The 144179-nt window shown below is 42.9% G+C and overlaps 3 long non-coding RNA genes across 5 annotated transcripts in view; 2 read left to right on the forward strand and 1 right to left on the reverse strand.

Moving 5' to 3' along the window:
* Positions 1 to 7649: 7649 nt before the first annotated feature.
* Positions 7650 to 85704, forward strand: LOC115163239 (uncharacterized). 3 transcript variants are annotated; one of them, XR_003869709.1, is made up of 6 exons: positions 33938 to 34174; positions 34466 to 34723; positions 49904 to 49981; positions 73941 to 74000; positions 83648 to 83717; positions 84309 to 84802. It is a non-coding gene; the product is annotated as an uncharacterized LOC115163239 (long non-coding RNA). The 3 variants fall into 3 exon arrangements; XR_003869707.1 differs by having other exon boundaries at positions 83648 to 84802; XR_003869708.1 differs by lacking the exons at positions 33938 to 34174; positions 34466 to 34723 and adding an exon at positions 7650 to 8120 and having other exon boundaries at positions 83648 to 85704.
* On the reverse strand, positions 84890 to 87215 carry LOC115163242 (uncharacterized). Its single transcript, XR_003869711.1, has 2 exons — positions 85698 to 87215; positions 84890 to 85573 (listed from the first exon to the last, which is right to left on the reverse strand). It is a non-coding gene; the product is annotated as an uncharacterized LOC115163242 (long non-coding RNA).
* Positions 87216 to 106479: 19264 nt separating this feature from the next.
* The window catches only part of LOC115163241 (uncharacterized), a 45562-nt gene continuing 7862 nt past the window's right edge, over positions 106480 to 144179 (forward strand). Inside the window, exon 1 of the long non-coding RNA XR_003869710.1 lies at positions 106480 to 106531. This is a non-coding gene — a long non-coding RNA (uncharacterized LOC115163241). The remainder of the gene's footprint in view (positions 106532 to 144179) is intronic.

Raw genomic sequence — 144179 nt, forward strand, 5'->3', positions numbered from 1 at the left:
GACAAGCAGGCAGCGTTTCTCAGCCAGTCGAAATCATGAATCAGCTGGCATCGTTTTTTATTTTTTTATTTCACCTTTATATAACCAGGTAGGCTAGTTGAGAACAAGTTCTCATTTACAACTGCGACCTGGCCAAGATAAAGCATAGCAATTCGACACATACAACAACACAGTTACACATGGAATAAACAAAACATACAGTCAATAATACAGTAGAACAAAAGAAAACAAACAGTCTATATACAGTGAGTGCAAATGAGGTAAGTTAAGGCAATAAATAGGCCATGGTGGCGAAGTAATTACAATACAGCAATTAACCACTGGAATGGTAGATGTGCAGAAGATGAATGTGCAAGTAGAGATACTGGGGTGCAAAGGAGCAAGATAAATAAATAAATACAGTATGGGGATGAGGTAGGTAGATAGATGGGCTGTTTACAGATGGGCTATGTACAGGTGCAGTGATCTGTGAGCTGCTCTGACAGCTGTTGCTTAAAGCTAGTGACGGAGATATGAGTCTCCAGCTTCAGAGATTTTTGCAGTTCGTTCCAGTCATTGGCCGCAGAGAACTGGAAGGAAAGACGACCAAAGGAGGAATTGGCTTTTGGGGTGACCAGTGAGATATACCTGCTGGAGCGCGTGCTACGAGTGGGTGCTGCTATGGTGACCAGTGAGCTGAGATGAGGCGGGGCTTTACCTAGCAGAGACTTGTAGATAACCTATAGCCAGTGGGTTTGGCGACGAGTATGAAGCGAGGGCCAACCAACGAGAGCGTACAGGTCGCAATGGTGGGTAGTGTATGGGGCTTTGGTGACAAAACGGATGGCACTGTGATAGACTGCATCCAGTTTGTTGAGTAGAGGGTTGGAGGCTATTTTATAGATGACATCACCGAAGTCGAGGATCGGTAGGATGGTCAGTTTTACGAGGGTATGTTTGGCAGCATGAGTGAAGGATGCTTTGTTGCGATATAGGAAGCCGATTCTAGATTTAATTTTGGATTGGAGATGCTTATTGTGAGTCTGGAAGGAGAGTTTACAGTCTAACCAGACACCCAAGTATTTGTAGTTGTCCACGTATTCTAAGTCAGAGCCGTCAAGAGTAGTGATGCTGGACGGGCGAGCAGGTGCGGGCAGTGATCGATTGAATAGCATGCATTTAGTTTTACTTGCATTTAAGAGCAGTTGGAGGCCACGGAAGGAGAGTTGTATGGCATTGAAGATTGTCTGGAGGTTAGTTAAAACCTCTCTAGGGTAGGTGGGACGAAATCGTCCCGCACTATTCAACAGCCAGTGACACATCAGAGCGCCAAATTTAAAACCACAAAATGTCATAATTCAAAGTTCTCAAACATAGGACTATTTTACACCATTTGAAAGATAAGACTCTCGTTAATCTAACCACATTGTCCGATTTCAAAAAGGCTTTACAGCGAAAGCAAAACACTAGATTATGTTTTGCATTATTAAAATGCAAATCAATTTATAACATTTTTGACATGCGTTTTTCTGGATTATTTTGTTGTTATTCTGTCTCTCACTGTTCAAATAAACCTACCATTAAAATTATAGACTGATCATTTCTTTGTCAGTGGGCAAACGTACAAAATCAGCAGGGGATCAAATAATTCCCTCACTGTATACACATTTTTTCAGCTTCAGTTTGAAGTGATTGTTTTAGCTGTGTTGTTGGCTAGCTCCTCTGAACAACAGTGTCCTGATGAGAGAGCACATTTTCTATCCTAGGTGAAATCTAGCCTCACTAGCTTCTTGTTATTGATGTATCCAAATACATTTCACTAGAAAACAGCTTAAACAAATGCAGCTACTGTTGTTATTCTGTCTGCACTGTTTGACGTGACAGTAAGTTAGCCGTAGTTGGCTAGCTAGCAAGCAAGGGATAAGAATGTTGCCAGCCAGTATGGCAATGGAACATTTAGAACGAACGACTGGGTTGCGTCCATAGATACAGAACAAAAAGACTGAACGACTGGGTCGCGTATCTGGCAACCGAATCTGATTGAACGAACGACCTGCCGGCTTTGGTAGCAACCCTCGATTGGTGTCGGGACTATATCTTTTGGAAGGATGAAATAGTATGGATAAATACATTTTTTTATGAAATTCTGTCAATCATTATTTGAATATGTTGGTAACCCTTTGTATACTGTAAAAGTGATAATGCCCTGGAAGACGGTGTTTGGAAGATATATTGGCAAACTGTGCTCGTTTCTAAATGGCTTGAAGGGCATTCTAGAGCGTGCATTATTTCCATATAACGCACGGTATATTTGCACAGTGGAATTCAATGGCTATAGTTCATTCTTACATGATCTGTGTTTGAGCTGCTTTTGAAAGCAACAACCGAATTGAAAACATTATTGTCATTGTTGAATTAGATTTTATAATAGCAAGCCAGTTTGCTTACCTAAACTTGCAAGTCTGTTTGTTTGGATACCGAGGCAACTACTGTCTATCTAGTAAACTTGCTAGCTATTTTAGTTGATGTTGAACACATTTCTAGAGGCAAATGAACACATTTCTAGCATCAAAAATGTTAAATTATAGCCATGGTATAAAAGGGATAATAAACTCGTGACTCAATGCGTTCTCTGGAAAATAATGCAACTCCGTGGAAGGGTAGTTCCTCGTTCATCGTTCATTATTTTCCATAGAACGCATAGCCTCTTCTTGATTTACCATACATCATGGGCTTATACATGCTCTTGACAAGTCTTGCAATGCATTATAATGGCATAATAATGCATAATAAGTACACGTTTTAAGTTGAGTGTTTTTCATTTTTACACATTTCATTGAGAATGTATTCCTGAACTAACAACTTGTTTTTTATTGAGCTTGGTTTTTCACAAATCAAGGTAATGCAAATAATATTTCCTTAAGATACAAAATTGATCCAGAAGTAAATATTGCATCAATGTTATTTACAGTTGGGAAAGTTGACATGAGATCTGTGGGTAATGGTATTTTTTGTGCATTGTCAATCCATGCAGTTAATTGATAACACAGATATCATTAGCTGTATATCCATTAACCTGTTAGTGACCCCTTACACGTGAATCCCGTTAGCGGGATTGATTTGACAACAGCCAGTGAAAAATCAGAGCGCCAAACTCAAAACAGCAAAAATCTCATAATTAAAATTTCTCACACATACAAGTATTATACACCATTTTGAAGATAAGATTCTCCTTAATCTAACCACATTGTCCTATTTCAAAAAGGCTTTACGGCGAAAGCAAAACATTAGATTATGTTAGGACACAACATAAACAAGAAAAGCCACAGCCATTTTCCAAGCAACTAGATGCATCACAAAAAACAGAAATACAGCTAAAATATTCACTAACCTTTGATGATCTTCATCAGATGGCACTCATAGGACTTCATGTTACACAATACATGTATGTTTTGCTCGATAAAGTTCATATTTATATCCAAAACCCCCATTTTATATTGGCGCATAATGTTCAGAAATGTCTTCCCTCCAAACCTTCCGGTGAATGAGCACACATATTACAGAAATACTCATCATAAACTTTGATCAATATGCAAGTATTATGCACGGAATTATAGATACACTTCTCCTAAATGTAACCGCTTTGTCAGATTTCAAAAAAGGTTCACGGCGAAAGCACAATTTGCAATAATCTGAGTACAGCCCAGAAGACACCAACAACAAGCAAACAGAAACCCGCCATTTTGGAGTCAATAAAACTAAAAATGACATTATAAATATTCACTTACCTTTGATTATCTTCATCAGAAGGCACTCCCAGGGACCCCAGCTCCACAATAAATGTTCGATAAAGTTTATATTTATGTCCAAATACATCCATTTTGTTCGCGTGTTAGGTTCACTATCCAAATCCACAATGCGCGTGCTTACTTAGTCCAGACGAAAAGTCAAAAAAGTTATTCTACAGTTTGTAGAAACATGTCAAACGATGTATAGAATCAATCTTTAGGTTGTTTTTAACATATATCTTCAATAAAATTCCAACCGGACCTATCCGTTCTCTTTAGGTGTGAATATGAACTCAGCTCGCTCCCAAGTCTCTGCGTGTGACTGAGCCCATGCCTTATAATGGGACACCTACTTCCTTGGGCTGTTATTCCCATCAAATTCACCATAGAATCCTCAAACAAGGTTTTAATGGAAGCTTTAGGAAGTGCAAAATTAATCCTAAGTCACTGTATACTGTAAAGGCAATCACTTGAAAAAACTACAATCTCAGATTTCCCACTTCCTGGTTGGATTTTTCTCAGCTTTTTTCCTGCCATATGAGTTCTGTTATACTCACAGACATCATTCAAACAGTTTTAGAAATTTCAGAGTGTTTTCTATCCAAATCTACTAATATGCATATCCTACCTCCTGGGCCCGAGTAGCAGGCAGTTTAATTTGGGTACGTTTTTCATCCGGCCGTGAAAATACTGCCCCCTATCCCTAAGAGGTTTTAATTGATATGTCAATACATAAAGTGCTCTCCGAGGTTAGGTCCTCATACAGTAGCTATTATCAGGAGAATGCAACGTGTTTCCTCTCCATCTCCCTCATTTTGCTATTGCCTTGGGGACTTTCCACATAGAAAACACAGCAGACCTTAGTGAACCTTTCCTGACCCCCCACCCCTTAATGGTAGAAGTGGTCTTTGGCAGGCCAAACATGTTTTTCTCCTCAATGTTTTCAAGTCAACTGCTCTACCACTCTCGACAACAAGCCCTAGGCTGGTTCACAACCTCTTAAGATCAGATTGTTTTGAGCTCCAATTTGAATGGCTCTTGGCTTTAGATTCTCTGCGCACCTTAGACATGTTTTTTTTTTCTTGGTTCTTGATTTATTGACTTAAAGAGAGGGGAAATATACTACCGTGGACTACCATGATTATGGGGTTTTAGGCACTTGATGGTCAAAAACAAACAAACAATAGACTTTACACATGTATTTGCACAGGAACAGGTGGACGTTAAGTGTGGTCTATTAACAGCATGTTGTTGCCGCCTGCCTTCCTTTTCAGTGCCAGACTTAAGTTGACAAGCAGTGCGTTTGGGTGAACTAATGCATTCGGCCATTTCATTTCATTACAGACTGACACTGCTGCACATTGTAAGGCTCAGCCCCTTCTGAGCTACTCTTAATGACAGTGCTTTGTTCTCGGTGCACAGCTTGTCAGCACACAATGTCAGAGGTCATGTTCGGCCTCCGGCCCCCATGTCCCCCGTAAAAGAAAGCTAATGAGGCAGCATGGAGCTAAGAGGGACTGGCCACTATCCTACTGGGGATCTCCTGAAGCTCAGATAGGCATAGCAAGCCCTATCTCTAAAGGGCCTTAGTTTTAGTCACTTTGTTGATGATTCACCTCCTTCTCTCCCCAGGTCCGGTTAATTACCACAAACTACCTCACAATGCCCCAAACAGCTATCTCAAGGAATCCCTAAAGCATAATTCATAGTCCACAGATGCTGAGACGCGATACTCCAGCATCCCATTGTGACATAGTGACGCTGCTCTGAGACCACCACGGGGGGACGCGCAGCTCGAAACCGCACCTTCAAAAATGAAGCTGGGTGGTAATTAATTAGTAGCTAGGACCCTTCTCCCCCCTAGCCTGTTTGTCTGCTCCCTGGTCAGTTGGAACACCACCCTGACATCACCATATAGACCTGTGCGTTCCCACGACCTTTGATTGACCTTTGACCTTTAGGACCAGTCCATAACCGTCTGGAGCTTGACTGACACCCCCTCCCCCGATCCTCACCCCCATCTTGTCCACCCCCCCATATTAACAGACTTTTGTGAATTTGAATCTGAGCTCCCCTTTATTTGGGAAGATAGCGTGTTTAGCCAGGTCACCCGTGATACAAGTCAGTATTAGACGTCCATCCATGTCTGAGGACGTCGAGAGATGATGTGGAAACCGGCCACTATGGGCACCAGTGAGCGCTGTTACCTTCAAATAGGCTTTGGTTTTCCTAGGGGGATGGTGGGTGGGCATAAGCGTCTGCCTCTCATGCAAACGGTTGCATGTTCGAATCCAGTAATGGAAAGTTGTTTTTGAGATTTTAGTTTTAAGCCTATCCCAAACCTTAACCCTTACGTTAACCATTCAGAGTTAATGCCTAACCTTAAGATTTTGGAGTTAACGCCTAAACTTAAGCTTAAACGCTTCGAAATTTGACTTTTGAACAACTTCGAAATTTGACTTTTGAGAAGCATGGATTAACATTTAATTCTGACGTGAGACTGAGAGCTTGTTGAGAGTGTTGAGAGCATGATCAGTCAGGTTAGCTCCAATACATTGGACAGATTGCTTTAATGCTATAATGTCAACAAGATTACATTGAAATGTAATTTATTTTCGTTTTACCGAAATTCCTATTTTCGTTGTTGTGATAACAGTCCTTTAAAAATGAAAGATAAATAATTTATACTATATTATTATTAGAGAAAAATATCAGTGCATCTTGAACCAAATAATTAAGCAGTGAACCCTTCTGTGTCACAAACATTGAATAGCTTTGCTTTTCCATTTGAGTGTATATGTTTTTGTGATGTGGTCCTAGCTACTGTATACTACCAGAGGACAGATGTATTAGGAATGTTTTTGTCTTCCAACTGCTGTCCTGGTTGCATAGCCTGGTTTCAATACATACAGATTCCATGAAACAGAGGAATTGGGTCAATATGGAGTCTTGAGATTACACAGGCAACTAACTGCATAACATGGTCTCAGAAGATCAACAATTTAAAGGAATAACCAATATTTCTACCTTTAGGCAGTTACATCATTTTGTGTTAAGGTGGCTCAATGTTTATAAAATGCTTAGGTTGTTGTCAGTACATTATGTGCCATATGTACTAGTCAGTGTTAGCCCCCCTGTTCAGGATCTAACTTGCTGCTTCTCTCACTACAGAATGACTCTCCATTTCCCAAGCTATCAGCCAAGTACACTGCACTGATTCCAGTGTGTGTGTGTGTGTGTGTGTGTGTGGGAACAGTGAAAAGTGGTTCTGCTGGATCACCAGTCTGATGCCAAATAGGGGGCTCACACATAGGAAGAGATTATGTTGTTATCAGTCACGCCCAGATATAAGGGACCAGAGAGAGAAAAAGAGAGTTAAATAGATATATGATTGTTTAAACATTTCATGTTTTCATAAAGCATTTGCAAGCAATTGCGTTTTTGTGATGACCGACAAGGTGCTGCGTGTGGAGATATGTTGGGGAAATGAGAAAGGTCACATGTGACATCATTCTGACCTTATTTCTGACTTGACCTATGGAACACTGGACTTAGCATTTTGGTTGTAGTATTAGAAACCCTCAAATCAACTATCATTCCTGTCTAGACTTCACAGAAAGATGAAAAGACTGTTGCAAGTGATCTGGATTGAAAATGAGCTTGAGGCTGTGAGTTCCTGTAAGTAGAGCATGTCTTGCTCCAATATTACTAAATACTGTTTTCGCTGTCTCTCTGACTGTCTGTCAGTCAGAGGGGGGCTATACGTGTTGATCCAGAGAGGTAGGGAAAATGGCTTGACTCTGGTATAAGAGTAGCATTCCTGATTCTTGTTCAACTGTGAGGCATGCGGGAGGAGGTAGGGAGAGAGAGAGAGAGAGAGAGAGAGATATTGGAGAGAGGGAGGGGAAGCCAGGGACTGGAAAGGAACTAATGTTCATTTAAAAGTGTGCTTCTCAGTTCTGAGCATGCTCAGTGGGGCTCGGCTCTACTCTACCAGGTCCAGCCTCTAAATTTGAACAGGAGAGTTGTGAGGTGACTGTGTCCGAGCAGACTTTTGTGCCACACATTCTCTGTCTGTCATGCTCTCTCGCTGCACAGCTCTCTCCTTTTGTTTTCTTTACCCCTTTTGTTTTGGTGTGGAGAGATAGCCGAGGGAGGAAGACTAGACAAAACAGCTGAAAGAAGCAAGAAAATGAAGAGAAGAAAATGTCTGGACTGTTGTTCTTTTCCTCCACTAACTTTGCCTCAGAAACAGTGGATCTGGAGGGACTAACTTCAAAAGAAAGGCAAGAGGGAGCTGGTGTGAAGTATGAGCAGGAAGGAGAGATGAGAAACCTGTGGTCTTCTGTAAAGGTCAGTACTATGAGGTACTCGAGCAAGGGACAGGAGTTTCCATTTCATCTATTTTTCCTGGTTATTGCACAGTTCTTTCATCTCATGTTTGCTTGTATGTGGAAATGTGGTGTTATAGGGTGCACCGTCCTGGAAAGGATTTATTGGTTGAGAATTGTGCAACGTTACAGGGTGAACAGACAGACACGTGGACGCTCTTTATGCCCTTCAGTGTTGCTGAGTGGCACCTACTGTAGTCTGTCACTGGTTTAACTGCCTGCATTCTTCCACAGCATATTATGTGACCCTTTTTTGGAGAGACTTGGAATAGGAGTCCAGAGCCTTAGCCGTAGAAGGATTTGTCTTGCTGTCTTGACCGAAGCCAAGTGGTTTTAATAAAGGAAAAATCACTGAGAAATGACTATCGCGTGGGCGTGCAGGTTGGAGCAGTATGTAGAGATGTAGTACATGGCTCTGGTCAATCTTATTTGACAGTGGTCATTGAATGAGTGAAAACTGGTTTTCTTCAATACACTCTTAGAAAAAAAGGTTCTATCTAGAACCTAAAAGGGTTCTTCAGCTGTCCCCATAGGAGAACTCTTTGAAGAACCCTTTTTGGTTCCAGGCAGAACCCTTTTGGTTTCAGATAAAAAAACCTTTTGAGTTCCATGTAGAACCCTTTACACAGAGGGTTCAACATGGAACCCCAAATAGTTATACCTGGAAACAAAAAGGGTTCTGCTATGGGGACATTCGAACAGACATATTTATCCCTCCCACCTACCCCAATGTCAGGTTATGCTCTGACTGAAACACAACATCACAGGCATTTCTTTGAACCACCCTGTTGTCCTCTTTACACTGAGTATTTGACTATGAACCACCCTGTTGTCCTCTTTACACTGAGTATTTGACTATGAACCATCCTGTTGTCCTCTTTACACTGAGTATTTGACTATGAACCATCCTGTTGTCCTCTTTACACTGAGTATTTGACTATGAACCATCCTGTTGTCCTCTACACTGAGTATTTGACTATGAACCATCCTGTTGTCCTCTTTACACTGAGTATTTGACTATGAACCACCCTGTTGTCCTCTTTACACTGAGTATTTGACTATGAACCATCCTGTTGTCCTCTACACTGAGTATTTGACTATGAACCACCATGTTGTCCTCTTTACACTGAGTATTTGACTATGAACCATCCTGTTGTCCTCTACACTGAGTATTTGACTATGAACCACCATGTTGTCCTCTTTACACTGAGTATTTGACTATGAACCACCCTGTTGTCCTCTTTACACTGAGTATTTGACTATGAACCATCCTGTTGTCCTCTACACTGAGTATTTGACTATGAACCACCCTGTTGTCCTCTTTACACTGAGTATTTGACTATGAACCACCATGTTGTCCTCTTTACACTGAGTATTTGACTATGAACCATCCTGTTGTCCTCTACACTGAGTATTTGACTATGAACCACCATGTTGTCCTCTTTACACTGAGTATTTGACTATGAACCACCCTGTTGTCCTCTTTACACTGAGTATTTGACTATGAACCACCCTGTTGTCCTCTTTACACTGAGTATTTGACTATGAACCATCCTGTTTTCCTCTTTACACTGAGTATTTGACTATGAACCATCCTGTTGTCCTCTACACTGAGTATTTGACTATGAACCACCCTGGTGTCCTCTTTACACTGAGTATTTGACTATGAACCATCCTGTTGTCCTCTACACTGAGTATTTGACTATGAACCACCATGTTGTCCTCTACACTGAGTATTTGACTATGAACCACCATGTTGTCCTCTTTACACTGAGTATTTGACTATGAACCATCCTGTTGTCCTCTTTACACTGAGTATTTGACTATGAACCTTCCTGTTGTCCTCTTTACACTGAGTATTTGACTATGAACCATCCTGTTGTCCTCTTTACACTGAGTATTTGACTATGAACCACCCTGTTGTCCTCTTTACACTGAGTATTTGACTATGAACCATCCTGTTGTCCTCTTTACACTGAGTATTTGACTATGAACCATCCTGTTGTCCTCTTTACACTGAGTATTTGACTATGAACCACCCTGTTGTCCTCTTTACACTGAGTATTTGACTATGAACCACCCTGTTGTCCTCTTTACACTGAGTATTTGACTATGAACCACCCTGTTGTCCTCTTTACACTGAGTATTTGACTATGAACCATCCTGTTGTCCTCTTTACACTGAGTATTTGACTATGAACCATCCTGTTGTCCTCTTTACACTGAGTATTTGACTATGAACCAACAGCTACACTAGGGGATACCTAGTCAGTTGCACAACTGAATACATTCAGCTGAAATGTAACCCAACCCCTCTAAATCAGACAGGTGCAGGGGATACCTTAATCCACATCTACAGAGAGCAGATGTTCTGTCGGGTTAATTGTCTTGCTCAAGGGCAGAACGGCAGATTTTTCCACCACCTTGCTGGCTCAGGGATTCAAACCAGCGACCTTTCGGTTACTGTCCCAGCACTCTTAACCGCTAGGCTACCTGCCTGGTCAGTAGATTTGTCAGTAGATTTGACAGATAGCAGGCTGGTAGCCTGATGAATTGCCAAGAGGATATATGATCAATCTTTCAATCATTTGATGGATACAAAAAACATTGAGGCAGAGACACGTTAGGCTGGTTTTGATCAAATGACAGCAGTGATTATGAGTAAATTAAAATATTTAGACTGAATGTTTTCAGATGTGACAGTGGACATGATCAAATCACACATTATTCTCTATCTCATAAGCTTAATTACAGTTGTAAAAGTCATCATTGGCATCGTTTTAGACATAATAATATACTCGGGTAGCCTCACATAGGCCATGGGCCAAGCAAGCAAGCAGCTCACAATTAAACTTGGGATGAGTAGAAACCTCATGCGGCCCAACTCTTCCCAGAGAACTCCAATAAAGATTTCTCATTAAACATCACCCTAGAGAGAGAGAGAAGAGAGAGAGAGAGCCAGAGGAAGGAGAATGGAGGCCAGAGGCCTGGGGAGGCATGAGCTCAGACCTTGGCCCATTGGGCTCTGGTCAAAAGTAGTGCACTACTACTGTCTTTGCCTTCTGTAGGCCCAGGATCCATCAAGCAGTATGAAGCCATGTTCTCTGAAAGAGCTGTGAACTTGTCAACTCCCTTCGGCTCCCTGTCACATTTAGTTGTTTGTTACTTTTTAGTCCCGGGGTGAGGGACATTGAAACGCTTCAATGACTATTGACCTCCATTCATTGGGACTAGGGCTTGTATGATGGTTAGAAATAGATGCATCAATCTAATGCCACTCCTCTGGGTGTTGCCACATCTCTCCTGGGGAGAGGACAAAGGCTAGGGCATGATGGGTAGACAGATGCATGATGGGAGCAGGGCAGCCTATCATCACCATGGTGATCCTAAAAATCACCATGGTGATGAGAGCTTAGATGGGCAGATACTGAAGTATCCCGTCTAGGGAGTCCTGAATCTCTGTACAAGTGGCTGATATTCAAATTGCAACCTCAAGGGGGTTTGTTCAATGTTTTGAAACATGTTTTCTCGTGCTTGTCAGAAAATTGTTGTGTGATTATGATATTGACGGGTAGAAAGAAGCTCAAAGGTGGGAAGAAGGTGTAGTGGATTATATTTATTTCAGTATTAGCTGCACGGCAAGTCTCCATCTGACGTAGTGGCTGTTACTGTCTGGAGGACCATTTAATGAGAGGGTGAGCAGGAGCGAGGCTAAGAATGGACAGTGTCAGTTCCTTGTCCAGTTAAATGTGCCTTGTAGAGAGATGCCAAATGAAGAAATATGTCATATACTGTTGAAGTGATCAAATGATTCTCCCTGGCCATCTGTCACTGCCAGAGTAATAGTTGAATAGCCTTGGCAGAACTGAATGGGGAACCATAAGAAACTGACTGAAGACTATGAATCCAACAGTCAAAGGTGATTCAAAATGACATGGAAAAAAGGGATATTGCAATGATATTTCAGGGTTAAAAAGTTCAACCTGACTCAAAATGGCATGAAGAAATTGTTGTGAAGATGTTTTAAGATGTTTCAAGTTAGCCATCTTTGGGCAAAGTACATTCTATGTGTCAACTCCAGCCTTGTGTTTGGTCTAGCTAGCAGATCCACGTCAGTGGTTACTTAAGGTTATCTCAGTGACATCAGGGCTGTGTTATGAATACGGGGTAAAAGGACTCAGTCGTCTGTTGACATAAAGCTAACGGCATGCCTGCACAGAGGGAACATCAACACAGAACATTGTGCTTTATTGGAGGTCAATATTGGTCCATTTTAGTTATTGACTCAAATGTGTTTTTCCCATGAAGGTGATACTGTACTAAGGGTAGCCTGTAGGCCTACTTGCTAACTGAAGGTGGACATATTTGACGCACACAATACAGCGATAGGTCGTTTTCAACAGTCGTTTGGTGTAGATTGTGTCAAATGTTCTTGGTTGCGGTTCACGTTGTGTAAGAGTTATTTCGGCTTTGTGCGAGACTAAACAATCTTCGGCGGCACCTGGGTCACTTATCTGTGTGGATTCTCATTTTCAGAGAGCTGAGCCTTTTTGATTGACTGACACTGGAGAGATCCTGTGGCAATGCACTTCCTCTGAACCCTGTATCAATCCACCATCTCTCTTCTGTTATTATCTGCTATTTCCCTTTCACTGTACTACTGTAGCTTGTCATGTAACATCCTCATACCAGTAATTCTGCCTTGTAATAACCAGTCCAAGTGTTCAAAATGTGCTTTTCTGCTAGACAATGAGTCTTTGGGGTCTAAAATGTTGTACTATTGGATGTATCTGATCAATATTATAAAGTTCAAATCTCAGTTGTAGCTTACAGTATATACCAGGCGTGTCTGTCTGTCTGACTGTTCCAGACAGGTGTGTGAGATGGATGTGTCTGGGTATGGGCTACTTCTCTCTCTCTCTCTCTTTCTCTCTTTCTCTCTTTCTCTTTCTCTTTCTCTCTCTCTCTCTCTCTCTCTCTCTCTCTCTCTCTCTCTCTTTCTCTTTCTCTTTCTCTTTCTCTTTCTCTTTCTCTTTCTCTTTCTCTTTCTCTTTCTCTTTCTCTCTCTCTCTCTCTCTCTCGGTGATACTCACAGGCTGGCTCTTTATGGGGAGGCTGGGGCTCAGACAGTGGAGATTTATAGAGATGATAAAAGCAGTGGAGAAGAGCAATAATGGCACAGCACAGACGGATGCTCCTCCAAGCCCTGTCCTCTCACATCTCACAGGACATAATCTACCTCGGACAGACGGACGGAAAGAGTTTTCTGTGCCACTAAAGGTGTTTGTGAGAATCGGGTGTTTGTCTTGTTGTAAAGATACTGGTGGTTTTCCAACAATGGAATAAGATAGCAGCTAGATAATATGTGATATTTTTTCACATTGTGCCTTTGAAATGTTGCCTCTCCCGGCAGCTCACGTTCTTGCTCGCAGCTCACTCTCTTGCTCTCACTTCTCTGACAATAATATGAAGAAAATAACAAATTATACAGGAGTGGTGTGTAGCTGGCAGACAGAGTGAGGAGGGGGAAATGAGAGAGAGAGTGAGAGAGAGCGGTGGATAATGGACACACAGGGAACAGATTTCCAGAGCTTTGTTTCATGTTGGGGACTGGCAGGCCAAGCATAATAAAACAAACTGTATGCCCACAGCAGCCAATGTCTTTGACGTTCATATACCTCTTCCTGCCTGCCACTATAATTCAGAGGTGGGACCAAGTCACTATTCACAAGGTCAAAGTTTCAGTTCGAGTCCCAAGTAGAATGGGTCGGGTTTTGAGTAAAATCCAAGTCGTGCATTCTAAGAGCAAGTCAAGTCTAGTCACACGTTTTTATCAAGTGAAGTCTCAAGTGAAGTAAGAAAAAAATCTATATGTGCAATGACTACAAATATTTGTCTATTTCTTAAGGCTACCATACAGCCCTTTTCACTATTTATTTATTTATTTGGATTATTCAATAATTAATTTTAACAACAAATTCCAAATGCAAGCTTCATAAGTAAATTATACATTTCAAGCAATTTTGACATACCAAAAGACCAGTAATTGTTGCATGATGACACATTGCTGGTGAGCTTGCAAAGTAAACAGTTCATATTCTTGATCCCCAAACAATTTATAGAACTGCATATTTATTTATGGCAATCCTCTCTCCCTACAATTTGGCGTTTGCGCTGCACCCGATCCAATCAGCAATCTTTGCTAGCTCACCCGACCTGTGTTGATTGACAGTTTGCTGGTCCAATCAGAGGGCCGAGTATGCGTTTCACTCGCCAATCTGTTGCAAAAAAACAATTTGCAAATGTGATGCTGCGGCTACAGTCTCTGGCAGCGTGGAGAGTAATCCACAAATAATTTCAAGTCATCAGTATCAAGTCAAAGATCTGAGTCTTGAGGCTTCAAGTCCAAGTCAAGTCATTTTATTTTCTATCAAGTTGTCTCAAGTCTTCAAATTTGTGACGAGTCAGACTCGAGTCCATGTCATGTAACTCAACTCCACACCTCTGCTGTAATTTCTTCCTCTCCCTACTTCTGCCACTTAAGGTTGGGTCATCGCATTTTTTCGTAACACTGTTGGTTGTATTGTTACCACACATGGGCATTGTGGTTGTCATTGGTTTCCGAATGAAATGTTTTGCTTATCACATTGGACCCCACTTGTACTGATAGAATTTATTTGATGAGTTAGTGATCTGTCTCTGTCTCCCTCCCCCTCTTTTCCGGTCCTCCTCTACTGCTTCACATCTCTTTCTATTTCTTCCTCTAACCAGCTGGAGCTGAGGGCAGAGAGAGCGTGCCCTTTTGTTAGTGGACTGAGAGTAAGGTCAGTGTGGTTGACTCCCCTCTCTGCTCCCAGATAAACTCAATGAATAGTGTCAACCTGGGGACTGCCGGCTAGACAGATTATCCAATGAGTCTCTCACAGTAAAGGACTACACCAGGTATGGTTTGGCCTTTTTCAGCATAGCTTTACCCCAATTAACACAACTGAAAATAAGAGCAACTGAACTGCCATGATTTAGATGCATTGAATATTATAGTCAATAGGAACTTTCTTTATAGGAAATGTATGCTCTTTGCGCAGATGTTTTCCCCCAATATACATTTAATTTGATTAATTCAACCAAATTTCAGACATGTAGACAGTGAGAAAAAAGCCTTTGCAATGTTTTTGTGTATCCAATAATATTTTCCTAAATATGTGTACAACGTTGGCGCAACATGTCATTGGGCATAGCTCTTTGTCAGAGCGTGTCACCCTGTAAAGAGATCTGTATGAAAGGGCATAGTTTGTTTTCACAGTAACTGAAACTGAGGAGGAGAGTCGGCCAAGGGCACACTCTGAGCTGTGTTCGGTCACTCTCTCTTTCCCTCATCTCTCTTTGCTTTCAGTTCCTTTCTGGACCATTCATATGCTAATAGAGGTCAAGAGATGAGGTGGTTCTCACGTTCAACTTGAAACTTGGGTCCTTTGTGTGGCTGTGGCTCAAGCTGCCTGGACAGAAGCCAGAAGTGAAATGAAAGTCTGTTGAAATTCCCCAATGGGATTGGCTTTGGGCTGGGGCATGGGCTGGCTTTACAAGCTGGGGCTGACCACATGGGGAAGGAGCAGGTCTGGTCTGGGTTGGCCTTTGGCTTTTCAAGATTTGCTTGAGTTTGGGTTTGGGCTGCTGATTTGGGCTGAGTTTGGGGTTTTGGTTGAGTTGGGGTTTGATATTGGGCTGAAACTTTGCAGAGGCTGGGGTCTGGGGCTTGGGGTTGTGGTAGGGGGCAGGAGCTGGGCTTTAAGCTCTAGAGCTGACAAGGATGAACCTATTAGGGATATGTTGGACCTTGTAATTATTATTCAGTAAAAGGAAAAGTTAGAACAGTAGCTAAACAGCAGATTGGGGATGATCAGTTGTTCTGTGGATGCTTGCGGATCCACATAATTTAAGGGGACTCTGAGAAGTCACCATATACAGTAACAAAATACATATTTTGAGCTCCTGAATTTTTATTTAGCAATGTACATAGGCCACTAAACAGCTTCTGCACTACGTTAGGAGTTTGTATCCATTTCAGTTCTGATCGGTTGTCATTAAGTTAGCTTTTTTAAATGTATTTTTTATTTAACTAGGCAAGTCAGTTAAGAACAAAGTCTTATTTACAATGATGGCCTACCCCAGCCAAACCCAGATGACGCTGGGCCAATTATGCGCCACCCTATGGGACTCCCAATCACAGCCGGATTGTCACGCCCAGGCCATAGAGAGGGTTTTATTCTCTATTTTGGTTAGGCCAGGGTGTGACTAGGGTGGGCATTCTATGTTCCTTTTTCTATGTTCTTTATTTTCTATGTTTTGGCTGGGTATGGTTCTCAATCAGGGACAGCTGTCTATCGTTGTCTCTGATTGGGAACCATACTTAGGTAGCCCTTTTTCCCTCCTTGGGTTGTGGGAAGTTGACTTTGTTTAGGGCACATAGCCTTTAGCTTCACGGTAGGTTGGATAGTGTTTATTGTTTTGTTCGGCGTCTTTTCAAATAAAAAGAATATGTACACTTACCACACTGGTCCTCTCCTTCCAACCAGCGTGACACGGATGTGATGCGGCCTAGATTTGAACCAGGTACTGCAGTGATGTTTCTTGCACTGAGATGCAGTGTCTAAGACGCCTGCGCCACTCAGGAACTTTGTAGACATGATTAACCACTTTGCCAAGCCTCGCAATCGTGGGTCATTTTCAGGAACTGCGTCATAATTTCATGGCCTATATGCAAGAGACGTTTATAATAATTTTTCACCCATGGCTGAAACAGACGTGGAATTTCAGTGTATGTAGTTGGAAAAGCAATCAGCTGAAGGTTGGGGCATATATATGGTGGTTTTGGAAAAGTACTTGTTTAGGTTATACTTACATTTTAGGAGAACAGCAAGAGTTTTATGAATAGAGTCCATTCTTCGTGTTACCTTGAGTAATCAGAGATTTCCTCAGTAGGGAAACATGAATTCCATTAATTACTGCCCATGCCCCTCGGTCTGCATTTGCCCTGCGGCTACGCTAGTGGTATCTATCAATAATATAGTGATATACCCTAGCACCCGTGTTTGTGTAAGTCAGGAGTTGAGAAGTTAAATGACTGAATGGTATCATAAAAGTTTAATTGGAAGGAAAACAAGGCTGCCCACCCACAAGAGGTCGAATGCTTATTTTCTTTTTCGCCATCACCTCCTTCGCTAAAAAAATCTAGGCAGCTCCACAAAACAATAGTCATCATCATCGTACCTTCAGGCTCTGATCAGGCCCTACACTCAAACAAGGGCACTGCGTTCATCCACCTCTGGCCTGCTGGCCCCCCTACCGCTGCGGAAGCACAGTTCCCGCTCAGCCCAGTCAAAACTGTTCGCTGCTCTGGCACCCCAATGGTGGAACAAGCTCCCTCACGACGCCAGGACAGCGGAGTCAATCACCACCTTCCGTAGACACCTGAAACCCCACCTCTTTAAGGAATACCTGGGATAGGATATAGTAATCCTTCTAATACCCCCCCCCCAAAAAAAAAAATATATAGATGTACTATTGTAAAGTGGTTGTTCCACTGGATATCATAAGGTGAATGCACCAATTTATAAGTCGTTCTGGATAAGAGCGTCTGCTAAATGACGTAAATGTAAATGTTAACAGAAAAGGGTTGAACGCTAATCTGAAGTTGGCAGCTTAAAACTAGTCCGATTTCTTGACAATGTTTTTGACGTAATTTATTGATGATGTTCTGTTTTAAGGGATATCCAGATATTAGAGGTCATCTATTTTTTTCCACTCCACCCATACTGGTTGGTTTTATAAAGCTATTGCTGTGAATTGATTGCACTATTTTTAGTTCAACTAATATTGACGAAAGCCTTTAAGATACCAATTGCAGTCTTATCACTGACAAATGCGTGCCGCAGACTTATCAAAGTGACAAAGCTTAAAGGGTCTGTGTCTCTTCTGTAGAATAGCCTATTCCTGTCTGTTGTCATTTACACAACACCTCTTTGTATTTCTGATTACAGTACCAGTCACAAGTTTGGACACACTTAATCATTCAAGCGTCTTTCTTTATTTTGCCAATTTTCTACATTGTGGAATAATAGTGAAGACATCAAAACTATGAAATAACACATGTGGAATCATGTAGTAACCAAAAAAGTGTTAAACAAATCAAAATATATTTTATATTTGACATTCTTCAAAGTAGCCACTCTTTGCCTTGATGACAGCTTTGCACACGCTTGGCATTCTCTCAACCAGCTTCACCTGGAATGCTTTTCCAACAGTCTTGAAGAGTTCCCACATATGCTGAGCTCTTGTTGGCTGCTTTTCCTTCCCTCTGCGGTCCAACTCATCCCAAACCATCTCAATTGGTTTAAGGTCGGGTGATTGCGAAGGCCAGGTCATCTGATGCAGCACTCCATCACTGTCCTTCTTGGTCAAGTAGCCTTTACACAACCTGGAGGTGTGTTGGGTCATTGTCCTGTTGAAAAACAAATGATAGTCCCACTAAGCTCAAACCAGATGGGATGGCGTATCGCTGAAGAATGCTGTGGTAGTCATGCTGGTTAAGTGTGCCTTGAATTCTAAATAAATCACAGACGGTGTCACCAGCAAAGCACCCCCACACGATCACACCTCCTCCTCCATGCCTCACGTTGGGAACCACACATCCGTTCACCTACTCTGCGTCTCACAAAGACATGGTGGTTGCAACCAAAAATCTCAAATTTGACCTCATCAGACCAAAGGACATATTTCCGGTCTAATGTCCATTGCTTGTGTTTCTTGGACCAAGCAAGTCTCTTCTTCTCATTGGTGTCCTTAAGTAGTAGTTTCTTTGCAGAAATTTGACCATGAAGGCCTGATTCACGCAGTCTCTTCTGTTGAGATGTGTCTGTTACTTGAACTCTGTGAAGCATTTATTTGTGCTGCAATTTCTGAGGCTGGTAACTCTAATGAACTTATCCTCTGCAGCAAAGGTAACTCTGGGCTTTCCTTTCCTGTGATGGTCCTCATGAGAGCCAGTTTCATCATAGCGCTTGATGGTTTTTGCGACTGCGCTTGAAGAAACTTTGAAGGTTCTTGACATTTTCCGGATTGACTGACCTTCATGTCTTAAAATAATGATGGACTGTCGTTTCTCTTTGATTATTTGAGCTGTTCTTGCCATAATATGGACTTGGTCTTTTACCAAATATGGCTATCTTCTGTATACCACCCCTACCTTGTCACAACACAACTGATTGGCTCAAACACATTAAGAAGGAAAGAAATTCCACAAATTAACTTTTATCAAGGCACACCTGTTCAATGAAATGCATTCCACGTGACTACCTCATGAAGCTGGGTGATAGAATGCCAAGAGTGTGCAAAGCTGTCAACAAGGTAAAGGGTGGCTACTTTGAAGAATCTCAAATATAAAATATTTTTTGATTTGTTTAACACTTTTTTGGTTACTATATGATTCCATATTTTTTATTTCATAGTTTTGATGTCTTCACTATTATTCTATAATGTAGAAAATAGTAAAAATAAAGAAAAACCCTTGAATGAGTAGGTCTGTCCAATCTTTGTGAGTGAGTATAACAGAACTCATATAGCAGGCCAAAACCTGAGAAGATTCCAAACAGGAAGTGCCCTCTCTGACCATTTCTTGGCCTTCTATACCCTCTTTATTGAAAACAGAGGATCTCTGCTGTAACGTGACACTTTCTAAGGCTCCCATAGGCTCTCAGAAGGCGCCAGAACTTTGAATGATGACTTTGCAGTCCATGGCTGAAAAACAGTAGCGCATTTGGATAGTGGTCGATCTGAGAACAATGAGACGGGCGTGCGCGTGCACGTGAAGAGTCCATTTTGCATTTTCAGTCTTTGAACGAAAACAACGACTCCCGGTCGGAATATTATCGCTATTTTACGAGAAAAATCGCATAAAAATTGATTTTAAACAGCGTTTGACATTCTTCGAAGTACAGTAATGGAATATTTTGACATTTTTTGTCACGATAGGCGCCAGCGCGTCACCCTTCGTTACCCTTCGGATAGTGTCTTGAACGCACGAACAAAACGCCGCTATTTGGATATAACTATGGATTATTTGGAACCAAACCAACATTTGTTGTTGAAGTAGAAGTCCTGGGAGTGCATTCTGACGAAGAACAGCAAAGGTAATCCAATTTTTCTTATAGTAAATCTGAGTTTGGTGAGTACCAAACTTGGTGGGTGTCAAAATAGCTAGCCTGTGATGGCCGGGCTATCTACTCAGAATATTGCAAAATGTGCTTTCACCGAAAAGCTATTTTAAAATCGGACACCGCGATTGCATAAAGGAGTTCTGTATCTATAATTCTTAAAATAATTGTTATGTTTTTTGTGAACGTTTATCGTGAGTAATTTAGTAAATTCACCGGAAGTGTTCGGTGGGAATGCTAGTTCTGAACATCACATGCTAATGTAAAAAGCTGTTTTTTGATATAAATATGAACTTGATTGAACAAAACATGCATGTATTGTATAACATAATGTCCTAGGAGTGTCATCTGATGAAGATCATCAAAGGTTAGTGCTGCATTTAGCTGTGGTTTTGTTTTTTTGACATTATATGCTAGCTTGAAAAATGGGTGTCTGATTATGTCTGGCTGGGTACTCTCCTGACATAATCTAATGTTTTGCTTTCGTTGTAAAGCCTTTTTGAAATCGGACAGTGTGGTTAGATAAAGGAGAGTCTTGTCTTTAAAATGGTGTAAAATGTTTGAAAAATTGAAGTTTTCGGATTTTCGAGGAGTTTGTATTTCGCGCCACGCCCTATCATTGGATATTGGAGCGGTGTTCCGCTAGCGGAACGTCTAGATGTAAGAGGTTTTAAGCAAAATTGACAGCACAATCTTTTTGTTATTTCATTTCATGGATAGCTAGGGGCACACTCCAATACTCAGACATCATTTACAAACGAAGCATTTGTGTTTTTTGAGCATCTGAGTCTGCCAGATCAGAGGCAGTAGGGATGACCAGGGATGTTCTCTTGATAAGTGGTGAATTTGACATTTCTTCTGTCCTGCTAAGCATTCGAAATGTAACGAGTACTTTTGGGTGTCAGCGAAAATGCATGGAGTAAAAAGTACATTATTTTCTTTAGGAATGTAGTGAAGTAAAAGTAAATGTTGTCAAAATTATACTGTAAATAGGAAAGTAAAGTACAGATACCCCCCAAAAACGACTTTTGTCTTACTTAAAGTATTTTTACTTACAGTTAGTACTTTACACCACTGTGTGTGAGCAGTGTGCTACGTATGATACTGGAATATTTACGCTCGCCCAACCCAAAGTACAGTGGGAATGGAAAGAAAAGTCAACTAGCGCTATTCTTAAACATAAATAACAAACCTCCCCTGTCCTGAGGGAGTCAGTTGGGGGGAGGGGGGGGGTTGAGCTGATCTCGACACCCACAACTCTTTGACAGCAGTTGGGCAGTGTGACTCGAGACCGACAGGGAAAGATTTATATATTTTTTTTTTCTGAAATCCTAGCGGCAAGCCATACATCACAAATGCTGTTTGTTTTGTCATAGGGCGTGAGCGGCAAAGAACACCGAATCTGCCTCGGAGGACGTTGTGGAATGGCTGGTGTTCTCTCCTGTGTGGACTGTGGTTTGGTCTAACCCCCCTGAGGTGGGCCCCAACACAGCTGCCATCTGTAGACCAGCATCACACACACCCACAAAGACACTTTACTTCCTTTACTTTGTTACATGTATTTGCACATTAATCAACATTTCTCTCCAGCAGGTTAATTTTCAACTGTAGTCCCACACACACACACACACACACACACACACACACACACACACACACACACACACACACACACACACACACACACACACACACACACACACACACACACACACACACACACACACACACACAGCATCACACCTCAGGGCATGAAGACACACCACTGTTCATAAAACACTACTTCACTCAGCTCACTAAATACAAAATACTGAAGAGTCCCTTCAGGACCAACTTACAGGTTGTTCATATAATATTCACCTCTTTTCATAAGACGATAACACCACACACAGATGAGGAAAGTTATCAAAGTAAATCAATATGATTTTATATATAGCCTTTACACTGTGTGTGTGTGTGTCCGTGTAGGTATGCTGAATGGCTTATTTTTCTTGTGTAATTCGTTCAGATAATAGGTCCTTGCCACTCATAAGCCCTATCATATCAGATCGTTTAGCGTCCATCTTGTGTGCTCCATATTCAACATGTTCAGCTGTCTCAATGTGCAGCAGCCATTCTGAAAGCATCAGTACAAGTGAAGGAGAGGAACGGAGAGAGCTATTAATCTCCAGGACAATCTTCTTTTTTTTAACCAAAAATGACTGCTACTCACACGATCGCTTTCGTGACAGGTCATTATTTATGTCTGGAGCTCCAGCCGTACACCTCCCTCCTCCTCCTCCTCCTCCTCCTCTGCTTCTTCCCCAGCCAGCTCTCTCAGGGCCCTGGCTGCCAAATGAGTTTCAGCTAAGCCCCAGCTGCCCCAGTTAAGTGAGAGGAATGTGGGGCAGCGGTGGGTGCTGCTGTAGCACCAGCCGGGGCTGAGGAGTGTGTGGGTCCTGGTCTCCTCTCCCTGCCTGTCACCGGGATTGAGGAGCCTGGAGGCCTGGATGCCTGTGGGCCTGGGCTGGTTCCTCCTCATGTTTTATCATATGTTTAGTGGGAAGGGAGAGATAATCAGTGACAGTCACCCTCCTCTCATTATATGTCTGAGTAGATACTGTATGAATATGTGCTTTCTAAAGCAACATCAACATTTAAGGCCATGTGGCAAACCATAATGCAGACACTAGGGATGGGGGTGTGAGCATGTGGGTCTGGGCAGAGGAGATGTAGTCGTTGTCTGTGTGCGTCTGTAAGTTGTTGCTCGTATGTTTATGTTTGTATTTGGTGTAAACAAAATCAAGCAACATCAACAGGTCTAGGGATGAGTCCCAAATGGCTCCCTATTCCCAGGGCTCTGGTCAAATATAGTGCCTCACCTTGTACAGCGCCTCAGGGGCTCATATCAGGTTTCCTCCCCAATCCCAAAACTAGCCACTGGTGGTACTTAAACAGGGAACAGGTGTGATTTGTTTGTTGCCGATGGGGTTTTGGACATTAGAGACACAGGACACAGATAGTAAAGCAGAGGGCCGGTCAGTCGGTTCATTGCTGGTAGACTGCTGGTGACATTGTAACTCATCCTGGCTCCAGCTGTTTGTCAGGTTGTTTGTAGCAAGAGAGGATGCATAGTAAGCAGCGATAGCAAGGACAGGAGCATCGCACAGGGAAAATAGCAGTTATTTTGACAGTGTTTATGATATGTCTGTCTGTCTGTCTGTCTGTCTGTCTGTCTGTCTGTCTGTCTGTCTGTCTGTCTGTCTGTCTGTCTGTCTGTCTGTCTGTCTGTCTGTCTGTCTGTCTGTCTGTCTGTCTGTCTGTAGTATACTTCACTCGACATGCCTCTGTCTTCAAAAGAATGGTGTCCATCAAAAATATTGTCTATTTCCAGTATTGCTTAGATGTTTTACTGTAGATGTCAATTGCCGGGCCTAGACAAGGGGTATCTGTGAATTGCAGTCATTATTCTTAAGATCTGGATGCCAACATAGAATGTACTGTGGCGTCTTTATGTTACATATCTCAGTCACTTCACATGTAGCATTGAAATCACATAGAAGAGTCTACCGTACCTTTGGAAAGGTAGTGTATGTCAAAGCTGTAAGATGAAGTGTATCTAAGGACTACGTCTTTAAGTACACTTGTGAGGACCAGCGTCAAGATATATAATGAAAACTGAAGTGAATTGATTTTCTACTGGATTGCAAAAATGCTCTGTGAGATTGCATGCCTTCTTCAGAACCTACTAGACACATGTGTTTGTGAGTTCTGTATGGAATACAGGCTTTCATTTTTCAAATGTGAAAAGCTACTGCTGCTCTTTGATCAAAGTACCTCATTCTTTCATCAAAATAGAGGCATTCTGTAGAACAATGGTCTACTGTATATCTCTGGGTGTAGCTTTAATGGTTCCCACACACTTAACTGGATTCTCTCCCCAAGCACGTCAGCCTGAGTTAGTCAGTGAATTAATAAGTGCAGAAATGCGAAGGAAAGCCTGATCCCTCTCTCACTTTAATCAATCTGACTGCAGTGACACTAAGTGCATGATTGTGTGTGTGTGTGTGTGTTGGGAGATAAGAGATTGCATTTGTGTTTGTGTGTGTTAGTCTTATGCGAGCGAGAGAGGGTGTGTGTGTGTGTGTGTATGCGTGTGTATGCGTGTGCGTACATGCATGTGTGAGTGTGTGTGTGTGCATGTGCACGTATGTGTAGGTGAAGGGCCTATGGTGGGTGTGATTGATGGCCCTGCACACACAGTGCGTCTCACACACACACACACACACACCGGCGACCACACTCCGCTTTGGCTGGCTGCAGATGTGCTGCTCTCCTCTGCAGCCTGGACACGGACCCACCATTTTTATTACTCGTTCTCGCCACTGCTGGGAGAACGGCATGCTCTGAATGCAGAACGCCCGCACGGCTCCACAGCTGTGCAGTTTCACACATGGTGCTGTGCATCGATACCAGTCAAAAGACACTGTATTGATCAGCACATCTGGAAGGTGGTCAACACTGCATGAGCTCACTGCTCGTTTACCACCACACCGACGCCCATCTTTGTTTTCATGCTAATTATTGCAGTGCTTTTGTCTCCTTGGTGCAAAGACGACTGTCTGCCTGTGAGAGATACAGGGTTGTTGTAATGAAATGAGGCTTGTTTAGTTGTGATGTATCACTTTAATTACACTTAGTTATAAAGTGCCTCCAACTGATTTGGTGTTTTCGAACGCAGCTAAGCTTTTATTTGCTGCCCCAAAATTATCCCATTCAAAAAGCTAGTATCTCATTTATTAAAGATGCACCAAGTCAATTTCCACCCATGCTATGTTTACGAAGAATGTTGTTGTTTTTTGTCGACTTGTGAGCGAACTCTGAATGAACTCTCCTATTGAGGGATTTGCACAGCTAAAAAGGAGATTCGTTCTCTCTTTTTTTGGGGGTGGCTTTTTTCCCTGCCTTTTCTACCAAAGTATCCATTAAAATCCCTCTCCCCAGACAGCATCTGTCCTGTCTGGACTACTCATGTTTAGAGCAGTGTCACGTCCTGACCATAGTAAGTTGTTATTTTCTATGGTAGAGTAGGTCAGGGCGTGACGGGGTGTGTGTCTGTTTTTCTATTTCTATGTTCAGTTTCTAGTTTTGGATTTCTATGTTGGTTTTTGTTTGGCATGACCTCCAATTAGAGGCAGCCGGTTGTCGTTGTCTCTAATTGGAGGTCCTATTTAAGTTGATGTTTGTCCCACCTGTTTTTGTGGGTGATTATATTTTGTGAGTGTGTTTGCCCCTCCTGTGTCACGGGTTGTTGTTTTTGTGTTTCAAGTATTTATGTACTGCATTCAGTTTCACGATTGAAATAAAGATGTGGAACTACGAAAACGCAGCATCTTGGTCCACTCCTTCTAACAGCCGTGACAGAATCACCCACCACCAAAGGACCAAGCAGCGTGGAAGGGAGCAGCAGGAAAAGTGGACTTGGGAGGAGATATTGGATGGCAAGGGATCCTGGACATGGGAGGAGATCCAGGTGGGATTGGATCGCCTTCCATGGGAACAGGTGGAGGCAGCGAGAGCAGAGCGGAGACGAGAGGAGGCACGATACCAACGAAGAGGCAGGTGCGAGAGGCAGCCCCAACATTTTTTTTTGGGGGGGGGGCACACGGGGAGTTGGGCAGAGTCAGGGTGGAGCCCTGAGCCTGCTTTCCGTGTTTACTGTGGGGAGCAAGCAACGGGGCAGGCACCGTGTTGTGCGGTGATGCGCACTGTGTAGTCAGGGCGCATTCACAGGCCGGTGCGATCTGTGCCCGCACTCTGCAGTTGCCGAGCTGAGTTGAGCATCCAGCCAGGGCGGGTTGTGCCAGCCATATGCTCCAGATCTCCAGTGCGCATCCGCAGCCCAGTGCGTCCTGTGCCTGCTCCTCCCACTCTGCCTCTAGTGCGCCTCCATAGCCCAGTACGTCCTGTGACTGCTCCTCGCACTTGCCCTGAGGTGCGTGTAACTAGTCTGGCGCCTCCTATGCCAGCCCCATGCATCAGGCCTCCAGTGCGCCTGCCCAGTCCGGGGTGTCCTGTTCCTGCTCCTCGCACTCTCCCTCCAGTGCGCATCCATAACCCTGTACAGCCTGTGCCTGCTGTGAGCACTCGGCCCTTAGTGCGTCTCCCCAGTCCGGTGAGACCGATTCCTGCTCCTCGCACTCTCCCACCAGTGCGCATCCATAACCCGGTACAGCCAGTGCCTGCTGTGAGCACTCGGCCCTTAGTGCGCCTCCATAGCCCAGTACGTTCTGTGCCTGCTCCTCGCACTTGCCCTGAGGTGCGTGTTGCTAGTCTGGCGCCTCCTATGCCAGCCCCATGCATCAGGCCTCCAGTGCGCCTGCCCAGTCCGGAGCCTCCAGCGACGCTCCTCGGCCCGGAGCCTCCAGCGACGCTCCTCGGCCCGGAGCCTCCAGCGACGCTCCTCGGCCCGGAGCCTCCAGCGACGCTCCTCGGCCCGGAGCCTTCAGCTGTGGTCTGCAGCCCAGAGCCTTCAGCTGTGGTCTGCAACCCAGAGCCTTCAGCTGTGGTCTGCAACCCAGAGCCTTCAGCGGTGGTCTGCAGCCAAGAGCCTTCAGCTGTGGTCTGCAACCCAGAGCCTTCAGTGGTGGTTTGCAACCCAGAGCCTTCAGTGGTGGTCTGCAACCCAGAGCCTTCAGTGGTGGTCTGCAACCCAGAGCCTTCAGCGGTGGTCTGCAGCCAAGAGCCTTCAGCGGCGGTCTGCAGCCGCCTTAGACATTAGTCACCCACCCTACCCACCCTTTGTGTTTTGTGTATTTTTTTGGGGGGGGGTTGTTGTTTAGGGGGTTTTTGTTGTTGTTTTTGTAGGTGCGGTCGGAGTCCGCACCTTTAGGGGGGGGGGGGGTACTGTCACGTCCTTACCATAGTAAGTTGTTATTTTCTATGGTAGAGTAGGTCAGGGCGTGACAGGGGTGGTGTGTCTGTTTTTCTATGTCTATGTTCAGTTTCTAGTTTTGGATTTCTATGTTGGTTTTCTGTTTGGCATGACCTCCAATTAGAGGCAGCCGGTTGTCATTGTTTCTAATTGGAGGTCCTATTAAGTTGATGTTTGTCCCACCTGTTTTTGTGGGTGATTATATTTTGTGAGTCTGTTTGTCCCTCCTGCGTCACGGTTTGTTGTTTTTGTGTTTCAAGTATTTATGTACTGCATTCAGTTTCACGATTGAAATAAAGATGTGGAACTACGAAAACGCTGCATCTTGGTCCACTCCTTCTAACAGCCGTGACAAGCAATTGCTTTATGAGGCTTCAACCGTGGAGCTGTAGATTCGCTACACCATCGTACTTTGTTTTTGTAATCAACATCCCACCCACAGGACCTGCTTACTTAAGTACATATCTTAAAGTAATGATTTTATACTGCCAAGTGCTGTAGTCCATATGTTAATATTCTCGGATTTTGCACCATGCAGTCGAGAAATTGACAGTTCATGTTGACCTATGTCATAAATATATACAGTACCAGTCAAAAGTTTGGACACACCTACTCATTCCAGGGTTTTAGTTGACTATTTTCTACATTGTAGAATAATAGTGAAGACATCAAAACTATGAAATAACACATATGGAATAATGTAGTAACCAAAAAAGTGTTAAACAAATCAAAATATATTTTATATTTGAGATTCTTCAAAGTAGCCACCTTTTGCCTTGACAGCTTTGCACACGCTTGGCATTCTCTCAACCAGCTTCCAGTCACCTGGAATGCATTTCAATTAACAGGTGTGCCTTGTTAAAAGTTCATTTGTGGAATTTATTTCCTTAATGCGTTTGAGCAGTTCAGTTGTGTTGTGACAAGGTACAGTAGGGTTACCTCTGCTGCAGAGGATAAGTTCATTCGAGTTAAAATCCTCAGATATTGCAGTTCAAAAAAAATGCTTCACAGAGTTAAAGTAACAGACACCTCTCAACATCAACTGTTCAGAGGAGACTGTGTGAGTGAGGCCTTCATAGTCAAATTGCTGCAAAGAAACGACTACTAAAGGACACCAATAAGAAGAAGATACTTGCTTGGGCCAAGAAACATGAGCAATGGACATTAGACCGTTGGAAATCTGTCCTTTGGTCTGATGAGTCCAAATTTGAGAGTTTTGGTTCCAACCGCCGTGTCTTTGTGAGACGCAGATTAGGTGAATGGATGATCTCTGCATGTGTGGTTCCCATCGTGAAGCATGGAGGAGGAGGTGTTATGGTGTGGGGGTGCTTTGCTGGTGACACTGTCGGTGATATATTTAGAAAGGCACACTGTCACGACTTCCGGCGAGGTCGGTCCCCCTCCTTGTTCAGGCGGCGTTCGGAGGTCGACGTCACCGGTCTTCTAGCCATCGCCAATCCACCTTTCATTTTCCATTTGTTTTGTCTTTGTTTTCTACACACCTGGTTTCATTCCCCAATTACATGTTCATGTATTTAAACCTCTGTTTCCCCCATGTTTTTGTGCGTGATTGTTTCTATGTTCATTCAGTACGTTATGGCTGGTATTTCAACTGGTGCTGTTTTCACCCGTGCGTAATTGATTACTGTTTATTGTTGGTCAAGTGTATTGTTACCTTGTGCCTTTATTTTGAGTAAAGTACGTTGCTCACTTATTCTGCTCTCCTGCGCCTGACTTCATGCACCAGCTACACCCACCTTCTGACACACACTTAACCAGCATGGCTACCACAGCATTCTTCAGTGATACGCCTTCCCATCTGGTTTGCGCTTAGTGGGGCTACCATTTGGTTTCCAACAGGACAATGACCCAAATCACACCTCCAGGCTGTGGAAGAGCTATTTACCAAGAAGGAGAGTGATGGTGTGCTGCATCAGATGACCTGGCCTCCACAATCACCCAACCTCAACCAATTGAGATGGTTTGGGATGAGTTGGACCGCAGAGTGAAGGAAAAGCAGCGAACAAGTGCTCAGCATGTGTGGGAACTCCTTCAAGACTGTTGGTAAAGCATTCCTCATGAAGCTGGTTGAGAGAATGCCAAGAGTGTGCAAAGCTGTCATCAAGGCAAAAGGTGGCTACTTTGAAGATCTAAACTTTAAAATATATTTTGATTTGTTTAACACTTTTTTGGTTACTACATGATTCCATATGTGTTATTTCATAGTTTTGATGTCTTCGCTATTATTCTACAATGTAGAAAATAGTAAACATTTAAAAAAAACCTTGAATGAGTAGGTGTGTCCAAACTTTTGACTGGTACTGTACATTTGGTGTGGCAAAGTGTATGGGGCTTGCCATCGTAAGGCAACCATCTCTTGGCTGCTGTTAAGGCAGCAAGCCAAATCATTCTCTGCCTTTATGTGAAATTCAGTGACGAGTCATCATTAAGCAGTAGCACATTGGGCAGACATGGGATGGGTTTAGACAAAATGCCTAATAATGATGTATCCACAGGTTGCCAAAAGGTGAGAACCTCTGGGCACTTCCAGGCTATGAATTAATGTGCCAGGAGTACCCTAGGGATAAAGCATACAGACAGGGGTAAATTTATGTTAATCTGGAAATGTTTTTTTTTTAGTCGCATAACTCATACGGGCATAATTGTAGTGAGTAATTTGGTGATTTGAGTTTGTTGATGAGAATGTGACAGAACATCATACATGACATATATGATCATTCTATGATATTGTAATACTATCATGTCTTGTGCTGTGTTCAGTTGTCTAACTTAAAGCTCTGCTAATAAAAACAGTTCAGTTTTCGCAGAATGTTGCTGTAATGTCCTCATCCTCACGAATGATCATTATCTAATAATTAATTAAATTAGCATTAACATATTTTAGAAGGGGGACGGAAAGTTTCCATCACCTTCCCTGGTGATTAGAGATTGTCTGAGAAAAGAACCATGGAGAATTTTGTCACTGGTAACATTTTTATTTACTTACTGTATAATGCTTCATTAGGCCTACTTGTTGTAAACATGCATGAGCCTTTATAATGTCTTATGATAAATCTTATAAAAAGTTATACCCCTCTATGTCACTTGACTCAAAATGGCTGCTATTTATTCAGGATCATTGTAAGATGATAACATATCTTAAGGAGGTCATACATGCTTATGACAAGTCTTACAATGGATTTGAACCGCATCATAATGCATTATACCAGCGTTAAGTAACCAAGTTTGGTAACACATCCTATAACTCGTTTATATGAGTCGATGTCCCCATCAACAAACTCTCCCTGGGTTTTTGGTCAAATGGATGGCAATGGCTCCTCAGTGCACTGTGCTGGGGCCCATAGCTGCTATGAATCAGACACATCTCAATTTTCCTCTGAGACAGCTGCAGTGGGGATAATAAATAATACATGCAGTACAAGTGAAGATTTTAGAAGTATCGAGCAGCCTTATTCTTCTGGGTATGTGCACCAGACACCTCATTTCTTCCTGGCCTCGCCTTGACTCTCCCTCCTCCCTCCCTCTTTTCATCTCTTCCTTTCTCTCTCTCTTTCTATCTCGTTCTCTTCTTTTCTGTCTGCCTGTCTCTGTCTCTCTCTTCATCTCTCTCTCTCGCTCTCTCGCTCTCTCTTTATCTCTGTCTCCCTGTCTCTTCCCTTTCTCCCTCTCGTCATCTCTTCCTTCCTCTTTCTCTCTGTCTTCGGAGACACACTGACCCCATCATCACACATCATATTTGTACACAAACTGCATGCATAAGATATGGCCACGCTGTCAGACTATACCCTGTAGTAACATTCTTCAAATGGAATATTTCGATTACATGCATTTCACTGATATATACAATATCAGTCAAAAGTTAGGACACACCTACCCATTCCAGGGTTTTTCTTTATTTTTGCTATTTTCTACATTGTAGAATAATTGTGAAGACGTCAAAACTATGAAGTAACACGTATGGAATCATGTAGTAACCAGAAAAGTGTTAAACAAATCAAAATATATTTAGCATTTGAGATTCTTCAAAGTAGCCACCCTTTGACTTGATGACAGCTTTTCACACGCTTGACATTCTATCAACCAGCTTCATGAGGTAGTCACGTGGAATGCATTTCAATTAACAGGTGTGCCTTATTAAAAGTTAATTTGTGGAATTTCTTTCCTTCTTAATGTGTTAGAGCCAATCAGTTGTGTTGTGACAAGGTAGGGGTGGTATATAGAAGATAGCCATATTTGGTAAAAGACCAAGTCCAAATTATGGCAAGAACAGCTCAAATAAGCAAAGAGAAATGACAGTCCATCATTACTTTAAGAAAACGTTTCTTCAAGCGCAGTCGCAAAAACCATCAAGCGCTATGATGAAACTGGTTCTCATAAGGACCGCCACAGGAAAGGAAGACCCAAAGTTACCTCTGCTGCAGAGGATAAGTTCATCCGAGTTACCAAGCTCAGAAATTGCAGCCCAAATAAATGCTTCACAGAGTTCAAGTAACAGACACATCTCAACATCAACTGTTCAGAGGAGACTGTGTGAATCAGGCCTTCATGGTCGATTTGCTGCAAAGAAACCACTACTAAAGGACACCAATAATAAGAAGAAGAGACATACTTGGGCCAAGAAACACAAGCAATGGTCTGATGAGTTCAAATTTGAGATTTTTGGTTCCTAAAATGCAGAGTAGGTGAACGGATGATCTCCGCATGTGTAGTTCCCACCTTGAAGCATGGAGGAGGAGGTGTGATGGTGTGGGGGTGCTTTGCTAGTGACACTGTCTGTGATTTATTTAGAATTCAAGGCACACTTAACCAGCATGGCTACCACAGAATTATGCAGTGATACGCTATCCCATCTGGTTTGCGCTTAGTGGGACTATCATTCGTTTTTCAACAGGACAATGACCCAACACACCTCCAGGCTGTGTAAGGGATATTTGAGCAAGAAGGAGAGTGATGGAGTGCTGCATCAGATGACCTGGCCTCCACAATCACCCGACCTCAACCCAATTGAGCTGGTTTGGGATGAGTTGGACTGCAGAGTGAAGGAAAAGCAGCCATCAAGTGCTCAGCATATGTGGGAACTCCTTCAAGACTGTCGGAAAAGCATTCCAGGTGAAGCTGGTTGAGAGAATGCTAAGATTGTGCAAAGCTGTCATCAAGGCAAAGGGTGGCTACTTTGAAGAATCTAAACTTTTAAATATATTTACATTTGTTTAACACTTTGGTTACTACATGATTACATATGTGTAATTTCATAGTTTGATGTCTTCACTTTTATTCTACAACATTGAAAATATTGTAAAAAATTAGGTGTGTCCAAACTTTTGACTGGTACTGTATTTAAGAAATAAGATATACTATTTATAAGCTATTTATGTTAAATTAAATTATACTGTAGCACAGACAGTTGCAACTGAAAGACATTTCTTCAGAAATTGTAGATTTAACATAAACCTGATAAACAAATCCCATAAATATTGTATTGGTCTGTTTGGGACCACAGGTTGAACATGATGATCAGGTAGGTAGTTTTCAATTGGCTACTGTGTATTTGTATGTATTATAGTTTTCTAATCAAATCCTACATCCCAGTCTTTGAGAGACAGTAAATGCCAAGACTCCATAGTCTCTCCTCCATTGCCACATACAGTATTTGCCTTACCAAGTTCACTAGAAAAGTTCATCCTCTGCCTGCTTTGTTGCACGTTTCCTCCTGGCTTCCTCTCTCTGCTGAACCGTTAAAAACAAGCTTTTTTCTCGGCTGGGTCTGTCTATATGAAACTACAGATGTAGGATCTTAATTTGAGCCAGTTTGCTACATCAGGAAAATACTCCTGCAGCTACAGGCAATGGGAATTATTATGGGAATTATAATTAATGGACATTTTTGTAGGGGTTGATGAATTTTTCGTAAGGGAAAATCAAGTCTGAAATTACAAACTTCAGAAGCCATTTTAAACCTAAAATACACTGCAGGTTTTACATTTCCTGCATTGCAGGAACGTTCTCCTGCAATAAGGTGATCAAGTTAAGATCCTACACCTGTATGCACAGCCCCTGTAGCTACAATATATTGTGGAGTGGGCAGAACTGTCTGTTACACTCTTACTAAGGGAATTGTTACTGCCCATAGTGCACAGCCAAGCTGCGATTGTTTAAGAAACAGGGAAGTGGGTCTGTTCTGTCAGGGTAGCGTAGCGGAGGTGCTATTGGGTGCACAATACCTTTGTTCTCCTGTGTTTCCCATGTCCTATAGGCTCCTGTTGAATGATTGGTGTGAGAAGTTTAATGAGCTGCTGAAGACAGGTCTTCACATCTGACCCAGTGCCTTATTAAAACACACTGGATGTATGCGCGAGCAGACGCACACAGGCGCATGTACGTACACACACTCAGACACGCAATCACTCCCCCCCCTCCACAAACACACACACACAGACGCACGCACACACTGACACACGCGCACACACACGCACGCACACACGCACACACACACACTCATAGGCACTACTTATACTTACTGTTATACTTGTGAGTGGAAAGAGAGGGAGGGGGACAAGAAAGTCCTTATGCCGCAACTGTGTAGAGAAGCAGGAAGGATTCAGGGCAAACAACAGCAAAACATCAACAGCTGAGCTGACTATCTCACATTCCTTTCCTTTTCTGTGTAATCTCCAACTAGGACTGGACAATGACCGCATGCAGGGGAAAAAACACTTCCCATATTCTGAAAAGTGCGCAAGGCTGAATATGAAAATACAAAACAGTACTCAACGCATTACGGTCGCAGTACTCTGTCCCAAACTTTGTGATGGATTACTACGCAAAAATGCGGAAAATTTATGAAACACACACACAACAAAGAGTCGGACGAAAGGTGAGCGCAGTTCGCCGATCTTACCCTACCATTCATCCTAACCCCCTTTTTTTCCTCCGCTATCCCCTGCTTGCTCTCTCCATTCTCTCCGTCCTTCTTTGCACTTGCCTTTGTTTTTGTCCAGCGTAGTCTGTCTGGCTGAATGCGGGTGTCATGGAGAGGGAGCAAATGTTCTGGCGTTTGGGGAAGGCATTGTCAAAGCCACGGCTATCTATTGTGTCTGTGTGGCTGACTCTCCCTCTCTCCTTCTCTCTCTCTCCCTCTGCTCTCCCAATCCTGGGCCTCTCTCAGCTCTGGAGCAAGGGATTGACAGAGAGAGAAAAGAAGAAGAGAAGCGTGGCGGCGATTTGGCAGCTGCCCGGTGCCCAGCTGCATTAGAAAACTCCTGCCGCCTTTCCCTTTGCGGTGGATCCCTCCCGGAGCGGTTTGTTTGGGGGACTGGTGTCCTGGGTGGGTGTCTGGCTACGTTCCCCTGTGGCAGGGCTGGCTGCTGGGGCTGGAACTGTGGCTGTACCCCCTGGGGAGCTGAGGAATGGATGTCTGGCCAGAGTGAGTTCTCCCTCTCTCTCTCCCGTTGTCCACTATCCCCTTAACCGGTAGCTGAACTGCCAAAACCTCCACCTTGTCATATACCTCTTCATTCTGTCTCTCGCTCATCCCCCTTTTCCAGCTCTCCATTGGGTAAAGATAGTTTTTAATTATCTCTTATCTGTCAGTTGTTACTAAGTGCTTTTTAAGTGCATGTTTCCCTTAAATTGAGTGTTAAAATGTAGTGTTAGAGCTGTTCACCTATAGGGGCCGTGGGACTAAAGAGTGCATGCTTCTGTTTAGTAAATCAGTGAGCATTTTCTGTTTGCTTGAAGAGCAAGACAAAATTGAGGCCGTTGGTAAACGTATCCACACAACCACCAGTCACACACAAATGCATGATGTGACAGTTTGGATCTTTTATATTGTTATTGTACATCAGGACTTTTACCAAAGAATACACAACTATGAAGGATAGCTCAAACTTTGGAAGCAAAGTGCACTTCCTCCTATCATTTCCTGACTCTGTCTGTGACTTGATTTTATTGCTGTAGACATTCATAACTTGAAGGACAGAGCTCAAATACTTAACTGATAGATTTACAGAGCCAAAGGTTTTGGTACTGACTCAAATTGTTCTGAATTGAATGACATGTTTCAGCAAATAATACACGTTTGTTTTACTGATGAAATTGAAAGATGGTAAAAAGTCAGAGAATTTGATGGTTCAGTTCATTTGGATAGTCTGGTGCCTGTTTGTTCTTGATAAGCTGCTGTTGTTTGTGTTTCTCAATTTTGACTGTGCTTTTTGAGTTCTACTCCCACAATAATGAAACTATACTGTGGCATTACAGCTGTCATCTGAAGCTAGTATAATGTATTTTCAATCTCCTATATTTCAGCTTCAGAAATGTAAAATAGACCATCTAAGCAACTTTGTAACTCACCCTATCGTCTTAGTCAGCAGATTTAAAATTGATTAAATAATTATCAGGATTTTGGCGTATTCCTCCCCTGTAGTTCAGTATTAGATTTGTTTTTGTCAGGGTGCGTACTTGAGCTCCTACCAACTGGTGTTGATATGCAGCAGTCTGAAATTGATTAAACAGTCTTGAATGCCAGACAATAGTCTAACACTCAGGTTTGATTTTCTGAAATTACATTCTAGCAGATGCCAGATGTGACGATTTCCTGAAAGGCAACCAACACGTGCAATTCAAATGGTAATTCTAAATCATTATGGTATAAGTCAAGAAGCCTGATCATGGTTGCACATAATGGCACGGCAGATGAATCAGAGACTATTTCTGGAATCAATCATTTGGAAAATGATTTATTGTTTTATGTAGATTGGATGTGATTTGTTATCACGATTGCTGAGGCTTCCTAAAGAGAGCAATCTGAACTCTTTGGTTCTGAGGGGACCCCTGTTATATATACACTACTAAAACACTGGCAAATACATTTTCCATTTATTTTGTTGAGAAATGGTGTGATTATTTAGCCACAAAAAAAGTGTTTGGCAGAAAACTAAAGGAGACTAGAGAGAGACAGAGAGAGAGAGAGAAACTTTTGTACTTTACAAATTGAAAAGTACAATTAAATAGACATATTTTAAAGTAGTAAATTTAGCATAAAGCAAAAATCTTTACATTAGCGTATTCTTTTAACTCGCTGAATTTTGTAGGATTACTGTAGAAATCACCCCTTTAGAATTCTATAGTGTATAGTCAGTAAATTGTATACTTTCTTCATTATAGCCTCTGAGATTGTGAGAATACTTTAACCAAGAGATAATATTACATGTTATTTATAAAAGTGGACAGATTCATTCAGTTGCCAAATGTTCTTACCTAAAGTGTTAGTGTTCAGCGTTGTGGAATCTGCAGTGCAGAAGTGTGCTGTGAATAGAGTGTAGTATGTCTGACAGTCCAGGAGAGGGGGAAAGGATATCTTTATTCAGTGAATGAAAATCTCTCCGATGAACTGCACTTCTGATCGTCCCAGCTCTGAGTCCCAGTACAGCAGACCAGTACCCATTTTCACAAAGCTTCTCAGTTTAAGAGTGCTGGTCTAGGATCCGCTCCTCCCTGTCCATGTCATTTCATTTATTAAGGGCTTTTTGAATACAGGCCCAGATCTGAGAGAGACCTGGCTGATTTAATGGTAGAGGGGCTCTATCATAAAACAACTGTATCTTTGGCCAAGCAGTTTTTTTATGCATTTCTTAAATAACCTTTCTTAAATAAGAATTGTACATGAATTGTGAATGGCATATGTCTGCCTAGTATTAAGCCAAGATCATGTAGTAGCTAATAGTGAAAATTGCAATTTTGTTGCATGAGCCAATCATGTTTATTTAAGATCACGATCTAGAATTTATACTTAACACATTCTATTTCTATAATAATGATGCAAGGATTTTGTAAAGACAAAAGTGGTTTTAGTTTTTAAAGTTGAGATTATTCCATAGGAACTACTTACTGTACTATGTCTCTTCATTAGAAATTAAGCTATTAAGAAGGAAATCCTTATGGATTTTTTTTAACCAGATAATTGGTTTGATTTGTACAATGATTTACTAACAAATAGCATTACATTGTTTGTGATTTGGAATTAAATTGTACTGAAGAATGTTTGATGGAAAATATGTATTTTTTTTAAACTATGGTAAATGTAAATAGCAACATAAACAGCAATATCAGTAGCAACATCAGTAGTTTCTGGTTTTACCATAGGCTCCGGGGTTTCACAATTGTGAAGCCAAGCTAATTTTATGTAGAATCTCACTTTGTGAGTTTTACATTTAAAAAAATAAATAAATTCACTCTGCAGAATTTACCATTGTTGGAGTTCCCTTTCCATGTCTGTTTCTAGAGACACAGAGAAATATGCGTTTGATTACCAGACCTAAATCTGCTCCTTTCAGTTTTCCCCCAACTTTTCAACACATAAATTATTAACGTTAAATAAACCACACATCTTGCAAACGTTCAAAAATCTGTACTTGATCCCAGGCTTTAAATAATAAACACTCTGTCAGCCTGTTGCTTTTCTTCACAGATAATGTAAAGTTTGTGATGATTCAAAAACCCAGTTGAAGTAATAGGTAGTGTTGCATTGGTTCAGTGTTAGAGTAGAGTAGAGCAGAGCAGGACGAGACTGTATGGCACAAAGAGAGACGAGACGTTGATTTGTTCCCGTTTTGTAAGCCCCCTCATTCCCCCCTGCCCCCCCCCCCCCCCTCTCTCTCTCTCTCTCTCTCTCTCTCTCTTTCTCTCTCTCTCTCTCTCGCTCTCTCTCTCTCTCGCTCTCTCTCCTCTCTCTCTCTCGCTCTCTCTCTCGCTCTCTCTATCTCTCTCTCTCTCTCTCTCTCTCTCTCTCGCTCTCTCTCTCTCTTTCTCTCTCTCCCAAGCAGTGTAAACACACAGCTCCAGAGGAATGTTGGACTCTCTGACCTCACAGCAAACACTCTGGTGCAGTTCACTCGGTTCAGCCTAGCCGTGCAGTGCTCCGAGTGCAGCCAGCCCCTCTCCCCTCGCCTAGCCCCGTTCCTCTCTCTCCTCTCCCCTCGCCGCTCCTCTCCTATTTGAGCCAGTGAGAGACAGAGAGAGAGGGAATGAGGGAGAGAGAAACAGAGCAGCCAGATTCCTTCCTGCTCTCTCTCTCTCGCTCTCTCCGTGGCGGGCGAACCCCATTGTGTGCAGTGCCTGGCACACTGCAACCCCCCCCTCCCCAATGCCCTCTTCCCCCCCTCCCCTTTAACTGTCACTCCTCACAACTCCTTATTACATTCACACAGAGCCACACACACCACAGTAGCTTGCAGTTCCTGGAAATATGTTATACGGCACGGAGACGCAGGTAGTGTCCCTGCCTGGGCGGTTGGTTGTGCACTGAAAGGCAGCTGTAAAGCATTGAAAAGCAAAGGGTTACTGCCTTACTGGTGTTTGTATTTGCCTGTGATTTGGACCTCTCCCCATAGTGTTAGATTGCATAGCTTATCTTTCTGTGGCGCAGGACAAGCAGAAACTTTAAGCTGCTTCCTGACCATGCAGTCACCACCAGCGAACTGACAGACAGGAGTGGATCAGCTAAAGTTAGATCAAAGCCGACAGCATCTGTCAGTGTGTGTAAAGGCAGTGTAACATGAATGTTTGACCTCCTCTCTCTTTCTGGGCCAGCCAGACTGGGCTCAGTCATGTTTAGCAGATACCGCAAGCCACCCCTACACACATACTGTACATATACACAGACCAATGTGCACACATGCACGCTCGCACACGTGTGTACACACAGATATCTGCATGTACACATACACACCACACACACACACACACACACACACACACACACACACACACACACACACACACACACACACACACACACACAACTGCCGATGCTGGAGGGCTGATATTTAATGTGTCTGGGATGGGTGGGCAAGCTGTCAGGGCAGGGAGCACAGTGAGCCACGCATTCATTCTGCTGGGCTACCTCTCATACAATAGACAAATGTGGGTTTTTTCACTGAACCAAAAGTGTTTTCACTGTGGTTTCCTTAGGTACTGTCATGGCACAGTGGCTTATCCAGTGCTGTCATTTCATACACATCCCTATTTCACTGGAGCTTTCATTTTATGAACCTAATTTACCCTGGTATTTCGTTTTATGACACTACAGAGACATATGTTACAATTCTAGAATGCCTTTTATGATTCCTAATATCATTACCGCAGGTATGTCTACGTTATGCCGTCACCATATAAATCCTGTTTACAGGGTAGGCATGCACCCGAAGAATGACTGGATTATCTTGGCTGTTACATGTGCATCTTTAAATGCTCATCTCTGTCTATGGTTGCTTCCAAAACGGCATCTAATTTTCGTTTTAATGCACTATATAGGACATAGGGTGCCACTTGGGACGCATCCTCTGTCTATGGAGATGGCTGGGGAAGAGGGTGGGCGCCAAGCAGCTAGCTACAAGACTCGTCTCATTTCGTTAAGCTGAGTAAACGCAGCTCGGGAGTTTGGGAGCCGGAGATACCAGGGAAGAATTTCACCTGAACAAAGAGGCTGGTTGTGTTGGCGCTCCACCAGGGGCTTGATCTCTGTGAGCTGTAATTTAACAGAGAAAAGGACAGTGTTCAGTAGAGAGAGGGATGGAGGGAAGGAGGGAGGGATTCCCAGCTTTTCCCATCATTTGATTTTTCTCACATTATCTATTTCAATAAGCACAGCAACCCCATCTAAACAGTCATTTCAAGATGTCCGCCAGTTTTAGTTGCTCATAACTATGTGCTGTGTCAATATCAAATGGTATGTAATTATGTTTTTAGATTAGGATTGTTGCTGTCGTCGTGAACCTCACTGATCAGAACCCTAACCCTGTTTTATTGTATAGCGTTGAACCTGGTATGGTCCTCTCTGGAGAATCATTTGTTAACGGGGACAGAGGGGTTACTCTGTCCTCTGCTGGTGGGTGTTGGCTAGTGCAGCAGGTTCATGACCAGAAAGTGGCGTTCGGACTGGTGAAAGTGTTCGTTCAAGTCGTTTTAGCTTTAAGGTGGTGTTCCTTTTGATTGTTGTTACAGAGGGGAAATTATGATTGCTGCATTTGTCGTACATTTCCCTTAAGTTGCACTTTTGTTGCATGTTGAGTAAAAGTCAGCTACTTCACAGAAGTATAATAAATTCATACAAACATACCTTCATAAATATTCATGACATGGCTGTCATGGCTTTATCATTATAATGATCTGTGTCTATCTTCCTCCTCAAACCTTTAACACCTGGATTCCTTGTATTGTGGCTATGAGAATGAGAAGCACACCATTTAAAGTCAGTTATGTATATAAACACTGAGTATGAATATGTATGCCAATGTATATGAATGTGCCTATGTAATGCATATGTCTATGGGTGTGAATAGGTATGTGTACGTTTGAAGCCTATGCAGGCAGCCAGTGTCCGTAGACTAGGAGGAGGACTGATGGCCAGGCAAAGAGAACCAGATGGCTGGAAATATAGACTGCTAAATTATTCATCAGGTTTGGAGCCTTGGGATGAATGGGAAGCTAGCTAGAGTGGACGGTTTTATTAGCTAGGAGTCAGTGGAGGACTCAGAGAGAGAGAAGTGGTGGGGGAGTGGGTGGGCAGAGAGAAAGAGAGAGATTGAGGTGGGGGGAAGAGAGAGAGAGAGAGAGAGTGAGGGGAGGAAGAGATACTGTAAACAGTCTAGATACAAGTGGTTCTGCACTCATAGTTAAGCGTGCAGAAATTGAACATAATTCCCTTTTGATGCACTTTTCTCTCTGTGTTTATTCTGACCTTGAACTTAAGCATGAGAATAGCATGCTATTCACCCGCTATTCATTCGGCTTGGAGATGTAAGTAATGAAGGTGTGGTGGAGGTGTGTCTACAGATACACCATTTTCTGACCTTGACTCCGTTCTTGAATAATTCCACCACCTTTACTCGCAAGGTCGAGCAAACCTGCCGGTTCAAAGTCAAAAAGCATCGACTTAATTTCTCCTATAGAAATAACAGCATTCTCCACGCACTGTAATTTATACATTGATAAGAGCTATTGATAAGAGCTAGATTAATTAGTAATCCGTTTGGAGAAGGGAATTTTAAATACACATAGAAATTGTTTTAGATTATTTTTTCTTATGATCCCAGGAGACGAATGTGAAACCAGTCATATCGAAGTAAACTGAAAATGATATTAACATTAAATGTATTGTGGCCTCTTTTCTACAGTGAAGTAGGCTATAAATAGCTGTGCCATTATTCAGAATTGTAACTGTGTGCCATCATAATTTGCGTGGATGAAATTTGGAGACCCAAGCTATAGGCTTCTGTGGGGCTGAACCTGCTTTACAATTTGTACCATGTTAAATATTAGTCACCATCCGGAGCCACCGTCAGTTATACCCACATACATTTATAACTGTCACTTAGGTGTTAGTTTTCTTCAATTTGTAGTCTACATTTTGCATCATTCCATTCCGTTGATCTTTCTTTCCTCTGTCACGTCTGTGTTGTTCCTGAGGATCACTAACATTACTGGATCATATTAGGCTAATGGGACATGTAGCCTCTATGAATCATTATGGAACTCAGACCACAAGTAGCAGGTTAAACCTGAAGTCCAGCGCATGGTTCATGATGACTGGACCTTTGTCACACAGTTCCATGATTCGTGAGAATTAGGGTAGATTAATAGGACTATTGTTCAACACCTATTGTACACTTTTTTCCACCTTCCAATATTTCATGAAAAACTATACGTTCTAGAAACATTTAACAAGACTAGGCCAACAAAATAGGACATAGACACAACTTTTAACTTTTAAGATTAGAGTATTTTTAAATCTACCAGTTAGTGCTGAAACGAAGACAAAGATGCATAGATGGCATTCTTTCATTGATCCCTGTATTCGTAACCGGTTCTCTCTATGTATTCTAGTCTGTTGACATTTAAAGGGATGGCCTAAGATAAATGTACTAAAAAACTCCATGAGAAAATCTGTTGGTCAGTAAGTGGGAGGGTTTTCAGCAGTTTAATTAAATGTATTCAGTGCGTAAGGGAACCACACCTGCAAAGCTCATTACGCACCTGCATAAGGTATTAGACTGAGAAATGCCTAGGAAAGGCGTGCCTAGAAAAGGCGTACATTTCCTGAGTTGGAATCGGCCCCTTACTGTTTAGCATGTTGTCTACATTACTGTAAATGGGATGAGCATGATTACACACAATATTTCAAGAGAGGCCTATTACATGGTGTTTAAGTAAGATAGCGTTGCACTTTATTCATGCTACATTTTTGTTGCATGCTGCATCTGATGCATGACACATTAAGTGTATTATTATTTACCTTGGGCCCAATTCAGACGCCTTTCCTACGTATGGATTTCCTACACACTTCTAAATTGTTGGTATTCAGACTTACCTTATGCAGGTGCATGACAGGCTTTCCATGCATGGTTCGCTTACGAGCACTGAATACATTTAATTCAACTGCTGAAAACCCTCCCATTTGCTGGCCAACAGATTTTCTTGTGGAGTTTTCATTCAATGGGGTTTTTATTACATTTATCTAAATCCATCCATTTCAATTTGGTGTACCTTTTAATTAGAGTGAATAGAATATATGGAGAGATCAGTCCAGAATATTAGGGATCAATTGAAGGTGCTACATAGGTTTTATTTTTACTTTGTAATTTCAGAAAAGTTTCATTTTATATCTGCCGCTATGTAACGCTTGTCGTAAGAAGGAGAAGTGGACCAAAGCGCAGCGTGGTAAGTGTTCATGATAATTTATTTCAAGAAACACTCAAACAAGAATAACTAAAAGTAACAAAACGAAAGCGAACAGTTCCATCAGGCATAGATGCTAAACAGAAAATAACCCCCACAAACACAGGTGGAAAACAAGCTGCCTAAGTATGATTCCCAATCAGAGACAACGATAGACAGCTGCCTCTGATTGGGAACCACACTCGGCCCAAAAACAAAGAAACAAAAAACATAGACTTCCCCACCCGAGTCACACCCTGACCTGCCCAAACATAGAGAATAATAAGGATTTCTACGGTCAGGGCGTGACAGTACCCCCCCCCCCCCCCAAAGGTGCAGACCCCGGCCACAAACCTGAACCTATAGGGGAGGGTCCGGGTGGGCATCTCCTCTTGGTGGAGGCTCCGGTGCGGGACGCAGATCCCCTCTGCTTGGGGCTCCCCCCACTTTCGGGGAACCGGACAGTGGATCGTTGCTGGAGGCTCCGGACCCTGGATTGTTGCCGGAGGAAACGGACCGTAGATTGTCGCCGGAGGCTCTGGACTGGGTATCCCCGCTGGATGCTCTGGACTGCCGACCGTCGCTGGAGGCTCTGGGCTGCCGACCGTCGCTGGAGGCTCTGGACTGCCGACCGTTGCTGGAGGCTCTGGACTGCCGACCGTCGCTGGAGGCTCTGGACTGCCGACTGTCGCTGGAGGCTCTGGACTGCCGACTGTCGCTGGAGACTCTGGACTCTGGACCGTCGCTGGAGACTCTGGACTGTCGCTGGAGACTCTGGACTGGGGACCGTCGCTGGAGACTCTGGACTGGGGACCGCCGCTGGAGACTCTGGACTGGGGACCGTCGCTGGAGACTCTGGACTGGGGACCATCCCTGGAGACTCTGGACTGGGGACCGTCTCTGGAGGCTCCGGACTGGGGATCGTCGCTGCCGGCTCCGGACCGGGGACCATCGCTGCAGGCTCCGGACCGGGGACCGTCGCTGCAGGCTCCGTGCCATGGATCATCACTACAGGCTCCGCGCCATGGATCATCACTGCAGGCTTCGTGCCCTGGATCATCACTGGAGGTTCCGGGCCATGGATCATCACTGGAGGCTTTGTGCCATGGATTATCACTGGAGGCTCCGTGCCATGGATTATCACTGGAGGCTCTGGCCCATGGATTATCACTGGAGGCTTAGTGCCATGGATCATCACTACAGGCTCCGGCCCATGGATCATCACTGGAGGCTTCGTGCCATGGATTATCACTGGAGGCTCCGGGCCATGGACTATCACTGGAGGCTTCGTGCCATGGACCATCACTACAGGCTCCGGGCCATGGATCATCACTGGCGGCTTCGTGCCATGGATCATCACTACAGGCTCCGGGCCATGGATCATCACTGGAGGCTTCATGCCATGGATCATCACTGGAGGCTTCGGACCATGGATCATAACTGGAGGCTTCGTACGTGGAGCCGGAACAGGTCTCACCGGACTGGGGAGACGCACTGGAGGCCGGGTGCGTGGAGCAGGCACAGGGCGTACCAGGCTGGAGAGACGCACTGGAGACCGGGTGCGCGGAGCTGGCACAGGATATACTGGGCCGTGGAGGCGCACTGGAGGTCTGGAGCGTAGGGCTGGCACAACCCATCCTGGCTGGATGCTCACTTTAGCCCGGCAAGTGCGGGCCGCTGGCACAGGACGAACTGGGCTGTGAAGGCGCACTGGCGACACAGTGCGTAGAACTGGCGCAGGATATCCTTGACCGAGGAGGCGTACTGGAGACCAGGAGCGCTGAGCCGGCACAATCCATCCTGTCTGAATGCCCACTCTAGCACGGCAAATGCGGGGCGCAGGCACAGAACGCACCGGGCTATGAATGCGCACTGGAGATACAGTGCGCATCACCGCATAACACGGTGCCTGACTGGTCACACGCTCCCCACGGTAAGCACGGGGAGTTGGCTCAGGTCTAGACTCTGACTCCGCCAATCTCCCTGTGTGCCCCCCCCCCTTCCACCCTCGCTGCTTCCACCTGTTCCCATTGGAGGCGATCCCATCCGGCCTGGATCTCCTCCCACATCCAGGATCCTTTGCCGTCCAGGATGTCCTCCCATGTCCACTCCTCCTGGCCACGCTGCTTGGTCCGTTTTTGGTGGGAGGTTCTGTAACGCTCATCGTAAGAAGGAGAAGTGGACCAAAGCGCAGCGTGGTAAGCGTTCATGATAATTTATTTCAAGAAACACTCAAACAAGAATAACCAAAACACTCAAACAAGAATAGCCAAAAGTAACAAAACGAAAGCGAACAGTTCCGTCAGGCATAGACGCTAAACAGAAAATAACCTCCCACAAACACAGGTGGAAAACAGGCTGCCTAAGTATGATTCCCAATCAGAGACAACGACAATAGACAGCTGCTTCTGATTGGGAACCACACTCGGCCCAAAAACAAAGAAACAAAAAACATAAATTTCCTCACCCGAGTCACACCCTGACCTAACCAAACATAAAGAATAATAAGGATCTCTATGGTCAGGGCGTGACACGCTAGTAGTGTAATTATATATTTTACAGTATTACTTATGTGCCAGTGTTGTGGCTGGCTGTGATATTCATTTGCGTATGGATTTCTTCGGCCGGAGCAGCATCTGTCTAGTGGAAATCATTCATTTCCTGATTGCAAAAATTCTACACTGTTCGCTCAATTTCAGTTTAGTGTAGGGAATCATTGTATCATCTAAATCTCTGTGAAATATCTTTTCAATAACAGAAAAAAAGTAACTTTCATTTTTGGTCCACCAGCTTCAAATAGCTGTAAAAATGATATTTGTTCTTATTGAAAATATATTTCACAGTCATATTTTTGAGGGGGATCTTCACCCCAAATGAATAGTGGGGGAATAGCATGCTATTCTCATGCTTAAGTTCAAGGTCAGAATATGCTTAGAGAGAAAAGTACATAAAAAGGGAATTACATTCCATTTGCGTGCACTTAACTCGGGTCGGAATTCCCCCCCTTGTGAATGACTTACAGTGACTTCAAGAAGTATTCACACCCCTTAACTTTTTCCACATTTTGTTGTGTTACTGCCTCACTGATCTACACACAATACCCCATAATGTGAAAGTGGAATTTTGTTTGTAGACATTTTTTTTTATTAATAAAAAATGTAAAGCTGAAATGTCTTGAGTCAATAAGTATTCAACTCCTTTGTTATGGCAAGCCAAAATAAGTTCAGGAGTAAAAATGTGCTTAACAAATCGTATTTTTTCAATTTTACCTTTATTTAACTGGGAAAGTCAGTTAAGAACAAATTCTTATTTACAATGACTGCCTACTGGCAAACACTGGGTTAACTGCATTGTTCAGGGGCAGAACGACAGATTTTTACCTTGTCAGCTCGGGGATTCAATCCAGCAACCTTTCGGTTACTGGCCCAACGCTCTAACCACTAGGTTACCTGCCGCCCCCACACATAATAAGTTGCAAGGAATCATTCCATGTTCAAAAATAGTGGTCAATACACCCAGTCCTTACAAAGATACAGACGTCCTTCCTAACTCAGTTGCTGGAGAGGAAGGAAACTGCTCAGGGATTTCACCATGAGGCCAATGATGATTTTAAAACAGTTACAGAGTTTAATGATATGAGAAATCATTGTAGTTACTCCACAGTACTAACCTATATGACAGAGTGAAACGAAGGATGCCTGTACATAATAAAATATTCCAAAACATGCATCCTGTTTGCAACAAGGCACGTAAGTAATACTGCAAAAATGTGGAAAATAAATGTACTTTTTGTCTTGAATGCAAAGCGTTATGTTTGGGGCAAATCCAACACAACACATCACTGAGTACCACTCTTCATATTTTCAAGCATGGTGGCATCATGTTATGGGTATGCTTGTTATTGGCACGGACTAGGGAGTTTTTTTATGATAAAAATAAATGGAATACAGATATAAGCAAAGGCAAAATCAGAGTTTGATTGAGAAGTTTTAAAATAATAATGGTTCAATATTGTACATGCGCCGAATAGTGTAGACTTTACTGTGAAATGCTTGCTTATGAGCACTTTCCAACGATACAGAGTAAAACAATTATAAGAAAAGAAAAATAGTAACACAAGAGGAATAAAATATACAAGAATGGAGCTATATACACACACTCACACACACTAACATAGACAAACAGACACACACACACACACACACTCATTCACTCTCTCACTCACTTACTCACTCCTCTGTGGAAGGCTCAGGAGAAATAGAGCAGAGAGGAAGCTTCGACCCTTCACCGAGCAAGGGCTGTCTGGTGTCATGGCAACCAGTGTGGATTACCCCATCCTCCCTCCATCAGGAAGAGAGAGAGCATGAGAGAGAGATAGATGGTGGGGTTGGGGTACAGGTATGTTTGCATTAGCCGCTATCTTATTATAGATCAAATATATATATTTTTGTACCCCTTTTTCGCCCCAATTTTGGAAGTTACAGTCTTGTCCCATCGCTGCAACTCCCGTATGGACTTGGGAGAGGCGAAGGTCGAGAGCCTTGCGTCCTCCAAAACACGAACCCGCCAAGCCACACTGCTTCTTGACCCGGAAGCCTGCCGCACCAATGTGTCGGAGGAAACACTGTACAGCTGGCGACTGTAGTCAGCGTGCATGTACCCGGCCCGCCACAGGAGTCGCTAGAGCGCAATGGGACAAGGATATCCCAGCCAGCCAAACCCTCCCCTAACGCTGGGCCAATTGTGCGCGACACAGCCTGGGATCGAACCAGGGTCTGTAATGACACCTCTAGCACTGCGATGCAGTCACTCCGGAGGCCCTGGATCAAATATATTTTAGAATGTAAATATATCTAGTAGGATATCTAGTAGAAATCTTTAATAGAAGAGATGCTGAGGAGAAACAGGGGTGGAAGGTTGGCAAGAGGTTGAGAGAGGCGGGCGGGCGACAGACAGAGCGACAAAGAGAAAGGAGGGAGAACGAAATGGAACGATACGAGGAGTCGGGAATGAGGAAAGGCAAGGAAGATAGGACAAGAGGGAGGGAGGGTGGTGTGGAGTGGCGAAAGAGAGGCAGAGAGGAGGGTGGGACATTGGGTTATTTGAGGACACACAAAGAAAGCTTCTCTCATACTGACATCTCTCAAAGCTCCCCTGATGACTGCAGTACACCCCAGCATCAGACTGGAGCCATCCTAACCCTCCGTCCCGCCATCCTAACCCTCAGTCCTTCAGTCCACCCCACCCACAACATGGGACAGGGGTTGTGTCTGAAATGGAACCCTATTCCCTAGCCTATGTGCTGTAGCATACTTATTTTAGGGCTCTGGTCAAAAGCATTGCGATATAGGGAATAGGGTGTCGTTTAGGATACACTTAGGTTGACAAGCTGTGATACCAGTGGGAACCTACAAAACACACACATTCCCTGTTTACCCTACAGTCAGAATAACGTCATTACCTGCTCTGGTGTTCATAACCATTTCCTATTACCTTACATCTTACACCAACGGCTGTGTCTTCTACACCAGGCAGAGGATCGTTCTACCGTTGACAGTCAATCCGTGTCTGAGTCATGACCAGGGCGCACATAATTACACAACACCACTATAGACATTAACTCAAAGTACATGGCATTAACTGCTCCTTTGATGACCTGTGTTACCAGGTAGGCTGGGAGGGAACACGCAGAGGCTACCAGTAAAGCAGAGAGGCTGTCTAGTGGAAGACTAGCGGTGTAGTGCATGGCTATTGGCTAATGGGTGCCCAGAAGGAGGCTCACTGTAATAGCTCTCTGGTTACACCACCGCTACTTGGAATGCAAGGTCATAATTAAGACCTTTTATTACAAAAGGCTTTAAAATTAGAACAGAATCCACTCCAATAAAAGCAACCGCTGGCTAATTTGGAGAGAGAGGTTTTTTTTCCCTGTGTTTTTTGAATCGGTGCCCAGAATAGACCACTCGTCTTGAGAAATGCAAAGAAAAAAAAACGTTCAAAATGAGAATTTCCCCTTTGAAAGATTCCCAGATTTTACAGGCATTATGCGACATGCCAGGAATGAGCGGAATTGCATTTTTATTTGGGTTGTAATTGTTACAATAAAGATAATGGCCGTAAAACACTACTTGTTTCCACTCTATTCTGCATCATGGCTGCCTAATGTAGTCGATAATCTAGTGTGTCATGCAACAATCATTTACAACAATGATTATTGTTCACTCTCAGTCAATGTGAAGATCATATTTTAAACCAGCATTTGTTTTTCCCTCTATTAAAATTAGTGTGCTGTGTAAACCACCATCTCTCTGCATGTGATTCAGCAGTTCTGTACATTGACTGATACTAGTGAAGCATCAGATACTGCTCATCTATCTTAGATCCTTCATGCCATATACACTGAGTATACCAAAAATTAGGAACACCTTCCTAATATTGAGTTACACCCCCTTTTGCCCTCAGAACAGCCTCAATATGTCAGGGCATGGACTCTACAAGGTGATGACTCCAATGCTTCCCACAGTTGTGTCAAGTTGGCTGGTGTCCTTTGGGTGGTGGACCATTCTTGATACACACGTGAAAATGTTGACCTTGAAAAATCAGCAGTGTTGCAGTTCTTGACACAAACCTTTGCGCCTGGCACCTACTGTCCATACCCCCTTCAAAGGCACTTAACTCTTTTTGTCTTGCCCATTCCCTCTCTGAATGGCACACATACACAATATATGTTTCAATTGTCTCAAGGCTTGCAAATCCTTCTTTAACCTGTCTCCTCCCCTTCATCTACACAGATTGAAGTGTAAAGATCAGGTGTTCCTAATGTTTTGTATACTCAGTGTATGTCAACATAGTGGCATGATGATAAGATATTGGAGTTTTTCATGTTTTTCAGGAACCAGAGACAGTATCCATAGAAGCCAATGAGTGGAAGAGAGCAGCCTCAAATGATCATTAACTCCACTTCTGGACTGTGAGTAGAGTATTCTCAGCTGGGTCGTTCCACGAAAAGAGTGCCTTTTGCATCCCTTTGATATTTTAAGTAGAAATTGTGCACCAATATTGAATTTAAAAGCCTGCTATATTAAGTGCCCTGGAGAATTCAATTAATCTGATTTTTTTTTATATAATTAAAGAATTCTGCACTTATCATTAACATAACCCACTTAACCCCAACATTTCTTAAAGATTTCACCATCATTGTAAAGCCCTGTTTTTTTTGTTGCTTTGACAAAGTCATTTCAGAAGAGTATTATTGATTTCATGTGATTAGTGATCCATTTACATCTGTCCCTCATTTTAAGGTCAACCCTGTTAGTGAACTGAACTCTCTTTTTAATATGTTGAAACTATTCCTTTTAAATATGTTTTTTCAAAAGAAACATTCAAATAGTTAAATCATAGTGTGAAAGCAGGTGAGCTGGTTCTACTTTTTTGGACCATTATCTGGTGTTTTGTGGTGGAAAACCGAGCGGGTCAAGCATAGCACCTCAACCCTGTTACCCATAGATAGACAGGCTAAAAATGTTTTAACAATTGCGATTTTTTTGTGAAGTTTGCATTCAATTGCTACTCCCTGTTGCACACAACAACTTCCATTCCCCCTGTCAAAAAGGGGATTTTGGGCTGATTTAAGATGAAATCATCAACCCTGTTACTTTATTTCAATTAACCTCTCGAGATGGGAAAACGTGTTTTTATTACGTTGAAGGTGCTCTTTATGACAGAATGTTCAAATTTGGTGAAGTCAAAAGTTGCTTTTGACCAAGTTACACTACTCAAAAGGCACTGAATTGGTGGAACGATCCAGCTACTTTTACCACGACTACTTTTACCTGTAGTATCTGTATTGGAGCAGTTCTTGGAGCTAGCCACCCTGCTGGAATGTACCTTGAATGGTCTACTGAGATGGAGGAGATGGTAAACAAACACAGTGAAGGGTCTGGGCCTCCTCCCTCAGCTCTGTTCAGCTACTGCAGCTTTTCCCTCTCTATGGTCATTAGCCTATACATACATCAGCTGACCTGCGAACAGATGCATTTACATAAGTATTCAGATCCCAACCGGCCGTGATTGGGAGTCCCATAGGACGGCCCAGTATCATCCGGGTTTGGCCGGTGTAGGCCGTCATTGTAAAAAATTCTTGCCTAGTTAAATAAAGGTGATTCTTTTTAAACAAAAATCATTTAAAAAACGAAATGTACTCCGTACTCTGTTAAAGCACCGTTGGCAGTGATTACAGCCTCGAGTCTTCTTGGGTATGACGCTACAAGCTTGGCACAGCTGTATTTGGGGAGTTTCTCCCATTCTTCTCTGCAGATCCTCTCAAGCTCTTGTCAGGTTGGATGGGGAGTGACAATGCACAGCTTTTTCAGGTCTCCAGACATGTTTGATCGGGTTCAAGTCCGTGCTCTGGCTGCGCCACTCAAGGACATTCAGAGACTTGTCCCAAAGCCACTCCTGCGTTGTCTTGGCTGTGTGCTTAGGGTTGTTGTCCTGTTGGAAGGTAAATCTTCGCCCCAAACCTTTGCCCTGCCCCAGTCCTGAGCGCTCTGAAGCATGTTTTCATCAAGGATCTCTCTGTACTTTGCTCCATTCATCTTTCCCTCAATCCTGACTAGTCTCCCAGTCCCTGCCGCTGAAAAACATCCCCTCAGCATGATGCTGCCACCACCATGCTTCACTGTAGGGATGGTGCCAAAATGTGTGCAAAGCTGTCATCAAGACAAAGGGTGGCTACTTTGAAGAATCTCAAATATAAAATATATTTTAACACTTTTTTGGTTACTACATGATTCCATATGTGTTATTTCATATGTAAAAAATAGTCAAATAAAGAAAAACCCTTGAATAAGTAGGTGTGTCAAAATGTTGACTGGTACTGTATTTTCAAAGAAACGTGGATCATCATTATTTGGTCCAGAAAGGTTAATGAGACATATCTGTTTAAGGTCCAATGACATATTTAAAATCATCCATCTACCTTGCAGATCAGTTTGGACAATGTGCACATTCCGATCAAAATGACTGTTAATTAATATCATCACCCTTTCTGAATTTCTTTGCCCATGGGAGAAGTATATTTCACCCCCCCAGTCCTTTTTCCACACAACTTAATGAGTTGAATGAGTTTCCTGTAAACAAAATATATTATATTCTTTCTCTTAAAGCCAGGTAAATATTGCTTGTCTTTTCTTATTATCTGCTAAGCCATTACAATTATAACTGGCTATATTTATTTCACCAATTACCATAATGAGATACAAGTTTCAGATCTATTTATCATAATATATGTTTGTAAATTTACCGTTGAAAAGTACCATAATGATTGCGTGTCCATATAGCTGTACCATGATATTTTTATTGCTACTATGTAACCCTCCAATTGTTCTCCAATATTCCACCCGCTAAAGCCCCTCCCCATCCCAAGTTGGGTTGTCATCCCAGTGACCGGCAGGCCACCCACATCCCCCCAGATCCCTAGGCCCCCAGAGAGGCCAGGACCCATTATTTGAAAAGAGAACACGATGCCACCCACAGAACAGAAGCAGATCAACCGCCAAAAGCATTTCCAATGCTCTCACCTCAATTTTCTTTATATATAGATATTAAAAAACTATATATATTCAAAAATATTGCGTAACTTAATCCCCATCATTAACAATTAATATGCGTAATAATGTCGATAGATCATGCAAAGGATTGTTACCGATAACCAGGATTGCCATTGCGTTACATTTTTGTCATCCTATATTGTCCCTAACATCATTACTCCCTAGCAACAGATGTGGAATACACACACATACTCTTACACACTCAACCCTTTTCCTTACAATCAGCTCAGATGCCCAACGGTTGTTACATCCCAGAGCCCAACTCAAGAAAGGACTTGATTTACAAATGCATATACAGTTTCAGCTGTTTGAGAAAGCATGCAAGATTTAGCAAAATTTTCAAAAATGGGGAGATTTGATTAACCAATGTCAAGTCCTAGTTGATGGAGATCAGATACACTCCCTTCCCCTGAAACACACTGGTCCCCCATTGTGACCATTTCCCCAAGCATCTCTGTGCAGTCAGACCTTTGATTATTTTGTGCCACCAGGGTCACAATAATATGCCCCCTGAAGGAAAATCTTAACACTACAGCATACAATGACATTCTAGATGATTCTGTGCTTCCTACTTTGTGGCAACAATTTGGGGAAGACCCTTTCCTGTTTCAGCATGACAATGCCCCAGTGCACAAAGTGAGGTCCATAAAGAAATGGTTTGTTGAGATCGGTGTGGAAGAACTTGACTGGCCTGCACAGAGCCCTGACCTCAACCCCATCAAACACCTTTGGGATGAATTGGAACACCAACTGCGAGCCAGGCTTAATCGCCCAACAAAATCCCTGTACCAACACACATAATACTAACCCCAGCAGAGTCTGCCTGCTGCCCATGACAGCAGCAAATGGACCACTCCTATACCTTTCATTTTTATCATTTCAAATGCAGTCTGTTTATTGTTTTTGGCAAAAAAACAGCCTCAAGTACATGTTGTCTACAACACTTGCAACCACAGACATCCATTACAATTCTTTGTAAATGAACAATGTAATGAGCAGATGAAAGCTTGAAAGGATTTGACTGAGTGAGCGTGGCAAACAATCCCAGGCATTAACCTGGTGCAGAGGAGGAGGAGTCATTGCAAGGTTAAAGCCCAGCAGCACGTCGTAGAAAGAGAGAGAAGTGGTATAAGGACCCGATGCCAGGAATACATTTTGAGGACAGCAGAAAAGGCCAAGTTCCTCTAGCAAATTGCTTTGGGGTTACAGAGATAATGCTGAAAGCTTTAAGCTGAGGGTTTTTCAGTCTGGGGCCTGGAGCCTCTGTCTACTGCAGCTCATAGCTACCGCAGCTGCTAGAAATAGAGAGACAGAGAGAGAGCGTGAGAGAGAGAGGGAGAGAGAGAGAGACAGAATCTTGGATGTTGTCCCTGATCCAAGCCAGGATAGGCGACGTGGGGTGTAGGGTACGTCAGACCAGCCTGGCATAAACTGTCTGTATCCGACAACACACCACTAGAGCTGATGTGGGGTTTCGGGGTGGGGGCAGGGTGTTTTGAAGAGGAAGGGGTTGGCTATGCGCGTGTGTGTGTGTGTGTGTGTGTGTGTGTGTGTGTGTGTGTGTGTGTGTGTGTGTGTGTGTGTGTGTGTGTGTGTGTTTGTGTGCAGCAATGCCATGCCCTCCCCAGCTCTGCTGGCTCCAGAAGGTTTGCCGTGCCCAACGCCGAGGGAGCTGCCAGTGCTGAGCTGTCTGGCACTTCTCCCCTCTGCAGGGCATTGATTAAGTGACACAAAACAGCACAGCACAGCGCTACTGCCTCACCTGCCATTAGCTGAGCCAGTGCCTGCCAATGCCCACACATGAGTCAGGGAATATTGGCGTGGTTCAAGACAGACTATCAGCCAATAGGAGCTGTCTGTGTTTTGTGTCAGAGAGAGGGGGGAAAGAGTGGGAGAGAGAAAGAGAGAGAAAAATAGAGGGGGGAGTGGGGGGAGAAAGAGAGTGGGGGAATGAGAGAGAGAAGGGGAGAGAATGAAAAGAGAGAGGAAGAGAGAAAGGGATTGAGAGAGAGTCTTTGAAATGGTGACAGAGATGAGCTGGTTACAGGGAGACATGGCTCTGCGGTTGTTTGGAGATGAAATATACGATGGCACGTTTGAATATTTGAATATTTTCGAGAGGCTTTAATGAACCTGTCAAAGTGAAAAAATGGTTATTGAAACCTAGTAATGAGAGAAGTTAAGCACCAAACGCTTCATGCATAACTGTTGTGGATAGTTACGGCTGATATGACGGCGAACCTCTACAAAGCAGCGATATCTAGGCTGCAACAATAGATAATTAAACAAAGGAACAACTATGATTAGAGCTCGTTGTCTTATTGGGGTTAACATACAACTGTACTGAAACAGAGCAGTTCTGAGCATGTTTCAGATGAATGATTTTACTATGGGAACAGCTGTTGACTTGCCACCAGTGCATTTCCGTGTGTGTGTGTGCGTGTGTGTGTGTGTGTGTGTGTGTGTGTGTGTGTGTGTGTGTGTGTGTGTGTGTGTGTTCAAGCGCCTGCCTGTGTGAGGGCTGTCAGAGGATCTGATCATCTGTCATTAACCAGTAAGAGCTGGTGATCTTCCATTGCCTCTTAAAACAAGATTGTCTGCATTTTTGTTTTTTGACAGAGGATGCGGTTGTCATTTCTACTCTAAATTCTAATACCCAATACAGTCATTGTTTTATTGGTTTATGTGGCAAACAACTTGGTATGCTGAGGTCAGGGAAACATTATTAATTCAGCTAATAATGGCATAGCTGCTGCTACTTATTATCTATGCATAGTCACTTTACCTCTACCTACATGTACATATTACCTCAATTACCTTGACTAACCTGTGCCCCCCGCACATTGACTCTGTACCGGTACCCCCTGTATAAAGCCTCATTACTGTTATTTTATTGTTGCTCTTTAATTATTATAATTTGTTCTATTTTCTTTATTTTTATTAATTGTTTACTTCAGTTTATTTGCTAAATACTGTCTTAACACTTATTTTTTTATTAAAACTGCATTGTTGGTTAAAGGCTTGTAAGGAAGCATTTCACCTTAAGGTCTACACCTGTTGTATTCGGCGCATGTGACACATCAAATTTGAATTGATTTGAGTAGATTGCTTGAATGTGCGGCATGTCTAGCGTGTACATTACCTACCAAAGGTAGGGAAAGGAATAGTAGAGACCATGACCTGAAACATTGTAGACACTGGTAGTGTAATGTTAGGTAGACCAGGGTTCTGAAACTTTTTGGGGCCGGGGACCCCTTTTGTGATAGCAAATTCATCAGCGACCCCCTCATAATCAGAACACAGCTCGAGTGGGATAAAAATAGCATACAAGGAGTTATACTATGACTTTGGCAGTGCATGGCCGGACAAACCAAGTCTTTGGCCCTGGGAAGGAACATGTTAAAGGCCCTCCCTTTGGCATCAGAGAGAAATGTTGTAGTTTTCAAGCAAATTTTCTGCAATTCTACTAATTTTGTCATGGGGCAGAGAGACTTTTTGTTGTTATAGCTTTTAAGCTAATATCCTGCAATTCTACACATTTTGCCATGAGGCAGAGCAAAATAAATGCAGTATTAAAGCTTCAATAACATTGCATTTATTTAAAAAAAATGTAAAATAAACGTTTTAAGGGGAATATAAGAAGTATTGAGTTGAACAATTGATTATTGGTGGAGTACTGGGGATACCAATATCCCTGTGAGGCTTCCAGGCCAATGTTGCCCAGGGTTAAACACATCAATTGTAGATTAAAGGAGCTATATGTCATATTTTTGCATTGTAATTTCAGCAGAGGTCCTGAATGTATTTACAGTAGTACTGGAATGATAGTGTTTCATACATTTTGGGGGGAGGAAATATTGTGAAACAGTATCATTCCACTATTACTGTATACAGTATATTAAGGGCATTTTCTGAAATTACAATACAAAACAATTACATATAGCTCCTTTAATATCATTACATTGTATTGTATTACAACCTCTAAACGTATTCCTTGGATCCCTTGGCCAAAATGTGTTTAATCTGTTGTTGTTAGTAATATTCATACAAAAGAAATGTAAGTATAATTTTATATATACAGTTGAAGTCGGAAGTTTACATACACTTAGGTTGGCGTCATTAAAACTCGTTTTTCAACCACTCCACAAACTTCACAAAGATTATTTCACTGTTTCACAATTCCAGTGGGTCAGAAGTTTACATACACTAAATTGACTGTGGCTTTAAACAGCTTGGAAAATTCCAGAAAATGATGTCATGGCTTTAGAAGCTTCTGATAGGCTAATTGACATACTCTGAGTCAATTGGAGGTGTACCTGTGGATGTTTCAAGGCCTACCTTCAAACTCAGTGCCTCTTTGCTTGACATCATGGGAAAATCAAAAGAAATTAGCCAATATCTCATAAAAAAATTGTAGACCTCCACAAGTCTGGTTCATCCTTGGGAGCAATTTCGAAATGCCTGAAAGTACCACGTTCATCTGTGCAAACAATAGTACGCAAGTATAAACGCCATGGGACCACGCAGCCATCATACCGCTCAGGAAGGAAACGCGTTCTGTCTCCTAGAGATGAACGTACTTTGGTGCGAAAAGTGCAACTTAATCACAGAACAACAGCAAAGGACCTTGTGAAGATGCTGGAGGAAACAGGTACAAAAGTATCTATATCCACAGTAAAACGAGTCCTATATCGACATATCCTGAAAGGCCGCTCAGCAAGGAAGAAGCCACCGCTCCAAAACCGCCATAAAAAAACAGACTACGGTTTGCAACTGCACATGGGGACAAAGATCATACTTTTTGGAGAAACGTCCTCTAGTCTGATGAAATAAAAATAGAACTGTTTGGCCATAATGACCATCGTTATGTTTGGAGGAAAAAGGGGGAGGCTTGCAAGCCGAAGAACACGATCCCAACCGTGAAGCACCCCGGGTGGCAGCATCATGTTGTGGGGGTGGTTTGCTGCAGGAGGGACTGGTGCACTTCAGAAAATAGATGGCATCATGAGGCAGGAAAATTATGTGGATATATTGAAGCAACATCTCAAGACATCAGTCAGAAAGTTAAAACTTGGTCGCAAATGGGTCTTCCAAATGGATAATGACCCCAAGCATACAAAGTTTTGGCAAAATGGCTTATGGACAACAAAGTCCTGAAACTGAAAAAGCGTGTGCGAGCAAGGATGCCTACAAACCTGACTTAGTTACACCAGCTCTGTCAGGAGGAATGGGCCAAAATTCACCTAACTTATTGTGTGAAGCTTGTGGAAGGCTACCCAAAACGTTTGACCCGAAAGTTAAACAATTTAAAGGCAATGCTACCAAATACAAATTGCGTGTATGTAAACTTCTGACCCACTGGTAATGTGATGAAAGAAATAAAAGCTTTAAAAAAATAATTCTCTCAACTATTATTTTGACATTTCACATTCTTCAGTCTTCTTTTTACTAGGATTAAATTTCAGGAAAAACTGAGTTTAAATGTATTTGGCTAAGGTGTATGTAAACTTCCGACTTCAACTGTATATATATACAGTACCAGTCAAAAGTTTGGACACACCTACTCATTCAAGGGTTTTTCTTTATTTGTACTATTTTCTACATTGCAGAATAATAGTCAAGACATCAAAACTATGAAATAACACATATGGAATCATATAGTAACCATAAAAGTGTTAAACAAATCAAAATATATTTTAGATTTTAGATTCTTGAAAGTAGTCACCCTTTGCCTTGATGAAAGCTTTGCACACTCTTGGCATTCTCTCAACCAGCTTCACCTGGAATGCTTTTCCAACAGTCTTGAAGGAGCTCCCACATATTCTGGGCACTTGTTGGCTGTTTTTCCATCACTCTGCGGTCCAACTCATCCCAAACCATCTCATTAGGGTTGAGGTTGGGTGATTGTGGAGGCCAGGTTATCTGATGCAGCACTCCATCACTCTCCTTCTTGGTCAAATAGCTCTTACACAGCCTAAAGGTTTGTTGGGTAATTTTCCTGTTGAAAAACAAATGATGGCGTATTGATGAGATGTTGTATCGCTGCAGAATGCTGTGGTAGCCATGCAGGTGTGCCTTGAATTCTAAATAAATCACAGACAGTGTCACCAGCAAAGCACCCCCACACCATCATACCTCCTCCTCCATGCTTCACGGTGGGACCCACACACGCGGAGATCATCCGTTGACCTACTTTGCATCTCACAAAGACACTGCGGTTCGAACCAAAAATCTAGAATTTGGACTGATTCCCAATGGTCTCTTCTTCTTATTGGTGTCCTTTAGTAGTAGTTTATTTGCAGCAATTCAACCATGAAGGCCTGATTCACGCAGTCTGAACAGTTGATGTTGAAATGTGTCTGTTACTTGAACTCTGTGAAGCATTTATTTGGTCTGCAATTTCTGAGGCTGGTAACTCTAACGAACTTATCCTCTGCAGCAGAGGTAACTCTGGGTCTTCCTTTCCTGTGGCAGTCCTCATGAGAGCCAGTTTCATCACAGCACTTGATGGTTTTTGCGGCTGCAATTGAAGAAACTCTCAAAGTTCTTGACATTTTTCGGATTGACTGACCTTCATGTGTTAAAGTAATGATGGAATGTTGTTTCTCTTTGCTTATTTGAACTGTTCTTGCCATAATATGGACTTGGTCTTTTACTAAATACAGCAATCTTCTGTATACCACCCCTACCATGTCACAACACAACTGATTGACTCAAACGCATTAAGAAAGAAAATGAATTCCTCAAATTAACTTTTAAGAAGGCTCACCTGTTAATTGAAATCCATTCCAGGTGACTACCTCATGAAGCTGGTTGAGAGAATGCCAAGAGTGTGCAAAGCTCTCATGAAGGCAAAAGGCGACTACTATAATGCCCTGGCCATAGAGAGGGGTTTTTGTTCTTTATTTTGGTTAGGCCAGGGTGTTACATTGGGTGGGCGTTCTATGTTCATTTTTCTATGTTTTTGTATTTCTTTGTTTTGGGTCGTGTGTGGCTCCCAATCAGGCACAGCTGTAGTTCGTTGTTGCTGATTGGGAGTCACACATAAGGAGCCTGTTTTTCCTTTGGGTTTTGTGGGGGATTGTTTTTGTTTAGTGTTTTGCACCTGACAGGCCTGTTTGGCTGTCGGTTTTCTTGTTTTGTTGTATAGTGTTCTTACGTTTATTAAAATTCCTGAAGATGAACACTAACTCCGCTGCACCTTGGTCTACTTCCACAGACAGCCGTTACAACTACTTTGAAGAATCTCAAATATAAAACCTACTTTGATTTGTTTAACACTTTTTTGGGTTACTACATGATTCCATATGTGTTATTTCATAGTTTTGATGTCTTCACTAATATTCTATGTAGAAAATAGTAAAAGTAAAAAAATACCCTGGAATAAGTAGGTGTGTCCAAAATTTTGACTCGTACTGTACACTACCGTTCAGAAGTTTGTAGTCACTTAGAAATGTCCTTGTTTTTGAAAGAAAAGCAATTTTTTTGCCCATTTAAAATAACATCGAATTGATCAGAAATACAGTGTAGACATTGTTAATGTTGTAAATTACTATTGTAGCTTATGGAACATCTACATAGGTGTACAGAGGCCCATTATCAGCAACCACCATTCCTGTGTTCCAGTGGCATGTTGTGTTAGGTAATCCAAGTTGATCATTTTAAAAGGCTAATTGATCATTAGAAAACCCTTTTGCAATTATGTTAGCACAGCTGAAAACTGTTGTTCTGATTAAAGAAGCAATAAAACTAGCCTTCTTTAGACTGGTTGAGTATCTGGAGCATCAGCATTTGAGGGTTCAATTGCAGGCTCAAAATTGCTAGAAACAAAGACCTTTCTTCTGAAACTCATCAGTCTATTATTGTTCTGGGAAATGAAGGTTATTCCATGCAAGAAACTGAAGATCTCGTACAACGCTGTGTACTACTCCCTTCGCAGAACAGCGCAAACTGGCTCTGACCAGAATAGAAAGAGGAGTGGGAGGCCCCGGTGCACAACTGAGCAAGAGGACAAGTACATTAGAGTGTCTAGTTTGAGAAACAGACGCCTCACAAGTCCTCAACTGGCAGCTTCATTAAATAGTACATGCAAAACACCAGTGAGAATCCCTGACGTAGGCCATCCCTTTAAACTGTAATTTAGAGTCCAAAGACGCAGAGACCGATAGTCTGTCGCCCATTGTAACATAGCTACACTGCCCTGGAGAAATTGCTTCGAAAAGTATGAAAGCTAATTGTCCAATATTCTAGAACACTGCTGTGCAGACACGTACACATTTTTGGAATCTGATAAGCGCTTAAGTCCGACCCGGGATTTTAATCCCCAACAACAACGACACTTTGTGCTCCTGAAGCTAGCATGCTAACCATTACCCTACCAAAACCATGGTCTTGGTTGGTGAGGACACACTACCGGGTGTTAACTAATATGCTAAACACTACCGCACCGTTCCTAGCGCACACAGCTAACTACTTCACTTCTACTTAACTAGCACGTTGATGAAACAGAATCATCTACCCATGATTGATAGCAGTAATCTTGATTTCTTCTGTATGTACTGAAGAATAGTTTTTTTTCATTATTAGACTCTGTTAGCTCGCTGAGCTCAAGCCTAGGCATTAGTTTGGGGTGTGAACACAAGTCTCAGACTCAGTCTCAGTTACTTATCACACTACCGTGGCTCACCGAATCACCTTCATTATTACACTCATACTAGTTTTCACCGCTCTGAAAATGGAATTCGACTTCACTGAATGATGCAAGCATTTGTCTCGCTACAATTTACGGTTGATTACTGTCGTACCCGGTAGTGGAGCATTAGGATTTTCCAACTGCTGATTAGTCACGGCCCTCCATGTCTCTTAATTTTCTCATAGCCCTTTGAGTTTGAAGAATTCTCTCATCCAGCCTTTGATCTTATCTATTCAATTAGTCGTTAGCCTACCCTCCCTCCCTTTCCTGACCTCACCTCCCCTCCCTTCTCCTCCCTTTCCCTCCCTCTACCTCTCTTCCCCTCCTCTCTCCACAGACCCTGCCTGCCTGCCAGAGTATTATGAACTAGATATCTGCTGGATCCTCTAAGGATGTGACCCGCACTTCTTTATAAAAGGATTTTCCATTATGTCCTGTAGCTGTGTGTGTGCGTGCTTGAGTACTGTAAGTGTGTGTTAGAGAGAGACGGTGATGGAGGGTGAAACAGGGTGAGAGAGCAATAGATGGACAGAGGGAGGCATATCTGTCCTAACTGTTCATGATCTGATACTGACACAACCAGCTGAAACGCATCCCTGTATGAAACATTAGAACCACATACAGTGTGTGGTAGGTACAGTGTTAGAACTCGCTTCCATTTATACAGTACAGAAAAAAAACAGATTTAACTGTACGGTAATCCTGACCAAGAACTAGCATGAAACATTATATTGAAGAAAAGCGATATTTACACACACACACACACACACACACACACACACACACACACACACACACACACACACAGTGGGAGCAGGTTCTAACAGCCCCTGGCAGGTCCTGTGCCTCGACCCTGCTCCTCTAGTTGGGAGCGGTGAGGTTGCTGCAGAAGGAACAATGGAGCTCTTTGTGCTGTCGGCTCTCTGGCTCTGAGAGAGAGAGAGAGAAAGCTGCAAAATGTCTTCCCCAGATGAAACTGCATATTGTTTCCCAGTGAGAGTTGCTCAGTTTTCTCTGTCTGTCCCCTTGCACACCACTCATACCCACCAGGCCTTAGCACAGCCTCTGCCTGGCTGCGCTGCATTTTGTCAGACCCACTGGCCTTCCCCTCATCTGCCTCTGCCCCGCACCAATTATGTTCTACTGTAAATACCACACACATGCACATACAAATGCATGCACATACTGTACACACACATGCATGCATGAAAACACATACATGCTCACACATGTACACCCGCACAAAACACGCATGCTCACACGCAATCCCTCAAGGATGATCTCTTCCTCACTGTTTTTTTTGGTGGCTTGATTGTTGTGTGTCCGGCTGTGGCTGAGCAGGCCGATTCTGGAGCCTCAGACCTGTCCACTGACGTTGCAAGTGAGTTTGGAGATGAGGGGAGTTTCTTGACTGGTTGGTCTTAAACTGCCATTTAAAGGGGCAGTACATCAACATTTGAAATATACTAAATTTGATTTATCCATTGATCCTGAGAGACAATGACAAAACATATGCCTTAGTTTTGTTTATTTACTTACCCCACAGCCAGCATTAGCATCGCTGCTAGTGAAACAATGGGAGTGGTAGAGCCAGGATGCTTCAAAAAGCATGCCCAAATCCTCATTCACTTCAAACCAAACGTTATAGCGACCTAAATACCAATACAAGTTGCACATATAGAATATTGAAGAGTATATAGGAATTCCCCCAAAGTCCAGATTGTTACAGAAACAGGAAACAATTATTTTGATTTATTAAGAACAAGTTGATTAACAAAGTCATGATCAAAATGACCCCATTCGGTAGTTTGATGGTTAAACAGACAGATTTTGATGGGGATTTTTGTATTATGCTAATTAGATGTCCGTACTTGCGCAGACAACGACCTGAAGTCACCAGGTGGCTCTATTTGTGGTGTGGAGTTGCCAGTTTGTTGCGTTATGTATTGCTTTTACAGGTGTCTTTGTACCTTTTCTTTGGTCCCCCTTTGCATCCATTTCCCCTTTTCCAATTCCCCGTACACAATGATTTGGGATTCTTTGCTGGGAATGTTTGCCTGGGTCAGGACGCTGACGTTGGTCCGTCGATCCTCCCATCTGATGCTCAGTATCTCCCTCAAGAACTGTTGCTGCTGGGGCTCCAGTTTTTGAAGGTGTGTGTGTGTATGTGAGATACACACACACACACACACACACACACACACACACACACACACACACACACACACACACACACACACACCATGTTTTATGACGTATTGCACTGAATGGAACCATAGCTCCTATTTTACGCCCTCTGTTTGTTTGTGTTGTATTTAAAAAGGAGAATCACACTTTGAGCTAGTCTGCTGTTTACAGGGATTGACTCACTTCATGTAAACAATGACCGAAGAGAAAAAGGTTGCTACATTGGTAGAACTGTACTGGCTTTAGACCTTTTACAGCAGTTTCAATCAGACAGAGTCCACCTCAACTCTAACATACTGAACAAAAATATAGACGCAACATGCAACAATTTCAACGTTTTTACTGAGTTACAGTTCATATAATGAAATAAGTCAATTGAAATATATTGATTAGGCCCTAATTTATGGATTTCACATGACTGGGCAGGGATGCAGCCATGGCTGGGCCTTGGAGGGCAGTGCTTTAATTATGTGGCACATACACTTGGAGTAGCATAATTAACACCCTGTTCTATTGCACATACAGTGCATTCGGAAATTATTCAGACCTCTTCCCATTTTCCACATTTTGTTACAGTACAGCCTTATGCTAAAATGGATTACATAGTTTTTTCCCCTCAACAATCTACACAAAATACCCCATGAAGACAAAATAGGTTTTTAGAAATTTTTGCTAATGTATAATTAAAAAAAAAATATATAATATTTACATAATTATTCAGACCCTTAATTCAGTACTTAGTTGAAGCACTTTTGGCAGCGATTACAGCCTCGAGTCCTCTTGGGTATGACGCTACAAATTTGGCCCACCTGTATTTGGGCAGTTTCTTCCATTCTTCTCTACAGATCCTCCCAAGCTCTGTCAGGTTGGATGGGGAGCTGCACAGTTTTTTTCAGGTCTCTCCAGAGATGTTCGATCGGGTTCCGAGCTCTGGCTGAGCCACTCAAGGACATTCAGAGACTTGTCCCAAAGTCTCTCCTGCGTTGTCTTGTGCTCAGGCTTCTTGACCTGTTGGAAGGTGAAGGTCCTGAGGTCCTGAGCGCTCTGGAGCATGTTTTCATCAAGGATCTCTCTGTACTTTGCTCCGTTCATCTTTTTCTCAATCCTGACTAGCCTCCCAGTCCCTGCCTCTGAAAAACATCACCACAACATGATGCTGCCAGCACCATGCTTCAACGTAGGGATGGTGCCAGGTTTCCTCCAGACGTGATGCTTGGCATTCAGGCCAAAGAGTTCAATCTTGGTTTCTTCAGACCAGAGAATCTTGTTTCTCATGGTCTGAGAGTCCTTTAGGTGCCTTTTGGCAAACTAAGCGGACTGTTTTGTGCCTTTTACTGAGGAGTGGCTTCTGTCTGGCCACTCTACCATAAAGGCCTGATTGGTGGAGTGCTGCAGAGATGGTTGTCCTTCTGGAAGGTTCTCCAATCTTCACAGAGGAACTCTGGAGCTCTGTTAGAGTGACCATCGGGTTCTTGGTCACCTCCCTGACCAAGGCTCTTCTCCCCCGATTGCTCAGTTTGGCCGGGCGGCCAGCTCTAGGAAGAGTCTTGGTGGTTCCAAACTTCTTCCATTTACAAATAATGGAGGCCACTGTTTTCTTGGGAACCATCAATGCTGCAGAAATGTTTTGGTACCCTTCCCCGTATCTGTGCACTGTCAAATGTGGGACTTTTTATAAATATTGACAAGTGTGGGCCTTTCCAAATCATGTCCAATCAATTGAATTTACCACAGGTGGACTCCAAACAAGTTGTAGAAACAGGATGTAGCTGAACTCAAAGTCTCATAGTAAAGGGTCTAAATACTTATGTAAATAAGGTATTTCAGTTTTTTATTTTTAATACATTTTCACAAATGTCTAAAAACCTGTTTTCACTTCGTCATTATGGGGTATTGTGTTTAGCTTGATGAGGATATTTTTTTATTTAATCCATTTTAGAATAAGGCTGTAAAGTAACAAAAGGTGGGTCTGAATACTTCCTGAATGCACTGTACACTTGCCAGTGGTTATATTAGTGAAAGGGAGAAAATCTTTGCGCTACTGCCTAACCGTCTCCATAAGATCAGATCCAAACCTCGCTAGTCACTTTATACACTCTACTTTTTTATGTGTGAAGAGTGAAGACTCCAACGTAGCTCTTTCCTCGAAATCCAGTTTCAACTCTCACTGTATTCTGCTTGTACTGGGTTTGACAGCTTCATTTGTGAAGTGTCTCAATTAAGGGGGATATTTCTCCCGACATATCTGCACAGCCAAGCTGTGTCTGTAGCACATAAAATCCTGCGCTTAAGGAAGTCATCACACATCTTTCAGAGTCTGCAAAGAGACGCCAGCTAAAAATAGTAGAACCTCAACGCTGGTTAATGCTCGACGTCGCCCCCAGACAGTTGTATTTGCATATCTTTTATGTGTTTTTTCCTCCTTTTTTAACAGTTTTGATTCCCTCTCATCAGCAGAGCAAGACTGTCGTATAGGGATCCTCTGGCGGGAAGTCGCTGTGTGTGTGTGTGTGTGTGTGTGTGTGTGTGTGTGTGTGTGTGTGTGTGTGTGTGTGTGTGTGTTCGTTCTTTGGGGGAGGGGGTGTTTTAAAAAGCAGCAATCTGAAAAGCAGTCGACAGTTGGGTAATTAAAGATTTGCGAAAGGCGAGCCTTTGTTTTTTTCCCCTCCCTCCCTCCCTGTATTTCCTTTCATCTCTCTTTTGGAAAGTGTAACGGCTCTGTCTGGGTTTATCAGAGGGATGGTACATTGAGTCCAGAGAGCTAGCCATCTGGTCCTGCCGCCACCACTCCTCTCTCTCTCTGCAGCAAGTAATGTGACGGCTTCTCAACTGTCCCCAACACCAACGCCCTCTCATGGCTCAGTGTCAAGAAAAACTGAAGATCAGCTAGCAACACAGCTAGCGTTTTAGTCTGGCTGATCAACGGCACTTTTAGACTCTGTCCAACTGCCTCACATGGACAATAGCCATCCACTTGGACAATGTTTTCGTCAGTGTTTTTCAGACTTGCAAGAGTATCATATAATACTTCAAATTTTAATATTTTAAATTAGGTTAGTCTGACACATGAAGATTACTCAATTAAAGAGAAACAGCGAATGACTAGGCTTGGGTGGGCATTGTTATTCGTGGTCGTACTATACGTTGTTATGGTTTACGACAGTATGCTGCTTTATGGATGAATGTGTTGTGAGAATGAGTGGCACATGTCACCGCTGCAGTCAGCCTCCTATGGAACCACTTTGCCGGGAAAGAGCAGTGCTCCTCTGATGCTACTGGCCATGGAAAAGACAACAACGGCCGGTAGAGACCATTCAAAGCTAGGTGGCTAGTCTGAGGGATTTGGCTAGCTCTTGTAACTATGGGACACTTCAGGATGAGATCATCAGGGATCAGCTGATAGACGGGACGTTATGTGAAAAGACAAGGGAGAAACCACTTTTGGAATCGAATAATTTACAACTTGACGGAGCTATTAAAATAGCACTCCAGGTTGAAGCGGCTTTGGAATGCTCTACTATGCTAACAGACAGCTCTGCAGCATACACTCGGCCCCCAGCCATTCTCACACAGCAGCTTCAGCCCGAGCAGGCGCACTACAGCGATCACTCGCTGCGCACGCCCTCCCACGTCGATAGCTGCATGGACACAGACAAACAAACAGAAGTAGTTGTGGCAACTGTGGTGCTCGCTCTCACAATTCAAGGGCTTCAAACTGCCCAGCCCATGGGAAAATATGCAAGAACTGTTCAAAATCTAATCACTTTGCAAAAGTGTGTCGTTCTGCCCCAGCTACTAGCTCCACTCAGAACAGGCCCTTATTTTCGTCTCACTCTCAATATGAACACACTGAAATCTGAACCGTCTCCACCAACCATGTGTCATTCAAGACATACACTGTGCAGCTGGGTGAGGTGGGTTTGCCTTTGCTACTGGATACTGGCACTGCGATGTTGTTGCTCAACCTTGCCACTTACTACAAGTTTTTCAGTCACCTACCACTCCAACAGCCCTCCACTGCCCTGTGTGGGTATGGTAGATCCAAGATAGACATTGCAGGCACCCTCCAGGTCCCAGTGCACTACGGCGCCAAGCAGCTGCCTTCGAAGCAGGGTGCCAACCTCCTGGGCCTCGACCTCTTCACAGGCTTGGGGTTCACACTGAGAGATGACAGTGGGTCAGCTATCCACCAAGTTACCGGCACATGGCAACATAACTGGCCAGCTCTGTTTGATGGACTGGGCTGCCTCACTGCTTTTACTCACAGGCCCCGAGTGAACCTGGGCGTGACCCCAGTCTTGCAGCCTCTGCGGCGCATTCCCTTTGCACTGCGTGATGATGTCACAAAAGATCTACAATCACAGTTGGAGGCAGGCGTCATTGAGCCAGTCAACGCTGCCCCCTGTATTTCAAACTTGGTCATTGCAACCAAAACGTCTGGTGGAATCCTGACCTATGTGGATCTCTGTTCTGTGAACAAGGCTGTTGTCCCGAAAAAGTACCCCTTGCCTACAGCTGAGGAACTGACCGCACAATTTAATGGCTCCAGGATCTTCACAAAGCTCGACCTGCGTCAGGGTTATCTTCAGATGCCTCTCCACCCAGCCAGCAGAGACCTCACGGCCTTTGTTACACATGCTGTTGTGTTCAGATACACACACATTCCTTTTGGACTTAGCTCTTCCCCCAGCTGCTTCCAGAAGGTGATGAGCACCATCCTCGCTGGAATACCCATGGTGGCAGTCTATCTGAACGACATCGTGGTCCACAGCCCTGACCTCCACATCTATGACCATCGACTCCACAGAGTATTCAGTGCTCTAAGGAACAACCTGACCCTGAATGGGGGAAAGTGCACCTTTGCAGCTCCAGCCGTCAAATTTGTGGGGTTCCGCCTATCGGCCAAAGGCATTGCCCCAATCATGTCGAACATTAAAGCCGTCCACCAACCTCAGCCTCTCAGGTGGCCTCGTTCTTGGGCATGACAGCCTACTGCCTCCAGTTTCTGCCCCACTACTCTCAGGCCACAGTGCCACGTGTAACGGAAGAGCTGGCGCCTTTCGCCAGGGTGAATCACAAACTTACTTGCTGGGAAGAAGTCTGTGTCTCTCGAAGGTTTTGCACTGTGGTCCCGAGTGGCCTGTGTGGGTGTGTTCTATCCATGGCGCACGAAGCTCACTTGGGCATAGTGAAGGTCAAGCAGCGATGACCTTGTGTGGTGGCCAGACATCGACCACGACATTGAAGCCCATCCCGCCCCTGGGATCACATCAAGCTGGACATCTGTGGCGAGATCCATGGGCACGCAGTCCCTCACCATCAGCGCTTCCTCGTGGTGGCGTATGACCACTCTAAGTGGCCAGAAGTGGTTCCTGTCGGAACTGTCACAGCACAGGCCATCGTGGACATCCTAAATAGCCTGTTCACGAGGTGGGGCCTACCCCTCATCTTCACCACGGACAATAGGCCCCAGCTAACCTCTGTCGAGTTCTCCTCCTATCTCAGCAACAAGGGAATCAAACACATCCGTGAGGCCTACTACAACCTGTTGGAACGCTGAAGAACGGCATCAGAGGTCCAGGGGTGTACGTTCCAAACTGCCTTGAACCAAATGCTAATGCACTACAGAGCAAGCAAACAGACAAAAACACAGGTCTCCCCGGCATCTCTCATGCTAGGTCGTGAGATGGAACTGCCACTGGACAGACTCAGAGAGTAGCACAGAGAGTAGCAGCACCAGCGACTAGGCGCACCCAAGAAAAGCAGGCAGTGACCAGGCACCAAATGAAACAGCGTTTCAACAAGCCACACAGGGCGATGAAGCCAGACTTGGTCCAAGCCCGACGGCATCAGCAGTGCAACAAAATGGCCTCATTCTGGACGCAACCTGATGGACATTCTCCACTGCTACCACCCGAGGCCCAGCCTCTGTGGGCTCCCCAAGGGCCAGAGCCACAAGCGGTGGCGGCTGAAGAACGGCGTATGCGGGCACGAACTCTCCCTGATCATCTGGGGGACTACTTAACCTCCTCTCATTCTTAGGCTCCGTTAGGTGTCTTAGTCAACCTCCAGGTTAATGGACTGAACTGGCTAGTTCGGGCTAGTTCTTACAGGTATCACTCTAGGTTCTTGCCCTCTGGACATTTTTATATATGGTACAGTACCAGTTACTGGTTCTGGAAGGGGGGGAAATGTCATGTATGGTACGATGTACTGTACGTCGTACTGTACGTTGTTATGGTTTACGACAGTGTGCTGCTTTACGGATGAATGTGTTGTCAGAATGAGTGGCACATGTCATTAAACGAGAAAGTGTGAAACCAAAGTATGTGAAACTGTGCAGATGTGCGTTCTTCTTCAGCTAAGCTAGATATAACAGACATGTTTATCATAGAAACATAATACCATGTACTACAGCTGTATATTTATAGTACAGCCAATAGCAGTTAAGATGTCTGTCAATGTTAAACATCGCTGCACGCAAACACTACAGTATGTCAGCGCTGAAAGATTTTGCCATGACAGTCCTTCTCTCTAGACATATCTTTAGTGCTTATTTCAAATAAAGTTGTCACAGTTTAGTTGATCATAATCAGATATTTTAAACAAGGTCACTTTAATAATGTTTACATACCGCTTTACTCATATCATATGTATATACTGTATTCTATTCTACTGTATTTAGTCAATGCCACTCCGACATTGCTCGTCTTAATATTTATATATTTCTTTTACTTTTAGATGTGTGTATTGTTGTGAATTGTTAGATATTTCTGCTCTGTTGGAGCTAGAAACACAAGCATTTTGCTACACCCGCAATAACATCTGCTAAATATGTGTGTGACCAATACATTTGATTTGATTTGATTTTGATTTGAGGTCATAGCAGATGTTACTCGGTATCTGTGACAAGTATTGAATTATATCCACTCAAATTTTTGGGATTTAAACAAGTCATATCATAATTAAGAAGAAATGGAGTTATTGAAATGCTTTCTCTTGCCTTCTCTAGCTGACTTGAAACTTCAAAAAAAAGACTTGAAACTCCCCAAAAACTAAAGGAACAAACATTTCTCCAGGACCACTGCTCCCCTTGGTTAATCTCTTGCACAAATAAACCTGCCATTAATATGTAACTCCTCTGAAAAGTTTCTAAATGTGATTAAATGCAGATTATGGAAACATTATGGAATCTCACTGACTAAGCACTGCTATTTTCTGAGATTCAGAAACTGGCCATTTTCATGATTGTTATTATTAGTGGGCTCTAGCTGTCCTTGAGGATTTGTGTCATTTGGCCAAAAAGATGGAGACTGCGCATCATAGTGCCAGCTTTTACCATGTGACATTGCTGAATTGATGCGGTATTTCTTTGTGAAGCCACATATTTTCTGTGAAAATGAATTTTCATTCCGATCGTGCTTGCACCCACTCAGCCATGGCCATCGGGATTCAAAATGAATAACCAATTATTGCTTTGCTATCATGCTCAGTTTGACGCTGACCACTCCACATTCGGATTGAGAAGTACTGTATAACCAGTAATTAAGAGAAGCAACAGAGCAGAAAGTATTTGTCTCCGTTTGGAATTTACAGTGGGTGTCTGCACTAGAGTGACAATCCCGCTTAACCAAATATGTGATTTTTAGACATAAAATCCCTAGCAAGAAATGTGCAACCCATTTTCCATATATTTTCATTCTTGTTGAAGTGTAGCTCCAGGGGGATATTGGGTTGGCCTGTGCAGAGTTCTATGAGATCTGTTGGTTACTGTTTGGAATGTGCTACTGGATTCTTTTCATGGTTGTGTGTTTGTTATTGCCCACTATGTTTTTCATTGGCCATCATATGGAGGGCACAAAGATGATTAGTTTCATGTGTGCTGCTGTTCCATAGTTTTCCATATCGTAGTTTTTTACATCATCATGAATTCCAACCATTTTAGCAAGTATCACTGAAAATATTGTTGGTGAGTTTATTGCAAGTGGTTGTGATGCATTTAAGTGGTGTCAGAATAATCCGAAACTTTTATTTTCGACTGTTTGAACGACCCTCCAAGTCGGAATTACGTAAACGCTCTGATTATTCACATTTTCTATGAAAGATTATAAAAGATGATGGAACAAAGCTGTTTACAACATAATAATGTATCTATGTAGCTCGTTTAACTATATTGTCAATGTTAGCAAGCTAATTTGTTATTGGCAACATTAGTTTGCTCAGCTTCTGATAATATTGTAATGGCTAACTATCTCATTAGACCGACCTAGCAATTTATGACTTCTCCAACTAGAAAATAAGATTCAGAGGAACATTTGAATGCAGCGTTACATGCTAGCTTCTCTTCCCTCTTCTATGGAAGCTAGATATAACAGACATGTTTATCATAGAAACATAATACCATGTACTACAGCTGTATATGTGACAATGACCCTGTTATACCATACCGTATCTCTGACATTGTCCATCCATAGTAAAATCTCAGTGAGTTTGTCAGGGGGGCTATCAGATCTGCATTCTCTTAGACTTGCGCAAGCAGTCTATCCCCGCAGGCAGGGAGGTGGCGCTGAGTGGAGCTCTCTGGTCAGCCAGTAAGTCAGTCATCCAGCCAGCCAGTCAGTCAGTCAGTCAATCAGTGGAATAGTCGGCAGCCAGTCAGTCAGTCAGTCATCCAACCAGACAGCCAGTCATCCAACCAGTCAGTCAGTCATCCAGCCAAGCTCCAACCAGCCAGTCAGTCAGTCAGTCAGTCAGTGAAGTAGTCGGGCGCCCAGCGAGCCAGGGCGTCAGTTGAACAGTCAGTCACTGGCACATATCCACTTGTCCCATTGCTGTCTCTCCAGGGGAAAACAGTGGCTTTTTATGCTTTATCAGCACGGTGCTGCCTGCTGCCTTCTGCCTGCTGTAGGTATCTTAATACAAACACACAAATAAATGGAGTGGATGGAAATAGCTGTCCTCTCATCTGGAGCCAAGCTGTCCCATCACGCTGATCAAGGTCGTTGTCTTTAATGAGACAGGGGGCTGTGATGGCCTCCTCCACTCAACTTTTGTCGGAGTCAGCAAATGTTGCTTTTAACGCTTTTCCCAAAATAGATCAAACACATTATTGGAGGTTAAAACAGGAACAATATCTTTAAGAAACACCAGTGTAATTTTGTGTCTTTTTCTCTTCAGAACTCTTTGTACATCAAGCGGCCACAGTCCCTTTCTCATAAACACCACTGACCCCGATTTCCATCTGGTTTGGGACTGAACATGTTGCGGTGTACTTAGATAGACCATGTCCTAACCTTCTCTGTGTGTCACTCCTGAGACAGCTATATTTTAGGCGGCCATTAAAAGCCTACATTAGGTAACACTTTATTTGACCGTACCTACATAAGGACATAATAACACAACAATAAGCAGTAAATAAGAATATGCCAACAACCAAACTGCTAGGGAGCTAGGAGAGCTACCAGCCAAGGTTGGAGACAATGCCAGAGATGAACACCAACAATAGTGAACATAATCCTATACCATTCATTTGGGTCATCAGAGAGGTACCATTTACCATACCATCCATGCTGACATTTCCCTGGGGTACAATCTTTTTCCTTGTCTCTACTTTGGTTCCTCTTTTGATGTCTTCCCGCCATGCTGTCACAGGATTATGTGTAGAACCTAGAGCCTAGCCAACCTCAGGAATATGTGTAGAACCCAGAGTTTAGCAGACCTCACAGGATTATTTGTAGAGCCCAGAGCCTAGCCAACCTGGAACAGACGATGCTCTCTTGGTACTTCATGCATTGAGGATAATTAGTTGGGTTTTATTATGTGCAGAGGTCACAGGCTGAGTATGTGAAGTAGCCTACGTCAAAAGAAAGAGTCAACGCAAGTCTGTTAAGGGAGTCTGTTAAGAGCTTTTGATTGAGATACTAGTGCTGCTCAATTGACTGTCGAAGGCTCTCCTGGTATCATGGCATCAAGTGCATTTTAAAGACTAAGTGGGAGTTTGTCATTTCGCTGTCATTTCGGGAAAAGTCCTGAAATATCCTGTGTCGTGTGGTATTACATGGACGTAGTGTTACTTGAATTCTTTGCTTGTAGTTTTCGATATGCTATTAATTTGCATTCATGCAAATGAGCAGTGGGAAATGTTATTCTCAATATACTGTATTCCCCTCCATTAGTCCAACGAATCAACAACCTGCTCAGCTATACCGCCGCAGCAAGGTCACATGGTCCATCACTAATGGTATACACAGCGCTGTAGGGTCACATGGGTTGATATGATGATATGGTACCGTACATTATTTCCTGGAAGATTTTCCGTGTTTTTTATTTATATTTTTTCCGTATGCTTTGGCCAATATACTATAGAGACAATGTTCTATTTAATTCTGTACTTTGGCCTGTTTCATCTGATCTGACCAGACCTTTGTTGCCATTTGCAGATGCTGTACTCTAGAGACTGTGGACTGAGGAGAGACTGAGAGAGAGACGAGTGGAGGCAGGTCAGTGCATGTTCTCTCTAATCCCACTGTTTGAATGCCCTTTGAGAGGATGTCATCATTTTGTTCCAGTATATGATAATATGGCTAGGATCATGATATCCAGGCCTACTCTGAAACGCTCTGTGACTATGTTTTCCCTACTTTGATTCATACTCAGTATTATTCTGCCTTATGTGCTTTCCGACTGTACATATAATGTATTGTAAAGTTATGTGAGGTTTTCTCAGAAATACTATATGTCAGCAATTGAAATGACTAGGTAAAGGGAATTACTGTATTCCAATCAGATGTGGGTCACCTGTTTAGCATGACCAAACATTACAGAAGAGCTGAAAGTCATTCGTCCCTCTGTTCAGTTCCATTGAACCACAAAACCTAAGTTTCCAGTCCAAAACCCTTCTCAAACCCTTCCAATGCCTTGTCCACAAGGAGGTCTCTAGTCCTGTTGTATGTGAATTGAGGACACAACCCTCTTTCTCTCTCTCTCTCTGTCTTTCTCTCTCTCTCTCTCTCTCATCCTTTGAAAGCACTGGTACTGACCTTGGGAAAGATTCCACCTCCAAAGAAGAGAAGAGCTGAGAGAGAGAGCAACAAAGAGAGAGAGAGAGAGAGAGAGAGAGAGAGAGAGACAGAGAGAGGGGGGTATGTGAAGCCCCCCTGCGAGAGAGGAAGTCACAGCACAAAGACATGGCTGGCTCAGCATTCTGTTAGCAGCCTGTTTAGATTGGCCTGGTCTGGCCTGGCCTGGTTTAGCCTGAGATGATGCTCCTCCAACATAGTACCTATACCAGTGAACACAATGACCGCCTTGGATGCCCTCTCAGGGGTACACACTGCCCCCTTCACCCCTCTCAGGGGCCATTTTAATAAACTCACTCACTGTGTGGTCTGTGGCTGTTCAGAGCCCATGAAGAGGTATTGTGGGATTGAGGACACCTCGAAACCATGAGAGCTCTTAACACAGTATGCGAAAGCCAAAAGGTTATCAACGTTTAAGCGCAATGATGTCAAATTTGATATAGTTTGATGTCTTACAAAGTATTACAGCTCTTACGGAATCATCCTTCCTTTTTTCCCCATCAGCCTGGGAGGGAATCCGACCTTCGATATCTTCATTGATTCGGACAATGAGCACGTTGGGATTTTTTAAAATTAATGCGCTTCCTAAGTTCTACCCCTGCTTAAACACTTTCTGCAGGACATTCAGTACTGCTTGAAAGTGTGAGTGAGTTTACAATAGTTCCTTCTGAGGGCCGTTGGCACCATGTGAACAGTGTGTGTGTGTGTGTGTGTGTGTGTGTGTGTGTGTGTGTGTGTGTGTGTGTGTGTGTGTGTGTGTTTGTGTGTGTGTTGCGTGTGCATGTGTGTTTGTGTGTTTGTGTGTGTGTTTGCGTGTGCATGTGTGTGTGAGTGTGTGTGTGTGTTGCTCTGGTCTGGGAGGTACAAAGGCTCCTTACCTCATGGCATTGGCATTCCCTGAGAGAATGAGCAGGAACAGAGAGAGGGAGCAGGCACACACTGGGGGTATTCATAGGGCCCGTCCCCACGGAAGGAGCCAGGGTTGAGTATTAGCCCCTATTAAGAAACAAAGCCAGTCCAGCAGGGGCCTGGCACGATGGAGAGACACAGAGAATGGGAGGGAGAGAAAAAGAGAGAGGGGTATTTGGGTTCTGGTCAAAGTGTCACCAGTCTTTTGGAGAGAGAGAGAGAGAGAGAGAGAGAGAGAGAGAGAGAGACAGAAACAGATAGAGAGAGACAGCAACAGATAGAGAGAGACAGATAGAGAGACAGAAACAGAGAGAGAGAGAGAGAGAGAGAGAAAGAAAGAAAGAAAGAAAGAAGTAAATGAACAACAACGACATATGGTTTAAGGAAGAATGCAAAAACATAAGAAAGAATCTGAAGTCAAATGTCTACTGTTTGCTGATGATCTAGTGCTTCTGTCACCAACCAAGGAGGGCCTACTGCAGCACCTAGATCTTCTGCACAGATTCTGCCAGAACTGGGCCCTGACAGTAAATCTCAGTAAGACCAAAATAATGGTGTTCCAGAAAAGGTCCAGTCGCCAGGACCACAAATACAAATTCCATCTAGACACCATTGCCCTAGAGCACACAAAATACTATACATACCTTGGCCTAAACATCAGCACCACAGGTAACTTCCACAAAGCTGTGAACGATCTGAGAGACAAGGCAAGAAGGGCCTTCTATGCCATCAAAGGAACATAAAATTCGACATACCAATTAGGATCTGGCAAAAATTACTTTAATCAGTTTTAGAACCCATTGCCCTTTATGGTTGTGAGGTCTGGGGTCCGCAAACTAGACTGCTATTTGGCCCCACTTTGTACTAGAGAGTACACAGTGGCAGAATACCTGACTAGTGTGACTGACCCAGACTTAAGGAAAGCTTAGCCTGCTATTGAGAAAGGCCACTGTAGGCAGAAGACAGGCTATGTGCATACTGCCCACAAAATGAGGTGGAAACTGAGCTGCACTTCCTAACCTCCTGCCAAATGTATGACCATATTAGAGACACATTCCCTCAGATTACACAGATCCACAATGAATTCGAAAACAAACCCGATTTTCATAAACTCCTATATCTACAGTGGGGGAAAAAAGTATTTGATCCCCTGCTGATTTTCTACATTTGCCCACTGACAAAGAAAGGATCAGTCTATAATTTTAATAGTAGGTTTATTTGAACAGTGAGAGACAGAATAACAACAAAAATATCCAGAAAAACACATGTCAAAAATGTTATAAAATGATTTGCATTTTAATGAGGGAAATAAGTATTTGACCCCTCTGCAAGAGAGAGAGAGAGAGAGAGAGAGAGAGAGAGAGAGAGAGAGAGAGAGAGAGAGAGAGAGAGAGAGAGAGAGAGATATCTCAGGGAATTAGACCAAAGTTCTCAATTGGTACAAAATATATAGAGTACTGCACACACTACAATTACTTAGGTTTAAAAAAAGCTCAATTGGACACCTTAATGATGCTGTGAATGAACTGAGATAGAAAGCACGCAGGGCATTCTACACCATTAAAAAACTAAATCAAAATGAAATACCTATTAAAATTTGGCTAAAACGAATTGAATGTGTCATTGAACCAATTTCACTTTATGGCAGCGAGGTGTAGGGTTGTCACGGATCCCTCAGGAACTTTCATTGCGCACACCTGGCCCCTATTCCCACTGATTGTATCTGTATATATGTGCCCATTGTTCACCATGGTGCTGTCGATTATTGTTACTATGTCCGTTGGTGCGTGTGAGTACCTGTGCTGTGTGTTTTGCTTTCGTGCCATTGTGGATTGTACAGATGATTACGGGTCTCATTCCGTGTGATAATCATTGTGCGCTAGTGTTATTTATTCCAGGTACTCCACTCTCGTTTGTTTGGGTTTCACCCTTGTGTTTTGTATAATGTTTGTTTGGTACTTTACACGGCACGCCGTCATTTGGGGTGTAGTAAAAAAACGATTACACATTCCTGCGCCTGTCTCCCGAATCATTCATACCACCGTGACAGAATATCGACCATTAAGGGAGACAGCGGGAATGGCCCGTCCAACGATGTTGCGACTGGTCCGTCCGGCGCCGCCGCAACTTCAGCAGCCGCAACTGGCCCGTCCAACGCCACCACAACCGGTCCTTCCGACGCCACTGCTACTGGTCCGTCTGACGACGACCAAACTCCGGCAGCTGGCCAAACATACCTGGCACCTATTCCCAATGATTAGTAATTGTATAAGTGTGCCCTTGGTATACCATTGTCCTGTCAATTATTGTTACAATGTCCTTTGGTGCAAGTGAGTACCTGGGCTGTGTGTTTTGGCTTTTGTGCCATTGTGGATTGTGCAGATGATTACGGGTCTCATCCCGTGTGATGATCATTATGCGTTTCTGTATTTATTCAAGGTACTCCTCACTCTTTTGTTTTGGGTTTCAACCCTGTGTTTTGTGTACGTGTTTGTTTGGTCTTCATCCCCGTGCCTTTACAAGCAATTAAGTTTTAGAAACATCTAAAATACAGTGACCCCCTCTCATATCATTACCAAGCCTTGCAATGCCAAGAGCTGAGCAAAGAAAAGAGTCCCCTCGTCCAGCTGGTCCTGGGGCTGAGTTCACAAACCTGTTCTGCTAACACACTGAAGCCTCAGGACCAGAACATCCAATCAATCAGAATAAAACAAATTACAACACAGTCAAACACAAAACTACATTGCTTATTGGGAAACACAAGCACAAGCACAAAGCAAAATGCAGTGCTATCTGGCCCTGAATTGACATTACACCGAGGCTAACTATTTGACCATGGTTACTGATCAAAACCTTAGAAAAACCTTGACAAAGTACAGGCTCAGTGAGCACAGCCTTGCCATTGAGAAGGGCAGACACAGCAGAACCTGAGACAGAGCTGCATTTCCTGACAAAATGTAAAAAATATAAAACAATTAGAGACGGTCATTTCCCCAAATCTGAAACCCTAATTCAAGGTTTCAAAGACCTCTCTGATGAGAGTAGGCTACCCGTCCTGTTGGGGGAGGACGCAGAGAGCTGTGGGTTGGCAGCACACTACATTGCTGCCTACCATAAGATGAGGGACAGTGTCTGACAGACCAACCAACCTGCACATGTCCTCTACTGTATGATTATTGTTATTGTTCAACGTATGGTTATTTTGACCCTTGGTTATTGTTGTTACTGTTGTCCTGTTGACAATTTTGATTCTTATTATTTTAATATGGTAAATATCCAAAGTAAGCTTTGGCAATATGTACATTGTTACGTCATGCCAATAAAGCAAATTGAATTGAAAAAATTGAGAGAGAGAGACAGATAGACAGAGAGAGAGACAGATAGACAGAGTGAGAGAGAGATAGACAGAGACAGAGAGAGAGAGACAGACAGACAGATATACAGAGAGAGAGATAGACAGAGAGACAGAGAGAGAGAGACGGATCGACAGAGAGAGACAGACAGACAGAGAGAGAGAGTGTGAGGGGTATTGTGGTTCAGGTCTAAGTGTCGCTAGTCTTTTGAACCACTCTGTCATCATACTGTGTACTGTAGATCTGTCAGGAAAGCTCACAGAACATTTTCATGTGATTATTATCAACCCATAACCTCACAACTTACTATGTGGGCAGCATCTGGTCTAGTACCACAACGAATGCAATGTTCAGCCTCAATTCAGTTTTGGAATTTTTCAAAGCTGTCATATACCTACCAACCCTATTGTTTTAAAGAATACCTTTTTTTTTTCGGAGAAATGGGGTCTATAGGTTGAGAGTTGGAGGTCTTTAAAACCATACTGTAGTTTGCATCAAGATAACAGAGCTCTGATTTTATGTGTGATAGAATACAATTTAGAGACCTCGTCTTTTTAGTGGAATCCTCCACTATTTTACGCATCCCCCAGGCTCTTCTAATTGGAAAACGTTCCCTTCGGCAATTAATGGGAAACATGTGTTTTGAGGAAAGCGAAGCCAGCAAACTCTCTCCCAAGTTCGACTCTCAATATCAACAGAAATCTGGACCGTCGTACAAGCTTACAGTATGATGGAGAGAGTTAGGGTGAATATTTACAATTCCCGACACTCACTGCATAGAACAAAAGGTGGTATCTAGAACCTAAAACGGTTCTTCGGCTGTCCCCATAGGAGAACCCTTTGAAGAACCCTTTTGGGTTCCATGGAAAATCCTTATTTTTTTGGGAACCCTTTTTCTAAGAGTATACAGACACACAGTATCTCTGCAGTTGTAGATAGTGATTGAGATGCACCTAGCTGACAGCCCCTGATCTTCTGGGCAGATACCCTCTCCTCTACCCCACAGGAGGTTGGTGAGGGGAGGACTGCTCATAATAATGGCTGGAATGTGGATAAATGGAATGGTATTAAAACACGTAGAAATCATGTGTTTGATGTGTTTGATACCGTTCCATTAATTCCATTCCAGCCACTACTATAAGCCCGACCTCCCCAATTAAAGTGCCACACTGCTCTACACAGTGTGTGCATGTGTGTGCATGTGTGCATGCATGCTTGTGTGCATCGTTCCTAATGGTAAAGTTTATTTGAAAATCCCAGTGGTGCCTCTAGCCCTGCCTACCTTAGGATCCCAACTAGCTCGACTGTTGTCTGCTGCTGTCTTAGTGGAGCTGGAAGTGATTCACAGGTATTATGGGCCTACTCCAGATATTGAGGAGAGATAAGAAGTTGTGAGCAGGTGCAGACCTTCACATCACACATTCATTACTCAGTAATGTCTCTCCTAGCCCCAGCCATAGCAGGCTGAGGGTCTCAAATTACACATTACACGTACCATCAAAATATATTGTACACCGAATAAAATGCTCACAAAACTCTATAGTCTTATAGAATTTTATCAAACCAGGCTTCATACTTTGGATATTTATTTATGTATCTATTGTTCCAAAATGGTTTTGTTCATTTTGTAGAGATGATACCCACACAAAATGCAAATAAGTATGTTAGCTAGCAAGTTGTCCATGTTTGAAACCGGTCTGGGAGAGTCTTAGTTTATAGGCTTATGGTTGTCAATAAAACGTGACTATGAACTATGGACTCAACAGAGGACCTGGCCATTGTCATAAGTGAAGGAGAGTAGAGGTGGGGGAGAGACCATGGCTGTGTCTCAAATCACATCCTATTGCTCATACAGTACTATCCACTTTCAGAGCCACACCCATACAGTGAACTACTTTTGGCTCTGAAGACGAATGACTCTGGTCAAAAGTAGTGCACTATAAGCAATAGGAAGTAGTACACTACATGGGGAATAGGGTGTGATTTGAGACACAGTCCATCTCTCCTTCCTCCCTGCCTCCTGCCTCAGTGCACAGGCTAAGTAGCATGCACTGAAGCCTCTCCTCTCCAGGTAACTAGCCAGCATAAAGCCTCCCTTCCCACATCTGGAGGCAGCACTGAGCCAGCAGTCTCAGCTCTTAAAATTCCTGGCATGCTTCTTCCCAGAGCCAGGCACCCTCTCTCTCGTTTGCTGGCTGTCTTTTGTCAGTATCGAGTAGCATAAATTACTGTGTCCTCAAACAACCCATGTACATTCAGACATGTGCTAAAGGGGGCCCCACATTGGCAACCAGCTACGACTCCCAGTGCCAGCAACCATTTTCCAGCTCCGAAGCAGCATTCATCGATTCATCAATGGTTTATATATGCCAGCTTTCTCCCCCTCCCCCCATCAAATACCCCTTCCAGATTAACAGAATTCTTCTGTTTACACCATTCCTAGACTGGATCATTGAGTTCAATATCAGTTATCAACCGATTTGAATTAACTGTTACTATGCTAACCTCACTTTATCTTGTAAAGAACAGTGTGGTGAGATGCACTATTAGTAAGCTGTAAAATCCTTGCTATACTAAATCAAATTAAACGTTATTGGTCACGTACACATATTTAGCAGATGTTATTGAGGGTGTAGTGAAATGTTTGTGTTCCTAGCTCCAACAGTGTAGTAATATTTAACAATTCACAACAATACACACACATCTAAAAGTAAAATAATGGAATTAAGAAAAATATAAATATTAGCATGAGCAATGTCGGAGTGGCATTGGCTAAAATACAGTAGAATAGAACACAATATATGCATATGAGATGAGTAAAGCAGTATGTAAACATTATTCAAGTGACTAGTGTTCAGTTATTACAGTGACCAGTGATTCCATGTCTATGTATACAGGGCAGCAGCCTCTAAGGTGCAGGGTTGGGTAACCGGGTGGTAGCCGGCTAGTGATGTCTATTTAACAGTCTGATGGCCTTGAGATGGAAGCTGTTTTTCAGTCTTTTTTCAGTTTTTTTCACCGCGATAGGTTTGATAAATTCACCTCTGAAATCTTGCTCTGATTTATCATCCAAAGGGTTCCAGAGATAACATGAAGTATCGTTTTGTTAGATAAAATCCTTTTTCATATCCTGAAAAAGTCCATATAGCATGCACGATCGATTTTGTATTTCCACTCGTTCAATTTGCAAAGCAAGGAATCGGTGAAAATCTAACCCTAAACATTGTTTCAACCAGTCAAATCACATTCATATGTATTCCTCAGAGATCCTAGAACGTAACTAGACTTCACTATATCATTAGGGGTGTAGTATATCCTATAGGACACCAAATTTGGTCAGAGAGCGACGCCTTCATGGCACGCCGAAGACGCGGGCGGTCTTAACTTGATCGACTCTAACTTTGTCAAATAAGTACCAAGTGGGGTCAAACAAAGCTAAATAGATAGCCAATGAGCTGGGCTTTACGGGAGTATCCGGAAACCCTGTACCTGTCGTAAAATGTTGCTGTGCTAACCTTGTGCGACAGCATGCCTTTTCATTTATGGACAAAAATTATAAGAATATTCAGTTATGAAGTTATGAAAACTGATTGTTTTGCAAACTTATAATATGGCTACTAATACTGGAAAGCTAAATCAAAGTCCAAGTATACAGATTTGACGATATTCCTGCAGACAAATGTAATATGAATGCAAATGTTTCCTTCACAATTTGCCCAAATGTACCTGGGTGACTTCACACTAAATGTTATGTAGTTCGCTCATATTTCAAGGTATCCATCTGAGACGTTGCACATACACTGCTGCCATCTTGTGGACACCATCGGAATTACAACCAGAGTGATGGCTAGAACTGGGACCTTTCTGTTGCATTTGAAAGACGGTGGTAGAAAAAAATGTATTTTCTTCTACCAGATATATTGTGTTATATTCTCCTACATTCAATTCACATCTCCACAAACTTCAAAGTGTGCCCTTTCAAATGGTGCCAAGAATATGCATATCCTGTCATTTTAGGCGAAAATGTAAAAAAAGGGGGCTATCCCTAAGAAGTTACCTTAAGGAGGGAATAACTACACCGTTTGTATTCGACCATATCCCCAGTCACCTTAACATGGTTAAATGTGGTGGTTCGCACTTTCAGTTTAGCGCGAATGCTGACATATATCCACGGTTTCTGGTTTGGGTAGCCTTTAATAGTCACAGTGGGAACAACATCCCCTATACACTTCCTGATGAACTCAGTCACCATGTCCGTGTATGCATCAATGTTATTATCCGTGGCTACCCGGAACATATCCCAGTCCGCATGATCAAAACAATCTTGAAGCATGGATTGCGATTGAATAGATCTTAGCACGTGTACGTCCTGTTTGAGTTTCTGCCTGTACACAAGTTTCTTCGGGAGGTTACTGGGGAAACGATTATGGGTGGCACTTCCGGCGGAAGTAGCGAAGTACTGAGTTGACCGGCGGTATTTTTGGTTTTAGAAGCTAGCCAACTGGGATAAGCAATAATAAGATGTTCACTCGCTAGATGTTGAAATGTTACGGAGCTCGGGGACAACATGTGCTGTTCGTGGTTGTACATACAACCAGACAAAACTTCATGATTGGCTTTAATTGGATTGCTTCGACCATAAACCTAAAACTAAATCAGAATGTTCCTGTCAGAGATTGTACAGTTTCCATCGCTTCCCAAATGATGACGAATCGAAATTGGCTCCAAAAAAAGTTGAATGCTTGCTCGTTTCGCTTTGTTGATAAGACGCCAACGCAGGATAACCCATACCCAACGCTCTTTCAGGGTTATGAGAGGCCACCAGAGAAGAGACGTCGCCTCAGCAGGAGGGTTGACAGACATGTCACAAGAACAGGTATGTTGACTAGTTTTGATATCGCGTGCTTGTCTTCAGTTTTTGTTACTAGAATCTGACTACGATAGCTTCGAGTCTAATTAATCTCTTTAATTTCTACCAGCCACTTTTTAAAAAATCTACCACTCATGAAATCTATGTTAAACGCTTTATAATTGTAAACACTGAGTCAGTGGTAGGCTACCTGATATTAGAAATATGACACATATTGTGGAACCATAATCCATGATTATTCTTAATTTATAATAATATTAATAGAAGAATAACCTATCTGCCATGGTGGCAGGTGACCTGAAATGTTTACCTGCCACAGCCAACATTTACCCTGTATTTGGCAGGTGTTAATTTCATTAACTGTTCTAGTTAATAGACACGGAATATTTATTTGGAAAATATTAAACCTAGTCTATGTATCCCACTGGGTTTAGAGTGCAGTAGATAATAGTCTGGTAAATGCTATAAGTAAGGCACAGGGAGTTTAAAATGTTTTTAAAAGTATCCCTAATCAGTGAATTTGCTTTTCCAGATCCTTACCAAATCATTTCATGAACTAATCATCTATATTCATATTCAACTAATCATCACCTGCAGATGAGCCTGGTGTGGTGGAGGTTTCTGAGGAGCCAGGTCCTATTTCAAAGACCTTCCATGATGCCCAAACACAGTGGTCAGACGCAGCAATGGAGGACCACACCTATTCCAAAGAACCTACCATCACATGCGGCATGATAACTGCACCAGCCCCTGAGAGGTCACTGTCTGTTGCAGATGTTACATTGAAAGATGACGCAGACTGTCTGCTGCACACAGGGATTCCACTACAGATGTTACATTGAAAGATGATGCAGACTGTCTGCTGCACACAGGGATTCCACTACAGATGTTACATTAAAAGATGATGCAGACTGTCTGCTGTACACAGGAATTCCACTACAAGGATTCAACACTCTTGTGTCTTGCTTACAAGGTTTTGCCCCCACATCATCAACAATGTAGGCCAAATTCTGTTGACACTAATGAAGCTTATACAGAACTTTGTTATAGCTGATTTAGCAAGACACTTCAAAAGGTCACCTGGACAGGTCAGTAAAACATTGGAATTCTGGATAGATTGACCAAGGATCTCATTCCATGGCTGCCTCGTGAGACGATTAAGGCTACTATGCCACAGGTTTTTCGGGAGAATTTTTCAAACACAAATTGTTTTATTGACTGCACAGAAAGTATTTTGCAAAAGACTAAAAATCTGGACTCAAGAACTGAATCTCACAGTCACTACTATGCCAGTAATACTGTAAAATATCTAGTAGCAACTGGTCCATCAGGAATGGTTGTGTTCATTTCAGAGGCTTATGGTGGGAAATGTAGCGATAGGTTCATAACACAGAACTCAGGGTTTCTCGACCATTTGCGTGCTGGAGATGAGGTGATGGGGGACCGTGGCTTCACAATTAGGGACTTGCTAGAGGAACGGAATGTACGCTTGGTCTTACCAGCATTTACACTCAAAGCAATGCCAGTTGACAAATGAGCAGGTCACTCGCACATGACGCATTGCTAATGTCTGTATTCATGTGGAAGGAGCAATAAGGCGTCTTAATGTGTACAAGATTACCTCGCAAACTGTGCCTAATAGTTTGTTCCCTAAAATTGACAACATACTTAAAATTTGTACAGCTCTTGTAAATCTGAGAGGAGAGCTAATTTCTAGCAAATAGACACAACTTCTTCAGCTGTTGCACATGTGCATCTGTGTAGTCTTTATCAAATGGAATGTCCACTTCTATGTGCTCGCTTGGTGTCCAGATGACCAGCTTGCAGCTCTGTAGGCTCAGGCACATCATGGTCACTTGTTTCTGAAAGAAGGAATAAGAAAGCACATTGCCACAATATTCTGATTAGTTTGAGTTTACAATACAATGTTCAATACTTGTAATAATACAGCTAATAATCAATTTTCTTGAAAACATTTTTACCCACCTGAAGGTAGTATCCATCTTTTCCATTAGGACGAATTAGATACTGTCCATCATCCAAGCTTTTGATGTCACCATTTGGCCGACTCAGAAATTCTGTCAGAGACGTGGAACTCTTAAAGGGGCACTTGATCTCAATGAGCTGTGTTGCATCAAGGATTCCATCTGGGCTGGCTCCCAACCAAGGATGGTCAGGGTGCACCACCAGGCCTCTGTTCTCCACAACATGCCCTCTGCTCTCCAGGAGTGTGATGACATTGACCTCATTTTCTTTGCCGTGCTTTGTTGCTGTTTTGCCAGTGAAGATTGGGTACAAATGCTCATTTTGGGATCTCTGGTGTTTCATTTGGGGACTCGTTTCGCTGTGCTGGCTGTTAGATGCAGCTTCCTAGCATCATGCCGTAGCTGTGAAGCACTTTGGATCTTGGTTTCTTCCATCAATGTAGCTGCTTGTACGGGGGATCATTTGATGTAGGCCTCATAAAACATTGTGCACTTCCTACAGGTTAGTGTTGTGCTGTGTTCAGTGTGACACAGTGTGTTCGTGTAGGCTGAATCATATTTGCTTGGGCCTGCCTTACTGCTGCTGTCTACATCTGCTCTGTAACTTAGCTGAAGAAGACCATTTGTCTGGAGCTGAAATAGTGGGGCCATTACTGAGGAGTTGATGTGGCTTGTGAACTCTGCATGGTTCCTAAAAAGTCGGGGAGGTTGTGGAATCATCCTGTGATGACGTTGATGGGCCTGGATATGTGTGGTGGGGTCGGTGGTGTTTAAAATGAATATGTTTCGCCTTCCTCAGCCCTACATTCTTCCTGATACCTGAGTTCCACTTCCTTTGCACATCAGTGCATGCCATTCCTGTTTCGCCTTGCCTGTCTGCACTCTCAACCTACTTGTAGGCATCCCGAAAGGGGCTTGTAGGCATCCCGGAAGAGAGAATAGCAGTGGATGGGTGTTTTCTATAGAAAATCTAAATTGTCTTCAACACCATCTACAGTATGTGCTCCAAGAAATAGTTGAAAGCTCTGTAGTGATTTTCCGGGAATCAAAATGGCTAGAGACAGTTTCCTTTGGGTTTAGTACTTGCTGACAAACTATAAGGCCTTCCAATTAGACCCCGACCGATATGTTCATTTTGGTTTGATACCAATTACGATTTTTGAGGGGGACAAAACGTACCGATATATTTGCCATTATACTGTTTTACATCACGGAAATTAAAAAGTGGCCTTTTCCACACTGAATTTTCATTAGTTGCCATCCAAAAGAGCAATTGTCCAATAACTATGCTTCAAATGTTGATTTCATACATTGTGACATTAATGACACATCATGAGAATAGCCTCAAATATTCAGATCAGCATGAGATTCCCTTTTTTCATTCTATTCACTGAATATCAGTGGAGTTATCGATATACCGGTAAAAGGCCAATATCGACCGATAATATTGGTGAATCAAATCAAATTTATTTATATAGCCCTTCGTACATCAGCTGAAATCTCAAAGTGCTGTACAGAAACCCAGCCTAAAACCCCAAACAGCAAGCAATGCATGTGAAAGAAGCACGGTGGCTGGGAAAAACTCCCTAGGAAAAACTCCTGAGAAAGGCCAAAAACCTAGGAAGAAACCTAGAGAGGAACCAGGCTATGAGGGGTGGCCAGTCCTCTTCTGGCTGTGCCGGGTGGATATTATAACAGAACATGGTCAAGATGTTAAAATGTTCGTAAATGACCAGCATGGTCAAATAATAATAATCATAGTAATTGTCGAGGGTGCAACAAGCACGTCCGGTGAACAGGTCAGGGTTCCGTAGCCGCAGGCAGAACAGTTGAAACTGGAGCAGCAGCATGGCCAGGTGGACTGGGGACAGCAAGGAGTCATCATGCCAGGTAGTCCTAGGGCTCAGGTCCTCCGAGAGAAAGAAAGAAAGAGAGAATTAGAGAGAGCATATTTACATTCACACAGGACACCGGATAAGACAAGAGAATACTCCAGATGTAACAGACTGACCCTAGCCCCCCGACACATAAACTACTGCAGCATAAATACTGGAGGCTGAGACAGGAGGGATCAGAAGACACTGTGGCCCCATCCGATGATACCCCCGGACAGGGCCAAACAGGCAGGATATAACCCCACCCACTTTGCCAAAGCACAGCCCCCACACCACTAGAGGGATATCTACAACCACCAACTTACCGTCCGAAGACAAGGCCGAGTATAGCCCACAAAGATGTCCGCCACGGCACAACCCAAGGGGGGGGCGCCAACCCAGACAGGAAGACCACGTCAGTGGCTCAACCTACTCAAGTGACGCACCCCTCCCATGGACGGCATGGAAGAACACCAGTAAGTCAGTGACTCAGCCCCTGTAAAAGGGTTAGAGGCAGAGAATCCCAGTGGGAAGAGGGGAACCGACAAGGCAGAGACAGCAAGGGCGGTTCGTTGCTCCAGCCTTTCCGTTCACCTTCACACTCCTGGGCCAGACTATACTTAATCATAGGACCTACTGAAGAGATAAGTCTTCAGTAAAGACTTAAAGGTTGAGACTGAGTCTGCGTCTCTCACATGGGTAGGCAGACCATTCCATAAAAATGGAGCTCTATAGGAGAAAGCCCTACCTCCAGCCGTTTGCTTAGAAATTCTAGGGACAATTAGGAGGCCTGCGTCTTGTGACCGTAGCGTACGTGTAGGTATGTACGGCAGGACCAAATCGGAAAGATAGGTAGGAGCAAGCCCATGTAATGCTTTGTAGGTTAGCAGTAAAACCTTGAAATCAGCCCTTGCCTTAACAGGAAGCCAGTGTAGGGAAGCTAGCACTGGAGTAATATGATCAAATTTTTTGGTTCTAGTCAGGATTCTAGCAGCCGTATTTAGCACTAACTGAAGTTTGTTTAGTGCTTTATCCGGGTAGCCGGAAAGTAGAGCATTGCAGTAGTCGAGCCTAGAAGTAACAAAAGCATGGATTAATTTTTCTGCGTCATTTTTGGACAGAAAGTTTCTGATTTTTGCAATGTTACGTAGATGGAAAAAAGCTGTCCTTGAAGCAGTCTTGATATGTTCTTCAAAAGAGAGATCAGGGTCCAGAGTAACGCCGAGGTCCTTCACAGTTTTATTTGAGACGACTGTACAACCATCCAGATTAATTGTCAGATTCAACAGAAGATCTCTTTGTTTCTTGGGACCTAGGACAAGCATCTCTGTTTTGTCCGAGTTTAAAAGTAGAAAATTTGCAGCCATCCACTTCCTTATGTCTGAAACACAGGCTTCTAGCGAGAGCAATTTTGGGGCTTCACCATGTTTCATTGAAATGTACAGCTGTGTGTCGTCCGCATAGCAGTGAAATTTAACATTATGTTTTCGAATGACATCCCCAAGAGGTAAAATATATAGTGAAAACAATAGTGGTCCTAGAACGGAACCTTGAGGAACACCGAAATTTACAATTGATTTGTCAGAGGACGAACCATTCACAGAGACAAACTGATATCTTTCCGACAGATAAGATCTAAACCAGGCCAGAACTTGTCCATGTAGACCAATTTGGGTTTCCAATCTCTCCAAAAGAATGTGGTGATCGATGGTATCAAAAGCGGCACTAAGATCTAGGAGCATGAGGACAGATGCAGAGCCTCGGTCTGACGTCATTAAAAGGTCATTTACCACCTTCACAAGTGCAGTCTCAGTGCTATGATGGGGTCTAAAACCAGACTGAAGCGTTTCGTATACATTATTTGTCTTCAGGAAGGCAGTGAGTTGCTGCGCAACAACTTTTTCTAAAATTTTTGAGAGGAATGGAAGATTCGATATAGGCCGATAGTTTTTTATAATTTCTGGGTCAAGATTCGGCTTTTTCAAGAGAGGCTTTATTACTGCCACTTTTAGTGAGCTTGGTACACATCCGGTGGATAGAGAGCCGTTTATTATGTTCAACATAGGAGGGCCAAGCACAGGAAGCAGCTCTTTCAGTAGTTTAGTTGGAATAGGGTCCAGTATGCAGCTTGAGGGTTTGGAGGCCATGATTATTTTCATCATTGTGTCAAGAGATATAGTACTAAAACACTTTAGTATCTCCCTTGAGCCAAGGTCCTGGCAGAGTTGTGCAGACTCTGGACAATGAAGCCCTGGAGGAATACCCAGATTTAAAGAGGAGTCCGTAATTTGCTTTCTAATGATCATGATCTTTTCCTCAAAAAAGTTCATAAATGTATTACTGCTGAAGTGAAAGCCATCCTCCATTTGCGAATGCTGCTTTTTAGTTAGCTTTGCGACAGTGTCAAAAAGAAATTTCGGATTGTTCTTATTTTCCTCAATTAAGTTGGAAAAATAGGATGATCGTGCAGCAGTGAGGGCTCTTCGATACTGCACGGTACTGTCTTTCCAAGCTAGTCGGAAGACTTCCAGTTTAGTGTGGCGCCATTTCCGTTCCAATTTTCTGGAAGCTTGCTTCAGAGCTCGTGTATTTTCTGTATACCAGGGAGCTAGTTTCTTATGACAGATGTTTTTAATTTTTAGGGGTGCAACTGCATCTAGGGTATTGCGCAAGGTTGAATTGAGTTCCTCGGTTAGGTGGTTAACTGATTCTTGTCCTCTGACGTCCTTGGGTAGGCAGAGGGAGTCTGGAAGGGCATCAAGGAATCTTTGGGTTGTCTGAGAATTTATAGCACGACTTTTAATCTTCCTTGGTTGGGGTCTGAGCAGATTATTTGTCGCAATTGTAAACGCAATAAAATGGTGGTCCGATAATCCAGGATTATGAGGAAAAACATTAAGATCCACAACATTTATTCCATGGGACAAAACTAGGTCCAGAGTATGACTGTGGCAGTGAGTAGGTCCAGAGACATGTTGGACAAAACCCACTGAGTCGATGATGGCTCCGAAAGCCTTTTGGAGTGGGTCTGTGGACTTTTCCATGTGAATGTTAAAGTCACCAAAAATTAGAATATTATCTGCTATGACTACAAGATCCGATAGGAATTCAGGGAACTCAGTAAGGAACACTGCATATGGCCCAGGAGGCCTGTAAACAGTAGCTATAAAAAGTGATTGAGTAGGCTGCATAGATTTCATGACTAGAAGCTCAAAAGACGAAAACGTCATTGTTTTTTTTTTTGTAAATTGAAATTTGCTATCGTAAATGTTAGCAACACCTCCGCCTTTGCCGGATGCACGGGGGGTTTGGTCACTAGTGTAACCAGGGGGTGAGGCCTCATTTAACACAGTAAATTCATCAGGCTTAAGCCATGTTTCAGTCAGGCCAATCACATCAAGATTATGATCAGTGATTAGTTCATTGACTATAACTGCCTTGGAAGTGAGGGATCTAACATTAAGTAACCCAATTTTGAGATGTGAAGTATCACAATCTCTTTCAATAATGGCAGGAATGGAGGAGGTCTTTATACTAGTAAGATTACTGAAGCGAACACCGCAATTTTTAATTTTGCCCAACCAAGATCGAGGCACAGACACGGTCTCAATGGGGAAAGCTGAGCTGACTACGCTAACTGTGCTCGTGGCAGACTCCACTAAGCTGGCAGGCTGGCTAACAGCCTGTTGCCTGGCCTGCACCCTATTTCATTGTGGAGCTAGAGGAGTTAGAGCCCTGTCTATGTTCGTAGATAAGATGAGAGCACCCCTCCAGCTAGGATGGAGTCCGTCACTCCTCAGCAGGCCAGGCTTGGTCCTGTTTGTGGGTGAATCCCAGAAAGAGGGCCAGTTATCTACAAATTCTATCTTTTGGGAGGGGCAGAAAACAGTTTTCATCCAGCGATTGAGTTGTGAGACTCTGCTGTAGAGCTCATCACTCCCCCTAACTGGGAGGGGGCCAGAGACAATTACTCGATGCCGACACATCTTTCTAGCTGATTTACACGCTGAAGCTATATTGCGCTTGGTGACCTCTGACTGTTTCATCCTAACATCGTTGGTGCCGACGTGGATAACAATATCTCTATACTCTCTACACTCGCCAGTTTTAGCTTTAGCCAGCACCGTCTTTAGATTAGCCTTAACGTCGGTAGCCCTGCCCCCTGGTAAACAGTGTATGATCGCTGGATGATTAGTTTTAAGTCTAATACTGCGGGTAATGGAGTCGCCAATGACTAGGGTTTTCAATTTGTCAGAGCTAATGGTGGGAGCCGTCGGCGTCTCAGACCCCACAACGGGAGGAGCAGAGACCAGAGAAGTCTCGGCCTCCGACTCCGACTCGCTTAATGGGGAGAACCGGTTGAAAGTTTCTGTCGGCTGAATAAGCGACACCGGTTGAGCATTCCTACAGCGTTTCCCTCCAGAAACCATGAGAAAGATGTCCGGCTGCGGGGACCGTGCGAGGGGGTTTATACTAACGTTACTATCTGTACTTGCTGGTGGCACAGACGCTGTTTCATCCTTTCCTACACTGAAATGACCCTTGCCTAACGATTGCGTCTGAAGCTGGGCTTGCAGCACAGCTATCCTTGCCGTAAGGCGATCGTTCTCCTGTATATTATGAGTACAACGACTGCAATTAGAAGGCATCATGTTAATGTTACTTAGCTTCGGCTGTTTGAAGTCCTGACGAACCATGTCCAGATAAAACCTCCGGGGTAGGAAAGTTGAATGAAAAAAAAGTTGAGTGAGGGAAAAAGTAAAAATATACGGTAATGAAAAAGTAAAAACCGTCAGGTAGCAAAGTAAAAACGGCAACAAAAACGCACAACAGCGTAAACAAGTCTGCAAGTTGTGACCGGAAACAAAAAACAACAAAAAAAGGCCAATGTCGTCCGATATCGGTCGGGCTCTACTTCCAATAATCTGAATTTTTGACACTAGTCTACTGGTGTAACGAATTTGCGCTGAGAGTCGGGAAGCAAGTTCAGGAAGTCAGTGTTTAAAATAAAAAAACAACATAATACAAAATAAGAAACACAAACAATGCACAGACATGATACAGGAACAGAAACAATAACACCTTCGGAAGGAACCAAAGGGAGTGACATATATAGGGAAGGTAATCAGGGAGGTGATGGAGTCCAGGTGAGTCTGATGACGTGCAGGTGTGCGTAACGATTGTGACAGGTGTGCGCCATAACGAGCAGCTTGGTAACCTAGAGGCCAGAGAGGGAGCACATGTGACAACTGGAAGTTATGGTAAGTATAGTTTGATCAAGAAATCCCCACCCGCAAGCTGCCCTCAAAGGCTTGGACCACAGCATTTCTAGAAATTTCTAGGGCAGTTATTTGTATTTGGCCAAGCACACACACAGAGGCACACATGTGCGCACACACACTGATGGGTTCCTGCATTTCACATTTTTACCTAATTGGCTACTTTTTGGAAGATGCTCCGTTGATCAGGGGCCAGAGTTGGGGGCTGGGGTTGGGGCCCAGGGCCCTCCTGTGTGGTATTGAGTTCCCGTGTGGTGGCTGCAGAGCCACCTGGCTGCCCTGAGAATGATAATCTGGCTCAGCTGGAACCTCTTCGGTCCCATTCTCCCTATCTTCCCTGCTGGCTTCCCCCCTGTCCCGTGTGCGCCAGATGTGTGCTGTCTTTGTGTTCCGAAACAACCCCGGAGCATGTGAAGTCCATTATGAAACAAGTTCTCCATGTGTTACTTTTTTTCCCTCATTGTTTGGTTTGTCAAAGGCCTCCCGTCTTGTAAGGATGGACTTGTGCTATACTGTAGCCACATCTTGCAAACTCTTTTTGCTATTCAGACCTCGAAGAGGAATTTCTGGCACAGCTATAGACAAGTATGAATTTCAGTGCTTGATTAGAAAGGTTTTTGGAGGGATGAAAGAGAAATACTTGATAGGGTAAGGGCTCATAATGAGGGTTTTTACATGAAAAATGTGCCAAGCAGCAAGTTATTCTCATGGACAGATACAATAATACCATTATGTACAGTAAAATAATGGGAATGTAGCATATCATATCTTTCCATGGCATTAAAATACTGCATTTTTTTGTAAATGTGGTTCTACTTTGTAACATCCACTAACAGCTGTTATTTAGTCAGGATCATTTATCATTGTAAGATATTACAATGTACCATCGCACACCATCTAACATATATTTTACCATTTACTTTGCCGTGGCTCAGGAACCAACTGCATATCGTTTCTGATTGCACATTTGATTGAGCTCCGGTTTCTTGTGTTCTCTTGTCTTCAAACCTGCTTAGCACCCAGACAGTGGCTATCAGGTGCATGATGGGAAGTGTGCTGGCAGGGGACAGCAGTGTGGCGGTAGACCAAAATCAATTGGCAGTGTAATGAGATGGCAGCGCGCCAGGTTGCCATGGAGCTCACTTGGGCTGTCCTTCACTGGAGGATTTGTAAATTAAAGAGAGAGCGAAAGATCAGGAGAGAGAGAGAAACAGAGGGGGAGAGAGAGAGAGAGAGAGAGAGAGAGTGGGAGGTAAAGGAATGAAGAAGGGCAGAGAGAAAAAGGGAGGAGGTGGGAAAAGGGCTGTGCATAGTTAAAATCAAGCCTGTTCGGGGTAGAGAGGGTTGTTATGCAGGAGCGATGAAGAATGAATTAGAGAGAAATAAAAAGACTAGAGTAAGATGCTGTGTGTGTTCTGGTGCTCTTATCCCAACAGCTTGAACTGTTTGTCTTTTCGTTTCTTTAGGGCATACTGCATTTTTATTTTTCTGCAAAATCTGATGTTCAGTAAGGAAAGAAAGGAACCTCCCTTGTCTGCCAGTATTGATTTCCTTTCCAATTTTCCTTCTCTCTTGCCAAAAGCATGGATGCTTTCTCTGAAAAAACGGAATGGAATTAGACTGTTTGATTTCAATGTAAATTCACGCATCTCTTCATCATGTTGATGTGTCAATCAGGGGCTGTCGTGCAATATGTGGGACAGCAGTTTGTGTCATTACCAAAATGGTGTCACTACCACAACAAAATACAACTTTGTTTTGGTATTGACAGTTTCGGTGCGACAATTAAAGCCTATTTTCCAATTTTCCAAATAACTGTTGCTAATACATTATATTGCCGACACTATTTGTGACAGCTGATGACGATTGCCACGTATAAATGGAATTTGCTATCCGCTTATGTTCACCATCTTCAAATATTTATTTTGGCCCTTGACTCATGTGCAGGTTCACTTTATTGGCATCATGCATTTATGTTGTGTTGCTGTACACACACACCTGAAACTCATTACAGTTGCCCACTGCTACTGTACCTGTCAATCCATATTGGGGTTACTATAGCAGTCAACCCACTTCCTGATGTTATCAAGCACCTCATCTGTGATTGGACAGAACTGACACTTTACATTACTGTCTGTCTCCTCCTCCCCCTCCCTTCTTCCTCCTCCTCATCCTCCTCCTAGATATAGGTCCTAGCAGCTAGCTAATATGGCCGACAGCATCTGTTGCCAGTGAGTGTTTTTTTCTCTCTCCCCTGACTAGCAACTACAGCTAATGCCGGGCTTGCTAAGTAGAGAGGGAGGGCTGTGAAAGGACAGACTGTCGGCGGTGGCAATCGCTCGCAACACCAGCTGTGCCCTCTCCCACTGGGCACTGACGCTCATTTGGGCCAGGTCATCTAGGGACACGGAGAGAGAGGGAGGGGTGGGGAAGAACGAGGAAGGGAGGGAGAAAAGTGGGAGAGGTAAGGAGACAGAGATGAGGTGAGGGAGGGAGGGAGGGAGGGAGGGAGGGAGGGAGGGAAAGCTGACTGACTGACTGACTCCCTGTAGAAAAGGCAGGAGAGGGAAGGGAGGTTGTGATCCTGGGTTTGGTTCTGGGTTTATGGGTTTGGGTGTGGGTCTGCCTCTGGCTCTTTGGGCCTGTGTGTCACAGGGCTGGACAGACAGACAGCCGTGTAGATGTAGATGAAACAGATCTCACAGTGTCACTGGAGAACAAAAACACTCTTCATCCCTATGCATCCTTCCATACATTGGCTCATATGGCCCTCTCCAGCTTGGCTGGGGTCCGATGATCCTCTTAGTGGTGTCCTGTCCCAATGCCAGACGGACACATTCCTCAGATGTTTATCACAATCCCAGATAACAATCATAAACTCATGAGAATAATTTTAGACTATACTAATCAATACCAACTCATGCTAATTCACGTCTCTGGGGTGAGCGATTGTGGCTTGGAAAACTTTTGCCACTGCTGTGCGTTGTGGAAGAGTAGAGACTGAGCGACTGGGCTGGCTGAGGTGTGGATTAATGCAAGGCATTGGTGGAGGGCTGCCGCAGTAGTGCGTGAGTGGAATATCAGAGAGAGAGAGGGGGAGAAGAGGGAGAGTGAGAAAATTTGTAAAGGGTGAGACACAGTGTCTTCTTACAGTAAATGAACACTCATAGGCTGCATGCACTCAGCGCTTATTTATTTCAATGCACATGTAACAACGTTTCTCCCCCACCCTTCATTAGAATTAAGCATGCAGAGCACTGTGAATGCTGGTCGCTGGTTCACGTTTGTTTTTAATGGGTATCCTTCAGTGTGTTCTGTTGTTGTCATAGAATTAGGAATGAGTCATTTGTGGATCTATGTGGTTGTTGTGCTCTATTTGCTGGCTGTGTGTGAATCCCCTCCAGGAATCCCCTCTATCTGACAGCCCGGGGTTATGCCCATGTCAGGGTGTCAGCCTCAGGTTATTGAAGGGGAAGTGGAGACTAGGATTCAGAGAAGTCAGTTCCCACAGTTGGTAACACTTTATTTTACGCCTACAGGTATAACAAATGATGATGTGGTTGTAATGGTTGTAATGCATTATAAGACTTGTTATAAGCATACATGACCCCCTTAGTGTCTTATTATCATCTCATAATGATCCTCACTAAATACCAGCCATTGTAGAAATGTGGATACATAGATAGACATTATAAGCCTGTTATAACACATGTTAAAGTCTCATACATGCTAATAACAAGTTAACAAGCATTATACCGGCAGTTAAATGTTACCCCAGTCACTTAACTGCTGAGTGTGTGTGTGTGTGTGTGTGTGTGTGTGTGTGTGTGTGTGTGTGTGTGTGTGTGTGTGTGTGTGTGTGTGTGTGTGTGTGTGTGTGTGTGTGTGTGTGTGTGTTTTCTGAACACTGATAGTGATAGCCCGCCCTCTATAACAGTACAGAGCAACTAATACTTTATGCCATCATTGTTTTTCCTGATGGCTTATTTTGGGTTTGTCGCTAGTGATTTATATGCGTGTGCATTGCTCAGTGCTATATTTATTCACGTCATGGTCAATAGATATCGGTAGTGTGTGCCAAGCTCCCAAAATGACTTCTTATTTTCTATAAGTCCAGGGCCTAGGCAAACTGCAGATTGGGTATTTATTTTTGGTGCAGGGAAGTCTTCCAAGAAGTGTGTGTGCATGTATGTGTGTGCGTGTGTGTGCGCACGTGTGTGTGCGCATGTGTGCGTGTGTGTGTGTGTGTGTGTGTGTGTATGCTTATGCTTGTGTGGTTGTGTGAGTGTCCATGCTTGTGTGTGTGTTTGTTGGGAGGTGTGGGGAACGGCAGAGGTGCATGTGTGGGGAGGAGAGAGCTAGCAGTAGGAGGACTGTGGTGTACCTGGACTCTCTCTCTCCAGCTGGGGAAGAGAAGCGTTAACAGAAGGGGCGAGGTTAAAGAGGTGAAGGGGCTGGTGCACAACTCCATTTTCCCTTTCGCCGAATTTCCACAGTCTCTTCTTTCTTTCGCTTTTATTCAACAGAGTGAGTCAGTGAAAGAGAGCAATAGAGAGCGAGAGAGAGAGAGATAGAGAGAGAGTGAAAGAGAGAGAATCAAGACAATTTTTTTAAGAGTCGATCTTGGCTTTCTTACAAACAGATGTTGCCTGTCATTTGGCCGTTAAGCAGGCACCCGGTTAGTAGAGTACAGAAGTTTTACTGCCTGAAAATATTAGTTCTTTCTTATTTGTCGTTTCATTATCATGATGAAAATCGAACTCTTATAAACACGGAAATCTGTCTTTCTATTTCATCATTTTTTTTGTCTTTTAGTTCTCTCTGTCAGCTTTCCTTTCCTTCCTCTTCCTTCCTCTCTCTCTGCCTATTTTTCTTTGTCTCACTGTTTCTCTCTTTTCTATTGCCTTTTTGATGGGTTCGTTAGTTGCATGTTTGTGTTTTGTTTCCTTGTGGGCCACAGTGGACCTTCTGCCAAGTGCTGTAGGCACCCTGAGTAGAGAGAGAAAACATTTGGAAACAATAAAAAGACAATCGGTAAGTCATTATTAACCTGCTTTCAAGCTCGCTGGTGCTTCTTCCTCGTCTTCCAGCTCTCTCTCTAATAGTTTCTCCAACCTCACAGTTTCAACCGTCGATATAACTTTCTCTTTGTGTGCTGTTTACACTTTTCAGTGCAGCGATAGGGCCTACCTGTACCTACAGTTCCTGGCTGTGCGTTTTGTTTGCATTTCTAGGCATTACGAGGCACTAACGACATGTCGCGTACCTACCTCTCTTTTAATCTCCCTGCGTTTCAGATTGTCTCCGTGTTGTTGTGTTTGCTTGCTGTCGAGCGACGGTGGTGGCGGTGGTGGTGGCTGTAGTGATCTCTGGCTCTGTGCTCTGTTCTGTCTCTCTGAGAGTGTGTTCACGGTAGCACCCTGGTGCATTTAACCTCTCCACCCCCATGCAGGGGCGAGGGGCTCTGCTCCACTGGGTCTGATGCTAGGGCTTCTAGGGTGTGGTTGGCCCCCGCTGCCCCTTTTGTCCCACTATTCTCAAGGTGTCTTTTAACTTCTTGGCACAGCCCCACTAACATAATTTGAGGAACTAGGCAGCAGCTTCAAAGTCAAATCTGTTGATTTCAACTCAAGTTGAGGGAAACAAGGAGGAAACCAACTTTGGGCTCTGAAAGTTCAATTTGATTATGTTTTCTTCTTTTTTAGGCCACTTGTCACTTCACAGTAACCCATACAGGGTTATCTGCTAAAATATCTATCATACATCTTCATTTTGATCAATCACAATTATTTGACATATTATGTTTGTATCTATGAAGAGGTGGATGAATTATCTTAACAACCTCAGAACGGTAGAAATCAAAGAATGACATGAAGCATGCAATTCCATTCGATCCATTGAAGTCTATTCAATCCACATTGCAACTTGAAGAATTTCTCTTTCGGTTTGTTAACTAAATACTAGCAACGCTTACAGTATATTTCTTCAATGTGATTTGTGTGGGAGGTAGACACATTGGTCAACACACTGATACAGCTGGGGTGAGGCATTTTAGTCTTAAGCTTTGTAGTGTTCGTGTGATTTAATGAATAACTCTTTCCTGGGGATGTGCTCTCACTGTTGTGAGCAGGCCAGTAAAATAAACAGCAGATTGGTTTGTGGGACTCAAGATCTAAAAAACAAGCAATGAAATATCATAAATATGGATATTGGAGATGCCTGCAGTTTAGCCGTCTTTTTGAAATATAATGTAAATAAAACACAAACAGCAGTACCTCTTTAAAGGAGTTTTTCGATTGCAGCAATACTCTTTTGTCTTCCTCCACTTAGTTCCGTTAACAACTATACACCGAGGAAGGTAACATTAATTATCTCTAAATGATGGAAATTATTATGAAACACAACCTTGTTCACAATCACAACAACTTGTCAAGTAAAACTTAAAATAAATATTTTTTCTTTACAAATTAGTTGATTTACTACATTCATTCTCTGCCCATGTAGGATGGGGACAACTCAAATCTGCAGATTTTATAGCTTATATTAGATTGGGAGTGTCCAGTTTGATTAGATATTTTATTGTTTGGAGTAAAAGCAATGTATTTGTAGTAAATCTTCAGTGCTCACGAGAGATGTGTTACTCTGTTGTTTTCTATGTTTTATTGCAGTCAATACAATTTAATTGAGTTACTTTGATTGCTAGGTTAGACATGATTTTCTGGGAAGATACTGTACTGAACAATTATTTGAGTGTACATCTATGCCCAAATACTTGTTTGAACAATTAGTCTGAGTTGTAGTTATCTTATGTACATGTTCTCTTCAGGTTTTAGTGTTGTATGAAAACAGACAATTAGAATATATGGCTACAAATATAAACTAGTAAAACAGTTTACAGCAAAGAGGGAGTGGATTTTTGAGGAGTTGGACTTTTCCAAACAGGTGATAAAACAGATTTACAATCAATGACTGTAAGCCTTAGTGCTATCTGGGATCAGATTTAGGGATAATACTGATCTGCGTGCTTGCATTTGAAGAAGAAAACTGAATTATGTTTTATCCGATTGAGTTAGAACAACGGTCATGTTTTTCATTTTGCGTAAAGTATCTATTTCTGAATTAGTGGTTTGGAGTGCTTTGATAATCTATTCATAGCAGAAAAGGGTACTGTCAATTCCTGTGTATATATCTTTTCAGTTCAGCACTCATTCCTAACAACTGCAAATATAATTTATTGTAATTTCCATGACACCGCTGCTAGATTATGTTAAAAAGTAGTTAATAAAAAAAATCTGTCATATTTTTGGGGAATACACCGAGCACTGATCAACATTAAATACATAAAAAAACTGGATGATAAAACTATTTGCATATCACCTTTTGCCATTAATAAATGAATCTGTTAACTTGTGTTATTATTCTTATTGCCTCAAGGTATATGATTAGATTTATCCTTGTGGATACAATTAGTCACCATATCAAGCTTATCTGTGAGAATATATAACAAGGGGTTCCATCATGTTATTAGGTATTGTATACTCTTGACTCCTTACAGTAGATGAACCCAACATACAGATGGAAGAAACCTGCCCACAGCCACAAACCCGTAGATCCGAACTTGTGCTAACTGACCTCACAAGCTTGATTCTATAGGTCTCTGTCTGTGTGGCCCCTGCAGCTGACCTTCACCCCACTGTTGCACTCTTGAATCCATGGAAATTAGTGTTAACCAATAGGACTGCATAGTTTTTAATGTCTTTGTAATGAGACAGGTATGTCATATAGTATCTAAAGATCGTTCTTCAATACTATACCGTTCCAGGCACTAAAAGGCTATTAGGTATGGTGGAATGTCTCTCCTCTACTCAATGTAAATATTGGCTATTTAGCAGATTCGTTTGCAGACGCTTTTATCCAAAGCAGCAGTTGACAGTGACCCAGTAGGCTACATTTAGTACATGATATTGTGATCTGTGTGTGAATGGAACCCACAGCCCTGGCATTGCCAGCAGCACCATGCTCTAACCCACTGATCCATTGGAAACACAATTTGCAACTCACTGACATCGCTGTCCCAAAGACCCTTGCTACCCAGTGACTCCAGGACTGCGGTACTGCTTGCTCCCAGGCTGAGGTAGTAGGTTGTATAGTTGAGAATTACACCCCGGGAGATAACTGTACAGCCTCCTAGCTTTCCCTGTGGTATGCACAACTCCTGCCCACGGGGCAGCCTACTGCAAGGAGCCAACAACCTGATGACTCTGCATCTCCAAACCTCAAACTGAGAGGTCGGGTTGAGAGAAAGGGGGGGGGGGTGAGAGCGAAGGAGTGCTCAATTCAACAAGTTTGGAAGTTTCCTCTTGTTAACCCAGGTTTTCTTTAAAAAGTGCCCTAGTATTGGTCTCACTTTATTTATGAAGAGTTTATAAAGGTTTTGTAGAGTTTATTCATAGTTTATTAATGGTGAAGGAATTCTTTAAAGAGAGTTTATGAATCAGCAATAAACAATTATAACTTGGTTGAAATTGGCTAATCGTGATTTATGGTTTAGCTGAGACAAGCAGTGATGTGCTAGCCGAAGCACTCTGGCAAACTGAACACTCTATAAAGGAATTATAAACCCTTTAAATAGGATACCTTCATGTAAAGCCTTACCAACTGTTTTAGTTGAACCATAATGACTTCATGAGGTCTGTCTAAGACTGCTTGATATAGCCGCCAGGAGTGGACGGTCAAGAAATGGAAGATTCTTGATAATTCATCTTATTCCATTGAGCGTCTTGAATATCTCTATCGTCTGTCTAGTCACAGGGCTCAGAGATCCGATCTGTCTAAGAAATGACTAACTAAATGACTAACTAGTAGACTCTAGAAGAGTTCCAGTTGAGGTTGGAATCCGTTTTTTAACATTATTTCATCGTTTTTTTGTTTTGTTATTACTGTAAGAAACGTGAAAGTGACAGTGCATTTAGATGTGCTACCATCTCCTCTTCCACATATTTCCATACATGTCAACTCTCTGAGAGGTACCATAGATGAGCAACACAGTCAACAGGAATGCACCAGTACACCTGACTAAACAATAACCAAAAACTGTTAAGAATGATGCTGGTACCACTGGTAATATAGATGTGTGTGTGTGAGCCGCTCATCACAAATCTATGCATAAACTGTATAATAAACATTTACAATTCAGCTGTGATGGAAAGCCAAGCATGCACAGCTTTGTTGAGACCAGGCTCGCTCTACTGCTAATACACTCCGGTCTGAGAATTATGATGAACCTTTAACGTCATCACTACCCATAAATGAAAGTACTATGCCATATTTACCTAACACATTAATGCGAAACTAAATATGCAGTTCCAAAGAGAATTGATAGAGACAAATGTGACATCGACCTTTTGGATTTTAGATAAAAGTGGTGTCATTATTTCATATATTCATGGAATTATTTGTTATTTCCTCTCCTTACTATCCTTTTGGAGGAGATTACTGTATGTGAGAATATATAGGTCTGTAAGAAACCTGCCGAGTAGACTATCGCCTTCTAAGAATGTGTGAGAGAAGCTGCACTATAATATTTACTATTCCTTTGAAAGTTATAACAAAATCCATGTACTGTATATACAATCTGTTGAAGCCTGCAAGCCATCTCCCTCCCTGTCTCCCAATTCAGGGTTTGGAGGATGCAGATATTGGTTGTTGTAATAGAACAAAAGGCTGCCCCCTGTTGGTCAAACCACTGTGCTATCAGATAGTTGGATACAGGTTTAGACAGTGACTGCTGGGCAAATAAAGAGAACAATGAGACTGCATCTCAAGGTTCAGATTTATCCTAAATGCTCAGTATAGTGTGTGTGTGTGTTTTACTTATCTGTGAGTGTGTGTGCGAGTGCACTCGTGAGCATGTCCGTACATGCATGCCAGCATGTGCACCAGCGTGTGTGTGACTGTGTGTCTGTGCGTGCCTTTGTGTGTGTGTGTGTGCCTATGTGAATGTGTGTGGTGCATGTGTGTGTGTGTGTGTGTTTGTGTGTTTTGGGGGTGGCTGTCATGGCCTGTGTGCTGTGTAATCTCAGCCTTGATGCACTAATCCAAACCAGATCAGTGTGTGTGTGTGAGAGGGTCCAGAGCACAGAGGGTTGCTCTCTCGCCGCTCATCTCGCCGCTGCTAATCATAGCCAAAGGAAAAGAGATGACATAAAAACAAGTGTTTCAGCCCAGGACCTCCACTCCAAGGCACGTCTGTGCACTCGATCCATTTTCTCTTTTGATAATCAAATGTCTTTTCAACACATTGGTTATCACCATACTCTGTTCTCGAACGGATTATGTTTTAAGGCATGTACAATGGTTCAATTCTATCGTAGCTATGTTGAAGACTTGTTAAAGTGTAAAGTGTTGTCCAGGCAAGCTACTACATTGTAGACTACAGTAGACCAACAGATCTACAAAGATCTCTTACTTATACCCGAATCATGGATTTATGAATTAGTATTTGAATGAATGTTGTCACACAGTTCAGTAACAGACTTAGACAATCACTGAAAATACCTCCGGGATGTGCTCATGCCAACCATATTATTTATTTGTAGGACTTGATAGGGATGTGCTTAGTTGTCTATTTAATATCCAACTTGTCTTTATAGCATTGCTTTTATCAATTTCAAACTTCCCTGCAGATTTTTCAATAGTGAATGTTCACCCTACTGTATGAATGGGGTGGCAGGTAGCCTAGTGGTTAGAGCGTTGGACTAACAACCTGAAAGGTTGGAAGATTGAATCCCCGAGCTGATAAGGTACAAATCTGTCATTCTGTCCCTGAACAAGGCAGTTAACCCAGTGTTCCTAGGCCGTCATTGAAAATAAGAATTTGTTCTTGACTGCCAAGTTAAATAAAATCATATTTTTCGTTCCTCCTTCCCTTTACCCTGCCTGCTCCTAGTCCTCATAGAAATATAAAGTACCATTTCCAGAAGTGCTGTTTCCAGCATCTATAAACCTGACTGACAGTATGTTACTGTATGTTACACATCTGTTAGTGTTTAACTGTGACTGCCTCTGTACAGAATGCACCTTTCTTAAGCATTTATGAATAAAGACTTCCACAACAAATAGAAGTGCCCTCTTTACTGCTTTGACAGGATACTGTCCTCCTGCGCTTGTCAGCTTGAGTGACACATGTCAATCACACTCACCACATGGAGCCTACTCTGTTTCAGACACCTACCTACACAATATTGTGTTACCGTGTTGTGCTACATTTGATTGTGTTTGTGTATGACACAGGCTGGTTTCTTTGACAGATCTGGGTCTGTGCTGAAATACTGTACGTCCTTCATTATTTATTTCTGAAGATCTTAATAAGAATCTAAATTAGAGCACTGCATCAACTCCAATGAATCGTCAGCCTCCCAAGTGCAATGGCATTTTTGTTTGTCTTGCTGCTTGTTTTATTCCTTTTTGCATTAATTAATCAAGCCATGCCGTGTACAGACACTGTCTGTCTGTCTGTTAGAGTGTGTGTGTGTGTGTGTGTGTGTGTGTGTGTGTGTGTGTGTGTGTGTGTGTGTGTGTGTGTGTGTGTGTGTGTGTGTGTGTGTGCGTGCATATGTATGCGTGCGTGTTTGTTTTTTTGCGTGTACATGTCTTTGTCTGTTTGCTGTCTGTTTGCTGTGTGTTCTCGGCGCCTGTCAAAGCCAGTCTAATATTAGCGGCTCATTGATCGCTGGCTGTATCTGGACGAAAATATGGTGATAAATGAGGATAGCTGCGGTGGGGTGGGGGGGGGCGGCGGCGGGCGCTCTCAAAACGCTAGCGAAAACGTAAAAGTGGTAGCATCAGGCTTTTTTTAAGTGAGAGAAAGAGAGAGAACCGTCGGCACTGAGCCTTCATTGCAGTCCAAACAGGAGAAGCCAATACAATGCACAGTCTGTGAGACAGCAGTCAAAGAGGATTGGAGATTAGTTAGCCGGAGCAGACGCGCCCAGAGAGGGAAAGATGGAGAGAGAGAGTGTGCAGAGAGAAATGAAGAGGGCAGTGTGGTCTCAGGGATTTTTTCTCTCCCCGTCGTTGAATTGAACCTACATTGTGTTGTACGTCGCCAGCCTCCCCCTCAGCTATATTTGTCCCTCCCCCATCATCTCTCCCTCGCTCTCTCCCCCTCTCTTTCCGCTCTCCGTATCAAAGCCTGGGGGAGCCAGTAGAGATTAAATGTAGCCTCTATAAGCCAAGCACATCATGTAGCTATGTTTCTATGACCTGCTCTCTCTTCCTGCTCTCTCTCTCCTCTCATTCTCTTTTTGAAGGATAGTGTTAATGATGTCGGGCATGTGTGAGGTAGTGAGGCAGTGAGAGGAGAGAGACACAGAGAGGGAGGGAAAGTGAGAGAGACCGTATGAGACAGAGAGGAATACATGCAAGAAGAAAATCAAGGAAAACAGAGAGTTTGTTGACGGGAAACAGACTTGAATAAAACACTGAAAAGGTGGAAAAGCGAGAGGCGGCCGACTTTCTCATTCCCCCTCCTCATCTCCCTCCTCCTCCTCCTCCTCCTCCTTAGCCTCCTCCTCCTCCTTCTCCTCTCTTTCTGTCTCTATCTCTATCTGTCTCTCCGGCTGATACAGCAGAGAAGTGGGCCTCTTGTTTTAAATTATTACATCTGTGCAGGCAAATTATTGGATAATATTTCCACATTTTTTGGGAAAAGTATTTTTTCATCTCCTGCCATTCAGCAGGAATGCATGAAGATGAGAGCGGGAGACCTCGGATTCACAGTTTTCTCTTTTCCCTTCTTCCAATTTTGCATGTGTTTCTGTTCTGCACTGAGAGAGAGAGAAAGAGAGAGAGAGGGAGGGGGGTGAAATAAAATTGATCAATGTTAGCGAGGGAAGCAGAAGAGCAGCAACATCCATTGATGCATTTTGTCTTTTAATTAGTTTGGATATTTTTGGGCTCTTGTGGCATATACGACAACAAACTGTTAATTTTCTTCTAACCTGAACTGGATATGAAATAGGGATATACAACTGAGTAAAGGCGGCATAGGTTAACAGCAGCGAAACAAAGTGAGTGAACATGTGTGTGTGTGTGTGTGTGTGTGTGTGTGTGTGTGTGTGTGTGTGTGTTCCTGTGTGTTCCTCCTCTCCCCCTCTCTCTCAGTGAGCCAACAGACTGGTATGCTTCACTGGTGCTGTGGCCCTGGCTGCAAGCGGTGGTAGGGCTCACTCTCATCCTCTCTTCTAACTCTCTGTTCTCTCTCCTTTTTTCATACCTGCTTTTTATCACCATCGCCATCTTTTTATTGTTATTCTGAACTTTTCCGTTCACTTAAACCCCTGGGAGCAGCCTCTCGTTTTCTCCGAGTCATTTCCCTTTCTCTCTCTTTCTGTCTGTACACGGTGGTTTCTTCAACAGCCTCACCACCCATCCTCTCTCCTCCTTTTCTTATATCTGTCCGTCGGTTCGCTTCGTCTCCCTGTCATCGACCGACACATTGCTCCCCACTCGTGCCACTTTCATCCTGTAACCGTCTGTAAAGCCTGCAAGATCTTGTCCGAAACCTTGTCGACATGAGTTTAAACCTGAGTTAGTTTCTCTCTCTCTCTCTTTCTCTGTGTGTCGAGCAGGCTGCAACAAGGGACAAGGGCTGGTGCCTCCTCATTACGAACCAGATCTGGGTGAGTTGATTGAAGCTGTTTTCCTGCCGCTCTCTCGTTTTTTTCTCTCGATCTATGTAACTTATGGCTGTAGATTTAGACTGCCTGCCTCCCTTCCACCTCTCTGTCTCAAACTGGTCGTGGTAGGTTCAGTGTGGATTCATATTCAACCATCCTCGTGCACATACCCAGATCATCGCTCTGCCCTCCTAATATTGAAATGAAACGAGCCACATGAATGTTTCGAGATAAACTGACTTTGTGTTCTTTTGCTTGGGTATTCTGTATAGTCTTTTTGAGTCAGTGGTTGGTGTGCTGCTGGCTGCTTGAATCCAGGATTTCTGTCTGACCATCCCTTAATAACTGGCAGCTGCAGCTTAGGAATAGAGAGCATGGGAGCTTAAGGAACCGAGGGCTAGCGTTGGGTTTACCTGGAGCATTTTTCAAAGAGCTGTATTGTTTCACCTGGGGGGTGGGGAGAGACAGAGAGAGACAGAGAGGGACATAGGGAGAGAGAGAGAGAGAGAGTCGGTGGGAGGCGGGGGTCTCTCCAGAGGGAGAGAGAGAGGCAGAGGGGGGAGGGGGAGATTGGTCAATGTTGTGTCTGGCTTATGGTTGCACTTGTTGTATGTTATACAGACAGGGAGCCAGAGAAGGGGGGAATGCATTGCAGATATACCTCATGGAAGGAAGCCTTTATTTTCATGGATATCGTGTGTTTGTTTCTAGTCTATTTGGTACTCTCATGCCAGCATGATTCATTCGACTCACAGTCTGTCTGAGAGTAGAAATAGTACAACTATAAAATGTGCCTCTCGCAATCCCTGAGACCCTAACTTGTGACGTTGTGCTCTCATGTCCACGGGTTAGGCTCTCGGGAGCTGGGAGTGGTGCGCTGTCGTCCCGTCTGTCGCTCTCTCTGCAAGACAAAGGCGTTTCAGACTGTCAAACGTACGTAGACACACTAGATTGTCAGAGAAAGGAAATCGTCTGGAAAGAAAAGTGAAAAAAGGTTAGCTGGAATCAGGCGGCAGTGTATGGGGGGGGGGGGTCGAAGGAATGCCGGCTCGAGGGTCATGTGACACAATGGTGGGTTGAAATCAGCTGAGGAATCTTTGTGGTGGGGTGGAAGATGGAGGGGGGAGCTTACGTTCAGCGAAAATTTAAGCTAACGTTACCAATCCTGCACTTGTGTCTGAGGCCCACAAAAAAAACGAAACTAGTCACTGATCCTGTCTGCTCTGTTATTCCTTTGTCTTTCTTCTGGCGACTGGGAAAGTATTTCTTTCTGTTTTTGTCCATGCTTTATTCTGTCTTGAGAGCAGCACAAAGTACTGTGGAGAGCGTGAACCTATAACAGCTCGGTACACTTGTGTTTGACCTCATGGAACCCTCGTCTTCATGCACACACACGCTCGCCGGGCATACACACACAAGGTAGAGCTCTTTGTGTGCAGAGAGAGTACGTTCGCAGGTGTTTGTATATCAGAGAGCCTGTATGTTAGCAGTTATTACCATGTCACATTGATTGAGTGTGAGTCTGTATGCTGTTGCTCTGCTGTATTGGATATAGTGTAACGTTCTTTTTTAACGGAGCAGCTAGCAAATTCTACTGTATCTGCAAAATGACTTGAAATAACTGCAAGTTTGTTGGGTTTGTACTGGCTTTAGGGACAGCAAGCTGAACAGCGACACACCCAGCTTCTGATAGCAACAGGGCTAACATGCATACAGCTAACATACATCTTTTGTTTGCGTTCTGCCCTTGACTAGACATTCATTTTTACAGTCCTCATAACATCGTCTATTGTCAACAATGCTTGGTGTGATTAGGCTAGCATCATGCTAATAAAAGCACTGTGGATTCTCCCTCCCTCTGTGAGCCATGCTGGAAGGTAGAGAAACTGTGTTTCAGAACAGCGACTCCATGATAGCCTCGGCCCATCCCCTCATTGCTGCGCTGCCGGAGTACGTTCTTCCTCTCACTGCTAACCTCTTTGTGCTGGCTGTGTAAAATGGCACCCTTTCAGGGCTCCTCACCAGTGTGACAGTGTGCGTAAGGACTTAGTGCTCCAGAACAGTAAACCTCAGTCAGATATCCCTACACCGGCCGACGTGTGTGTGTGTGTGTGTGTGTGTGTGTGTGTGTGTGTGTGTGTGTGTGTGTGTTTGCAAACTTAAACTTATTAATTCTGTACTACTATAACTAAGTATAGCAGAGATGCAATAACAACAGCTGCCCCTGTGAGTGTGTGTGTGTGTGTGTGTGTGTGTGTGTGTGTGTGTGTGTGTGTGTGTGTGTGTGTGTGTGTGTGTGTGTGTGTGTGTGTGTGTGTGTGTGTGTGTGTGTGTGTGTGTGTGTGTGTGTGTGTGTGTGTGTGTGTGTGTCGTTAACTGCTAGCGCACTGCAGTGTGGGCAACCCTGGGTAACAAGCAGTCTCATCCATGTACCATGTGGCACAGATAGCTCACCCCTGGGTCAGACATTCTCACCACTAGCTTATTAACATAGCTCACCCCTGGGTCAGACATTCTCACCACTAGCTTATGAACATAGCTCACCCCTGGGTCAGACATTCTCACCACTAGCTTATTAACATAGCTCACCCCTGGGTCAGTCATTCTCACCACTAGCTTATTAACATAGCTCACCCCTGGGTCAGACATTCTCACCACTAGCTTATTAACATAGCTCACCCCTGGGTCAGACATTCTCACCACTAGCTTATTAACATAGCTCACCCCTGGGTCAGACATTCTCACCACTAGCTTATTAAAATTGAAAGTCTAACATGTTTTAAATCCGCATTGTCGATTCACACACAATGGTTCGGTGTGGTTCGAGGGGAGAGTGAAATGTGTGAAATGTAGCACTTATTTTTGCAGAAGACACTGTGTTAGGGTATAGTGCTATAAGGTGCAGATTTGCACTGTAAAGGTCTAGTCCAGGTAACTGTCTCGTCTTTGAGAATTTTTCCGGGTCGCTCAACGGACTAAACTGGGTTTCTAATGGAAATCTTTGCTCGTCTGTTGCTGCTAGAGCTCTCTTCTTGTATAAAAAAGGGAAACCTATTTCGAGCCTCCACCTCAGCCCTGTGACAAACAGTCTTATTTGTTCAGCTTGGTAAGCAAACAGCAGCGCTGAGGCGTCTCGCCCCGATCTGAAGCGTTGCAGTGCAGAGAGACAGAGCTGTCTGGCTACAGCTCCATTGTCGGATTGTGTCTCGCTCAGCCTCACAGCCCCAGCCTGTTCAGGTTGCTTCCCTACCACTGCACTGGGGTAGGCGGACATGCGCGTGTGCGCATGCACACACACAGGCACACGCACACACAGGCCTGAGCCTTCTTAAGGTGGACTGGGCAGTAGGACATTCAGTGTGTGTACTGTATGTACGTAGGTGTGCGTGTGTGTGTGGGTGTGTGTGTGTGTGTGTGGGTGTGTGTGTGTGTGTGTGTGTGTGTGTGCGCGCGTGTGTGCGTGCGTGTGCGTGTGCGTGTGCGTGTGCGTGTGCGTGTGCGTGTGTGTGTGTGTGTGTGTGTGTGTGTGCATGTGTGTGTGAACAAAGGGTTCTGCACTAGGGCTGTTCAGCTGGAGCAGACAATGTCGATGGCTCCTTTGCATCTAGCCTGGTGACGCCTATGATACCGGGCAGAACATACTGGTACCGAGTAGCGAGTAGCGTGTACTGGGCTAGGAGTGTCCTTTGTGCCAGCATCTTTGCTCCAGAACACGCGGCAGCAGGAGTTTACAGTCCCCATTCCGCAGTTTCCGCCACTCCCTGGAAACACCCTTCGGTTGCTGCAGTTCTACTAGTAGGCTATTGGTACACATGCTACACGACTCTGCACAGGCCAGTGTGGAGAAATAGGCTTGGAAATATCAATAATCGGATAGTGTGAGGAGAGTTGATGAGCTGTGCTGTAGAGCACTTGTATGTAGTCTGAGAGCTGAAACAACAGGTTAACGAGACAAGATGGCGCAGGCAGCCACAAATGGATCCTTGCACTGCACTAGAATAAGGGTGACCAACTATAAGCTGCACCAAGTTTCCAGTTTTATTAGTCGTATGTACAGGATACACATGGTATACAACAAAATGCTTACTTTCAGGTTCCTTCTCGACAATACAACAACAATAAGAAATAATAAAAGATAAGAATATGAACATAAAGTAAATGGCTCAGTAGAATAGTACTGTGAACAATGAAACCAGTTCAATCAAAAGGTGCCAAATGACTAGTACAGTTTTGTGGTATGAAGGGGACTGGATCCTGACATACTTGTAACTGGATTTGAGGATGAACATTTCAGATTTTCATGGACCAATAAGTAGGGTTGTCTGGCAGCAGCAGCTTAGAGTATCCTCACAGTGCTCTCTCACTCTCTGCAATCAGGACCGCTCAGACTTAGAATCACTCTGTTGGAGCCCAAACTCAAAGAATTACAGCAGGGAACCTTTCTTAACGTCCCTTTTAAGTGGAGGGTAATTACATTAGGGGCCTTTGTACACAAGCAGAAAACATGATGGTCTGCAAACAGAGAGATCAGCACTGTCTCTCTCTCCCCGTCTCCCTCTCTCCCCCTCTCCCCCCCCCCTCTCTCTCTCTCTCTCTCTCTCTCTCTCTCTCTCCATATTCACACACACACACACACACACACACACACACACACACACACACACACACACACACACACACACACACACACACACACACACACACACACACACACACACACACACGGCCCAGCTGTGTAGCTAGTTTATTAGATGATGAGCAGGTAGGAGAGACAGTGTCGTCTCCTTGGCCATCTGTGAGGGCACCTCCCTGTTCAGGTTAAATGAGCTTTAGGATTAAACACTCCCACCACGCTATGTGGATTAATCACTACTCAGGACTAATCAAATTAATCCAAGAGGGATATGTCACCAGTGTATGCCAACAGTCGCCACAGTCTCCTCTAACCTCATGGCACCCTATTCGCTTTATAACACACTACTTTTACCTAGAGCGCACCCTATTCCCCATACAGTCCCCTACTTTTGGCCAGAGTCCAGCCTGTTTCCTATCTAGTGCACTCCAAAGGCTCTGGACAAAAGTGGTGCATCTATATAGGGACTAAGGTGGTATTTCAGATATGGCCTGTTTCCAATGTGATGTGGAGGAAGAGGGAAGGCTTTCCATCCTCTTACAGCATCTGAAGCCACACAGTGTCTCATTTAACATATTCCGGTCAAGTCAGGTCTATCAACAGCGAGAGGAGCCATGGAAATCCCCCTGCTTAGAGTCAAGAGAACGATTGGATGATCCTCTTCTCTCCTTCTCTTTGTTCTCTTTTTCTCTTTCTTTCTTTTCCTTTTTCTTTCTGTCTACTGATTGCGTCCCTCCTCTCTCTCTTTGTCTTTTTCTCCCTCTCTCTCTCCATCGTTCTCTTTCTTTCTCTCCTATTTCTCACAGGCACAGATACAGACACAAACACACAGACAGACAAATACACACAACCAACATTCTCCAGTCTCTCGGGTTTAACCCTGAGAGGGGCATGTGTAATTATTGTGATTAATGGATAATCTATGATAGGCTTTATCTTTGGATTCATCTACACAGGTGCATTCCCCTATGGCTATCCCAGAATAACCCTTCTGTACAAAATATAGCCACTATCTTGTGTGTAAGCACTCTTTCTATTCATGATCTGAGCAACTGTTTTATCTGTTGCACATTTCACTAAGTCGATCTCAAACCATATCCTTTATCATAGAAACAAGCATGGTTTAGATTATCACCCAGTCTGAATTGCCCTTTTTGAAATCGTTCAGATTTGATTTTTGAATCATTCCCAAAATGTCTTCAATTGATCTGGTAAACTATACATGTGAAGGTCTGTTTAGAAACGCTTCTAAAACCATTCTCAGGTATTTTGTTAACCATTAGTAAACATATCATGTGGGTGTAAACCATGAACGCTAACTTTACTTACAGCCAGTGGGTATAATGCTTCATTACTTGTTATAAGAATAATGAGCCCTAGGGTCCTGTTTAGCGCAGTCATTTGACTTGCCTGGATTTGAACCTTTATTTAAAGCTTTTTCATCAAACTGTCCCATTTTCTTTTTATGTCAGATGGTCTGGATAATGTCTTATTATAATATTTATAATATGCTATGTATTTATATGCTGTAAAAAAATTGAATTATTCTTTTTATGTCAGATGGTCTGGATAATGTCTTATTATAATATTTATAATATGCTATGTATTTATATGCTGTAAAAAAAAAAATACAGACCAAAAAATTGCTGTTATTTAGTCAGAATAGCTTACTATTGTTTAATAAAGTAACAACTACCTACAAATGTTCAGCAAATCATTAACAGGTGTTTTATAAATGATCTATAAATGGCTTTCAAATTAACGTTATTATAAAGTGTTACCATCATTTGCCTAGCAAATACAATACCCAAATTCCCCTTTTTGATGAAAAAGAAAGCTGTTTATTACTGAAAATGTGGGATGAATGTCTCCTGTGTTATTGTAGTGAACCTACAGAAAATATGACATTTTAAAGATTCATGTTTTATGTCAATTATAACTAGCTATGAGATCAAATCAAATGTATTTATTTATTTACTACTATGAATGGTTAAAAATGGAGGCGTAAGCTACGAATGTGTACCTTATGATGCTGTTAATCGTTACGGCTGTTTTTTAATCTGCTGCTGTGCTTTTGTTACATAGTTTTTCCATACAGAATTAATAAGAGTTGGTAAGTGGCCCTTTTTCTCAGTTCTTTAAAGAGAAATCCCACATGCCACGCCAATGGTGAGAACAAGGTTTTGACATCTCTGTCTCACACATATTAGGTGCACAATTGTCCCAGCGTCGTCCGGGTTTGGCCGGGGTAGGCCATCATTGTAAATAAGAATTTGTTCTTAACTGACTTGCCTAGTTAAATAAAGGTTACACAGGTGTGTGTGGGTGTTTTTACCAAGACTGTCAAAGTTAACATTTATGTTATTCTGGTCATTTAGCAGACGCTCTTATCAAGAGCAACTAGGGTTAAGTGCCTTGCTCAAGGGCACACATTGACAGATTTTTCACCTAGTCAGTTTAGGGATTCGAACCAGTAACCTTTCAGTTACTGGCCCAATGATCTTAACCATCAGGCTACCTGCCGCTCTAACGCATTAATAACGAGTTAACGTGTGATATTTTTATATTGATATTTGCCTTTGATTCTTTGACGCCGTTAATCACATCTCCATTTCTTCACCTCACAGATCCTTTTCAGCACACGTGTTTCTGCACGGACACTTTTAAGTGCAACACACAGCACGCTGTGTGCAGTCAGTCTCGGTAGAGCTGCCTGTCTCTAGTGTGGTGCTTAAACATCCACTAGCCTCTTCATTCAACTCATTTCCCACAATGATTTTAATCAGAACAGGACATCCATTCCATTTAGCTACTGTTTTTGTTGTAGTTCTCAGGTCAAAAGATTTAACTAAATGATCCCAATTCTAGTAGCAGCTTGTGACTAGTTAATGGATAAGTAGCCTAGGCTAGATCTAATAGCTGTATTATATATGAACTCAGACTTGGCTGACCCGTTGTTATTGTCTTCTGTGGAATTCATACAATTGTTGGACAGGTTTAAAAGCTCTTTGTTCTTTGTATCCATAGACCCAGTCGGTATTAGATGTGGTGACCCCACTTGGTGACCCTGCCCGCCTGTGGGGAAAACAACCTGTGGTTACCATGTTGGTTTACAGCAAAAACTTGACCGTTTTCCAACTGTAATTTTCTTGCTGTCTGCTTGTTTTAGTCAATTACAAAACTACATTTAAGAAAAGTACAACATGTTTAAAGATTACTTTTCAACAATGCCTGCTCCCGAGCGTTCTCACTACTTAGAAAAACGTAATATTGTAGGGCTTCCCTCAGGCCCTTTTCATGACGATACAAGCAGCCACCTGAGCGAGTGAGTGAGTGCTAGCTAGCTACCGACCGGAACATTAAGCTAGCCAAGACCAACAGCACAAACAAAAGGACTATACTAAAGTTAAATGTCTTACCTGTGATGAAATGTTTTCCACACACATAGCTACGTATAGCCTACATGGACACCGCGTCCCCACATTTCCCGCGCTCCCACTCTGAATACCCTGAAGCCTGAAGTGTGTGTATGTGCTGTGTGGCAGTGTTAAACTTCAAGAACATTGACAAGAGGCAGTAGGCCTACTTTAACATTGGGAGCATTAATAGCTGTATGTTACAGTGACTTTTGTGTTGTTTATAGTGCCATTAAAAAAATTCTGATGCAGATTATTTTGTGTTTCTTTCCCATACAATCAAAACATAGTATGCCTGTAACTCAATGCATTGGAAAATTGTTTATTTAGGGCCAAATTTGAGTTAATTCTAAAATTGCGATTAAACGCGATTAAGGGATGCCATTAAGTCGATTCATTATTTTAATTGTTTGACAGCCCTAATTTATGTTGTACCCTGGTGGGTTAGGGGAAGGGTTAACTGCATTTAAATTGCAGTGATTGATGACCCATTGACAGGGCATTATAACATTTAAACTTCAACTTTAAGATATGAAGATAGACTAGAAAAAACAACACCAAAATATCAAGTCAACCTTGTTGATATTGTTGAAAATGTTGTTTTAATATAATTTTGAGATCGGATAGGACTACCGATTTAGATGAGATGTTGCTACACTGAGTGTATAAAATATTAGGAACACCTGCTCTTTCCATGACATAGACTGACCAGGTGAATCCAGGTGAAAGCTATGATCCCTTAATGATGTCACTTGTTAAATCCACTTCAATCAGTGTAGATGAAGGGGAGGAGACAGGTCAAATAATGATTTGTAAGCTTTGAGACAATTGAGATATGGATTGTATATGTGCGCCATTCAGAGGGTGAATGGGCAAGACAAAATATGTGCCTTTGAACAGGGTGTGGTAGTAGGTGCCAGGCTGCTGGGTTTTTCACGTTCAACCGTTTCCTATGTGTATCAAGAATGGTGCACCACTCAAAGGACATCCAGCCAACTTGACACAACTGTGGGAAGCATTGGAGTCAACATGGTCCAGCATCCCTGTGGAACGCTTTCGACATCTTGTAGAGTCCATGCACTGACGAATTGAGGCTGTTCTGAGTGAAAAATTAGGTGCAACTCAAGAGTAGGAAGGTGTTCCTAATGTTTTGTACACTGAGTGTATACCATACCAGGCTTGGTTTCTCAGGTTCTATGTGGGGGAGTTTTTTAAATATGTATCTTACAGGAAACCACCTATTTACAATGATATGATTGTCTTTCTCTTTCACGTGTATACTTTTCAGAATATCTCACATTGATCATGTACTGCATGTAAACAAAACAATTTACAATTGCATTTGCAACGTTCCTATTTTCCAACAATAAAGATTACGCAACGTGTCTTTCTGTTGTTGTCGTTTTTGTTTAACGTTATTCTGACATTGTCTGACTTGGGAACGGAAACACTTAGGAATGAGAATGGATCAATGAGACTACATCAGTTATTTCACTAGAAATACAGTATAATACCAGTGGTAATAGGGCTGGAGAATAACATGTGAACTATCCCTTTAAGTTAACACACAATGGTGATCAACTATATCCAAGTGTTCTGATTGTGAATACAAACCTGACCATATGCACTGTAGTATACAATTGTATCTGAACAAACGTTTCATCCCTGAACAGCTCATGAATAGGCTGTTGGAGAAGGAAGCATTAGTCTCCCGGACACAGATCAGACATTTTGTACCCTATGGCAGTGTGTAGGACACGCTATTCACATCAGCTCATACTGTATTTCAAGAGATGCCAGCTATGTATAAGAGGAGTGTGTCTTACCCACCCCCCGCAGGGACGGGACAAAACAGGAAGCTGCTCTTTTGGACACACAATGGCCATAGCTGTGTCGTCCTCAGTCCTCTGCCGTCTACCAAAGGATTAGTCTGAAACATCATGGGAAAATAGACATCTTTGTTTCCTTCTCGTGTTGCGTCTCTGTACTGATGCCTCACTGCTTCCATGAGGGTTTGGTTGATGCCATTTTACTGAAGCTCACAGCTATAATGCTTTATTATTTGTTTATTATTTGTAGTTAGCATGTATGTCTTGTGTCGTGTCATAAGGCGCATATATCTGTTATATAGTCAGCATTCTCATAATCACTGTTATTTAGTCATGATCATTAGCAGACGATAGGTGCTTATGAAAAGTGTTGATATTAATTATAAGGTAACACTTTACTTGACATTTAGCATCATAACACTTTCATGACCCATTTATTTACCTGTTGTGATATATATTGCGTTATTTTATGGCTGGTTATGACAGCAACATAAAAGTGTCAAAACCCACATTTATTCAAAAGTGTTTTTTCCCTGCCAGGAAGTTTAAATCCTTTGTTGTTGTAGTAATGAATTTTTGACAGTCATGTTTTCTATCATCATATTTTAAATAACTTGTAGAAAAGACACTTTATGACACTGTCATGAAGCATTATGACCATCCTGCATCACTTTACTTGGACTAAGAAAATGCTCTTTATGACACTGTCAAGAAGCATTATGACTATACTGTGTCACTTTACTTGATCAAAGAAAATACACTTTATGACACTGTCAAGAAGCATTATGACTATACTGTGTCACTTTACTTGATCAAAGAAAATACACTTTATGACACTGTCAAGAAGCATTATGACCGTCATAATCATATAAGCCAGATAGGCCTATCACGTACATGCCCTTATGTCAGTCATCAGTCAAAAAGAGGGTGTCTTGTCCTGCTCCTGAAATCTGCTCCTGCATTTATTTTTTTATTTTTGTACATTTAACCTTTATTTAACCTTTATTTAACCAGGCAAGTCAGTTAAGAGCAAATTCTTATTTACAATGACAGCCTACCCCGGCCAAACCCGGACGACACTGGGCCAATTGTGCGCCGCCCTATGGTACTCCCAATCATGGTCTATTTTAGAAAATGTTATGTGACATAAAAATACTGTTGACAAGTAGGCTATGGTGTAATGGAATGTTTTGCCTTGTGTGGTAGGTTTTGTGGGTTTTGACACTCTTATATAGGTGTCATAACCAGCCATAAAATAACTACCGTGGTAGGTTTTGTGGATATTGACACTCTTTTGTAAGTGTCATAAACATCCATAAAATAATGCAATGTATATCATAACAGGTCTAAATATACTGTATGTGTCATGTCAGTGTTATGACCATATTATGTCTGGCGATGACAAGTTATGTCAGCTGTTATGACATATTATTACATGGTTTTGGCCATGTCATAACGTGTTATGACGCTAGGTGTCAAGTAAAGTGTTACCAATAACAATAATTATAATTATTTGTTGGATGCTTATATTTGTCCTATTTCACACATGTACAAGTGTGTATTAATACACATGGGAATTGGAAATGGGATTTTTGCATATCCCAACTCCCCCTGAGACACCCTTGGAGAGTGGGGTCACAGCCAGAGAAATCTTGATATTATACAGCATAATTATTGCATCCTAATGCATTATACGGTATTATAACTGCATCCTCCTAATGCATTATACCTGTTGTCTTTGAGTGAAGCGTTACCAGCCGTTTCCCTTCTGGAACAGTTGGTTATGGAAGAGGAGAAGCTATAAATGCTACGTTTATTAATGGTCCACCTACTCCAGTATTATCAGTGAATACAAGAAACATCCTTCAAACATTATTAATGAAAATTGTGTTATTTTTTGTAAAAGGACACTACAAACAAATATAGAATGTACTGCTTTTTCTTTTACTGGACAAATGAGGGTTGATACACTTAAAGAGGAAATACATTTTGAAGATGGAAACGCAAATATAAGCAAATACATTTGAATACTATCTATAATACAGAGCATGATTGATTGATGGTTTAATTTGTTGGAGAGATGAAGACAATCTGCACGTGCAAATTGGCACAATGCATCTTCAAGGCACCCAGGGCTTTACTTGATGTACACCTTCTGATGACAATATGTTTTGTATTGGCGTGCGTATTAAACAGTGTAATTACTCTAAATAAAGGTTGTCTTAGAAAAAGAATCAGCACTTTTTTCTCTCCTCTCCTCAGTAGACATGTTGGATGTATTGTTTGTTTTATACTCTCTCCTTTCCTCTCTCTCTTTCTCCTTCTCTCTGTTTATCCCTCTTTCTCTCCCTCCCTCTCTGTCTCCCTCTCCCTCGAATGGCTTTTGGCCTACTTTCTGCAGCAGAGAGTTTCAGTGTGTATGGGTCCTTGATATTGAGAGAGAGAGAGAAAGGGGGATAGGGAGAGGGAGATAGATAAAAAAAATATTGGCTCTATATACCTTTTCATGTTCGTGCTACTTTCATTTGAGTGAATATCCCACCGGACAGTGCATATTCCATATGCGTTATGAGGACGGTGGTGCAGGAAAGCCCAGCTGTGGTCTGGTTATTGAATATAATGTATGTATATCATTTTGGTCTCGGCACATACATTTTGATATTTAGTGACTCTTAACTTTTGTTGTTGTTAAAAGCAAAACATTTTGGTGAATGCCTTCATCAGGGTATTTGCAGGAGGATCTTATATGAACTTGAATAGTTACATGAATTGAATGATCCTGAAAGCTATATCTCAGCAATGTGTTTGAAATAGATTCCGTTGGACCGTATTTCACAAAATGGCTTTTTTGAACTCCTCCAAAGCAGCACCACAGAGAGCATCCAGCATCCGCCGCTCAATGAATATCTTGAAACTATATCTTCCCATTGAAATCCAGTGTATTGTCATCCCGCCTAGCCGTCTGGTCTGAGCCACTTCTGGATTCTACATACAACATTTTTTCTTTCTCTCACAAAACCGTTGCTGCAATGAAATTGTAACAATGCCATTGAGTTGGAGGAGCCTGCCAGAGTAAACCCATTGACCTTGAGGAAGCAGCATGGCAGCCTCTTGAGCGGGTGCTTGGAGTGCAAGCCTCCTCCTCTCCTCTTCTCCTCACAGACCCACTGTCCTCTTGGAGTGGAGAGAGGAGAATGTTTCCAGCTGCTTCTGCCTAGCCACCACCACCCAAGCCCCCTCTTTCGCCCCTTCGCCAAGATGATATTGCAGCTACTGCATATGCTGTGGGCTTCCACTATGGGAAAGAAATATACAGTATATTATTATTGTGTTCTACTATGTTGACCTTTAATGGGCTGTCCATGTCTTTATGTATTTAATTATGTTCTTTAAGTGCAATGTGACTACTGTAAAACATTCTGCAACTAACAATGTAAGTTAGCTTGACGAAGCTGGCATCAAGGCTCTGATGAAGGCTATTCATGCCTATTGTTTGTTTGTCCCGTCAATAAATCTATCATATTCTCCCGAATAGTCACCAGTTGAAGTGTCCTGGGGTAAGGAATTTATTTTGGAGGTGTGTGCGTGCGTGCAAGTGTGTGTTGGTAGCGGGGGAAGGAGGGGTACTCTGAAAAAGCAAAGCTATCCATTTCAAATTGAAATGGTTGCTTCCTGTTTCATAATCATTTCCACCTTGGTTCCAGACACAGTGCATTATGGGTCTAACAAACGGCAACGGGAGAGGGATGTGACGTTCTGCTGAACCAGAAGCTACTCAGTGACTTGGCAGTTTTTAGTGAATTGTACATATTTGGCAACATTTTCACCCATCCATGTGTTGTATCTTGATATTATTCAACTTCCCCCCTGCCCCCAAAAAAGGTCTTTTGAATCTCTGCCAATCATATTGGGCCTGAATCGTCATACACTTGTCCCTTGCCAAAACTAGTCTGCTGGAATTCTCATAGTGTTATTTTTAAGGGACTGAAAATGCTAAACCAAATGCTGTATATCAAACAATAAATACATCATGACCTTGATATGAATGAGATCCTCTTTGTGATATGATGAAAGAAAAGTGGTGGAGAGCACATATTTGGATCATGTAATTATGATTTCTATATCTGACTTTTGAAATACACATTTAAAGATAGGCATATACCAGTTTTATAGTGGAGCATTGGGCACAACTATGGACATGTGATTGTTGACAATAGGCTAACAAAAATACAGTAGAACATCAGAGATACAAACATGTTGGGATTGGAGGTTGTACTGAAGATGTTTAACTTTGACATTTACAGTACAACCACATCAACCCTTCAAAGAAAATATGCATTGCATATGTACATGTATTTTCCAACCATATAGGAAGATACTCTGATAACGTTTAGGTTTGTCGGTACCCTGTAGTTATTCTGTTTTGTTGTTTGCGTTTAATCATCAATGTCTTGGTTTGATATCCGCTCAGTTGACCGGTCAATCCGTAACTGGTTTGTATGAGGTTCTACTGTTAAGAGGTATGAAATGTGTGGTAAATCTTCCTTTTCTCAAGTAGAAGTGTTCCCTCCCTCCTTCTTTTCCCTCCCATGGCACAGTGTGAGAGTAACCCCTCAACCGCTGTCCAGCTCTCCTCTCCTCCTCTCACTGTCAAGTAAAGTCCCTTCATAATGAATGACAGTGTAGGATAATAGCCTGTTGTTGCCATGGAAACCAGACTGCAGTTCTGGGTGCTGCATTTTTTTTTCAGGTAGAAAATGAGTGGAATCCGAGGTGAAAAGCACTCTCCCTCCCCCTCTCCCTCTCTTTCCCTCTCTCTCCCTCTCTCCCGACCACCTCAACCCTTCTCTCTCTCTCTGTCTGATACAAGCCTAATCTTCCAGTGAGCTACAGCCTGTTATAGAGCAGAAAGCTGGGGAAAACGTTTATGTTCATGTTTGTATATTGTTATTGGTGTTATCTATTAAGGAGTCTGGTTGAGCTGTAATTTGAGAGGGGGACTGTGACAATGGAGAATCAGAGAATACATTGTGCTAAGCTAAGGGAGAATCCACTCTCTTCCAATTCCATTGTTGCAGGCTTTCTATGCACACAGCCTATGAACGTTCTTGTCACTTTAAAGTTTTCAGGAGAACTGGGGTTTTTTTCTCCCTCCTTCAGCACATAATGTATCATCAAAGCTGGGATTAAAATGTTTCTGGATGAACAGCTCTGACTGCTGGAAGATTTAAGCTTATTAGCTTTAAAACCAGGATGGGAGTTTTCAACTGATGTATGGCAAACTTCAAAGATGTTTTAATCTGTCAGTATACATTCTCTGCACAGGCTATTTATAATAGGAAGCAGTGGTTCTCTTCGCCATGGCTCTTCCCAACCCAGGATTTGTCTGGCTGGGCTGGGGCAGGATCTGGAACTAAGGCTGGGGCAGGATCTGGAACTAAGGCTGGGGCTGGGTGGCGAGACAACTGCCTCGCAATGAACTGAGACATACGGACCTGTTTTTTCCTAGTGGGGAAATGGAAACTACATTTGCATTTGACATGTTCTATTTAACTCATTGAGCAGATCCTCATATCATTAGCAACTTACACTCTGTGCCTTCAACTGAAGTATATAAAACAAACACATATCGCAATCATCAAAAATATATTGTACATATCGATATATACATCATTGCGATGTAACATTGTATCTTTCTCCCCACTGCATTTGGAGAAATACAATTCCAATATGTCGTATATAAGATGTGTTATCAGTTTCATATCAAACTGTTACGAAATATTACTGCATCTACGCTGTACAGTAACTGAATGAATGCTTTGTTCGAGGCAATCAGATGTGTCATTGAAGTCTTTTCATCTTCAGGAAATTCCCCGTTAGTCATAATTAAAGGAGAAGAAAGATTGTGTTGAGTCATTAGCATCATTAAGGTTTAGGGGGACAATAAGTCAATTTCCCATTAATGAAGAACAGTGATGCATCACTTCCATCTCTTCTTACCAGGAGTCCACTAATGATATGGCTAATGTTTGTTGCTGTGGAGAAGACAGACTTACGTGGTGGTTACCACTGTAAGTACATGATCAGATCACAAAGCCCCTTTATTAAGTACATGTTAATGATGTTATGGTACTATAGACAACTGTAAAAATGGATCATGCTTTAATTGATGGCCCGATGTCACCAACACAGCTTCTCTATTTTTCATTTATACTGGTATCAAACCGTTCATGGTGAAGCCTTTCTGGAAGAGACAACAACTTATTTTATTTCAATCATCTGACTCATCGGTTATGTTTAGGCCTTAAAGGTTATTAGCAGAAAGACTGGCTGACATAAATAATATTTTTTTAAATCAGTATGATATACAGAACCAGCCAAAAGTTTGGACACACCTACTCATTCAAGGGTTTTCTTTATTTTTACTATTTTCTACATTGAAATAACACATATTGAATCAGGTAGTAACCAAAAAAACTGTTAAACAAATCAAAATATATTTTAGATTCTTCAAAGTAGCTACCCTTAGCCTTGATGACAGCTTTGCACACTCTTGGCATTCTCTCAACCAGCTTCATGAGATAGTCACCTGGAATGCATTTCAATTAACTGGTGGGACTTGTTAAAAGTTAATTTGTGTAATTTGTTTCCTTTTTAAAGTGTTTGAGCTAATCAGTTGTGTTGTGACAAGGTATTGGTGGTATGTGGGAGTGTGTTTTTTTGTGCATGGCTATGAATAGCTGATAACAGCTCTTTCCAGTGCTAGAAATAGAGTCTCCGGAATTGGACTCACAGCCTCTGAGCACTTTCCATTGAACAGGGAAAAAAAGGCAAATGGTACATTGCCATGTTAATGATTTACCATGGCCTCAAACCCAATATTCCATAATAGTGCCACCTATATCATAGCTGTAGACCGAAAATTACTTTGTCATTTCTGAAACTCTGAGGGAATATTAATTTCCCTTGCCATGGGATGTCTTGTTACTTATACTATATTATACTATATTATGTCTAGTTACCATGCCTTCAGAAAATATTCACACCCCTTGACTTTTTACACATTTTGTTGGTTTACAGCCTGAATTTAAAATAGATTCAATTCCAATTTTTTCTGTCACTGGCATACATACAATACCCCATAATGTCAAAGTGGAATTATGTTTCTTTTAAAATGTACTGATTAGTTAAAATTGAAAATCTAAAATGTCTTGAGTCAATAAGTATTCAACCCCTTTGTTATGACAAGCCTAAATAAGTTCAGGAGTAAACATTTGCTTAACAAGTCACATAATAAGTTGCATGGACTCACTCTGTGTGCAATAATAGTGTTTAACATCATTTTTGAATGACTACCTCATCTCTGTACCTCACATATACAATTATCTGTAAGGTCCCTCAGTCGAGCAGTGAATTTCAAACACAGATTCAACCACAAAGATCAGGGTGGTTTTCCAATGCCTTGCAAAGAAGGGCACCTGTTGGTAGATGGGTAAAAATGAAAAAAGCAAACACTGAATATCCCTTTGAACATGGTGAAGTTATTAATTACACCTTGGATGGTGTATCAATACACCCAGTCACTGCAAAGATTACAGCCTTGATGCAGGCCTCCCAGAAGGAGATAATCGGCTTTATGTGCTACTTGAGCACCTGTGTTCAAGCCCAATTTCAGCTGAATAGGAGCTTGACTCTCCTCTCTATCTAATAACCCTCCATGTGCAGCACAGCTCTTCTCTGTGGACAGACCCCCAGCCTATTCACCTGCTAGAGCTCTCTGGGCAGAGTATAATGGCTGTGATAGGAGAAAACTGAGGATGGATCAACAACATTGTAGTTACTCCACAATACTAACCTAATTGACAGAGAAAAAAGGAAGCCTGTACAGAAGAAAAGTATTCCAAAACATGCATCCTGTTTGCGACAAGGCACTAAAGTAATACTGCAAGAAATTTGGCAAAGCAATTATTTTTTTGTCCTGAATACAAAGTGTTATGTTTGGGGCAAATCCAATACATTGCTGAGTTCCACAATTCATGTGTTCAAACATGGGTGACCTAGTCAGTGGGACAACTTAAATGTGTCTCCACATCTAACCCAACCCCTCTGATTCAGAGAGGTCCAGGGGGATGCCTTAATCAACATCCACATTTTCAGCACCCAGGGAACAGTGAGTTAACTGCCTTGCTCAGACGCAGAACAACAGATTTTTGCTTTGTCGGCTCAGGGATTCGATCCAGCAACCTTTTGGTTGCTTTTTCCAACGCTCTAACCACTAGGCTACCTGCCGCCCCCGCATCATGTAATGGGTATGCTTGTAATTGTTAAGGACTGGGGAGTTTTTTTCAGGATAAATAACAAATAGAATGGAGCTACAGTAAGCACAGGCAAAATCCTAGAGGGGAGATGTCCACCAGACACTAGGAGATGAATTCACCTTTCAGCAGGACAATAACCTAAAACACAAGGCCAAATCAGCACTGGAGTTGCTTATCAAGAAGACAGTGAATGTTCAGTTTTGACTTCAATCTGCTTGAAAATCTATGGCAACAGTTGAAAATGGTTGTCTAGCAATGATCAACAACCAGTTTGACAGAGATTGAATAATTTTGAAAATAATAATCGGCAAATATTGTACAATCTAGGTGTGCAAAGCTCTTAGAGACTTACCCAGAAAGATACACAGCTGTAATCACTGCCAAAGGTTATTCTAACATGTATTGACTAAGGGGTGTGAATACTTATTTAAATGAGATATTTCTGCATTTCATTTTCAATAAATGTGCAAAGATTCCTAAAATCATGTTTTCACTTTGTCATTATGGCATATTGTGTGTAGATGGGTGAGAGAAGAAAATCTATGTAATCCATTTTGAATTCAGGCTGTAATAACACATTGTGGAATAAGTCAAGGGGTATGAACACTTTCTGAAGGCACTTTAAATACTCTTTTCCTTTCACAGTAGACATGGTCTGTGGATGGATTCTCAAAGCTTTAGTGGTGTTGCTACATTTTATGACACCGATGTATGACACTTATCGATAAATGTAATGTCCAATTCAGTTATCATGGAATTGACAACAACCCTTTCGGACATCATATGATGTCTGTGGAGCATCAGCCATCTTTACCTGGTGTCCTAGGTCACAATGACTGCACTAAATAAGACCATAGACTTCACAGATTTCTTGCTAGTTGATCAGTGTGGAAGCCAACAAGTACTGTAAAATTTGTTTCTAAGCCCTAGATTCAATCCATATCTCTGAAGTTCAGCGCTATAGCGCAATTGAAATTTGAAGTCAATGCTCCCGCGTTCGCGGAGACTGCATTCATGGTAAACGCTGCATATACCATCTCAATCAGAAATACAGATTAAATCAAGCCCTACGTGGATGAAACTGCACCTTCAGGGGCATATTTCTAAAATCTATTTTATTATATGGGTTATGGTAAGAGGATTGGTAATGAACTTGGCCCTTGGCATCACCCTTACCTTGCTGCAGCAAGGCACTTTGAATAAGTCACTTTTGAATAGCCAGAACTGTGTGTGTCATAGAAGCTATGTGCTTCAATCAGTGTGAAGACTGATACACTGTAGTTTCCCAAGATGTCTGACATAACAGTGACTATTGTGATAAGACATTGACTCATTAACTGAAGTGAACCAATAATTAAATCCTAAAGTTCTCTACTGCTACTGTATACATAAAACATCACTTTTTAAACCATATATTGATTGATTGTTTGAAAGCAAAATTCTGTGATTGTAAAAAAGTATTAATTATAAATGTAAACATCTTTGGATAAAAGCTTTATGGTTACTTACCTGGGGAGGTAAGTAACTGAGTGTGTGTGCGTGTGTGTGTGTGTGTGTGTGTGTGTGTGTGTGTGTGTGTGTGTGTGTGTGTGTGTGTGTGTGTGTGCGTGCGTGCGTGCGTGCGTGCGTGCGTGTGTACGTGTGTGTGTGTGCGGACAAAGCAGAGTTGTGAATACTGTGTGTGGTAATCCTTTTGAACGGCCGGTCCCGTTCAAAAGGAGCCCGAGAAGATAAATGTGTGTGCAGTGAAGGAGGAGAAGGTGGAGGGGGTCGAACCATTGAAGTCTTAAGAGTGTGCAACTTTCTTCCTCTCTCGCTTTTTCGTTCCTCCCCCATGCTATAAGAGTCTTACTATGTCTGCGGAGAAGTGGTGAAATGGGCGGGTGTGTAAGAGGCAAGGCTGTCTCTTCTGTTTATTAATAAAGGAAGCAGGTTCCCACACAGTGAACAATGCGTTAGCCAAGCGAGGCAGCATTGTCCGAGAGGTTTGGTAGAGTCTGAAACGTTATACCGCGGCAGAAGGCGATGTCTGGAGGGGACAGGGAGCAGTGAGAAGTAACATGGTCCGTGATGTTAACATACCAACCACTGAAAGTACATACTGTACAAGTCGCAGCACATAGAGTTGGGATCTTTTGAGTCTTTCTGGATGTACTTGTCTGTGTGTTTCTGTACACTGTACCATCAATTAATTTCATCTCTATTGCCTTGAAAGCAAAAAAATTATATTTGACTGGAACAATTTTTCTCTCTTTACTTGTTGCCGCCACAATTCAACATAGCCCAAGCACGGCTCTGGCTGTAATGAAGGCTAGCTAATATATACAGTGGAACCGAATCAGAGGAAATAGCAAATGCTATCAGCCAAGTTCTAGAACCCATTTTTTTCTCCCCTTCCTGCGATTCTTTTTTTCTCTCCTTTCTCCCCGGGCCACTGCACAAACGGCCGTCAGCAAAGGTATATAACTCTCTATTCACTGTGTGCAGCAGGGGGTCCCTCACTTCAAACCAGGCCCCTCTAAAAGGAGACTGCCGAAGTCCCACCGAGTCACCTCCCTGAGCCGAGAGCAGAGTGGACAGGCGTGACTGGGCCACTGCCAAGACTTCAAAGTGGGGCGTGGTGGCAAGGCCCCTGCATCCTGCCGACACGCCACTGACCCTGTCACCCCGCTGACTTGGAGGGACATCCTTCATTAGGGCAGGCGGGTGGCGAATCACTGAGCCATCGTAGCTGGACAGGCACAAAAAAGTCCTGTTCCCGAAATGGAGAATACCATGCCATATGTCAGCTATATGGCCGAGTCACTGCACCAACAAATACCCGGACGACTAGGAGTTATCTGTGAGAATGTCACCTATTTATCTTAAGACAAAGCCCAGGGACAGGGGAGGACAGGGGAGCCCCAAGAGCTCCAGCAGGTGAATAGGCTGGGGGTCTGTCCATAGAGGAGAGCTGTGCTGCACATGGAGGGTTACTAGATAGAGAGGAGAGCCAAGCTCCTATTCAGCTGAAATTGGGCTTGAACACAGGTGCTCAAGTAGCACATACTGTAAAGCTTATCTCCTTCTGGGAGGCCTGCATTGAAGCTGTCATGCAGGGCTAACATGAAACAATATGAAACAAAGCCAAATCTGAGCCAAACACTGAATGAATGAACAGCTCCATTCTCCAGTGGTATTAAGGTGGCTCTAATGAGTGTGTTGTAGTTTACCGTATGTCTCTGTAATGCTACAGTAACTACATACTACACCATGCTGCACTCTGATTTAAAGATCAAATTCTTTGCAGGGCATTTCGTATGTGCTATGGGACTAATGTTGCTAAAACATGTTTGGTTAATGATCTCTGCAGTAGCTTGACATGCAGTTTAGAGTGCTGCTCACATGCTGCTAGAATGTTCCTTATTTGTGACCAATCACTCTCGATATTCACGTAATAATGAGTTCCCCTAGACCACACCCACAAATTGGGGAAAACAAACATTCTTTCCCGTTGAACCCCATTGTAAAAAAGCCAACTTATATAGAAATAATAAAACATGCCGAAAAGCTACTTTTGTTGTTCAATGTACATGTAACCAGGTCAAAAATCCCGACCTGCGGTTTGCAATTTCCCACGTAGGGAAATATAACCTGCGAGTAGAACCCTGTGGCTTCAGGCTATTCGGAGTGGGAGCGTGGGAAATGTGGGGACGCGGTGTCCAAGTAGACTATATGTAGCTATGTGTGTGGAAAACATTTCATCACAGGTAAGACATTCAACTTGTTTAATATAGTCAGTATGTAACTCCACTCACTACTTGTAGCTGTATAGTCCATTTGTTTGTGTTGTTTGTATTGGCTAGCTTAACGTTCCGGTCGCTACCTAGCTAGCACTCACATGGCTGCTATCACCATCATGAGAAGGAGCGTGAGGGAACCCCTATACATACAATTGACCTTTTACTAAGTAGTGAGAACGCTCGGGAGCAGGCAATGTTGAAAAGTAATCTTTAGACATGTTGTACTTTTCTTGAATGTAGTTTTGTAATTGACTAGTTTGTAATTGAAGTAATTTTATTGAAGTTTTTGCTGTGAGGCAATGGGGTAACCTAGGTAACTACAGGTTGTTTTCCCCACAGGCGACTTTCTATCTAATACCGACTGGGAATGAGTACATTATTATATGTAACACAAGATAATTAGCCTATGAGAAACCTCAACTCTGCCTTTTCACAGTAAAAAGTAGATTTGATATAATGTGGTTAGTTACAGTAGCCTATATACAGTGGCTGTTTAATCATGTTCATAGTGAATGTTACAGTAAGTGTATATCTAAAGGTACATTTTTCAGTCTATAGGAAAATGCTATATACGTCCTATGTATTACTGTTGTTATCTATTAAACCTCAGGCTAAATTGTAAGTGCCTTCTGTACTGTATGTTTAGTGCCAAAATACCACATGAAAAGTAAATATCAAAGCCTAGTGAAAACATTTACTAATACTTAAAATGTTTTCCCAAGCAACTTACAGTCATGCATTTGGGTGGCCCCAGCAGGAATTGAACTCACTGCCTTTGGTGTTGCTACCACCATGCACTACTGACATCACTTACAATCCACACTCAGCGCCACCAGTGAATCTGCTAAGATAATGACATCAAAACCACTGTTAATCTACTGTTTTCATCAGTTAGCGTTAGTTTGTGTTTGTTTGTGGGAGGGCGGTGATTTTCTCTGTTCTCATGAGCTGCACAGCTTGATAGTATCACAATGGTTGCCACAGGCGAGGTAATTTCCGACATCCATACAAGCACTCATGTTACAGGTTATATAGATAAAATTGGATAGAACTACTGTACATGAACACTCTGCCTAGAAGGTTTGAGTCATTAGCAATTTAGTTACCAAGCAACCTCTTTCTTTTCAACTTTTCCCCGCAGAGATAAGTACAATTTCAGACATTTTTATCGGTTAGGCTTGTGCCCGCACACCACAGGCATGAAAACAACGTAACCACAAGTGCCTCATGTATTGTAAACAACCTTCAGAATGTACTGTACACCACTTTGCGTTTAGGCTATGGCACACTCCATAATATCCTACTGGGCGCAAAGTAACATGTTCAGTTCTAGCTAATGGTTCTTCACACAGTACTTACATTATCTTGATGATCCTATCATACTTACATTGTCTTAAATGTTTCCATCTTATTTTCCATTATCTTCCATTATCCCATGTTATCTTACATTATCTTACATGATGCAATCTTACATGTTCTTACATCATATTTACATTTTCTTACATGATCCCCTCTTATTTACAATTTCTTACATGATCCCATCTTATTTATATTATCTTACATGATCCCATCTTATTTACATTATCTTACATGACCCCATCTTATTTACATTATCTTACATGATCCCATCTTATTTATATTATCTTACATTATCCCATCTTATTTACATTATCTTACATGATCCCATCTTATTTACATTTTCTTACATGACCCCATCTTATTTACATTATCTTACATGATCCCATCTTATTTACATTTTCTTACATGATCCCATCTTATTTATATTATCTTACATTATCCCATCTTATTTACATTATCTTACATGATCCCATCTTATTTACATTTTCTTACATGACCCCATCTTATTTACATTATCTTACATGATCCCATCTTATTTATATTATCTAACAAGATCCCATCTTATTTATATTATCTTACAAGATCCCATCTTATTTACATTTTCTTACATGATCCCATCTTATTTACATTATCTTACATGATCCCATCTTATTTACATTTTCTTACATGATCCCATCTTATTTACATTATCTTACATGATCCCATCTTATTTATATTATCTTACATGACCCCATCTTATTTATATTATCTAACAAGAGCCCATCTTATTTATATTATCTTACAAGATCCCATCTTATTTACATTTTCTTACATGATCCCATCTTATTTACATTATCTTACATGATCCCATCTTATTTACATTTTCTTACATGATCCCATCTTATTTACATGATCTTACATGATCCCATCTTATTTATATTATCTTACATGATCCCATCTTATTTACATTTTCTTACATGATCCCATCTTATTTACATTATCTTACATGATCCCATCTTATTTACATTTTATTACATGATCCCATCTTATTTACATTATCTTACATGATCCCATCTTATTTACATTATCTTACATGATCCCATCTTATTTACATTTTCTTACATGATCCCATCTTATTTATATTATCTAACAAGATCCCATCTTATTTACATTATCTTACATGATCCCATCTTATTTACATTATCTTACATGATCCCATCTTATTTACATTTTCTTACATGATCCCATCTTATTTATATTATCTAACAAGATCCCATCTTATTTACATTTTCCCATCGTATCTTAAAAGGATCCGCCCCTTTTTTCAATTACCCAAAATGAACTGCCTGTTACTCAGGCCCTGAGGCAAGGATATGCATATTCTTGGTGCCACAAGGAGTCGCTAGGGCGTGATGAGCCAAGTAAAGCCCCCCAGCCAAACCCTCCTCTAACCCGGACAATTGTGCACTGTCCTATGGGACTCACGGCCACGGCCGGTTGTGGCACAGCTCCGGAATGAACCCGGGTCTGTAGTAACGCCTCTAGCACTATGATGCAGTGCCTTAGACCACTGCGCCACTCAGGAGGCCCAAGTTGCATTTTTTTTAATCTAAAGATAGAGACAATCACAAAAGCCACACATCATTTAAATTGCCAAACAATGAGTTGCAGATGCAGGATCTTAATTTGAGCCAGTTCACTACAGCAGGTACATAATCCTGCAGAAACAGGAAATGTGAATTATTATGTGGATTATAAGTAATGGACACTTTTTTAGAAGTTGATACATTTTTGGTAAGGAAAAATCAAGTCTGAAATTTCAAAGTTGAAATTACGAACTTAAGAAACCTTCTTAAACCTTAAACACACAACAAGTTAAAAAAAGTCCTGTTTATCCTGCAACAGGGTGATCAAATTAAGATTCTACATCTATAGCTACTACCTGTATCTCATTTCATTTTTGGCATAGCCTACAATGTGTGAAAACCCATTTCTCCTTATGGGAAATATGTGAAAATAAGAAAAAATTGGGTGGGAGATAAGTGTAAACAATTAATTAGATAACTATCTTACATGATCATTATCCCTTTTTACCCCCCCCCCCACCCCCCGTAAGGGGATGGGGGCTGTCTTTTTGCTTTTGTAGTTGAAATTGCCTTACATTCTTCAGATTAGTCTGTGCACAGCAAGAGCCAGTCCAGAAGTTGCCAGGGAAATGTAAATCCCCTCAAAGTCCCTCCATGCCAAAAACCCTGAGGGAGGAACATAGTAGAGAGTGGTTCTGTTGTAGAGAGCAGACACCACTGTGTTAATGCTACAGTGCTGCACCAAAAATATAGCTAAAGCTGCTGAGAGCCTACAGGTAAATTGGTCAATTTATGACTGCTCTCATGGATTAAGAAAATTGGTTTGGGGTTAGGGTTATAGCTTGGGTTCTATAGATTTACACACACAGAGAATAGGTTTAATTATTTTTCCTAATTCAGAATTGTACTTCAAATTGAATAAACACATCATGCAAAATCAAAACATGATATTATGGTTAACAATATTAACTCAAAACATGATATTATAGTTAACAGTATTAAATCGAACAATGTAATTATAGTTAACAGTATTAATCATTGTTAGATTCTGTATAGGCTACTAATATTACTTAGGCTTCTAAGGTAGTAAAACAATATGAATACAAATTTGAAACACATTTTAAAATGTCCGCAACAATTTCCAACAAAAGATCATGGTCAAATGTCAATGACTTTCCAATGCATCCCAGAATCAGAAAACTACACATCCCAGAATCAGAAAACTACACATCCCAGAATCAGAAAACTACACATCCCAGACCATCAGCACAATAAGATCTCCAACCAAATCCTTTTCCTTGCATCGTGATAAAAAATAATATATTTACACCCATGTTTAACCATTCAGAGCCGGCAGTACTGTAAGGATAATGATGTTATCTACCCAGACATTGCCTCGCCGTGTGTGGGGTGTGTGGGGTGTGTGGAGGGGGGATATGTGAATCCATGAAAAGTGAAAGATTGCTGCTGTGGGGATATATGCGATGGCTGGCTGGGTGATACTAGCTGAGTGCAATGAGCCATTGGCATTTGAAGGCAATTAGCATGGGGGGAATACTTTCCGGAACTAGCCAGCCTATACAAACAAACTGCTCGTGAGCCTTGACTAGACTGGGGAGGGGCTACCATGGAGATCCTTCAACAAGCTGTCTCAGTGCCATCCCATTTTGGAGAACATCATTTCCCCAATTTTTATTGACCTGTCTTTTATTGGATGCGTTTAGCAGTAGTAGTGCATGTACTGGAGTATGCTTTGTCAGGTGTGTTGCCCTTAATATCAGTCAAGTAGAAAGTGGATCTATGATTACATCAAAAATATGTGCTACAATTCAGACACATTTTTCACTGCACTACTTTACACAGAAACAAATGCACATACGCACACATTCACTAAGTTTGAGATTCCTCAAGTGTGTCTCCCATCCTAAGCTTAGAACTGCGTTGCCCTGCCAACCCTGACCAGGAACAACAGACCAGGTGTTTGAGGCACTGTTCTGATCCCTTGGGAGGAGGGGCGGGGCTCCCTGCTCTATGCTGGGAATGCACACACACACACAAGTGACACACACAGGCACAGGGACACACACAGACACAGGGACACACACAGACACAGGGACACAGAGATACACTCAGGGACAGGGACAGACACATTAACACACACAGGGACACGCACAGAGACACACACAAAGCTCACCTCATTCACACTCATTCACCGACTCCCACTATGCGCAGTTCTTCTGTTCCCCCATTCAGTTGTTTCTATAGGCTTGCAGTAGTTCTAGAAGTTTCCCTAATATAGTGTATCTGTTTTATTCACATTTTATTAAAAAAAAATATTTTGGAGATGCAGTGTTTACGTAATGGATGTGTTATCTCACGATGAACTGTTTTATGCCAGTAGTATCTGACCTATGTTTTTTGTTGTATCATATTTCAAGACATAGAATATGCTTGTCCCTTCTTGTTCTCACTGAATACTGTAGGAATTGAGGCGATCAATATGTGAGTGAAATTATCCTAATGACTATGCATTCTCATAGTGGTTGTTGGTCCACAGGCTAGAGGTCGGAGGTCTCAGACACAGTGTTCCAGCCCAGCCCAGCTTGCCGAGCCCAGCAGAGCAGCCTCCTGTCCTGCATGGTGCCTTGGTGCTGTCCGGTCACTGCACAGTCCCTCCCCGCTCCATTTGTCCGCCAGTGGCACATTCCTTCCTCTTGGACAGTTTTGTGTTTATTTCCAAGGAGAAGTCTTTTTCCCAGGTCTCTCTTGGCCTCCGAACGAAGGCTTTTGGCTGAGATCCACGCTGCACAAAAGGCCCAGGCATTCCAGCTGTCTGCGTTGAATCCTCTGTGTCAGCTCCTGTTAATGTTGCAGTGTGAAATGTGAGGGTGCAAAGCAGCATGGAATATTAAAACACCACCCTCAGAATTCTCTGGAAAGGCAACTAATCTGCTGGTGGCCACTATACTGAAGGAAAGGCCATCTTGCAGGTTATACGTGTGTGTGTGTGTGTGTGTGTGTGTGTGTGTGTGTGTGTGTGTGTGTGTGTGTGTGTGTGTGTGTGTGTGTGTGTGTGTGTGTGTGTGTGTGTGTGTGTGTGTGTGTTTGGCTTGACTATCCTTGGATAGTACAACAGGGACAATTCTGACAAGTGCAGACATTTTGCCGGACCCCACAAGGAAATAGACTATTTTAGGCTAAAGGTTTAGGATTGGGGTTACAATTTGGGTTAGGGTTACAATTTGGTTAGTCTTGGGGGTTAGGGGTTAGTTTTAGGGTTTTGGGGTTAAGATAAGTGTTAATGTTAGTGTTAGGTTAAGTTTAGAGGTTAGGGAAAATAGGATTTTGATATTGTCTAGTCCCCACAAGGATAGTAAAACAAACGTACAGCGTGTGTGTGTGTGTGTGTGTGTGTGTGTGTGTGTGTGTGTGTGTGTGTGTAGCGAAGTTTGCGGATGCAGTATCAGTGAGGAAAATCGATAAGATCCAAGGAGAATCTCCTCCAAGTCAAAAAAAGGAAAGGGAAATGGAGCATTTCCATTTATCTGAAAGTCCTCTACAGACTACAGAGGCAGACAATAGATGAATGACACGGTTCTGTGGATGGTTAATTATCCAGACCCCCCCACCCCCCCTCTGCTCCTGTCCCCCACTCCCCTCGTCCCACACCCCTTCTCACTACTGCACACTTCTCTCCCGCCCCCTCCACCCAAATCTGCTTTTATTCAGCAAAATACATTGTCTGCAATAATGTGTTGTGTGCAATATCTGTCTGAGGAAGGCATTGACTTCAGCTTCATGCAATCCATTCTTTGATTAATCATGGGTATGGATAATGTTTATGCGAGTGTGTGTGTGTCCTCCTGCATGTGTGCGTGCATGTTTGGTATGTGTGTGTGCAGCCGTGTGTACTCCTGATGCAACGTTTCACGTTCATCCTTTCTTCTTTGTCTAATTTCCCATTTCCCTCTGTCTGTCTGCCACCCAGGATGTTCTCGCTCCTGATGCACAGCCAGTCTGAGATCATCTCTGGCACATTGAGCTTAAATAGAGATTTGGGCTTTATTTACTGCGCAAAGCAGCTTTGGGATACAGACGGTTTCTGGTTGTGTTTTGATAGTTTGGTTTAGAGAGGGCTGACACTGCTTCCAGCACTAGGAGGAGAGGAAGAGCGATCAGGAGAGTCAGTCATATCATGGATGATGTCACACACACACACACACACACACACACACACACACACACACACACACACACACACACACACACACACACACACACACACACAGGTTAATTAGCTAGTGTATAAAGAGAGGGCAGAGCAGATGGAGAGAGGGAGAGAGAAAGATAAAAAGACATCTACGAAGGAGAGGAACTGTGTCTCTGTCTCTGGGAGACTGGGAGGGGGCCACTGTTGCCAGCTGCTGCGCCTGCTTTATGATGACTTGTCAGTTTGCGAAGGACAGGAGGTTTTTCTGTGCTGCTGGGCAAGGCCCTCATTATCACATCTCTGTTTTCATCCACAAGGCAGCTCACATCCCTTCTAGAGGAAGACCATACTGGCCCTCATATCTACCGCCTCATACAGATGGGGCCGGACATGTCAGCGCGTGTGCATATTGTATTATTTTTCATCCATTTCATCCATGCTAGTTTTTGTCATGAGTTTACGAGGAGGTAGGGCTGACAGAAATGTTAAGTTAATTCCCAATTGAGCAGTCATATGCAGCGCTTACCGTGAATGCAGTCTCCGCGAAACACCTATGAACTTCTGGAATACAGATTGAATAGAGAACAAAGTTGTGGACTTTTATTTAAATAAGGGAGCATTGTAAATTGTTTTGCAGAAAGCAAAGCGTTTATTTGTTGTTTTTTTACTTTCAGGGGAGCGAATGGACTTGAATGGACTAACTAACATTGTGGCAAATGCAACTTTTGAGCTCTTTTGTCCTCACAGTTCAATAAGACAATACCAATGTATTACATATCATATGACTTGTCTTAGGTCATCCTCATGCCCAAACTGGTACAAGAGGTTTGGCAGCCAATCTTTTTGCGAGGAAATTCCTTCACAGGAAAAAGTGCTAGAAACATTTCTGTTCAGAGACCAATTGGACCCCTTCGTTTGAGCAACAGTTTGTCTCTTTGAGTCTCTGTTCAGACATCATAGGAATATCTGTGGAGCTTGCTCTGTAGACCAGGTGTCTTCTGAATGGCCAACGGTGTAGATGGAGTCGGTGTGTTTCCCAGCTGTTCCAGCCCTTTGTGTCAGAACGCACTTAGCCCGGTCTAGAATGAACCCCAACTGTGTTCTTAACACTTGCCTATCTGTCCCGCTCATCTACGCCCTAGATGCAAGGCTTCTGTTGCTACCTGTTCTAAACAAAAAAAAGGGGGTGGGGGGGATGAGCGTGAGGACAAAGCTGGGAGCGAAGGAACAGAACACAGTGGCTGTTGTGTACGAGGGGGAGCCCTGGCACAAACACAGGCTTTTCTGTAAGACTATCCCACTGCTCCTAGCCCTCTGCCTGGGTCCTCAATACAGCCTTTGTCCTCTCACATCACCAATGACATTGAGAATCGGCACCCAGCAACACCTGGCCCCTCGCAGCAGAGGCACCAGCAGTAGCACTGTCTCTCCCAGCAGCCACATGCAGCTCATGAGTTAGGGTATAGAGAGGAGGAGAGGAAGGGGGAGGAGGAGGACACTGTGGCTCTGTGCAACTCGTCTGGCCTCGCCACTTCTCCTCTTTTATGTTCTTCACTTTTATTCTCTACTCCTCTACTCTTCGCTTTTCTCCTCTCAACAAAATGTCACCTATATTCATTGGGCAGGCTACACTTCTATATTCATAATCAGGATACTCTTGTCTTTTCCTGTAACTTTCCTAGCAGCCATCGTGTGTGTGTGTGAGTGTGTGTGTGTGTGTGTGTGTGAGTGTGTGAGTGTGAGAGAGTGAGAGTGAGAGAGAGCGAGAGAGAGAGAGGGACAGAGCAAGTGAGAGGAGAAGGGCAGGGTTGCAGAGGCAGTCAGTCGGCTTTTCCTTTTTGCAACCTGATCTCTGAAACAAGGAGGTTGGGAGAGATAAAAGGAGAAAGGAGCCCTGTCTGAGCCTGACTACAGGAAGAAGGCCATTAGAGGTGAGTCAGTATCAGGTATGCGGTCAGAAATCCCAGCCAATCACAAGTTCAGTACATTAGGGAGACGGCAGCTTGTCTCCAGTCCCCCCCCGCCCCCCCCCCCCAACTGCTGCCCCATCAGAGGACAGCAATAACACACACACACACACACTGTTGACATATGGCTGGCATGGTTGCACTGACCTATGGTGTTGTTTTCAGATTTCTCACTGTCTGTAGCCTATAGGGGACCTCCTGTCAAAACAGTATAAAAAAAACAGACACCCCATTTCCTACTTGCCTCTTCCTACTGTTCCGAAACATCAGAGTGAGTGACAAATGGACTCCGGAGGTTGTGTCATTACGATGATCTCCTTATCAGAATGGCTACTGCAGAAGAGGATCAGGGGCAGCAGAACCTCTATCTGATCATGGCTGTGTCCCAAATGGCTCCCTACTCTTAATATAGTGCACTGCTTTTAACCAGAATAGGATGCCATTTGGGGCGTAGTCCTTGTTGGGGTATAAAGCCTCCATCTCCTGCAGCTGGGAAAGTCTAGGAGAGAAATGGGGGCTTACGCCTGTCTGCAGGGGGGTTCAGAGAGGGTGTGTGTGTGCTGCTGAGGAATGCACATCTTTCAGACCACCTGACCCACTAGTCTCTAGGGTTTGTATAATTTAGCCCAGGCTCAGAATAGAGCTGCCACAATAAGGTCCAGTTGCTCAACTTTAGACACTTGCATTTTCTATTATAGGAGTACTTGGAAAGGGTCAAAATAAATGGGTTGTTTCTTTTCCTGTTCTAGAATGTAAAGAGGTGTCTGATTGTCATTCCTCTGAGGTTCTACTCACTGCATATGATTGGATTGATTTAAATTCTCAAACAAATGAAGCTGAGCAGAAAATTGACATGAACGTTGACATTCCTTCTCGCATACTACTGCTACTAGCCACATATCTCATTCAGTTGCTGTAGTCCATAACGTGATATTCTTTTTTATACACATAACATGATGGAAGGGATTCCATTCAACCAGAGAATCTTTCAGTCCTGAATGTCTTTACATGAAACTCTACAATTTGAATTTGCGTTTTTATTAGGATCCCCATTAGCTGACGCCATCGTGTTAGCTAATCTTCCTGGGGTCCAACACAGAACTTAAAAGACGTTACAAACAATCACATTAAGACATTACTAACATTTAACAAGGAGACATTAAAGACAGAATAGTCCTTATTTGAAAACAAAGCTCTTTCTCAAAACCAGCAAGCCAAAAACACTTGGAGACACAACCCAGCCAGTAATACTTATATCTGAAACAGTAATAATTCAGAAGTATTCATGAAGAAATATGAAAATATTTCCTAATATGAATGTGGGTTTCTCTGTGTTATGTGTTTTATGATCTATAAATGGTCTTCAATTGATCTTGTATAAACTGTTACACTGTGTCTCTCTTCCCTGTCAAGTAGCCATCTAAATGCACATATTTCCAGCCAATGCCATGCCAATGTGGGAGGTTCGCTCCGCTCAACAGGCAGCCACAAAATATCCATTCAGATGTCACTGCAATCACCAACAGACAGTTTCCATCTATATGGTTATGCATGGGACTGGGGGCCCCAGTTTGGCTCCTTCCCTCCAGTCATGACATGTGAAGGAAGCTGGCATGGATTAATGTGACACCGTGTCCAGACCAGAGAGCCTTTTTCTCCCAGGATGCCCGTCGCCCCAACCATGTCCCTAGACACTGTTTGGTAATGGCCTCAGTGAGTGAATGGTAACGGAGAGCTGGAGAGAGAGCAAGGGGGAGCAGAGAGAGGGGGGGCTGAGAGAGAGAGAGTGAATGTTGTGTTTTCATTAACTTCGGAAGTTGGCAGTGAGGGGCAGATCAAATCAAAGTTTATTTGTCACGTGCGCAGAATACAACAGACCTTACAGTGAAATGCTTACTTACAGGCTCTAACCAATAGTACAAAAAAGGTATTAGGTGAACAATAGGTAGGTAAAGAAAGAAAACAACAGTATAGCGAGGCTATAAAAGTAGCGAGGCTACATACAGACACCGGTTAGTCAGGCTGATTGAGGTAGTATGTACATGTAGATATGGTTAAAGTGACTATGCAAATATGATGAACAGAGAGTAGCAGTAGCATAAAAGAGGGGTTGGCGGGTGGCAGGTAGTGGGACACAATGCAGATAGCCCGGTTAGCCAATCTGCAGGGGCACTGGTTGGTCGGCCCAATTGAGGTAGTATGTACATGAATGTATAGTTAAAGTGACTATGCATATATGATAAACAGAGAGTAGCAGCAGCGTAAAAAGAGGGGTTGGAGGTTGGGGGGGGGTACGGGTAACCATTTGATTACCTGTTCAGGAGTCTTATGGCTTGGGGGTAAAAACTGTTGAGAAGCCTTTTTGTCCTAGACTTGGCACTCCGGTACCGCTTGCCATGCGGTAGTAGAGAAAACAGTCTATGACTGGGGTGACTGGGGTCTTTGACAATTTTTAGGGCCTTCCTCTGACACCGCCTGGTGTAGAGGTCCTGGATGGCAGGCAGCTTAGCCCCAGTGATGTACTGGGCCGTACGCACTACCCTCTGTAGTGCCTTACGGTCAGAAGCCGTGCAATTGCCGTACCAGGCAGTGATGCAACCAGTCAGGAGGCTCTCGATGTTGCAGCTGTAGAACCTTTTGAGGATCTCAGAACCCATGCCAAATCTTTTTCGTTTCCTGAGGGGGAATAGGCTTTGCCGTGCCCTCTTCACAACTGTCTTGGTGTGCTTGGACCATTCTAGTTTGTTGTTGATGTGGCCACCAAGGAACTTGAAGCTCTCCACCTGCTCCACTACAGCCCCGTTGATGAGAATGGGAGCGTGCTCGGTCCTCCTTTTCCTGTAGTCCACAATCATCTCCTTAGTCTTGGTTACGTTGAGGGATAGGTTGTTATTCTGGCACCACCCGGCCAGGTCTCTGACCTCCTCATATAGGCTGTCTCGTCGTTGTCGGTGATCAGGCCTACCACTGTTGTGTCGTCTGCAAACTTAATGATGGTGTTGGAGTCGTGCCTGGCCATGCAGTCATGGGTGAACAGGGAGTACAGGATGGGACTGAGCACGCACCCCTGGGGAGCTCCAGTGTTGAGGATCAGCATGGCAGACGTGTTGCTACCTACCCTCACCACCTGGAGGCGGCCCGTCAGGAAGTCCAGGATCCAGTCCCAGGATCCTTAGCTTAGTGATGAGCTTTGAGGGTACTATGGTGTTGAATGCTGAGCTGTAGTCAATGAATAGCATTCTCGCACAAGTGTTCCCTTTGTCCAGGTGGGAAAGGGCAGTGTGGAGTGCAATAGAGATGGCATCATCTGTGGATCTGTTTGGGCGGTATGCAAATTGGAGTGGGTCTAGGGTTTTTGGGATAATGGTGTTGATGTGAGCCATTACCAACCTTCCAAAGCACACATCCTGGTAATCCGTCTGGCCCCGCAGCCTTGTGTATGTTGACCTGTTTAAAGGTCTTACTCACGTCGGCTACGGAGAGCGTGATCACACAGTCATCCGGAACAGCTGATGCTCTCATGCATGCCTCAATGTTGCTTGCCTCGAAGCGAGCATAGAAGTGATTTAGCTCGTCTGGTAGGCTCGTGTCACTGGGCAGCTCGTGGCTGTGCTTCCCTTTGTAGTCTGTAATAGTTTGCAAGCCCTGCCACATAAGACGAGCGTCGGAGCCGGTGTAGTATGATTCAATCTTAGCCCTGTATTGACGCTTTTCCTGTTTGATGGATCGTCGTAGGGCAAAGCAGGATTTATTGTAAGCTTCCGGGTTAGAGTTCCGTACCTTGAAAGCGGCAGCTCTACCCTTTAGCTCAGTGCGAATGTTGCCTGTAATCCATGGCTTCTGGTTGGGGTATGTACGTACAGTCACTGTGGGGGCAATGTCCTCGATGCACTTATTGATAAAGCCAGTGACTGATGTGGTGTACTACTCAATGCCATCAGAAGAATTCCCGGAACATGTTCCAGTCTGTGATAGCAAAACAGTCCTGTAGTTTAGCATCTGCTTCATCTGACCACTTTTTTATAGAACGAGTCACTGGTGCTTCCTGCTTTAGTTTTTGCTTGTAAGCAGGAATCAGGAGGATAGAGTTGTGGTCGAATTTACCAAATGGAGGGCGAGGGAGAGCTTTGTACGCGTCTCTGTGTGTGGAGTACAGGTGATCTAGTATTTTTTCCCCTCTGGATGCATATTTAACATGTTGATGGAAATTTGGTGGAAATAATTTAAGTTTCCCTGCATTAAGGTCTCCGGCCACTAGGAGCGCCGCCTCTGGGTGAATGGTTTCCTGTTTGCTTATTTCCTTATACAGCTGACTGAGTGCGGTCTTAGTGCCAGCATCTGTCTGGTGGTAAATAAACAGCCATGAAAAGTATAGCTGAAAACTCTCTAGGCAAGTAGTGTGGTCTGCAATTTATCACAATATACTCTACTTCAGGCGAGCAAAATCTAGGGGCAGATTGTCGGAAATTAGTGTGCTGGTCAAAAGTAGTGCACTATATTAGGCAATTTTGGACACATTCTATAATGAGGGGGGAAATGACATGACACAATAAAATGATCCAAGTATTTTTAGTTCACACTCAAGCCATCTTTCATCTTTGGCCATTTTAAAGCCTCTCTGCTATCTTGCCAGTCCCAACTTTCCATCATCGCAGCCTAGATGGAGAGAGCCTTACCCAACATGGTAGCATTAGCTTTAGGTATTGTGTGTGAGACGGACGAAAAAAGGGCTTGAATGGCAGCTACTCTGCTGTGTTCAACCCAGAGAGCAAGGGAGAGAAAGACGTGGACTCACTGCAGCCATCCCACACTGCAGAACACGATACCCATCAATCCCCCTACTGTCCCACAAAGAATCCCATTGTTGGGGCTCCTGAGAATCAAGAAACACGTTGGCAACCGCTGTTTGTTTTTTGTTCTTAGAAGGGCCCTGCAATAACCATCCCTTTGTCCGAGCCGTATTGATGGAATCTGGAGAATAAGCAGATTTGCAATGGATATTAATGAGCCAGAACAATAGGTGATCAGCGGTGCCACACGGTTCAAACAACAAACGTGGCTTTTATGTTGCCAGGGTACCGTGTGCCGGGGGGTTGGGGGGAGGAGCGATTCAATCACAGGAGGAAATGACCAGATCTACACTGTGCCTGTCCATAGTCACACCGTTCCAGGTGTCGCCAATGTCGCGTGTTGACAAATGGACGGACGGGCAGACAGTCACTCTTGAAGACCAGAGAACCCTCGCAATGACTAAAGGAACAAGAGTTCACATGAAAAGAACATTAAACGCTCGTGCAAGCAAAACATCGACTCAGTAGGTTGTGCCTGTGCTGTTAACATCTCAATTTCAAACTCGTACCCTCCTCAGAGATGCCTATGGGGCTTACTATAACCCTCTCGCCACATGGAAGAGATTGTATTGGTTTAAGCCACATGGAGTCTCTGTAGCTACAGAACACCTCTAGCCTTGTCCAATGCTGGGGAGATGTCCATAACATTGGAGAATAAAAAGAATAACTCAGCAGCCTCACATTTTAGGCTATGCAAAAAAGGCACCAATGACATTGCAGAAGAGACATTTACATCTACAATATGTGTAAAACAATGTATATACATACATGCATATATGGTTTGTGCTTAGTAGGCCACCTTACATAAGGGAGTCTGTGGTATTTGGCAAACAAGTATGTACCTAGACGCAGTGTTAAAGAGGTGAAAATGATTCAGTAGAGCGCCAACAGCCATCTACTAGTGTTTACAAATAATAACAAATCTGTATTAATGTCTTAAATCATGGCCAGGGCAGGGCAAGTGGCCAATAGTGTGGAAGTGGGAGGAAGCTGAATGGGGGGGGGGTACTGGGATTTCTCCAGTTTTCTCACAAGAGGTCATGTTTGAGCCAGGGGGTTTAAAAGTCAAGTTTGTCTTTCTCACGCTTCACAGTTGTTTCATTAAGTCGCCAAGCAAGCTGGTATTATTAACGGTGCTCAGGATTTGGGTTGTTTATATAGATAGATGGTTTGTCTGTTGTACCAACCACACAGATATGTGAAGCAGATATGTAACATTGAAAACATGTCTGCATGTGTGTGTGTGTGAGGCACCGGTGTCGAGGTAATCGAGGTAATATGTACATGTAGGTAGAGTATCAAAGTGACTATACATAGATAATAACAGAGGGTAGCAGCAGCATGGGGGGAGGGGGGGGGGCAATACAAATAGTCTTGGTAGCCATTTGATTAGATGTTCAGGAGTCTTATGGCTTGTGGGTAGAAGCTGTTTAGAAGCCTCTTGGACCTAGACTTGGAGCTCTGGTACTGCTTGCCGTGCGGTAGCAGAGACAACAGACTGTGACTAGGGTGGCTGGAGTCTTTGGCAATTTTTAGGGCCTTCCTCTGACACTGGTATAGAGGTCCTGGATGGTAGGAAGCTTGGCCCCAGTGATGTACTGGGCCGTACGCACTACCCTCTGTAGTGCCTTGCGGTCAGAGAGTGAGCAGTTGCCATACCAGGCAGCGATGCAACCCGTCAGGATGCTCTCGATGGTGCAGCTGTAAAACCTTTCGAGGATC

This window comes from Salmo trutta, chromosome 26 (assembly GCF_901001165.1).
Source record: "Salmo trutta chromosome 26, fSalTru1.1, whole genome shotgun sequence".
Lineage (NCBI taxonomy): Eukaryota > Metazoa > Chordata > Actinopteri > Salmoniformes > Salmonidae > Salmo > Salmo trutta.